Source organism: Microtus oregoni, unplaced genomic scaffold (assembly GCF_018167655.1).
Source record: "Microtus oregoni isolate MIOR12 unplaced genomic scaffold, Mior012 000018F_ref0000195, whole genome shotgun sequence".
Lineage (NCBI taxonomy): Eukaryota > Metazoa > Chordata > Mammalia > Rodentia > Cricetidae > Microtus > Microtus oregoni.
In genome coordinates this window covers 20,124,683-20,268,861 of record NW_024543077.1, presented here as the reverse complement: position 1 = coordinate 20,268,861, position 144,179 = coordinate 20,124,683, and positions in this window count along the sequence as shown.

Genomic DNA, 144,179 nt, shown 5'->3' with positions numbered 1-144,179 from the left:
GGGATCTGGTAATCAGCTGGTTCTGATACCACCCAACACATTTAAGATGCTGTGAGGGCATGCACTATCAAGCAGTGCCAATTACTAGCAAGGCTGTTTTGCACAGCAGGTGGGAGGGGACATATGTATCCCCCTTGGATGGACAGCCAAACTCTTAAAGCTACCATGTGGACAAGCTACTTTAGTACTATTGGTGCATGTCCTCTGGTCAGGAATCCCCTGTGGACATCTTTCAGGATGTTTTCAGCACCTACAAGAGAAGAAACACTGTAGATCAGTGAAGAAACTGACTGGGAGTTCTACACCCACAAGAATGAGATCTGTGGTCTTGGCAGATAATGGCAGGTTTACTATTGAAATCCAAAGAGGCAGGAGATGTTCATTGCCGTCCAATGTGACCTTCCATAGGGCAACATCACTAGGGTCTCATTAGGGACATCTGAAAGCAAAGAGTGATTTCTCATGGCAACCCTGCAACTTTTCAGGCAGCAGGCTCTGGGAACAAAGAAGGAAAAGTATTTTCCCACCAACATATATAAACACAGGCACTCTGTGTCCTGAACTTCATCTCATTTCCTCTTGTCTAGAGTAGACAGGATACATACTTGGTGAAAATGAGCTTCCATGAAAGATCATGTCCCAAAGAACCTGCAGAAAAGAGGAGAGAAAAGGTGGCCAGTAAGAGCTCTAGATTTGACTTGGGGAACTCCATGTGACCCATCTCTACTAAACTGGTCATTGTAGATCTGTCAAGAGTCAAGTGGGGGTAATTTCAGCAGTGTGCCAACCAAATATGTTATATCGAAAAGAGCATATCAAGGACTCAGCCTTGTGCTCTGTGAGGAGGATGCCTGTGGACTGCTTTGGGATGACGTTTTTGAAGTTCCTGCTACAAGTATCTGGTACTCGCTGCCCCTGCCACTTCTCCATCCAACGCACAAGCAGTGAAGGAGGGAAGTGATGGATGTGGGGGTCTGAAACCCAGCTGATTTCTGTTCTTTCAGGTAAAACCCTAAAGACAGCAACATGCTTTTTGTAACAGGGACACCAAAGTCCCCATTAGTCCCAAGGCAAATGTCAACGTAAATATCACATCTGTTAATACTGAGATTTGCCTTTGTAGAGTCCAACCTCTTAGTCTGGAGCCCATGATTCTCATGGGTGTCTCTCCTGGGTTTTACAGACATGGCTACAGCACCCAAATGTCCCTTTCCCAGCACTGCCTTCAGTAAAATTTCTCATGAATTATAGTTGCCTTTGTAATCACCCACTGATGTAGAACAGGTGTGGCCACATAAACAAGAAGGCCTGTGACTCTCGTCTGGTTTTCCTCGCAAGCCTGTGTGCACCGTTGTTCTCATGGTTCTTCAACCCAGTACAGATGGAGTATTTTGCCACTTGCAGAGTGAATGCCCTTCCATCCAGGTGTATGAAGATGTTCACCCGTTATACACAAACTGTTCTTCCATAACAGCTAGGAGACTGAGGGAAAGAGGAAAAAGATGTGCTACTTACAAAATTTTATCTCAAGATTTCTCTGAATCCATGCCTCTCTTGTCTCTCTACTTACCTGTTTTCTCTACATCATGAGCTCATTGATGACATTCCTTGGAGTTGAAAAGGCTGACTTCCGTGGTCTCAAGCTTATCTTTCTTAATAAAACAGATCACAGAAACATCTCCAATACAACAGGCTGAAAATTAATGGTCTCAGTGTTGCCTTAAGCCATAAGACCCAGAGATAATGCCTGGAATTCAGTCCTTTCTGAGTGGCCACTTTTCATTACATCACTGGATCTGCTTGAAGGGTGGCCATGACAACACCAATGCAAATTTCCCAGGAGGATCCTAGCTGAATGCTTCAAATATAGTCACGATGTTCTGCCTAGGTCTGACACCTTATGTGGGATCTAACCAAAAAGTAGTTGCCAGACAGCAGACCAAGTCATGTGTGAACTGTACACCAGGACAATCAAGCAATACCCACCTTGAAAACTGGAGCAACAGCCCAGCATTCCATCCACAGTGATGTCCATTTTCTTCCTGCTTGCTGTTACTTTCCTGTTAGGAGACAAATATGGATCTGACAGGCATCCCACAGGAAGGGCCTCTTCACCAACAGCTAGAAGGAACAGGCAGGCAGAAGGAGTGTCTCCTGTGAAGAGAGGGAAATGGATCCAGGCAGCCTGCAAACACATCAGCAGGGAGGGGAGGCAAGGGATGAGGAGATTCACCTCTGTCCAGTGGGAGACAACATCATCCCTTAGACCTGATCTTGAAGGGAAAGACAGATACATGTGGTATGACCCTGAAGCTTGGCCCATTTGGGCTTCTAATTCATGGGCATCTTTGGGGTGAATTTTGGCACAAGGCTTCACTCTGAGAAGGATGCTATTGAAGGCAGCTATTGCACATACCTCCTGTTAACTATGGTTTTCTCTGGATAAGATGTGCTAGATGAAGGCTTACCACTTCCTGTGCTGGACTTTTCTGTTGGTTACTGGACACTCTGTCATGTGGACTTCCTGCACGGCTCCCAATTTGGCTCTCTCAGTCACACCAGGAAAATTGCTACCCCATGTCTCATTCTCTACAGTGTCTCAATACGCATAGCAATAATGACATATGGAAGTACAGTCTTCAAAACTTTGAAATGTGTAGTTTCTGGACCATCCATTTTCTGCTGTTTCTTCTTCTTATACTTTCCTGGTTTTTGGAATTTTCATCCCTCAAAGCCTTTGACCATCTATAATTCTTTCTTTCTTTAGCCAACACTACTTTTGGCTGCCTCTGCAGCCTGCTTCCCATCCTCTACAGTCTACCTTTAGCTTAAACATTTCAGGTCAATGCTGGTGATGGTGCTGTGGAGAGCTCCTTCGGAAATAAGATTTCCTAATTTACATACCCCCAACTATCATGTCATGCTTGCTTGCAGAGGACATTAGAAAACATATAGATTAATAACACAGACGTGTATCCTGGGCACCCCATCTAGCTGTGTGTAACTGCACTGCTCTTTCCTTCCAGTGCTGCTACTTCAATCTGAGAAACATGGCTTTTTCATGAGGGTGGAAGGCAGCAGCATAGAAGTCTCAAACAATTTCCAACTCTCAACCCTCTTCCAGCCTTTGGACAGATTGCTGGCAGAGGCTTCATTTACATCTTTGGAAAGGACACCTTTAAAGTTGTTTTTGGATGGTGCCTGAAGGGAAGACCTCTGAGCTTCATGGGTGTCAGTAGGAGCCATACCCTGAGGCATCTCACTATCCTTCCTTACAGAGGGTGTACTCTGAGTGTATGAGCTATTCTGGGGTGTGCTCACTTCCTGGGGTGCCTTGCAGGACAAATGCTGTGCAGAAGACATTCACTCAGATAATGGGCATCTTGAGGACAACTCATTGCAGACTGTGATACCTCCTACCAAAGTTCTGCTCATGAGAATAGTAATCTCAGGAACACTGGGTGGTGAGGATTGTCACCTTTCAGCTGGTAGCACAGGGTGGCAGGCATGCTCAGGCTTCTGCCCCCCTGGTTCTTTGAACACTTCTCATCATGCTCCTAATGTTCAGCCAGCAAGGCAAAGGTGGGAAGGGCAGGCTCACTCATTCTTCTCTTAGGAGGAAGGGGAATGAGAGCATGTGCTGACGACACAGCAATACTGCCTGCAAGTACTTAGGAACATATTTAGTGTGGTCCCGGAGTGACTCGTGGTTTAAAATTAGATATGTAGCCATGGTGTTATTGAATTTTTTCTCACTAATAGCCTTGGGATGGTAGCCCATACCCCACATAGCCAGCAAAATGCTGGGATTTAGTTCGCTACACAATGTCTTTGAGGACGATGGGAATTTGCAAAATTCTTCCCAGTTCTTGAGCCACTGGTGCTGCCTAAATTTCACCTCTCTTGGGCATCTGCTCAGGGTTCACAGTGAACAAGTGAACAATGAGGTGCACAGTGTTTTCTGAAAGTGTGTAAGGAATGTAGTACTTGGGATTCAGCATCTCCTCCTTCATGTCTGGATAGGCCTTTTCTTTGAATGGGAACCTCGCTGTCACCATTGCATATAAAACCACGCCCATGCTCCAGATGTCAACTGCCTTTGCATCGTACTCTGTGTCGGTAAATAGCTCTGGAGCACAGTATTCAATCATGCCACAGAATCCCTTGGACCTATGACCAGAGCTGACTCTGAACGCCTGGCCAAAGTCACACAATTTGATCCTTCCTGTGCTATCAAGCAGGATGTTATCTAGTTTGATGTTCCCGTGTGCAATGCCACTGTCATGGCAGTAGTGAACTGCACACACAATCAGGCTAAAGATGTGCTGGGCCTGCTCCTCCTGCAAAGGGCCACTCTTTTCGATATGCGTGATTAGATCTCCAGATGCAGCAAACTCCATCACCATATAGGTGTGGTCTTTGTTGCTGATGACATGGAAGAGCTTTATTACGTAGGGGTGGTCCAGCTCTTTGACAGTGTCTGTTTCTGTTGATATTTTTGCAGTCACTCTGCTCACCATTCACCAGGATTTTAAATGCAACTTTCACGTTCGTGTGGAAGTGGCAGGCAATCTTTACCTCAGCACATGACGCTTTGCCGAGGGTATTGAGTATGATGTAGTGATCCGTAAGCGTCTCCTTTTCATCGGTGCTGGCCTTCAGGTCCAATTGCCTTGTCACCTCCTCTCTCATCTTACTTGTAAGGGTCTTGATAACTTCCATGCCAACACCAACTGAGAAAAATCAGATTAACAACAATAAGAAGTAAGGCAAGGGGGAACGTTTTTAGTTTTCCATTTTTACATGGACAAGTGTGACATATGTAATAACCTTACAGTGAACTTGTGGGTCACAGAAAATAAGAATAAACTAAACTCCAAAGAAATCCTGAGAAAGTACTGAAGATTAGAACCAAATCTAAGGAAAGAGACAAGAGTGAACACACTACAATGATATAAATGCTTGATTATTGAAAAGAACAATCAAAACAGATATAACCTTACCAAAAGTGATCAAATAGGAGAAAATTCAGTTTAAATCTATAGCCGAGTTACAGTGTTGTTACAGTCTATATGGCTTCTTCTAAAGAATCATTTGGAAGACAATTTTTGGCAACTAACAACATACAACATGTCATGTTGGTACGGGATGATATCATTTCTATTCTGTAAACATTTCTGAAGATTAAAGGAATTAAAAATTCTATGCAAACCAAACCATTTCTTAATCACCCTTCAGAAGAAATGTTGATTCTTTGATAACTGTTAAGTTCTCAAAACCCAAACAATGGAAGTCTTGGAATCACAAACACTTGGGAAACCCTCTTAGTGAAAGTATAGAGTACAAACAATAAAGGAGAATCAACTTTCCTGCAGAAATAACAAATTCGAGAGAATAGAAAGAAGAATGAGGCACAATTTGCAGATGCTGTCCTATGCTGAGGGAAAGGAATGCCATTTCTATGAAAAAAGATTTACATTACCAGATTCTACTGTAATCCTTAAATCATCTATGCCATCCAATTTACCTAACTTTTCTTTTCCCAAATTGTATATTTAACTCTTAAATAGTTTGGTGAATATACTGATATCACACTTGTCAACATCGTAATGAAAAGTGGTCTTTAAATAATGTGGAATATCATTCTGTGTTAGTCACTTGCTTTCATACAAACTCAACTGATAAAACATTTTTCAGAAATCTATGGTGTCAATCATATATTTTAAAGTATCTGTACATTTATAACTGGTTTTGAAGTTTTAATTTCTTTATCTTTCTCTAATTTTGATGATTTTATACATGTTTATTCAATTTACATTGTTATATTCTTCTACTCTTTTCTTAAGATCTGACAATGTTACTTCGAGGGCTTGTGTAACAAGTAGGATGTTTCCTGATAACATAATAATGAAGCCAATGTCCCAAGGTTTCTCTAATCTCTAGATAGTGATATAACAAAAAGGCTATTTAGGAGTCAATAATGTCAACACATTTCTCACTCAAGTTCCTCAAGTTTTCTAGTACCAATATCTTTCTATTTTTCAATAGTCAACTGAATTTTTTATGCTTTTCTCATATGTTATACCCTTATTTGAGTTTTCACACTCTCTCATGCTCCATGCTGTCCTGCCTCTTCCCCCAGATTTACCCTCCCTCCATCTCCCCTCAGAAAAAGGCAGACTTCTGAAGGACATCAACCAAACATGACATAATATGGTTCTATAAAACTGTGCACATACTATCATATCAAGGCTAAACTCAGAAACCTGGAAAGAGGAAAAGTTCCCATAAGTAGGCAAAGGAATTAGTAAACACCTTCTCTCACTGTTAGGAATCCCACAGCAACATCAAGCTTATCAAAAACAGCATACATGCATGGGATCTAGGTGAGACCCCTTCCACAGGCTGCTTGATCTCTTTGAGCCCCTCTGAGTACCAGTCAATGATTTTGTAGGCTGGGTGTTTATGGTGTTCCTGAATACCCTGGTGCTCTGATCCTTCATTTGGAAGTATTTTTGGAAACCTATGCTCCCATGAATTGTGAAACCAGAGCAAATGGCAAATTCCTAAACTTGTGTAACCTCTGAATTCAAAAGATAGCATATAAAAACCTATGCTGATTAGTAATGAGAATCATAGTTCAATATTCATTGACAAAAACCACAAGGATAACATTTGGGTCCAGTGATATGATTGTGTTCTTTATCATAGCAGAAAATCGGCCCCATGAAAACCACAATGCTCACATCTACTGCCAAGACTATTGCCATGATAAGTAAAACGGCAGTAAACAGTCACTTTTTGATTGGATTTAAGGCCCCTCCAGGAGATGGACACCATTACTGACACTGCTCACGTGGACAGGGAACTGAGTGAATAGGTCATGAATTCTGGGAAAACCTGCTACTACTATTTTGCTACAGTAACACAGTGAACAAAATGACATTTGATGATATACTGCTACACAAAGAGATCAGTGTCTCAAACAGCCCACAGCAGTGAAGCCCTTACTTGTGGGAGGTGGAGCTAACAGCAAGATTCATAGCAATGTAGAGGGAGTGTGAGCTTTCAGAATACTAAGTCCTAATTGGAAGGCTTCATGAAAACCTTCCCTCAAGTTTCAGGGAGCTAGTCAGAAGTGGAGGCAGAAAGATACTAAAGGCCAGCTGTAATGGATGATTCCAAGGAAACAAGGAAACTGATGACCACATGAACTCACAGAGACTGCAGCAGTACACACAAACATACAAAGGTTCAAGTCAGATAGGGGTTCTGTCATTGAAAAGGGGAAGTGGAAACAGGGTTCCAAATCCCAACCAGGAATACATCAGCATTTGTTTCCTGGTGGCAGAGAAGAACCACTTTCGTTCTATGGATTCTCGTTGAGTAAGTTAACCACTCCTCTTGGTAGGACACATGCCCTGGAATCATTTGGCAAACACAAAATGAACTCAATAGAAACATGGTAGACTTTTGGACTCTTTGACCTTTTATGAGAACACTTTACAACTCTTAATCCTTATTTTAATTTTTCTGTTTTTATAACAGAAAGAGTGCCAGAAGTTCCTGGATAGAGGTACTGCAGAAGCTAAGAGACCATGGATGCAAGCCCAAACTACTATACCCAGCCAAGCTATCATTCACTATCAATGGAGAAAACAAAACATTCCAGGATAAGAACAAATTCAAACAATACGTAGCCACAAATCCAGCCTTACAGAAAGTAATAGAAAGAAAATCACAACCCAAGGAATCCAACATTGCCAACACTGCCTACAATAACTCAGGCATCTAGCGTCTCTTCACCAGCACAACTCAAAGAAGGGAGACACACAAACTCTACTACGAAAAACAATAAGAATAACCGGAGTAAACAATCACTGGTCATTAATATCACTTAATATCAATGGACTCAATTCACCTATAAAAAGGCACAGGCTAAGAGATTGGATACTAAAACAGGATCCAACATTCTGCTGTTTACAAGAAACACATCTCAACCACAAAGACAGGCATTTACTCAGAGTAAAGGGTTGGGAAAAGGTTTTTCAAGCAAATGGGCTTAAGAAACAAGCAGGCATGGCCATACTAATTTCTAACAAAACTGACTTCAAACTAAAATCAATCAGAAGAGATCGAGATGGACATTTTATACACATAACAGGAACAATTCATCAGGATGAAGTCTCAATCCTGAATATCTATGCCCCTAATATAAAAGCACCCACTTATGTAAAAGAAATATTGCTAGAACTCAAGGCAGACATCAAACCGCACACACTAGTAGTAGGAGACTTCAACACACCTCTCTCACCAATGGACAGGTCAATCAGACAGAAACCTAATAGAGAACTAAGAGAATTATTGGAGGTAATGAAGCAAATGGACTTAACAGACATCTATAGAACACTCCACCCAAATACCTTCTTCTCTGCAGCTCATGGAACCTTCTCAAAAATTGACCACATACTCGGTAACAAAGGAAACCTCCACAAATACAAAAAATAAAAAATCAGTGTCCATCCGTGTCTTATCAAATCACTACAGATTAAAGTTAGAAGGCAACAACAATGCTACCCCTAGAAAGCTGACAAACTCATGGAAACTGAACAGTCAGCTTCTTGAGCACACCTGGGTCAAGAAAGAAATTAAGAAAGCAATTAAAGTCTTCCTTGAAATTAATGAAAATAAAGAGACAATATAACAGAAAGAGTGTAAGACCGTAGCCCTAGATGGTATGAGAAGATAGGAATATCTTGGAGGAAATTGGGAAGGGGGAAATGATAAAAAATACATTGCATAGAAGACTTTCAAGGATGAAATGTCAAGAAAATAAAAGACTGGTATGAATGCATTCAGGTACGGATTCTACCTCACTTTCAAAAAGATTTGACACTAATATTTGTCCAGCTATAAGAAAGAAGGCAAGAGACACTTTCCAACATGTTCTACGTAGCCTACAGGAGTGTCCTACAAGACCTGGTGATTTGAGCTTTCCTCCCTTGATCTCCCATGTGGAAATAATACACTGATTCATTCACAAGTTTTCCTTCCAAAGTATGTGTTGTGGCACAGACAGGTAAATACACATGTAGCTAACTAAATAAATAGAAGAAAATTAAGCTAAATGTAAAATAAAAAGAAATTATAAACCAACAGTGTATGTACTTAGATATGAGAATCCTTATTAAAAGTACTCAAAATTAAAAAACATTAAAGAAATACTCAAAATTTTCTTACAAGTTCAACAGCACATAATAACGGGTATGTTCATGTACAACCTCAGTTCATTACTAAAGAACAGAATGACTATTGTACTATAAAAGGTGACAAATAAAACATATGAGGAGGATGCAGTTTAAAATGCCCATAGCTCCAATCATCAAATTTAATCATATTCCAGAAAACATCTGCAAATGGAGATGACTGTGCTATTTGTGACATGACAGACTCAAAATGTAAATTTTGAGGGAACCTAAAACATGCCACTGAAGACACAGAAGAGGACAGTGGTCAACATGGAGGAGTCCACAATCTTGGGACCTTGGTGTCTCAGCTAGCATAGATTCTTTAGACAAAAGAGTGATCAACAGAGTAGCTCAGAATCCAGGGTAGCTCAGAATCCAGAATCAGGGTAGCTCAGAATCCAGGCTTGCGCTCCTCATTAGTCAACTAGGAACAGGGGCCAGTGGCCAAATACCCACTTCAAAAGTCTTGTGACAATCAAAGAGAACAGTGTGGGTCCCATGAAAGCAAAATAGGCTTGGAAGACAGCAGTCAATCAGGCTGTACCCGGAACTGTTTGAGTAGATCAGAAACGCCTCCGAATTCTCAGCTTCATACTCTCTGTAGGTACTGCCTCTGCCACTGGTGCTCTTGAAGTGAAATCTCTGCCTTCCACCCAACTCGTGCTGTGAATCCTGATCTGTGATCTGATTGGTGACATGTACAGAACTGAGTTGATCAGATTGGGTAGATGATCAGGACTCCATCATTGGTCAGGTTGAAATCATGTGACTCCTGTCTGTGCTGAAATACTTTGTAACACTCTTCAACTGCAGGTGGGGGTCCCTGTGAGAACAGGATGAGCGGAGGAGGTTTTGTTTCTTTGTGTCTTTTGTGTAGGGACATCACAACTAGTCGGCATGACCCCCACACTTCTTCCTTTCCAGGATCTCCTTTCACTTGTGAAAATGAACTTGGTTTCTTAAGGTGGAATTTGTGTTTAGTCTTTTTCTTGCCTGTCCTTAGTGAAGGGGTCATCAGGCTATATTTGTGCACCGTTGTCTTGTGATCACGCATAAATACAACATCAACAGGACCCCAGGAAGTCCTGTCTTCAAAGAAATAATAATCTATAATGAAAATTCAGGCTCTCTTAAAAACCCAGCATCCATGTCTTGAGTGCATGCAGATCTTTCCTTAAGAGCCCCCTGCCTTTCTTAAAACCAGTGTTTAGGTCTATGTAAAAACCTTTACTTTGTAAACTTGAAAGTTACATCATCACTAGTCATGGCTTTTTATACCTACATTGGTCATAAATAGCTTAAAATGAAAGCAATGCTAACCATAACCTCTGTTTTCCGCACTTACTTTCCTCATTTCTTGCACTCCTTTTGTGATGGGACATTTTAAGTACAGTATTTCTATTTTTCAGTTGTAGCAACTTCCAAAATTTAGTCCATGTGTATATTTTCTAGTACACAGAAGAAACACAGTCAATTCCTCAGTGAACTTGTCTTTAAACCTGTCATTATACATTTTTTTTTACATTTCCTCAGTATTACTGCCCAATCTGCAACTAGTTTTTAAAAGATCTGGTTTTTTTTTTTTTTTTTTTTTTTTAGAATCTCACTCATAAATAATGTATCTAATTCTCTCCTTCCAACTACCTTCATTTTTGTGCCAGGAGATGATACCTAAATGTGTGTGTGTATTTGTGTGTGTGTGTGTGTGTGTGTGTGCCCCTGTGTGTTTGACTGTGTGTGTGTATCTGAGAGAATCAGAGAGAGAGAGAGAGAGAGAGAGAGAGAGAGAGAGAGAGAGAGAAATGCATACATTTGGGCCTTAGAATGTAGGACAGGGAAAAACAGAGAGGCCCTGACACCTAGCCCTGTGCGTATTTTCAGACTATATACCATAGTTTTGGTAGTGTATTCAAAGATACTTATCAGGAAGAGATACTTAGTCATGGGTGACTTTCACTGTAAGGGGCAAAACACATCGAAGGTCTTGCCACCTACCAATTTATGTGTGCGTAAGCTTTGTCTGTAAGGGGATAATAGGCCAAATCTGGTGCATACTAGAGCTTTCATGCATGTAGTCCATGTGCATGCATGCAGGTATGTGTGTGTGTTTATGGTGTGTGTCTAGGGGCCTTTGGTTGTGGGTTAGAGGATATCTACTGGACCCGACACCAACCTCTCTCTTTCTTGGTTTTGTGCACTTTTGTTACACCTTCTCTCTCTCTCTCTCTCTCTCTCTCTCTCTCTCTTTCTCTCTCTTCTCTCTCCTCTCCCTCTTCTTTCTCTTGTGTGCATTTGTGTGTGTTATTAAACGATTCAGGGTTAGGAACTCAGCAGGCCCTGATATCTATTTGTGTATGTGTCTGTTTGTGAATTTGGCTGAAGACAAGGCTAGAAATAGCTGAATGTGATCCTTTCCATATATGTATGTGTGAGATGTTGCCTCTGATGGGGAAAAAGTCAGGAAATGATATAGCATATACGCATGACTGTGTGTGTGTCTGTGTGTGTGTGTGTGTGTGTGTGTGTGTGTGTGTGTGTGAGTGTGTGTGTGTGTGTGTGTGTGTGTTTACATGGGTTTTGGCTGACAGACTGTGGACACCTACCATGACCGAACACTATCTGTGGGTGTAAGTGTGGCATTTGCTGTAGCAGAGGGTCTATCTAGTATAACACATAGTCATGCATTTGTGTGTGGACCTTTGCACTAGTGAATGTGTTACTGAAGATGAATTGACATATAGACATGCATGGGGCCTTTAAAAATAGGGGGTTATTCCTTGATTTTCTGACAATCAGTTGGAGTAACGTGGGTCCTTTGCACATGTTGCCTAGACATGTGTGTGTCTGTGATGCATGTATGTGTATCTGTTGCAATGGAATAGTTAGTACCTAGAAGGACATGAGCCCTAACCATGTGTGAGAAGCTTTTGATGTAAAGGAAACACGAACTAGCAATACCTGGCACCTACTGTGTTATGTTCATGATTACATGAGTGTCTGACTTTGTGAGCCTGTGTAGTTGTCTGTGAATAGGTAAGTTTGTGTGTATAGTATGCTCTTTTACCTAGCACTGAATGTTGGGCGCATTCCATTTTAGGTATAACTACAGTGATGTGTGAGCGTATGTTGTCAGTCCCTGAATGTTTCCCTCCATAGGCAAAGCCACACAAACATATATGTATAAGGATTAGATAAGGGTTAGATTTAGCTAGTTATACAGTGCCTTATAGATGAATAAACACACACAGACACACACAGTGCCTGTAGTAATATGGGCAGTGGGGCTGCGTCCCCAACACCCCAGCTGCCTGGCTCGCTTATGCCCGAAATAACAACACACAAACTGTATTCATTTAATCACTGCTTGGCCCATTTCTATCTAGCCTCTTCTAGGCTAATTCTCACATATTAATTTAGCCTATTTCTAATCATCTGTGTAGCGCCCCTAGGTGTGCTTACTGGGAAGATTCTAGCCTATGTCCATCCTGGGTCGGAGCTTCATCCCGTGCGTCTGCCTGGGAGCTGGGAGCATGGTGTCTCTCTGAGGCGTCTGCTCCTGAGAGGAGTCTGAGCTCACTTCCTCTTCCTCCCAGCATTCTGTTCTGTTTACTCCTCTCACCTATCTTCTAACCAATGAGGGCCAAGCAGTTTCTTTTTATTTAACCAATGACCTTCCTCCATCACAGTGCCTGTTGAGTTTTCCAAAACCTGAATGGTCAAATTATACACACAAACATACACATAAGACAGACAGACAGACAGAGACAGAAACAGAAAGAAAGAGGAGTTTTACTCAACCAAAATTAGATCAAAAGTATAAATGGACAGAATTAGTGGAGGCAACTGATGGGTGAAAATAGTCGGAGTCAGAAAGACAAATCTCACATCTACTCTTAAACAAAAAATCTACATCTAAATATGTGTATAGATGTGTTAACACATACAGACTGGGGAGGAGAATGGGGTTATTTGGGGTGAATATCATCTGGAGAGAGGTACATTGAAAATGTCATAATAAAATCCAGTATCTATTGCAGGTGAATGTGGAGTTTTGAAGGCCACTGCTCTCACTGTCCTGACTAGTAATGACGGCAGGTCATTTTCTGTTACTCTGTTGCTGTAAAAGCACTACGCTGTGTGTTCCAAGCGGAAGCACCAGGTGGGCCACAGTTACATCAGTGTCTAAGACCTCAGTTACCCCTTTCCCTGCCCCTTTTAGTTGAAGTGTATGCTGAGAGCGTCCTTACTTGGCATAGTGGTACATGGCTGTAATTTGAGGACTCAGAAGGACTGGGTTCAAGGCCTGACTGAGAGATTTAGGATTAACGCCTCTTATTATGAAGCAATTTCCACTATGTTTCATCCTTTGTATTGAGATTTTCACTTTACTGTGTTTTCGGGAAAACTGGCACTGCAATTGGATCCTTAACCTAATAATTCATTGGAGAACCTTTAAAAATTATGCTTTGATTAAACAAGGTAAGATGGGCCCATAAAACTGGTAGAACCAGTCAAGAAGGGAATTGTCTTCACACCTATATGCACGAGGAGTACTGCTCTAGTCTAAAACAATAGAAAAACACAGCTCTGCATAGGGAACCATGGGCATTCTTGTAGGACTACAACATCTGTGTATAATCACTCCTGGCACTAAGAGAACTCATTTGTAAAACAAAGACACAGACATTTCCCAAGTTTACTTTGTAAGGTTTTTATGTCAAACAGAAGGCATGACAGAAAGTGTTGGAACATATGTCAATACAACATTTGATACATGTCTATACAACATATGACACAAGCCCATGTCTGTACAACACATGATACAAGCACAGTGAAAAGAGGCTTGAACCAAGCTGAATCAGTGTACAGGAGTGGCATACTTCCACTTTAGGTGTGCAGGAAGGTCTTCCGCCAGGAGGATTGCAGCAAAGTGTGGCTTTTTCTTTTTTACCTTCAGTGTAACATCTTGTTTACAGGTTTGGGTTGAGCCTCATTTACTTGCATGCTTCTTTTTGAAGGTCTAAAGCCTAAGCAAACAGTACTTGCTACTCCATCTGTTGCACAGATTCAGTATCTGTGGATTCAACCAATCTCAGTCAAACACATTTGTTCAATAATTTTGCTTGTACTGGTTGTACACAGATGTTTTCCTGCCATTATCCCTAGAACAATGAAGTGCACCAACTGCTTATATAGTTCTATAACTCATTAGGTACTTTCTTTATCCAGAGATGATTCAAATGAAGAAAGATGTGCCAGGGAACTGCTATTATATTGCCATTCTATACAAGAGACTGGTGTGTGCATGGAGATTTAGTATTGATAGAGAGTCTTTGAACGAATATGCTATCGAAAGCTAACTGCACTTTGAAGTGGGAAGCATATGAACAAACGAAAGGTAATAGGCAAAAAAAATGTCCCCCAAAGCAAGACTATTAAAAGCCTCACTGGGTACCTCTAGTGTAAGACAGGTTGTTTACAGAAAAATTTTAGATTGTCTCCCTACTCTCAAACTCTAAAATTTTCTTTTTTTCCTCCATAGCATTTTTTTTTAATTTTTCCATTCAAAAGCTTACACTTCCTCCCCTCCTCCCATTCCTCTCCTGCTCCCCCACTCCCCCTTTTCCCTTATCCTCCCTGCTTGAGAGAGTGCAGGGAATCCTGCCCTTTGGGAAGTCCAAAGCCCTCCCCACTACATCCATGATGTGGGAGTATCATATATCAATCTGTTGATTTCATTGGTTAATCAATAAAGAAACTGCTTGGCCTGATAGGTTAGAACATGGGTGGGTGGAGTAAACAGAACAGAATGCTGAGAGGAAGAGGAAGTGAGGCAGACGCTATGCTGCTCCTCTCCAGAGCAGTCGTGATGAAGCAAGCCGCCAGGTCAGGCATGCTGAATCTTTCCCAGTAAGACTGGAGCTACACAGATTACTAAATGTGGGTTAGGCAAGATGTGAGAATTAACCATTAAGAGGCTAGAGCTAATGGGCCAAGCAGTGTTTAAAAGAATACAGTTACCGTATAATTATTTCGGGGCATAAGCTAGCCAGGTGGCTGGGAGCCAGGCGGCAGAAACGCTGCCTGCAGCTCCTTCAACACATCCAAGCCTAGGAAGCTGTGTGTCCAAATAGACTAGGATCCCAAAAATCCAGTACATGCAGTAGAAACTAGCCCCAGTGCCTTTATCAATGGCTACACAGTCAGCCCCCATTTTCAGCCACATTCAGAGAGTCTGGTTTAATCACATGATCATGAAGTCCCAGTCTAGCCGTATTTGGAAAGCTCCCATTAGAACAGGCACACTGCCTCAGAGGGTGGACCAACCCCTCATGGTCCTGACTTCCTTGCTCATCTTCTCCCTCCTTCTGCTTTTCATCTGGACCTTGGGAGCTCAGTCCTTGCTCTGAAGAGGATCTCTGTCTCTATCTCCATCCATCACCAGATGAAGATTCTATGTTGATATTTGAGATAATCTTCAGTGTGATAGTGGGGCAAGGCCAGTTCAGGCACCCTCTTCTCTGCTGCCCAAGGACCTATCTGTGGACATCCCCGTGGACACCTGGGATCCCCTCTATAGCCAAGTCTCTTGCCAACCCTAAAATGGCTCCCTTAATGTAGATATCTTCTTCCCTGCTTCTGTATCTGCCTTCCTCTATCTCCACCCTCCCACTCCCCCAAGCTCTCTCCAGTCTTTTCTTTCTCCCTTCTCTCCCACCCTCCCCTTCCCTCAACCCCACCCCCACTTCTACCTCCACCCCCATGCTCCCAACTTTTTCCCGAAAATCTTATTTGCTTCCAATTTCCAGGAGGATCTATATATCTTTTTTCTTTGGGTTCACCTTGTTATTTGGCTTCTCTAGGCTTGTGAACTATAGGTTTAATGTCCTTTGTTTATGGCTAGAGTCCACTAATGAGTGAGTATATACCATATTCATCTTTTTGGGTTTGGGTTATCTCACTCATGATAGTGTTTTCCATCCATTTGCATGCAAAATTCAAGATGTCATTAGTTTTTGACCGCTGAGTAGTACTCTAATGTGTATATATTCCCCACTTTCTTTATCCATTCTTCCATTGAGGGGCATCTAGGTTGTTTCCCAGTTCTGGCTATTACAAATAATGCTGCTATGAACATAGTTGAACAAATGCTTTTGTAGTATGATTGGGCATCTTTTGGGTATATTTCCAAGAGTGGTATTGCTGGATCCTGAGGTAGATTTATTCCCAATTTCCTGATAAACTGCCACACTGATTTCCAAAGTGGTTGCACAAGTTTGCATTCCCACCAACAATGGATGAGTGTTCGCCTTACTCCACATCCTCTTCAGCATAGGCTATCATTGGTGTTTTTGATTTTCGCCATTCTGACAGGTGTAAGATGGTATCTCAAAGTTGTTTTGATTTGCATTTCCTTAATCGTCAAGGAGGTTGAACATGACCTTAAGTGTCTTTTGGCCATTTCAACTTCTTCTGTTGAGAATTCTCTTTTCAGTTCAGTACCTCATTTTTTAATTGGGTTAATTAGAATTTTAATGTCTAGTTTCTTGAGTTCTTTATATATTTTGGAGATCAGACCTTTTTCAGTTGCAGGGTTGGTGAAAATCTTCTCCCAGTAAGTGGGTTGCCTTTTTGTCTTAGTGACAGTGTCCTTTGCTTTACAGAAGTTTCCCAGTTTCAGGATATTATGATCTAGCATGCCTATGGTTGTATGAATGCTTAATATTGCTAATTAGTTGATTTCAAGGTGAACAAATAGAAGACTATCAAGGCAAGCCTCATTTAATCACCTATCACCTTTTAAATTTAGATGGATTTCTATGCTTAGTAGTAGCAAAGGTGGTCAAACATGACCTAGATAAGTTGGAACAAAGAACAAAGCCTTGGAAAAGAATGCATGCCCTGACCCCACCCCTGGAAGTTGGGATTGCTGTTTCTGCCCTACTCTGAACAGTCATCAACAGAATTACTCCTACATTCTTTTTCTTTTTGACTCAGCAGGTTGTATTTATATATTTGTAAGTATGCATACATATAACAATAATAATATAAGAAAAGGAAGCTATCAATTTGAGAAGGAGAGGGGATGGGGAGGAAAAGGAAGGGAGAAAATGATGTAATTTAAAAAAGGATACCAGATTGACTGTGTTTCAGTTGGCATTCTGTCACTGTGTTAAATCAAATGGCCTAGAGCAACTTGGGGAGGAAAGGTCTTTTAGGCTTATAACCAGTCAGTCATTGAGGGAAATCATGGTAGGAACTGAGGGCAGGAACCTGGAGGCAGAGGCTATAGAGAAATACTGCAAACTGGCCTGCTTCCCAAGATTTGCTCAGTTTGTTTTTTTTTTTCTTTCTTTTTTTAAAGTAGAAATATACTTTCTTTTTTTATTGTCTTTATTGAGCTATATATTTTTCTCCACCCCCTTCCTCTCCTCCCCATCACCGTCTACCCTCTCCCACAATTCCAACACTCCTACAAAATATCATATTGAGTGAGGTAATACAGACTTAGAAAGACAAATAACATATGTACCCACTCATAAGTGGCATTTAGACATAAAGTAAAGAATAACAAACCTAAAGTCCACAACCCCAGAGAACCAAGACAACAAAGAGAACTCTAAGAGAGACATACATGGATCTAACCTACATGGGAAGTAGAAAAAGACTTGACCTCATGAGTAAACTTCCACATTCTTAAAACTAGAATATGGGCTGGTAAAATGGTTCAGTGAGTGAAGACACATGTCTACAAGTCTGGTGACCTGAGTTTAATCCTCAAAACCTATATAATGGTGTAACCATCTTCTTTGCTATCATGAACACATATACACAATAAGAAACAAACAACAATACCCCCCCCCTCAAAAAAAAACTTTAAGAAATCAGCTTCTTCACACAATCTGAATAAACTCAGAAGTGAATCTTCCCACTGAGCATGTTGGTGCACAGCTGTCATCTCCAACACTAGGGACATGAGGACAGAAAGAACTCTGAGTTAGGAGCTAACCTGGCTGACATAGGGAGAACCATCTCCTAAACAAAATGAAACAAACAAACATAAATTCTAAGCAGTGAATCTGCCCAGAGCTTCTAGATTTGAGCTCTATGTGAAAAATTTGATTTTAACCTTGGAAGATTCCAAGCAGAGCAATCTAGTCTAACCTGGCTGGAAGGACAGAGTTTGAGGTGACAAAATGTGTGCTATTTTAAGCTTCAGAGTATGTGCTAAAATGGTGTGCAACAGCACAAAATTAAAACGTGTTGTCTGTAGGCATTCTTTTGACTCTGTCAGTGAAAACTAAGTTATAATTGAAGTTATTTTCCCAATGACTTTACTTTTGGTAGAAGCTTATGATTTTAATGGATGAAAAATATGCACGTGTCCAGTCAGTAGTCATCAATTGCCTATTATATTCCAGGACTTTCTAGATACTGAAGATGGAATAATAAACAGATACTGTCTTGTTTTCATAGTTTGCATTCTTTTAGGCAAAATGTGTATGATAGAATGAATAAAACATTCAAAAAACAGTTAGGAAGCACAAGAACACACAGTTACAGAAGTAGAGGAGTCTTGTTGTTTATAGTAAATGACTCTGAATTTATTGGGAACTCATCAAAGGATTTTCAGGAGGGAGTAGTTTGAGCTATATTTTTAATCATAGAAGGATCATTCTGGTTGTTCTGTGGATGTCAAACCAAACTAAGATGCAGGTTAGAGGAGTTATGGTGATAGGGATGATGGGGAGAAAGAGGACAGGATGGGAGACTGAAGTTCAGATGAGACAATCTGGTGGGGTGTACCAGACAGGTAGAAAGACTAGCAATGGTGACATATAATTAAATTTGAAGTACATGTAATGACAGGAGAGGAATAAACAGAAAAAATTCTTCCATTCTTGGATTCCGGCTCATCTTTGAGTTATGTACTCAGCTGTTTCACTGTCCATCAATGAAGTACTCACTCTTGCAGACCTGTCAAAGTGACCAAGATGAGGTCATTTACGCTCAAAATAATCAGATATAGTAGATCTGTTTAATCAAATTAAAATTTATATATATATATATATATATAGGTCTACAGGGTTGTTTGTGAACAAAACCTATTGAAGGTGACTTTTTTTGTCAGCTTTATGTTGAATTGTCTAAATTCTAATGTATTTGGAAACCAATCATGTAAAACAAGCCTTTTCTGCCTTTCCTTTTCAGGTATTTCTGTATTCTGACAACAGATTCTTAAAACTATTAAGACTAGATAGGTGAAAATAAGCTAGGAAAACTAAGATGAACTTTTTATCTTTTATATTTCCCTCAATATTTATGCCATTGCTTTACTGTCTAGAGCAGAGAGTTTCCTACCCTAGTTCTGAATTCTATATGCACCGATGTGTTGACTATCCTATTCCACCAGCATGATGTGGAGCACCCCGAGAGATCTTTGGAGTCAGAGCACAGCCTTAGGATTCCCAGTTGACAGCAGAACGCTTTGTTAGATCTCCGCTCTGAGAGTTGATTAGGAAAGCTCTCTAGCACTTAGAAATACTGACCAGTGCTTGAGAATCTAAAACAACCTATTGTCAATTTTCCCAAAATTCTTCTAAAACATAGTTAGTTGTTCAGAGGAAAACTAAACTCAAATATATAATGTTGACTTTCTTGGGGAGCTTTTAAAAAGAGAATAAGGTTTCTGCAGCTGTTTGAGGGATTTATATCCTTGAACAAGCAACACTAATCCTAATTTAGTATTCTAATTTTTGGGGCAATCAAGAGTTTAATTTTCCTGGAAGAGAGGCTTCAAAGATGTGAGAACTGACAGGGCTTCTGAAACATTGTGGGCTTGAACCCTGACGAGTAGCATGTTAGATGACTGTTCTAAACGTAGACGTTTAGGTTTACTTGCATTTTTCTGTATGCCAGTCACACTTCAGAAGATTGAGAAATACTAATCTAAGGTATAGAATCCATTATCATAGAATACCATAGATCATTTGTCATCATTATGAAGACTGGAAAATTTCAAGAGCAATCCACTCCAATTGGGTGTGTGATGGTTCTTCTTTACTCACACCTTGCCAAAGATTGTATGTTTTATTTATTTACATATCTAGGTTTACATGTATTTATTTGGTGGTGGTCGTACTGACAGGTATGAGGTGATGTTTTACTGTGGTTTTGACTATTTCTTTGATGGGTTGTTTGGTTATATTTTTTCTTTGTTAATAGCATTGAACACCTTTCCATATACATATAAAACTTTTGCCACTATTCAGCTCTATTGATCCTCATTTGAAATCAGATTATTGTTATTTTGCTATTGAGTAGACTGGTTATGAATTTATATATTAGCCTCTTATATTGTTGTTTATAAATACATTTTTGCTTTTCATAGGTTGTTTCTTCTTTCTTTCTTTTTGTTTTTTTAAAAATTTATTCTTCTCCTATATGTTACATTCCAACTACAGTTTCCTTTCCCCCTATTCCTTCCAGCAGCCCCCCACACTTCTACTATCTCCCAAATCTACTCCTCCTCTGTTTCCCTTCAGAAAAGAGCAGGATTCCCAAAGATATCAACTGAGCATTTCATAACAAGCTACAATAAGACTAGACTCTCTCGGATTGCGATTTGTGGGTTGGTTTTCTTTGCTTTTCGTTTAAAAACCACTTATGAATGAGTACATGTGATAATTGTCTTTCTTGCTCTGGGTTACCCCACTCAAAATGATGTTTTATAGCTCCATCCATTTGTCTGCAAAATTCAAGATGCCGTTATTTATCCCAGAAAACCTAGACCACAATGAGGACCCTATGAGATACATACACAGATATAATCTACATGGGAAATAGAAAAAGACATGCTCTCCTGAGTAAATTGGGAGCATAGGGACCTTGGGAGAGGGTTGAAGAGAAGGGGAGAGGCAGAAAGAAGAGCAGAACAAAAGTAGAACTCAATAAAAATCAATAAAAATGAAGATAGAGTGGAGAACCAGGGTGGACATAACATATTACATTATATATACATATACAATTTTCAAAGGATAAATAAAATTTTCAAAAGAAAAAAAGACTAGGCACAAACCCTCATATTAAGGCTGGAGAAGGAAAATGGTTCCAAGTGTAGGCAAAAGAGTCAAAGATACCCCTTACTCCCACTGTTAAGAATCTCACAAGAACACCAAGCTACACAACCATAACATATGCAGAGGACCTAGCTCAGACTTGTATAGGCTCCACGATTGTTGCCTTGGTTTCTGTGAGCCCCCATTAATCTTGCTTAGTTAATTCTGTGACCCCTGTTTCATAATGTCTTTTACTCTTCTGCTTGCTACAGCTCTTCCCCCATCCTTCCATAGAATCCCCAAGCTCTGCCTAATGTTTGGCTGTGGTCTTTGTATATATTCCCATTAGTTGCTGGACGAAGCCTTTCTCATGATGAATGGGCTATGTACCAATTTATGGTATAGCAGAATAGTACTGCAATAATGTCACTAACTATTTTTTTTTTTGTTTTGTCGGTCATATTTAGTTCTATCCAAGGACTCTGGACTATCCAGCCATCTAGTGTCAGGCATCTGCCTCAAGTTGGACCAGCCATTGATGGGACACTCCACAATTTCTGTGAACTCTCAAGCTCATGGATTAACAGCAAAACAATTTGCCATTTTACCAAAAGCAAGCTACAGATTCAATACAATCCCCATCCAAATTTGAAAACAATTCTTTACAGATCTTGAAAGGACAATAGTTAACTTCCTATGGAAAAAAAAAACAAAACAAAACTTCCAGGGTAGTTAAATAATCCTGTACAATGAAAGAGCTTTCAGAGATATCAAAATCCCTGATTTTAAGTTGTACTACAGAGCTATCATAATAAAACCACATGGTATTAGCATAAAAACAGACAAGTTGATCAATGGAATCAATTCAAAGACCCAGAAGTAAATCCACATATTTATGACCATATGATTTTTGATAAATAATCCAAAAAATGCAAAATGGACAAAATAAAATATCTCCAACAATTAGTGATGTTCTAACTGGATGTTGGCATGCAGAAAAATAAAAACAGATCTATATCTACCACCCTACTCAAAACTCAAGTCCAGGTGGATCAACGACCTCAATATAAATGCACTGAATCTGATAGAGAAAGTAGGGGACAGCCTTGAACAAACTGGCACAGGAGACAGCTTCCTGAACAGAATACTGATAGCACAGGCACTAAGATCAACAGCAAATGGGACTTCGTGAAACTGAGAAGCTTGTGTAAGATAATGCTTGTTAATTATGACATTGAGACTATGCTAACCAGATTTCTGTCTCTGTAGCAAATATCTAAGAAAAATGAAAAAGGAAAATATTTATTTGTACATATTATTCTAGAGATTTCATGGTTACTTGGCTTTTTCAGTTCTGGATCCATGGTGAAGGGGAACATCAAGATAAGAGCATGGTAAAGCTGCTCATCTCATGACAGTTGAGAAAAAAGGGTGAGGGGGAGGAAGAGAAGAAGGAAGCAAGACAAGAAATGGGGGATGTAGGAGGGAGGAGGACAGCAACCGTTATGAGGAGGAGGGAGAAGCAGAAAAGAACAAGGACAAAATATCCCCTTTGAAGGTCCACTTTCCTGTGTACCTTCCAACTAATAGACTCTACATTCTAAAGTTTTATCGACACAGGAGCCTTTTTTTTCAGATCTAAACCACAACTGTGACTGTGAGCTCCTGCTGACTGCAGCAGTGGTGGAAATAGTTTGTCTCACTAAGCTCTCTAACAATTCCTCAGGGAGAGTGTCTACTCAGAATCCAAAAAACAAAAAAAAAATCACCTTACCATGAATGGACATATTTTGAAATGCAGATAGATCTGGGGCTGTAATGAAGACTATGATTTACTCTTCATGAGAGATGCTTACTCCAATAGCTGCCTAGGTGTTAGCAGTCCACATCTGAATCACTCGTTGAATTTTCTTATCCCAAGGAAGCTTCCTTGCTCTTTGTTCAGTTACTATCAAGAGGCAGCTTATATCTGACTGATCAATTTTATTAATCTCAACTTGGTACCTTTAGATGATCCATCTAAGATCTAGATCTTTGTTGTGATTAAGGCCTTGTGCAGCTGCTTCCTCATTAGCATTTCTCTGGACAGTCTTACGTCCATGTTCTCTTTCTTATAGGTATAGTTCTAGGAAAAAGCCATTAACTAAATTTACTCAATTCTTCATCTCAGTTTCTTTTATAGACAAAGGGTTGGAGGGATGACTCATGAGATAGCAGACATGTAAGTTGTTACATGTTTATAGAAATATACAAAATTTTACTGATTCTTGATTCAGGTGATGGATTTTTTTTTCAAGACAGGGATTCTCTGTAGCTTTTAGAAGCCTGTCCTGGAACTCACTTTGTAGATCACACTGATCTCATCTCTCAGAGATCCACTCACCTCTGCTTCCTAATTGCTGAGGCTAAATGCATGTGCTACTACTGCCCAGCTTCAGGTGATGGAATTTTAAATTATTTTGACAATCTTTTGTCCTGTTTTTTTTTTTTTCAGATTCTTCTACTTCAGGTACATGCTATTGCCATAATATAAATAAAATGACCATTTTTATATAAAGTACATAAGCATTAAGAAATAGTACTGTCTTGAGGATAGACTGTACCCTCAGATATCTGAGGGGAACTTCTGATATCATCTGTGTCATATTAAGTCGCTTGGCCATTGTTCACCCTGGTTCATCTGCAAGATGTGGTTTCTCATTATTACAGAGCTTGGATCTGTGTTCAGGAGGAGGAAGACAATGAATATGAAACACTTGGAAACCTGTAATGTGCTACTAAGATTGTATTTGTTTCCAATTTTATTATCTCTTAGCACTGTTTCCTACATCTTTTATTTTTGTGTTTTGGTACCAGGTGAGAATGGCATTAGTGTAAACGACCAAGAGGATTGCTGTGAACGCTTCCTTTAACTTTTATTGAAAGATTGGAGATGAGCCACTTCTCATAGTTAAGCTTACTCAGATCAAAACTTGGATATAATTTACACAATGAAAGAGGCCAATGGCTTGTATGAGTTCTGTAACAATTCCATTCACAAGACCTATAATTGCATGTGAGACTCAAAACTAGTATTCTCAATGCCTCTTAAATACAGCATTACCAGGACACCTCTCTGACTGTCAGGCCATAAATGAATTGGAATGTTCTATTTGCTTTTATTTGGCCTCTGTAAAAATTCTTATGCCTAGTGAGATTGGGAGATTTTTGGCTCTTAGTTACAAGAGCCTTTTGAATTCCGCAGGCAGTTGTGTATACTTATGCAGTTAATAAAAGTCTGGCTGCCACTAATGCTGGAAAGTACTTGTTCATGACTGCTGGATAAGTCATTGTCAATTAAAATTTGTGATAATTATTTGTATAGTCAACTTTTTATGTATCTAAATTAGTCTGGTTTGGGTCAAAACTAATTTGAAATGATAGCATGCCTTTTCATATCTGGTATTGACTAAATGGCTTCTCCCTTTGTGGTCTGTAATAAACTGAGACAGCATATTTAATAAAAGAGTCAAGTAAAACTAAAGTATATGAGTCCTTTTTTCTATGTTACCACTTATTTGTAGTATGTATTTGTGTTAGCAGAGACATGTAACAAATTTACAGAAATATGATGCTCACAAGTACATGTGTTAATATATTGGAGAAATGACAACCTGTAATAAATGTTACTAGAAAATTCTGACTATCCACAAGTGCAAGACTGAATACTGGCTCCCAGATCTCATCATTTTTAACCACACCAACTCAGAATGAATTAAAGACTATACATAAGATCTGGAATTCTGAAACTATTAGGTAAAAACATAGAAGAACACTACAAACATTGGATCAGATAAAATTTTCTTCTGGAGAGAAGCACAAAAGTATAGAAAACAAAAGCAAACATTGACAAGTGGACTTATATCAAACAAATATTTCTACATTCCAAAGAAAACAGTCAAGAACAAAAAGCCTACAAAATGGAAGAAAAACTTTGCTAAGTATTACTCTACTGGGGATTTTGAATGAGGAACTCACTCTTGGTAGAGAACTGGGGTCCCTCTAGTTCTTCACTGCCTCTTTTGATTGTTCCTTCTCACCCATCACTGTTCCTTTGTGATAACTGCTCACCTGTAGAATCACTTTTTTTCCATCCACCAGTTTCCAAATAACCAACACGGAGGATTATATTAACTGTAAATCCTCAGCCGATGGCTTAGGCTTGTTACTAGCTAACTCTTAGACTTAAATTAACATATATGTTCTCGATATGCTTTGCCATGTGGCTTTGTACCTTTTCTCAGTATGGCATGCAGATCTTGCTTCTCTGCAACTTCACAAGACCCCCCTCACTTCATTTTATTCATCACCTCATTCTTAGTTTTATTGTTCCACCAATACTTCCTGCCTTTTATTAAACTAATTTGAGTAAAAAAAATTTACAGTGTTGGAAACAGAGACTGTACTTTCATTTCCTGATTGCCCAGACCCAAATAACCTCACAGAAACTATATTAATCACAACACTGTTTGGCCTATGGCTTAGGTGTACTCCTATTATTTAAGACACTGCTTGGACAATAGCTTAAGCATATTTCTACCTAGCTCTTACATCTTAAATTAACCCAGATCTATTATTTTATATTTTATCATGAGGCTCGTGGTTTACCTGTAAGCTGTGGCATCTTTCGGCACCTTCAGCAGCTACATGGCACCTCTGACTCCGCCTTCTTTCCTCCTCTATCTCTGCTTGGATTTCCTGCTTTTCTATATTCTACTCTGCCATAGATTTTAGCAGTTTCTTTATTAACCAATGGCAATAAAACATATTCATAGCATACAGAGGGCATTCTCACATCACAGTGTATAAGAGGATTATTCCACAGCAAGCAGGGTCCCCCAGTAGCAATACTAGGCTACTGGGACTCAGCTCACCTGCATTTTATTCTGATGATCAACAACCCACAGAAACACTTTCTAATGGGTACCCTATACAACCACTGCACTTAGGATCCAACGTGGACAAAAGCAACCCAAAAACCAGAATATCTACCCCAAAAAGATAAGACCAGATATCTACACCAAGAAACATCCCAAATATCTAACTCCAGTTGCATTGATCCCAATGCAAAAACACAAAGAGAAATAGCAAATACACTGTTTCCAGCAATGCAATTGCAATAGGTCCTGACAAAAGTATTTTTGTTGAAGTATATGGATATGAAGATATGGATTTCAAAAGGAGACCTGAATAAATTCCTCAATAAGGACTATGAAAAAACAAATAAACAGTTCAATGAAATAATGAATTTCATAACAGAAAAGAAGAATTTAACAAAGAAATAGAATGATACACACACATACATACATAAACACACACACACACACACACACCAACCTCAAACTGAAATAAAACTGGAAATGAAAAATGTAGAATGTCAAATAAAAACCTCATAGATAATCCTCACCAACAAATTTAAAACACATGGGAGAGAGAATGTCAGGCATTGAAAACAAGAAGAAGAAATGGATATTTATACCAAAAATGTTAAGTAACAAAAAATTTAAGAAATTGGGGATACTATGAAAAGACCAAATCTATCAATAATAACAATAGAATAAGGAGAAGAAACACAGGTCAAAGGTACAGAAAAATATTTTTTAACAAAGTCATTGAAGAAAAATTTCCCAAAGAAAGAGATACATATTATGGTACAAGAAGCATACAAAACACCTAATATGCAAGAGTAGAAAAAAATTACCTATGACACATAAAAACCAAAGCACTAAATATACAAAAAACAAGGAAAGGAAATTAAAGTTGCAAGAGAAAAATACCATGTTACATATAAAGGCAGCCCCACTAGAATAACATCTATTTTTTTTTCTGTTTTTTGAAGAGGAGGATTTATTTTACTTATTTAATTATTTATTGAGTTTATTTAATATAATTATATCACTTCTCCATTCTAATTCCTCCCTCCAAGCCCTTCCATATACCACTCCTTGTACTCTTTCAAACTCCTGGCCTCATCTTTCATTATTGTTGTTATATACTAGGTGTATGCTTATATATTCATAAATACAACCTGCTCAGTCTGTATAATATTACCAGTATGCGTGTTTTCAGGGCTAACCATTTGGTATTGAATAACCAGTTGGTGTGCTCATCCTTTGGAAAGACAGTTTCTCCTGCATTACCTGTAACTGTTTGTGTATGGTTGAAGCCTCATAGGCTGTACCTACTCACTTTGGCATGCTTCTTCCTATTGTCCTTGTTCAGCTCATGTTGAGACAGTCATTTTCCTGAGATTTTATGAGCTTAGCTTCTGACATTACCAGGAGACCTAATCTTGTAGCAAACTCCCTGATACTTTGGTTATTACAATCTTTCTACCACATATTCTGCAATGTTCCCCTCAGACATAGGTGCAGGAGAATTTTGTTTTGTTTTGTAGTTGGATCAGTTTGTACTGGGATCCACCTTCTTCATTGATTTGTTGTGTTTTTCAGCAAAGATATTCATCTATTGCAAAGAGACACTTTCTAAATGAGGGGTGAGGACTATACTTACCTCTGGGTATAAAGACAAGTATTTAGAATGGTCGTGATTACAACGTGGTAATTTTAGGTTCTCCTCCAATAACCATGACTTTACCAGCCCTGGGTTGTTTGCTAGGTTTCCAGTACCAGGCATCATTTAGTTCTTACTAATTGAGTATGTAAGTTGATTAGAGAGCTGCTCGTTACCACCAAAGTCTACATACCATTATTGCATCATTAGGGTTATTGTTCCATGATAGTAGTCATAGATGTAGTTCATAGGCTTCATTGCTGTGTAGGACTGTTGGTTCCTTCCCTTCTTTGGAAGTTTGCAATGTGATTTCTGGTACCGTGAAAGCTATTCACCAGGAAGGAGAAGGCTTTCAGTTAGTTCAGTTTCATCTTAGAAGCCTCTGGGCCCTGTTTTTGAAGTACATCATGTCTTCAACAATAGGGGCTTGCTTTTCATATCTGAGGAGCAACCAAAGGCAATAACAAAGGCCTTTATGTTTAGGGACTGTCTAGGACAATGCTGGGCAACAACTCAGTAGAAGGCTTTTTATGCCTTGTGTTGGATTTTTGTTAGGTAGTCTTCAGTTTTTAGAGGAGCACCATCAACCCAGATGAGAAAATTGCATTTAAACTATTTATGGCTATTTCTACACAGATTTATGTGCATTATAATTTCTTTTTATGTAGATAGCAAATAATATGATTATTTATTCCCTTTTCAGACATTTTTATTGTTATTTTACCTTTTTCCCCACTTGTTTATTCATCTTCCTCTTCCCTCCCCAATTACAGCCATCACTTTCCCATTTCCCTGGGCAGATCATTTATTCCCCTCTCTATATATAAATGTATCTGAATATTTGGAGCCAGAACCTCAGATGATAGAGAACATATGACTTTTGTCATTGTGGCACTTGGTTGTCTCACTAAATATGATCTTTTCTAGTCCCATTCATTTACCTGTAACATTCATGATTTAATTTTCTTTATAGTTGACTATATGGAGTATTGTATATGTACCACAGTTTCACAATCCATTCATCAGTTGAAGGACATTTAGGTTGTTTTCATTTCCTACCTATTGTTAATAGAGCAGCAATGGACATGGATGAGCAAATATCACAATTTTTATACATCAACACAAGAGCACCAAGTTCATAAAAGAAACACAACAATTAAAATCACATATTGACCCTAACTCATGAGTAGCTTCAATAACCCTCTGTGACCAATAAACAGATCAACTACACAAAATCTAAACAGAAATTCTGGAGATACAGTCACAAATCAAATGGATCGCATAGGTATTTATAGAACATTCTACCTAAACATGATAAGGAATATACTTTTTTTCTCAGCATATTATTGAACTTTCTCTAAAACTGATAACATATTAGGATACAAAGAAAATTTCAACATATATAGAAAAATTGAAATATAGAAATATAGAAAAATCATCATGGATTAAAACTGCATATCAACAGCAATAAAATGAAAGAAAGTATACAAACTCATAGAAATTGAATAACTTGATATGGATCCGCATGGTCATCAGAAACTAAGAAGAAGTCCACGATCTGTGCTCCCACTGACTGTAAAAAGGAAGGAAGCTACTTTTGGGGTGGTATCAATTATTGCAGACTCAGCTGAGAAAGAGGACGTTAGGGATTCTGTGACAACCCCTCTCCCCTACCCATCTTTCCCCCCAGAATAACAGTTTAGACAGAAAACCATGAAAGAGAACTTTTAAAAATTGTAATAAGTATGCTAAAGTGTAGCTCTCCATAACTGATGGCTTATGTTAGGGATTCAGGTGAAGAAAGACTCAGTTTTCTTTAAGAGGCTGTCCACTAGAAATTTGACTATGCTTCAGTGAGTATATGGGTAACACAAATTGGACTTGTGTTTTTATTCCTTCTTTTTTTGGTGGAAGTCACAAGAGTAGAGGGGCAGATCTGGGAGGACTGGAAAGTCGGTATGATCAGTATTATGTAAAATTATCAAATAATCAATAAAACTATTACATTGGAATAAAAAGAATTAAATAAAAAACTTTTATAATTGAATAAAAATAAAAGTTCAACATAACAAACTATGGGATACAATAAATATAGACCTAAGAAATAAGTTTATAAAAATAAATGCCTATATTAAATAATTGGAGATATCTCATATTCATGACTTAATGACATGTAAATTCTAAAGAAACAAGAACAAATAATATTCAAAAAGAGCAAACCAGAAGAAATAACCAAGTTCAGTACTGAACTCAATGAAACAGAAACAAACAAAAATTCAAAGATGAATGAAATGAAGAATTGCCTCTTTGAGAAAATCAATAAGATTGACAAACCTTAGCCAAATTTACCAAAAAGAACAGTATAAATATCCAAATTAATAAAATTAAAAATGAAGAGGGTGACTCATTCCAATTACAGGGCCTCAAAAGAGTTTTGTATTGTTATTTTTCGTCACTACCTCCCGGGGTCGAAAGTGGGTAATTTGCGAGCGTGCTGCAACCCAAAGAAAAACATATATAGATCCTCTTGGAAATTGGAAGCAAATAAGATTGCCAGGGGAAAAGTTGGGAGCATAGGGGTGGAGGTGGGGTTGGGGGAAGGGGAGGCAGGGAGAGGAAAGAGAAAAGGGAAAGACTGGAGAGTGCTTGGGGGAGTGGGAGGGTGGAGATGGAGGAAGGGCAGATATAGGAGCAGAGAAGAAGATATCTACATTAAGGGAGCTATTTTAGGGTTGGTAAGAGACTTGGCTCTAGAGGGATCCCAGGTTTACACAGGGATATCCCCAGATAGGTCCTTGGGCAGCAGAGTAGAGGGTGCCTGAACTGGCCTTGCCCCACTATCACACTGATGATTATCTCGAATATCACCATAGAGTCTTCATCTGGCGATGGATGGAGACAGAGACAAAGTCCCTCATCAGAACAAGGACTGAGCCCCCAAGGTCCAGGTTAAGAGAAGAAGGAAGGAGAAGATGAGCAAGGAAGTCTGGACCTGAGGGGTTCGTCCACCACTTAGACGGTGTGCCTGTTCTAATGGGAGCTCACCAAATCCAGCTGGACTGGGACTGAATGAGCACGAGATCAAACAGGACTCTCTGATTGTGGCTGACAATGGGAGCTGACTGAGAAGCCATTGATAAAGGCACTGGGATTTGTTTCTACTGCACTGCTTTTTGGGACCCCAGTCTATTTGGATGCAAAGCTTCCTAGGCCTGGATGTGGGGGAGGGGAGGGCTTGGACTTCCCACAGGGCAGGGTTCCCTGCCCTCTCTTAAGGTGAATAGGGAGAGGGGGAATGGGAGGAGGGGAGGAAGTGTACATTTTTGAAAGGAAAAATAAATTAAAAATAAAAAAGAAATGAAGAGGGTGGCTTTATAAGAGACACCAAGGAAATTCAGAGACTCCTAAGGACATACTTTAAAGCAAATCTGTATTCCAGCAAATTGGAAAAGATTAAACAAAACGGATAAATTTCTTGACATATATGACTTACCAAACTTAAATTGTGAAGAAGCAAATATTTTATAAAAATCCATAGTCCTTAGTGAAATAGAAGTAGTAATTAAATATCTTCCAACCGAAAATAGCCCAGGTCCAATTCAATGAAGAATTCTACTGGATATTTTAAAGAACAAATGCCAGTGTTTTTCAGATTTTTACATAAAATAGAAACCGAAGTAAAATTTAATAATTCTTTTTATGAAGTCACTATTTCCCTGATATTAAAACCATAGAAAGGCTCAACAAAAAAGTATAGACCAATATCCCTTATGAATATAGAGGTAAAAATTCTCAATAAATTACTTTCAGACACAACTCAAGAACAGTCAAAAAGATTATTGACTTGATAAATTTGACTTCATCCTAGAATGAAGGGATGGTCCAGCATAAGTAAATCAATAAATGTGAAACTACATACATGTCCTGAAGGACAAAAGCCACATGATCATCCTATTAGATACAGAAAAGTCCTTGACAAAATCTAACATCCATTTGTGATAAAACCTGAACATTAAGAAAAATAATAATTATGTACATTCTATACAAAGTTCTCAAAAGATAAAATATAAAAGAAATTATACATTAAAAATTTAAATAACCCAATTTAAAAAATAGTGTACTGAACTAAACAGAGAATTCTCAACAGAAGAATTTCATATTGCCAAAAGATACTTAAAGACATGTTCAAGTTCCTTAGCTGTCAGGGAAACGCAAATCAAAGCAACTCTGAGATACCATTTTACACCTGTCAGAATGGCTAAGATAAAAAACACCAATGATTGCTTATGCTGGAGAAGATGTGGAGTAAGGGGAACACTCATCCATTGCTGGTGGGAATGCAAACTTGTGCATACACTTTGGAAATCAGTGTGGTGGTTTCTCAGAAAATTGGAAATCAACCTACCTCAGAATCCAGCAATACCACTATCGGGAATATACGCAAAAGATACTCAGTCATACTACAATATAGCACAATAATAGCCATTAGAGTACTATTCAGCACTAAAAAACAATGACATCTTGAATTTTGCATGCAAATGGATAGAATTAGAAAACATTATTTTGAGTGAGGTAACCCAGACCCCCCCAAAATTAATATGGTATGTACTCACTTATAAACTTATAAACTAGTCATAAACAAAGGACATTGAGCCTATAGTTCAAGATCCAAGAGAATTTAAGTAATAAGGTGAACCCAAAGAAAAACATATATAGATCCTCCTGGGAATTGGAAAAAGACAAGATCACCTGTCAAAATTGGGAGCATGGGGGTAGAAGAAGGGGAGAAGGGGAGGGTTGAGGAGAACTTGAGGGAATGGGATAGTCTAAATGGAGGAAGGACAGATATGAGAGCAAGGAAAGAGATATCTCAGTTGAGGGAGCCATTATGGGGTTAGCGAGAAACCTGGCTCTAGAAAAATTCCCAGGAATCTATTAGAATGATCCCAGCTAAGATCCTAAGCAATAGAGGAGAGGGTGCCTGAACTGGCCTTGCCCTGTAGTCAGACTGGTGATTATCTTAAATATCATCATAGAATCTTTGTCCAACAACAGATGAAACCAGAAGCAGAGAACCACATCGGAGCACTGGACTAAGGTTGAAGAGTGGAAGGAGTGAAAATATGAGCAAAGAGGTCAAGACCATGAGGGGTTCACCCACTGAGACAGTTTTCCTGAGGTAATGGGAGCTTCCCACCTCCAACTGGACTGGGAATGAACAAGCATGGGATCAAATTAGTCTCTCTGAATATGGTTGACAGTTGGAGCAGACTGAGGGACCACTGACAGTGGCACTGGGATTTGTCTCTACTGCATGTACCGGCTTTTTGGGTTCCTATTCTTTTTGAAAGTATACCTTGTTCAACCCAGATGTAGTAGGGAGAGCCTTGGACTTGCCACGGGGCAGGGTGCCTAGTCCTCTCTTAAAATTGGAGGGGAGAGAGGTGGGAGGTGTGGGGACAGTGTGGGAGGTAGGGAGGGAGTTATAATTTGGATTGGGATTTTTTAAAGTAATAAAATAATAATAAAAACAGAATAAAACCTAAGACAGCGAAACTACAAAAAAAAGTGTTTAAAATTCTTAGGCATCAGGGAAATATAGATTAAACCTACTTTGGGATTTAATCTTACTCCACTTAGAATCATCCAGATCAATGAAATATATGACAGCACATGATAGTTTCAATGGTGGAACACTTACTCATTGCTGCTTGGAGGGCAAACTAGTACAACATCTTTGGAAATTTGTCTGGAGGGAATTCCACAGGAAACTGAGGATGAGTTTACCTCATATGCAGTTGTGCTGCTTATGGACATATATCTAAATGACTCTATATCCTACTATAGATATACTTGCTCATTCATGTTGATTCCTGCATTTTCATAATAGCTAGAAATTGAAAACAGCCTAGATTGTCTATAAACTGATAAATGGTTAATGAAAATGTAGTGTATTTACAGAATGAGATGTTATTCAGCTATTATAAAAAATTAAATAATGAAATTTTCATGCAAATGGATGGATTTAGTAAAACCCTTCCTGAATGAGTAACCCAGTTACAAAAGGGCAAACATTTCATGTTTTCTCTTGAATGTGGATACTAGCTTTTAAGTGACACACACACACACATACACACACACACACACACACATTTGTATTATAGGAAATCCTATAATACAAATAACTACAGAAGCTAGGTACCTAGTAGGAGGATGGAATCTCCTGTGGAATTGAAAAACAAAATATAGTGTTATGGAGCAATAATAGGGGAAACTAGAATATTTAAATTAAATGAATAGAGGAGGATAGGAAAGTAGAGTAAAATAAGGACAACAAATACTAAAGAATGTTTAAAAAACCATATGGAAATGCAACACTGTAGAATTTGCCTAAATTATATACATGTATGAAAGGAATTTAATTGGAATCACCATGTAATGCCAAAGACAGTGTCCTTACTAGACATGTTAAGTCACCAAATAACAAAATCCACTGACAGTATGGTTTAAATATAGTTGAGTCCTTGACCAAAAGGATCTCATGGACTCCCCCTCAAACATCACATTGTATTTCATCCAAGGTTATTGGTTACTGCCTATAACATTAAAGTAAGGCCATATTGCTAAACACAACACATATTTGTATCACGAGACATAAACAGCATGAGCTGATGTCCAACTAGAAGCTTTACGCCTCTTGGCTACTTTTATGGTACTGAAAGTTATTCTGCATGTTACAGGAAGAGAAAGCTAATTATCAATATTGTCCAATCACCAACTTTGTAACCTATATAACAGACACCTGTCTATAATATATAATGGTGCAATATGGCACAAATGTTATAGGTAAAACCAACAAACTTTTTTTATAATTGGATTTAAGGTCCAATCCATGTGATGAAACCCATACCTGATACTCCTAAAGTAGCCAAGAATCTGAGACTATATATGTCATGGGCCTAAGAGAAAACTTACTACTAGTATTCTTGTGAAGTAATATACCTTTAAAAGGACTCTTAATGACATATGGATATACCCATAAATCTGTGCTTTTCTTAACACTCATCAGAGAAACTCTTTGAAGTAGAGATAGATTTACACAGATCTATACAACATCTGTAGAGTCAGGGAGATGAAAGTACTCAGTTCTAAATTGAAGGTCTTCATCATAGCCTCATTTTTAAGGCCCAGAAAAGGAAGAAGAAGAATTCTAAGAGTCAGAGGTCACGGGTGACTCCAAGGAAACAGTGCTTTTCAAGCACAACGGGATTGTTATACACAAAAACACACAAAGGGACTATTGCTGCATGCACAGGACCTGTTATAGGTTAAGCCAGAAAAGGTCCTGGCACCAAGAGGGGGAGATAGATGTCAAGTTCCACTTTCAACCAAGAAGCTATTTGCAACTGATATCCCCTGGTAAAGAGAAAATCATATTTATTCAATGAAATATGATCTGATCAAAATATACGGTATGATTTTTTAAAATAAAGCATTTAATGTTCTTATAACACTAATTGCAATAGAGGTAAAGCTTAAAATAAAAAGAGTAAGAAACGTAAATAATTAAAAACCCACAAGACAACAAATGCACCAAGAGATTTAATTGAAAATAGGCAAAATATCTGAACTGACCTCTTCATATGTTTGGCTGTGAGCCTAGCCTTTCATAGCTGAGTCATCTCTCTAGCCCCTGACTTTTTTTCAAACTAAAGAATATGAACATCCGGGGCTGGAGAGATGGCTCAGTGGTTAAGAGCATTGCCTGCTCTTCCAAAGGTCCTGAGTTCAATTCCCAGCAACCACATGGTGGCTCACAACCATCTGTAATGAGGTCTGGTGCCCTCTTCTGGCCTGCAGACATACACACAGACCGAATATTGTATACATAATAAATAAATATTTAAAAAAAAAAGAATATGAACATCCAATAACTTGAGGTCTTCAGTATCATCACACATCAGGTAAACAGAAATAAAAATATAATATGATATCACTTAATATGAATAATCTTGTTTCTTGAGTTGACTATATCTGGAATCAAATAAAATCCACATTGCTGGGCATTCATGTAAAAAAATCTCTTCATTAGATATTTGAAACAGGAGGAATTATCCTAAATCTGGGCCACACCTGGTGGAAGCCAATGTAGAAGGACATGGAAGAAGGAAACTTTCCTTTTTGCCAGGTCAGTCTTACTCTTGCTAGCAAGTTTTTCTATCCTCCTTCTGAAGCTGATATTAAACTCACCTTATTCAGGATTCCAGTATAAACTGAAGAACAGCAACTTTCCAGGACTCTTCTAAGACCTGGGACTGCTGTGACATCCAGCCTAGCAGACTGAACAACTAACTAACATATTCTTGATCCTCCAATCTTCAAACATACTGCTGCACTAGTCAGACCATATCTTGTGTGTCATCTAATAAATCACATACACACAAATGCATGCACACACATGTATATGAGATATATATCATATATATTCATCACACACAGAACACATGTATGTATATAGAGAGGGGATATATACTCATCACACACATATATGTATATACATATGGGAAATATACTTATATTAAATATGTATTTTTCACACACACCAATTCATTCTGCCACTTTTGTTTCCCTTTTTTCCACTTCTGTCTCTTTAGAGAACTCTAAGTAGTATACCATTCTACCCAACTTAGAATCACTACAGTGAAACATTTCAAAGCCTAGTGAGGATGCAGAGAAAGGGAACTCTATTCATGTGAATATTATTAAACTCAAAAGACATATAAATTGCTCAAACAATGAAAATTAGATGTACTTATAATCCAACTCTTTCACCTCTGGTTACATATGTAAAAGAAATGAAACATGCATTGCAGAGAGGTACGAAAACGTTTCGGTTATATTCACAAATCTGAGATTTGGATTCAGACTAGATGCCATCAGTACATAAACAGATAAGGAGAATGTGTTGTGTATATGCAATGAAATATTCAGTCATAAAGAATGAAACTCTACCATTTATTGCAAAATGTATAGAACTGGAAGATGTTGTATTATGTGAGATACACCAGACACAGAATGGTGAGTACTACATATCTAACATAAAATCTACAATATGTTGAACTGAAAGTACAGTACTGATTACTAGGGAGGATGTAGCCTAGAATGGAATGGAGTGTGAAAACATGGCTTGGGCTGATCTGGTGCATTCCATCTCCATGCATTATAAATCATATATACAAAGAATCTTACTAATATTATAATTACTGCATGTTAATAGTAAATTTAATAAATAGACCAAACAATTAGGCATATGGAAGGATTCTGGAATCATGAAAACTTATATTTAGTCCAGTTCCTGGGATCCTGAACATTTCCATCAACTGTTGGTGCTAATTCCTGACTAGTCAATGGGAAAAACATCAGGTTCTTATGCTTGTCTAAATTTTTGGTACTTACACAAAATAACCTATGTAAGAGTACTATATGAAATCATTAACATGAGATAATTTAATTGCTTTTTGGTTTTGTTTAATGCTGCATATAATCACAGTGTATGGATGTCTGTCTTACTGTGTAGCCCTGGATGACCTGGGACTCACTATATAAACTATGTTTACCTTTATCTCACAGAGATCTGTCTCTGCCTCTCAAGTACTGGGATTAAAGGGATGTGCCATCACACCTAACTTAATGCTATAATTAAACTTTCTATTTTTAGGTAATAAATCTTAGCATTTAAGTTTGATATACATTTTAAATAATTATTCTAATGAATAATACTATGCTCTAATGAATACAATATTCCAACAGTGAACAAAATATAAACCCAGAATTTTTTATAACATGTATGAAATTTATTTTTAAAAAGAATGTCTTTAAAATACATACACAACTTATTTTTAGCTTAGATGACTTAGTGAACATCAAGTGAGCACAAAACAATGAGAATTTAACGGCTTTGAACACAACACATATGGAATGTGGTCACTTTTTTCATAGTAAAGAATAAAATGCTTTTATAATTGAAGGAGGCATAAATGTTGTTATCACTGTATGGAAACATATTGTACCATTTGTTCATGTGTAAAACTACCGACTGCTTTAGAAAATCCTTTTTTTTTATATTAGTGCATGGACTCCCGATAGAACATAGGGCATTTCATTATGCTGTATTAAATTATTTATTTCATTATTTTCTTTTTTCTTTTTTATTATTTATTAAAAATTTCCACCTCCTCTCCTCCTCCCATTTCCCTCCCACTCCCTCTACTCCCTCTCCCTCTCCAGTTTTAAGAGCAGTCAGGGTAAACCCAGAATTTTTAAGAACACTGTTTTTGTTTTCCTGGATCATTACACTATACAGCTGTGCACCTTTCATGAACTTGGAGGGAACTGTGACACTGACAGCTCTTGAAAGATCAGTCAGCATACTGGTGTTTATACTGAAATTCTAATTGCATTAGTTACTGACCTGATCTGCGTGTTCCAGATCTTAGTCTATGACCTATGAGAAAGAACAGACTTTTTCCCTTTTGGATAGTAGATTTTCACTTGCTATTAATCATTGCAACTGCATTTAAAATGTAGAAAAATAGGATGTATCTATTACTTCTTCTGCCATTTTCCTATCTAATCTTTTTTTATTTATGAGATGCAAAGAATTTTGTTTTAGTAAAAAATAAAACTACAGGAAGATGGGCCATCCACTGGGGTGTTCAAAATGTATAGCAACCTGCCTTGTACTATCATCCAGCCTATAACACATTCTTGGGTAAATTATTTACAGTTTAGTTAAGAAAGATCTCAGTGAGATCAATTTTCCATCTGTAATTGGACAGTTTGTACATCAGTGGTCCTCAACCTTCTTAATGTTGTGACACTTTAATACAGTTTTCCATGTTGTGGTGATCCCTAACCATAAAATTATTTTCATGGCTACTTTATAACTATGATTTTGATACTGTTGGGAATCATAATGCAAATATCAAATTTGCAAAATATCTGATATGTGACCTCCAAAGGGGTCATGACCCAGAGGTTGAGAACCACTGTTATAGCTGAACTGCTTGTGAAAAAGCAAGCAACCATTTTACATCTGATATGTCCCCATCTCTTTCTCTGTCTTCCTTTAGGTGCTCCTGATAGAGAATGATAACATTCTTTGTTACATCTTCTTTGTGAGAAGAATGATGCCAAATATTTGAAAGGCACTGAAACTTGCCATTTCCTGGTGAATATTGAGTCTTCCTCTGTATCCTGTCCATGTTTACATGTATGTATATATGATTGTAGGTGTGCCTGTAAGTGGTGGCCAGGGATCAGCACTGGCACTCTTCCTCAGTCACTCCTGACTTTAATTTTTGAGTTAGGATCCTTCACTGACCCTAGGTTATGCTGATTTGACTAGACTAGCAGCTTAGCAAGCCCCAAAGATCCTCTTGTCTCTGCCTCCCCAGAGCACAAACTTGGCATTTACTTAGGTTTCTAGATTCAGGTACTTGGGCCTGAATACTAAGTACTTTCCTAGTTTAAATTTTGAGTTTAAAGTTCTTCAAGACAATATAAAATGTCATGCATTATTTCATTATTGTTTTAAAATTAATGGCTTTTAACTGAACTTATCATAAGGAAACACCTCTGTCCAAAGTTTGGTCATAATTTTAGTGTTTTCACTTTTATTTCACCACTAGTCTGGTTCTTCCCTAGTTACCATGGAATTCTATTCACAAAAGGTCATCTCTCAAAGAAAAGGTTCTAATAGCTTGATATAAGTTTGAAAAAGTTTCCCTTTTAGTCTTTGGCTTATGAACATATTTAAATGGCTGTAATTTTGTCTTACTTGTCCTTAACATTGTATATTAAGTAATTTTTATAATTTCACAATTAAATGCCACCAAATGCATACTTTTGGGTTAGATGTCTTATTGTGAATAAGTTTACATCTCCCTTTAACTATTACAGATATTTATGACACATTTCTGATAATATATAATGGCTATCTTTATATGAAAAGTCATTATTATTACTGAATTATTTAAAAAGTATTTAACCACTTACAAAAATTATCTTTTATTTGGGAACAGTAAGAGAGACACAATTGTATAGCTTAACAATTATGGATGAACATGAGTTTTCCCACATCAAAATTACGTATAAATACTTTTTGTTTTAGCGGGTATTCATTCATTTCTTACTTAATGTTTGCTTAGATTTTAGTCTGTGATTATTTCTAAGACAATCTTTTAGAATCTATAACTATTTGTATTGCCTCCAGCATGAACTATCTCCATGGAGATGAGCATTAGGAGACATTTACAGGCATTTATATAAGTTCTTGATTTTTAGAGGTCAGAAACTTTATTTTTCTTCAGTATTTTCAGAAATATGAATTAATATATAAAGTTATTCATTTTTGTTTTTTATTCTTAAAAACTGAAAACTTTATTCATTATGCTTTATTCAATGCACCATTCTCCTCATTGTAATTTTCTTATTGTGAATTAATTTTACACCTTAATATGAAATTTCTAGTTGATCTTGGTGCAAAGGAATAAGTTCATGGAAGACAAAACCAAAATCCTATTCAAACAGCCAGATTCAGAACTGTTTGTTAGGATGGTTTTCAAGAGTTATCTGGAAATTTTGAAAATAAAATAAACTGTCTTATGGCTACTGTGGGTTCTTTGAAGCATGAAGTTTTTGGTATATACATCTACTTTCTTTCTGATTAGAACTGTAGGAACTGATTGGGTTATCTTTTTTTTTCCATTTTTTTATTGAGAAAAGGAGAAAAAAAAACAAGTTTCCACCTCCTCCCAGCCTCCCACTTCCCTCCCCCTCCTCCCACCTTCTCTCCCTCCTCCCACCCTTCTCCCCCTCCCCCCACTCCTCTCCTCCTCCCTCTCCAGTCCAAAGAGCAGTCAGGACTGAAAAAGCATGGGATAAAACTGGGCTCTCTGAGCATGGCGAACAATGAGGGCTGATGAGAAGCCAAGGACAATGGCACGGGGTTTTGAACCTACGTAATGTGCTGGCTTTGTGGGAGCTTAGCTGGTTGGATTATCTTGAGAAAGGTCAGCTACTACAGAGTCTCCTCTTCAGCCTAACATGACACGTTAATGATTTGTGGTCAGTGAATGAAGAGAAATCAAGAAACTCAGGACTAGGGATGTGTGGGGACATAGACAATGTTGCTTGCCTTCAGATTCTATCTCACAGTTTTTGCAGAAATTTTTCAATTCTCAGCTAAAACAACAAAAATATTTTATAGAAACTATGTTTACTTCATTCTTGGTTAGTATTTAACATAATATGCAAATATCTTAAAAATAGGGGCTGACAACATATCTATTTCAAATCTTATTTATCTTACAGTTATTCCAAATACATTCTTGATGTTGAGTCAGATGAAACTGGTATGAAAGGGAATAGAAGTTGATTATTTAAGGGGATATGGGACTTTATTCTGTTTACAGCTCCATTTTCTATTTGGTTTATTTCTATATTTTTTGTGAGGAGAGACTATTCATTCATTTCCCAGTTGCCCAGACACATTTATACAATGGAGTACTACTAAGAGGTTAAAAAACAATGAAATCTTGAAATTTGCATGCAAGTGGATAGAACTAGAAAATACCATCTTGAATGAGGTAACCAAGACACAGAAAAATAACATGGTATGTACTCATTCATAAGTAGATACTAGCTGTAAAGCAAAGGATAATGAGACTATATTCCATGACCCTAGAGAAGCTAATAACAAGGTGAACCCTAACAGAAACATATTTAGATGTCCCTGGGAAGAGGAAATAGACAAGATCACCTGACAAAATTAGGAGCATAGTGGTGGGGAAAGAAGGGAGGGTAGAAAGAGAAAAGGAAGAAAGAGGGGGAAGGAGGTGGAAAACATGAGGGAAAGGGATAGTAAAGATAAAGAACAGAGATGAGAGCAAAGAAAGAGATACCTTGATTGAGGGAACCATTATGACCTAATAAGAAACCTGGCACTAGAGAAATTCCCAGGAATCCACAAGGATGACCCCAGCTAAAACTCTAAGCAGTAGAGGAGAGGGTGCCCAAACTGGCCTTGCCCTGTAGTCACATTGATGATTATCTTATGTATCACCATAGAAACTTCATCCAGCAACTGACTGATACAGAGACAGAGACCCACAATAGAGCACTGGGCTGAGCTCTCAAAGTCCAGTTGAAGAGTGAGAATATGAGCAAAGAGGTCAAAACCATGATGGAGACATCCACTGAAACAGTTTACCTGAACTAATGGGAGCTCACCAACTCCAGCTGGAGGGAAGGAACCAGCATACTACTTTGCTAGATTCTATGAATGTGGGTGACAATTGTATGACTGGGGCAGATGGTGGGGCCACTGGCAGTGGCAGAAAGATTTTTTTCCTACTGCTTGTACTGGCTTTTTGGGAGCTCATTCTCTTTGGATGGATACCTTGATCAGCCTAAATATAGCAGAGAGGGCCTTGGACCTTCCCCAAAGCAATGTGTCTTACTCTCTCTGAGGAGTGGATGAGGGTGAGGTGAGGGAGGTATGGTGGAGGAAATGGAAAGAGGGGAGGGAGTGAAAACTGAAATTGGAATGTGAAATCAAAAAAGATAGTTTGTTTTCTTTTTTAAAAAAAGAAAAGAAAAAAATAAAGCATATTCTGTTAATAAAGGAGGTTCTTCTGTTTGTGTGTTGCTTTCATTGCTTGAATAATGAAACTGCCTTGGGCAGCTTTTAGGTTGGCAGAGTAGTTAGAACAGAATGCTGGGAAGAAGGGAAGTGTGGCAGATGCCATGATTCTCCTGCCCAAGATGGACGCTGGTTAGACTCATGCCGGTAAGCCACAGTCAAGTGGTGATACACATTAATAGAAATGAGTTAAAGATGTGAGAGTTAGCCAATAAGAGGATAGAAATAATAGGCCAGACAGTGTTTAAATGAATACAGTTTCTGTGTAATTATTTCGGGGTTAAGATATCAGGGCAGCTGGGAGTTGGTGTGGTTATTTAAGGCGTTAAGCTAGTTGGGCAGAGGGACACAGCCTGCCCTTCTTACTATAAAAACAACAAAGAAACAAATACAAAACTGAGATTAAATGACCTGTCTAATATTTAATGCATGTATTGTTTCTTTTACCAAGTTAGGAGCCCTCAAATGGGTTTATGAATATTTATAATTTTATATCTAATTAGCTTATCCTTTACTAATATGTAGTGGCTAGCCTTAACTCTTCTAACAAGTTTTGGTTTAATTTACTTTATCAGACATATAAATAGCTATAACAGTATGTTGAAGCTTCAGTTTGCTTCATAGAATGGTTTGCATCCAATGATTCTCAGTTATTTTGACGCAAATTTAGAGTAACAGTGCATTAAATTAATCTTTAAAAGTCAGGAGGCTATGTAGTGATATACTTCAAGCAGTGTATAGCCAAACTAATAGAAGTGAAAAGATACAAATTAAAAAGACGATAGATAAAAATGGAACCTTTTGAACAGACACTATGAAATTCGGTTAATGTTAGGACATACTTTGAAAACCTATATGCCAATAAGTCTGACACTTTTAAAAGAAATGGGTAAATATCTAGATATCTTGACACATGTGACCATCTAAAATTAAATTCATATGAAGTGACCAATATAAGTAGAATTATAAAAAGCAAGGAGATTGAAGCTGTAGTAAAATGTTTCTCAAATAAAATCATACCCAAGCCCAGTTGGATTGGTATCTGCTAAATTCTACGAGACATTTAAGGCAGAAGTAACACTAACTTCTCTCATACTGTTCCATCAATTCAAAGGAATGCTGCCAAACATCTGATGAGGACAGTAGTACTCTGATTCCCAAACTCAATAAACCACAACAAAAGAATATTATAGGCTAATCTTTCCAATCCCTAATAAAATACTTTCAAACTCTTCTGAGCCCATTCAAAAGATCATCCACTATGATCACATTGGCTTCCTTCTAGAGTTTCCAGGGTGGGTCAATATAAACAATTCAGTAAATTTAATACATTGCATAAATAGTGTTGGATAGAAATCCTATGATCAACTTAATGAATTAAGAAAAGTCTTTTGACATAGTCCAATATCTTCATAATATAAACACTGAAGCAATTGGAAATCGAAGGGAGATATCTCAGCATAAGAAAGACAGTATATAGCCAACCTATAGTCAATAATATATTTAAAATAAATCTTTCCAAAACATTTTACTAAAATAAGCAATGAGACAAGGGTTTGAACTTTATTAAATACAGTACCTGAAGTCTTAGCTACACAAGTGAAACAAGAAAAAAATCAAAGGAGTTACACTTAGAAAAAGTCCTAATTTCCCAATGGAGTGATACTACATGTCCACTACCCTCAAACATCATCAGAAGTCCTAAAACTGATAACACTTTCATCACACTGTGAGGACATGGAATGAGCAAATAATAACGCATGGTTCTTATTTATACCAATAATTAATTTGACTAGAAGGAAGCCAGGGGAACAATTACACATACATACATACACATACACACACACACACACACACACACACACACACACAGAGAGAGAGAGAGAGAGAGAGAGAGTCAGAGAGACAGAGAGAGACAAAAAGACAGAAAGAGACAGAGACAGAGAGACAGAATGAGAGAGAATAAGTCTACCAGAGAAGTGAAAAATCTTTACAATGCAAATTTTAAAACACTGAATGAAAAAATTAAAGATGTTACTAAAGAAAGAAATTCTGATCATTATTTGCCAGAATTAATATTGTTAAAAGTGATTTTTAGAATGATCACAATTTTGTTCAAAACTTCCATGTCTTTCATTCATTCTTTTCTTTTTAAAGCAGAGTCTCTCTGTGTATCCCTGATTGGCCTAGAAGCAACTATCTATGCAGATTATAGTAGGCTTCAAACTCACAGATATCCACTTGCCTCTGCCTCCTAAGCACTGGGGTTAAAAGCATATGCCTTCATACTCAGCTTTCAATGACATTCTTAACAGAAAAAGAAAAATTAAAACTAAATAAAACCCAAAACCAGATTCTAAAGCTCCAAAGAAAACATTAAGACCTTGATTGGAATCTCAAACAACATAACAGTGTGACAGGCAACATACTTGATTTCCAGCTGCACTATGAACCTTAGAACACAAGCATCACAGTACTAGGCAAGCACATACTTATCACTAATAGCACAGCAGGCCCAGAATAAATCTACCCATGGATTCTACTTAGTGTTGCCTCATGTACATGGGCATGGGTGTACACTAGACAAAAAAAAATTTCTTCATTCAAACAAGGACAGTGCTCATATCATCTTTTATTGTAGATTATTGTGTGGGTCTGTTCATTACCTCTGAGTTCTTTTGCAGTTCCCTGCAAACTTTAGGTACTGATAGATGTGTAAACACACTCTCTTCAACAGAATAAGCGATTATGCCCATTTACAATCCATCTTCAGATTCCTTTGTGTCAGTTTGTGTTGTTAAGGTTTCCCATTGAACTTTTCAGGTCCTGTTAAAATCTTTAACACATGTGTATTTATGTTTCTCTCTGTGTGTTGTTACTGATACATGTTAAGAAGAGAAGAAAGATATAATTTAGGATTCTTGCTATAGGTGTCAACACTGTTACAGTAGGAAGGAAAGATCAGCTTGTGTGTCCTTGGTTTTCTTTGTTACAAGCCACATAGCTCTAAGTTCACAGGTTGACTGCTGGTTTTATTTTTTTTTTGTCATGTTGTTTTGATCTGTGTGTCCTTTGAAAATAAGCTCTAGTTACCAATGAGCAGGGAGTACTTAAAATATATTCAGGGAAGAACACATCAATACATCAAAAACATATTTCAAATCAGAATAATTTCAGTTAAAAATACAAACAATAACAAATGTTGGTGAAGACCTGGAGAAAGGAGAATCCTTATGCCCTATTTGTAGAAGTGCAAATTAATATGACCACTATGGAAAAACAGTACAGAGGTTCCTCAAACAACAACCACAACAACAAAAAAACAGTAAAACTGCTTTACAAATTAGCAATCTCATAAAGAAATATACAAATTCTCATGTTTGTTTTAGCAGCTTAGCAGTCAAGATATGGAATCAGTAGAAGGGCTCACTAATGGATGAATAAAGAAAATATAGTAAATATTGTGAGTCTACATCTGGTCATTAAAAGAATAGCCATATTATTTGTAGCAATACACATAGACTTGATGATCATAATATATAATCAAACAAGACACAACTTTAAAGCCAGGTATCACATATTTCACTGACACGTGTAACCTAAGAATGCTGAACTGGTAAAAACAGAAAGCAGAACAGTGATGATCATAGGCTCATGGAGAGGGAGGGATGTATGCCGGGATAATGGTTGCAAAGCCACAACTCTTCTTGCATTGCACAGTGCAATATAGTTTAAAATAGATAAAAAGGGATTTTGAATATTATCATCTCAAATAAATGATAAATGTTGGAGATGAGTGAAAACTCTAAATATCCTCACTTGGTCAATATGCTATGTACAGTTTTACCAAAACCTGGACTTTGTAGCCCATAGAGAGCAACAATTATTATCACTCAGTAATAAAAAGAAGATTTGGCAATGTTTAAGCAACAAAGAGAACAGATTCTATTTTAGTGTAAAAATTTGCTGTGAATCCTGCAATGCTCTGAGAGCTTTAGGTTTGAAGGCAATGTGGGGAAATGTCACCACATGATTCCTGGGCAATCCAGGATACTGGCATTCACCAACATATCTCAGCTTCAGAAACTAAGGCTCTGACCAGACCAAGGGAACAATGGGAGTGAGTCACAAGGGCTAAGATGGGAATGCACCGTACATACACTAATTCTTTATTAGACACAGGAGCATTATTGGCAGAGGGGATTGCTTCCTTCTGTGCTCTACCAAGCTATTACTTGAGATGCTGGCCATTCAAGAGCAATGCCAGCTAGAAAACTTATGAGATCACTATCATAAGTTTATAGTTAGTCTGACCTATAAGTAAGTACCCATTCCTACTTTACTAAGCATAGCATTATGTGGGAACAGTATGGTGAAGACAAATCAAGCTGACACCACTGGCCCTCTCTTCTTACATGTTCCTTGTGGACCCTCCATGTAAACAAGTTTCAATGAGCTGTGCACCTTACAAGTGGTGACCAGTATTACATTTTAGCACTGGCAACTTCCTCACTCTGCTGCCCCTGTAAAACAGGACTGTGTATCTTATGTACACACCAATTTATTTGCATCCTTGATGGAGTTGATTTCCTTAAAATACCTTGATTTTTATCTTTTCAGTTTCAACTTACCAGAGTAGCTATAGACAATCAAAATCAATTAGTAAAATTGTCCACGGGGCTTTAATAAAGGCTCAGATGATTATATAGGGATTATCTTATTATGCATTTATTTTAAAACCTGAAGAAAAAGAGATTTGGTATATTTCCCCCATCTCTGCCAAAAAGTAAAATGAAATGCTATGAACAATTTTGCACCAAAATTCTCTGGTTTCTTCTATTACCTTAATTAAACAGGTAATTTTCCCAACAATTTCTACTCTCACCAAGCCACACTTCTTCCATTCAAGATGACTCCATTTTGTAAGTCTATGTGGGATATGTGGACCTCATTTCACTCTAAAGGTTCTGTCCTCTTATATTTACTGTTGCCTGTTCATACAAGTTAAGAATCTTCCCTTGATTCTGCTTCCATGTTAAAGTTAGCATAAAAGTAACAGGCTAGAGAAATGTGACTGGCTTTATTTGTGCTCTAAGCTGTATATATGAGGTTGTGCAGATTCTTTGCCAATACTCCTGTTTAATGTACCTCCTCACTGGGACCTAACTGCAAAGAGTTTATTTTTCTTCTTCACAGTTCCCCTTCCTGAATGGAATATAAACTTCTGAGTCAGAAACTAGTTCTTGAAACACTTCTAAAATTTTATTTTGAATACCCATTAGTATGCAAACTCATTAAAACTTAGGAAACTTATTAGAAGAAAGCAATATGGACTCATTTATAATGATTCCCTTGCTTGAGGAAACCATTAACTTTGGAAACTATGCTATTAGTATGACTAAACTTCTCCTTAAAATAGCCAATATTTAGGGATAATTAGGAACTGTGTGAAAGGTACTAGTTTTATGAGCAGAGGACACAAGAGGTAGCTGAATATATTTATAATTAGATCATAGAACTAACAAAGGGGCTAAAATTTAATTCACTTGGGAATATATTGAAAAATATTTGAATCAATCCTGCAAATATGGACAGTCTCATCTGCCTTATCTCATTCTCAATAGCTTTCTTCATTGTGCCATAATTTGTACTTTCTTGCTCCCTCATAGACTCTTTGCCTTCCTCAAATACATTTCCTATCAGCTACCCTCAGAATCATGGGATTACTGGTATAATGTCATGACTATGGGTGAATTTCCTGTGTATGAACACCTTTCTAATGTACAGTATCAGAGGTGATTTGACTTGCCACACTCCAAAGAGAGACAAAAATTTCACACCAGTGGGGAAGAGGTAGCTCTACAGACAGCGTTATGAAGGGCTGGATATATTTGTTAGGGACACTGTTTAACCATGAGTTTCTAAAGTATTTTTACCCAGGAGTGAAATGGACTTAGCAGGAAGACCCAGAGGCAGAAGAGGGAGATAAACTATGCTGACTCTGATAACTGTGCTGAGCATAGTTATAACATGGTGGCATTTGTGTATCTAACTATCTCTACACAGTATGTATGTAAAACAGAATCCAAAAGAATCACACGGGTATGTGGTGAGCATTGACCACAAGGAACTTGCAGTGTTGACTGAGTGGATATTGAGGATGGAAGCCATGATGATAGTATCGGTGTAAAGGCCCATTGCATAACTGTTCCTAGACTTCATCAGCATGACACAGACAGTACCAGACTTTGAGCTTTAAGTAAAAATGCCTTGCCTAATATTTTACTTTATAAACTTATCATCCTTTTGCCTTTTTGCAACACTTAGTTTTTTTTTAAAAAAAAAGCATGCTTTTAGGTACACAAGTATTTTACCCTCAATACCTTTATTTTATGAACTTCTTTAGTAGAATTTGTGTGTTTTATATATCTGTATGAGAGTGTATGTGCTCGTATATACACACACATGTGCAGGTCTGAAGTGGCTGTCAGGCATTTTCTTCTGTAGATTTTTACACTACTTTTAAAGACAGGCTCTCTCAATGAACCTCAATTTTTCTATGTTGGCTAGACTGGCTAGCCAGTAAGATGTGAGGATTTATCTTTGCATGCCTTTTATATTTATGCTAGGGATTTGAATTCAGTTCCTTTTGTCTGCATTGCAAGTACTCCAAAGCCAGGGCTGTCTCACCAAACACTCAGATTTAGTTTTTATTTTTATTTCCTTTTTTTTTGTTAAAGACAAAGATATACACATATCCATTATCCTAGGATTTCATGAGATCATTAATATTAATGTAATGCTGACTTTCTGTAACTGTGACAAATCACTTCACATAACTTAAAAAGTAGAAATTTTTTTTTTCAGTTCACAGTTTTGAGTTTCCAGTTTAAGATCTGTCAATCCACTGCTGTGGGATTTAGTGGGCATGCTTTATGAAAATGATGAACAGCAGACAGAAAAGCAAACTTCTTGCCTTAAAGTCATGAAGCCAAAGGTAGAGAGAAAGGGCTGAGTCTGGGACAACATGATCTCTTCAATGGCAGACCATTGCACCTCCTGATAATGTGGAACCTCACTACAGATTTACATTAGGGATGAAGCCATTAGCACATAGACCTGGAGATGTGTAAGATTCAGACAATAACCTTCAACCTCTACATCTTACTCCACTTGAAGTTTGTGAGGGACAATGATATACACAGTGAAGTCACCTATGATGAAAATGAGATGTAGCTGTTTTCAGAAATGTGTTATTGGTGGTTTGATTTTATTTTCAAATTATAGATTTATTCGAAACTAGATAATATGCCATAAGCATTCCCCTCTACTAGTAAAAACTTTTGGTGTTAGGTTCACATTTTTAAATGAGTAGGAAGATTATTACAGTACACAAAGGCTTCTGATAAACCCTTCACTCTGGGTCTTATTAGGAGCTATTATTTTTTTTCTTCTTCTCCTGCAGTCTGATTTTGTCTCTTCTTTAACTAAGAATTAGTGTTCCAATTCCATCATAATCCTGTGAGGATCTCTGTTGCACAGTAGTTGGCAAATGATACATGGTTCATGACTATATGCTGCACTGAAGATTGTACAACCTAATTTGCATAACTTGTGAGCATGGTTTTGGATTTAATGGCACTTCTTTCCACAAAAAGAAAATACACATAAAATTGACACTTGAATTTTTTTAAAAATTGAAGTTAATAAAATGTAAAATTTTAATTCCTATAAAAAGTAGTAGGTATTATCCAATATCCACCAGTTATTATGGCTAACTAGAAAATTTCAAATGAACTAAATTAAATCGTAACAGAAGACTGAATGGGTGCTACATACAAGGTGCACTTGGAAGCTGACACTAGTCAAAGAAGTCTTTCCTCAAGTATATGGGAGGACATACTTAATATTATGAGTTTAATATACAAAAGTGTTCATTGCTCAATGACCAGAAGATAACTCTAAAAACACACAGAAAGAAATTCCAAGAAGAATAATTATTAGGAAAGCATAGATATTAAAGTGTGTTAAAACCAAAAAGCATTTTAGTTTCACTTGATGGAAAATTGAGTGATTTCCTTTACCATTACTTTGTAAGTTAAAACTGTTTGATATACAAACAAATGAGCAGGATTAATATAGAGGGAATGAGAAAGTCAATGAGAAGATAATTGTATTAATTTATTTGACTTCAAAGGTTCACTCCCTAAAATAAAACAGAAGTAGAGAAGAGAAATAACTAAGTGTTGTGATCCTGGCTAAAATGAGGCCCAAGGAATGTAGAAAAATGCCAAAGGGTGGTCCTGAGACAACATAGTATAATTATAGTGTAGCAATGTGCTGGCTGTGTTTTTTTTTTTTTTTTTTTAGTCTAATTATGCTGTTTGGCTTTTTGAGCTCATTTCTTCACCTTTGAGAAAACAGCAATAGTATCACTTATCTAGATTTATTTTATTAGTGTTATATTGTAAACTACTCAAAATTGGTTCATAAGAAATGGCAAATTTGGGGCTGGAGGGATGGCTCAGAGGTTAAGAGCAGGGGCTGCTCTTCCAGGGGTCCTGAGTTCAATTCCCAGCAACCACATGGTGGCTCACAACCATCTGTACTGAGATCTGGCACCCTCCTCTGGCATGTGGGCATACATCAAGGCAGAATGTTGTATACATAATAAATAAATAAATCTTTAAAAAAAAAGAAATGGCAAGAAATACCTAAAAACATTACAAAACATATACAATAATGTTTTAGAAATGGTACTCTCTGGAAAGGTTATAGATGATATGCAGTTCTATGTAAGATAAGAACACAGTTTTGATATAATTTTGACAAGTACTTACCAACAGCCCCACCAAGAAAAATATTCCCATTACCCATCCACTCCCATTTTTTTTATTATACTCTTGGGATTCCCTCATATCCTGTCTTAGTAAAGTGCTGATTTATTTGTGATACTATTTAAAGTTGTTTATAAATGGGATATTACTATGTAGTCTTTTTGCATGTGGCTTCTTTCACTAGATAATGTTTTGATGTGCATGTTGTTGTGTTATTTGGTTTTAAGGAAGTCTTAGAACACCAGCAAAGATGCATTTGGATTAACAGTTCTTCCATTTTACCCTCCTTGGTTGTGACATTATAAGCATGTGTTATCATTTTTGTTAGTACTCCCTTTATAAATATAACACTTCCCCCTTTAATATCATGCTTGTAAACATTTTAGTGGAATTTCTTCTTCTTCTTCTTCTTCTTCTTCTTCTTCTTCTTCTTCTTCTTCTTCTTCTTCTTCTCATCATCATCATCATCATTATCATCATCATCATTATTATTACTATTATCATCATTATTATTATATCTTTTTTCCTTTTCTTTGGGAAAAAGTCAAAGAGTAAAATGTCTGGATAAAGTGCTAAATGTTTCCCTTCTACAGGCATGGTGGAACCATTTTTTTCTAGTGACTTTACCCCTGCCATTGGTGTGTATGTTTTCTTCTCATCCGACCAGTGATCAATTTTCTTTCTCTTAACTCTTCTGGTGAGTGTGAAATAATACTCCCTTATGATTCCACCTTTTTTATCCCTGATGCCTACTTGTGCTGAATATATTTTTATATCCTTATCTGACATTCATATTTCATTCATGTATCATCTTCTGTCAATTATCCATTCAAATGTTTTGTGCAGGTCTCATAGCATGTAACCTTGGATTGTTGGCTGGATTTGACTGGGTTTGCAGCTTCATTTGCCCATTAAGTAGAGTTTCTTCTGTTCTTACATGGTGGTGATAAATTCCAACAAGAGTGAAATGGATCCAAGATAAATTTAAGGATGGTCATTTAATTAGGAATTTCCCAATTTTTTTCCTGCAACACTTTCACAAGTGCTTCAATTCGGCAGTCCACACAAAGGAGGCTGAGGAAAAAAGCTTGCAAGTTCAAGATTCACTTATAGAGTAACTGAGAGAATAAGCCCTGGTAATGAGTAAGAGCTTGTCTTAAAATGAAAGGCAAAAAGACGGGTTGGATGTAGCTTAGTGATGTAACATTAGTCTGCTATGAGGGATGCTCTAGGTTCAATTCCCAATCTACAAGAAAAATAAAATTTTTACCACTGATAATAACGATGCTGGAGAAATTTAAATTAATTATTGTTTGGGAAAGTTAGACACAGATTATTTTATATCTTATCTGAGTACCAAAACCACCGAAAATGTAGTCAGTTTATATTCCTGAGTTCTGCACTCATAGACACAATCAACAATAGATTATAAATACTCAGAAAAGACATGGCTACACTGAGTATGTACAAGAGTTTACACTAGTCTCTAAGAAACACAGTATAACAACTCTCTTGGTAATGTTTGCATCATGTTGGGTAAAACAGGTCATCAGGTGACAGTGTGGAGTGTAGGAGAGGATACGGGCAGGTTACAGACAAACACTACTGTGTAAAGGATAGGAGTATGTACAGAAACTTCGGTATTTGCAGGGACTCCTTCACAAAATCCCTTCCAGACACCAAGGGGTGACTATATAATGTAGTAATAGGAGCAGCGGGGCTATGTCCCTGGCATCCGGCCACCCACATGGCTAGTTTATGCCCCGAAATAATTACACGGAAACTGTATTCTTTTAAACACTGCCTGGCCCATTAGTTCCAGCCTCTTATTGGCTAGCTCTTACATATCCATCTAACCCATTTCTAATATCCCTGTAAGACCATGAGGTGTCTTACCAGGGAAGATCTTAACCTGTGTCTGTGTCTAGTAGGAGAATCATGGCGACTCCTTGACTTAGCTTCTTTCTCCCAGCATTCTGTTCTGTTTACTCCGCCTACCTAATTTTATGTCCTATTGAAGGGCCAAGGCAGTCTTTTTATTTAACCAATGAAATTAACACAAAACAGAAGACTCTCCCCCATCAATATAAAGTTTCCCTTGTTACTCTATTGTCTTTTGAACTCTTTGACATTTCATACATGAGAGCTATTTGAGATAAAAGCAATACCATGTTCCATAGACAGCAGGAATAAAACAGAACTAAGACTGAGAGAATGGGGGAATGCCTTGTTTAAATCTCTTCCCTTTCTCTTGAGTATCAGCTCTGCAGCTAGTTCCCTTCTTTTTTTTTTTTTTTTGCATTTTCTCCCTTCACTGAATTGCTTTCCAAATAAAACATGTTAAAAAATCTATTGGAAAGACTGTAATTTATCTATTGGCCTTTTGAATTTTCTCAACTGTAGTTAACACAAATTTTGGTGGGTTTATTCCCTAGATATTTTTTTCCTTCAGACACCACTGCCTGTGGGTGATAAAACTGACAAATGACACCTGTGTGTAGTGATATATTGGACATACTATTTCTGTGTAGGCACTAAGGCAACTTTATGTATTTTCTGGGAATGTTAACATTAGCCCCTGAGTGCTATAGACACTATTTATGCTTACCCAGGTGTATCAATGTCATAAAAAATTGTCAGAATAGTCTCATGCATTGTTTTCAGTTTAACTATTATAATATTTTTGTGACAGAAGAAAAATATATTCTTTATAGAGAGAAAATATCACCTGCTTTTTACCCAGATTGTTATTCAGGCCATGGCTGCCTCAGTTTTGATAAAGTGTGAAGGTATGTACACCTAATTAAAGAAGAACTATGTGTCATTATGGTACAGCTCTGCAGCACTGCTCTTCATGTGAACCTATGTCACATCCACTGACTATGGAGGATGTGGCAGACTTAGAAACTTTAATTGCATAACAGTTAACTGGTCTGAAAACTACAAAAATTAGCAACATGTTATAAGAAATGTAAACTCGACTAAATCAATACCTACATCGTCTTGTGTAACAAGATAGAGCAAATTATATTCATGTGTTTGTTTTCTTTTTATATATACAGTATTTGCATATGGTCAATTTATTTGATTTTAGCTCTAAGAAATAACATGTTAGTTTAAGAATAGATTCTTCTCTGACAGCTCAATTTTAACATTTGCATTTACAGATGATATGAACAAGATCTAGTGAAAATTCACAAACTTACATGACATTTTTCTTTTTAACTTATTTTATTTGAGAACCTATGATGCTGGTTGAAATTACCTGCATAGTAACTGATTTCCTAAAAAGCAAGCTTGTTTATTAATTCCAGACTAGCTGGTTGTGTTACTGTGAAAAACAAGGAGTAGATCCCACTATGGAGAAACAGAAGCCTGGCGTGTGCTTATTATTTCACAATGAAGCACCAATATCAGAGGAATATGGAAACATCTGAGGTGAATGGTTGAGGAAAAGTACTGACTTGTGCTCAGTACTTACTGAGCTAGAGTACTGTACTTAGTACCCACTGTGGTAGAGTACTGACACTTAGCATAGTGTGGAGCCTTGAGCTGAAAGTAGAGAAGGAAAAACAAAGCAACATCTCGGCTTTTGTTTCTTGACTAATATATGGAAAGGGTGAATCGAAGTTTTCAGTAGAACCCATCATCACGAGTTCTAGAAAACATAGCTATGGAGAATTCAACAATACTCTAAAACTTGGAGTTCAGTCTGGGGTTGGAGGGTTGCCTGTAGTCCACACATTACATTCCTGTGGAGAAGGAATCCCCATATTTTTCTTTTATTCTCAGAGATCAGGCTACTGTCCTTGACTCAACTTCATAAAGTGACCATTGTCAGAGGCCAGAAGCTTCTGAATATTTTTATATATGGAGCTGGCATTCTGATATACCAGCACTGTAAAAAAAGGTACCTACCTACCAAAACCACAGAACAACTGTGGCCCAAACACTCAACACTAAACTTATATTGTACACCCACCCTAGAATGCCATGGGTGCTGCATTCCTTCTGCTGCTACTGGAACTTTCAGTTCCAAATGTCCTTTCAGTATCAGAGATTATCCAAGCAGTTCATGGAAAGACATCCACCAAGCATTATGTTACCAGCGATATAATTTTTATTTGTAGAATACTCATAGAATATGTATCCCACATCCCATGTTATGTGATCCACATCTGCCTGGCTACTAGAATGTCCCCACTTTTGTACAAGCCTCAGTAAATGGGCCCTTTTTGCCCATTGTAAAATAATACTACACCAAAACCCCTTACACATAGATGAAGATGCTATAAAAGAATGACATGCTGTGGTGGTTTAAATGAAAATGCCCCTCACAGACTCAGAGAGTGGTGATATTGGAAGTATGGCCTTGTTTGAGGAAGTGTTTCACTAGGGGTAGGCTTTGAAATTTCAGAAGCTCAACCCCAGCCCAATAGCTCACTGTCTCTGGTGCCTGTGGATCCAAGCATAGAACACTCAGCTACATTTCCAGCACCATGTCTGTCTGTACTCTGCCATGCTGTCTACCATGATGGTAATGAACTAAACCTCTGAACTGTAAGCCAGACCCAATTAAATGTTTCCCTTTATAAGAGTTAACATGGACATGGAATCTCTTCAGAGTATCAGAATGCCTAAGACATTTGCTATGGCCAACTATAAGCAAAATAACCTACAAAGCTGATAATATAAGAAACTTCTCTGGGAGCCTGCCTTATACTATAAAAATTTACTTATAAAATTGTTAGAGTCAACTGATTCACAAGATGAGATTAAAGACACAAGAAATAAGAAAACCAAGTAGCATAATGACTTCAATGAACAAAATAACGGCCTAGTGATAAACCAGAAAGAAAATGCTATTGATTAAATACCTGATAAAAATTAAAAACAATGATACTAAAAATGTTAATGTGAAAATTCAATGAAAATTAGAAAATGATTCATGATTTGAATCAAAAATAGAAATCACTGAAAATAACTCAACAGAAATTTTGCAAATGAATTACACATTAAATAAAATTAAATTGAAGTCTTTAATCCATTTGGACTTGAGTTTTGTACATGGTGATAGATATGGATCTATTTTCATTCTTCTACAGGTTTGCATCCAATTATGACAGGACCATTTGTTGAAGATGCTTTCTTTTTTCCATTGTATAATTTTAGCTTCTTTGTCAAAAATTAGGTGTTCATAGGTGTGTGGATTAATATTCAGGTCTTCAATTCAATTCCATTGGTCAACGTCTTTGTTTTTATGCCAATACCAACCTGTTTTCTGTTGTAGGAGCTGTGGACTGCGTTTCCGCCCAGCAACACATGGCTAGCTTTACCCAAAATAATTACACAGAAACTGCATTCTTTTAAACACTGCCTGGCCCATTAGTTCCAGCCTCTTATTGGCTAACTCTCACATCTTGCTTTAGCACATATTTAAATAATCTGTGTAACACCACAAGCTGGCTTACCAGGAAAGATCTTAACATGTGTCTGTCTAGAGTGGGAGAATCATGGTGACTGCCTGACTCAGCTTCTTTCTCCCAGCATTCTGTTCTGTTTCCTCCGCCTACCTAATTTTCTATCCTATCAAAGACCAAGAAGTTTTCTTTATTAATTAACCAATGAAACAACAGATAGAAAGATGACCCTCCTCCATCAGTCTTCATTATTGTAGCTCTGTAATAGAGTTTGATGTCAGGGATGGTAATGACTACGGAAGTTCCTTTATTGTATAGGATTGTTTTGGCTATCCTGGGTTTTTTATTTTTCCATATGGAGTTAATTATTGTTCTTTCAAGTTCTGTGAAGAATTGTGTTGGGATTTTGATGGGAATTGCATTGAATCTATAGACTGCTTTTGGTAGGATCGTCATTTTTACTATGTTGATCCTTCCTATCCTCTTGGATATCCTTACATTTTCTGGTATCTTCTTCAAGACTCAAGTCCAAATGGATACAAATTCGACCACACTGAACTTGATAGAGGAGAAAGTGGGAAGTAGCCTTCAATGCATGGGTGCAGGAGACCACTTCTGAAGTATAACCCCAGTAGCACAGACAATAAGAGCAACAATGAATATATGGGACCTCCTGAAACTGATAAGCTTCTGCAAAGCAAAGTATACAGTCAATAGAACAAAAAGGCAACCTACTGAATGGGAGATCTTCACCAACCCCACATACGACAAAGGACTGATCTCCAAAATATATAAGAACCAAGAAACTAGACATTAAAAATCTAAAGAACCCAATAAAAAAAACGGTGTACTGAACTAAACAGAATTCTCAACAGAAGAATTTCAAATAGCAAAAACATACTTAAGGACATGTTCAACTTCCTTAGCTATCAGAGAAACAGAAATCAAAACAACCTTGACATGCCATCTTACACCTGTTTCAGAATGGCTAAAATAAAAAACACCAATGATAGGTTATGCTGGAAAGGATGTGGAGTAAGAGGAACACTCATCCTTTGCTGGTAGGAAAACAAACTTTTACAATCACTTTGGAAATCAGTGTGGTGGTTTCTCAGAAAATTTGGAGTCAACCTACCTCAGTATCCAAAAATTCCACTCTGGGGAATATACCCAAAAGATGCTCAATCATACTTCAAAAGCATTTGTTCAGCTACATTCCTAGTATTATTTGTAATATTCAGAACCTGGAAACAACCTAGATGTCCCTCAATGGAAGAATGAATAAAGAAAGTGTGGCACATCTACACATTAGAGTACTACTCAGCAGTAAAACGCAATGACTTTTTGAATTTTGCGTACAAATGTATGGAATTAGAAAACACTATCCTGAGTGAGATAACCCAGACCCCAAAATATGAATATGGTATGTACTCACTCATTAGTGGATACTAGCCATAAACAAAGAACATTGATCCAGAGAAGCTAAGTAATAAAGCAAACCCAAAGAAAAACATGTATAAATCCTCCTGGAAATAGGAAGCAGACAAGATCACCTGACAAAATTTGGGAACATGGGGGTAGGGTTAGAAGGAAGGGGAGAAGGGGAGGGTTGGGGAGAGCTTGAGGGAATGAGATAGTTGAGATGGAGGAAGGACAGATATGAGAGCAAGGAAAGAGATATCTTGATTGAGGGAGCCATTTTGGCATTAGCAAGAAACCTGGCTCTAGAAAAATTCCCAGGAATTCACAAAAATGACCACAGCTAAGACCCTCCGCAATAGAGAAGAGGGTGCCTGAACTGCCCTTGCCCGGTAGTCAGACTGATGATGATCTTAAACATCACCATAGAATCTTTGTCCAACAACAGATGAAAATAGAGGCAGAGACCCACCTTGGAGCACTGTACTGAGCTCCCAAGATCCAGTTGGAGAGTGGAAGGAGGGAGTATATGAGCAAGGAAGTCAAGACCATGAGAGGTTCACACACTAAGACAATGTACCTGAGCTAATGGGAACTTTCCAACTCCAATTGGACAGGGAATGAATGAGCATGGGATCAAACTAGTCCCTCTGAATGTGTTTGACAGTTGGGGCAGACTGAGGGGCCAATGTCAATGGCACTGGGATTTGTCTCTACTGCATTTACTGGCTTTTTGGGATCCTATTCTCTATGGATATATACCTTACTCAACCTGGATGTAGTGGGGAGGGCCATGGACTTTCCACAGGGCAGGGTGCCTTGCCCTCTCTTAAGTTTGGAGGAGGTGGGAGAGAAAGATGTGTGGAGGGAGTGGGAAAAGGAGAGGAAGTGGGAATTTAGATTGGTATTTTTTATTATTTTATTATTTTATAATAATAAAATATTATTTATTTTATTATTTTATTGGTATTTTTTATTATTATATTATTATTACAATTTTAGATTGGTATTGTATGTAATAACATACAATAAATAAATAAAATTGAAGACATAGTGAAAGACCCTACAGACCCCCTCCTCAAAACCCGTAGCTAGCATGCTCCCGGGGGAACGTCCTGTTTGCTTTAAAAAATTCTCTGGATCAGCAGCCAGCCTGCTCCTGTAAGAACATCCCATGTGCCTGAGAGAGCAGGAGATAGAGATAGGAAGACTGCAAGGCAAGATGTCAATAAGATAGGATGTCAACAAAGTAGGTTAGCTATAAGATAGGAACAGGATGATTGTTGCCAGGCATCCATGCTGAGAGAGGAAACCATTCATGCCCCCCCCCCCCCCCCCCCCCCCGCCGCATTCCGATAACCACGCTTTTGCTTCTGTAAACTTGCTTTTTGCTCTTCCCTATAAAAAGCCCGCCCTCCAGTTGGCAGGTGCGCAAATCTTCCGAGAGATCTTGCTGCCCACAGGTACCTGTGTCTACTCAATAAACCTCTTGCGATTTGCATCCCTGTGGTCTCGGCCTGTTGCTTGGCGTTGGGGAGGTCTCCTCCCTAAAAGAGGTCCTCGTCGAGGGTCTTTCAATAGTTGACTATCAACAGGAGAATCTCATGTGAGTTCAGTCATAGAGAAGAAAAAACATTTGATTATTTTTCTTTTGAAGTATCTTTGTGAAACTAATTTTTTAAAAAAGAAAAATAATTAAAAGGAATAAAGAAAGAATGAGACTTATATACTATTAGTAAATGAATTTTAGTAATTACTTAAATACAATGAGAAAAACACGTATTCAATCCACACGATGAAGCATGACCTGAAAATTCTGAAAATTACCCTAATGTTGGGATTTATATGGACATCCAGTTGTACTCAGCCTAAATAATATCAAGCAGATTGATTAAGTCCTCACTGCACCATAGTTAGTCAAACATTCAAAAGTACAAAACAAGGGGAATTCTTGAATCAGCAAGTTAAAACTACCATATTAAGTTTAGTGTACCTCCATTTGACTTAAAGTAAGATATTCATCAGATATTTCCAATGTCAGAGGGAAACAGGAAGACATTTTTTATGTTTTGAAGAAAAAAAAAGACTTCCAACCAAGATCACCATGTTCAGCAAAACTATTTTTAGATACTAAGGAGAAATAATAATTTTCAAGAGAAACAATACTAAGAAATCTTTGTCATTAACAGACAGATCTTATAAAGGATGCTTGAAAGGAATGAGAGTATGAGCAGGGAGGTCAGGACTGTGAGGGGTTCATTTACTGAAACAGTTTACCTGAGCTAGTGGGAGCTCACAGACTCTAGCTGGGCTGGGAAGGAACAAGCATGGACTAGTACCTCTGAATGTGACTGACAGTTGTATGACAGGGCAGACTGGGGTGCCACTGGGATATTTCTCTACTGCATGTACTGGCTTCTTTGGATTGTGTTCTCTTTGTATTGATACTTTGCCCAGCCTAGATGTAATAGGTAGGACCTTGGACTTTCCATAGGGTGAAGTGCCTTACCCTCTCTTATGATTAGAGGGGGGTGAGATAGGAGGGTATGTGGAAGGAGTGGGAGGAAGAGAATGGGAATTTGGATTAATATTTTTTTAAAAAAATTTAATATACAATAAAAAAGAAGTAAAAGAAAAAGTTACCACCATGAAAAATACAAATAGGAAACAATTAAACCTTACTGACATAGAAAAACATCAAGCCACAAAGATAGTCAAGAAAATAGAAAAACAGTACATGGTATTCAACTCAATGATAAAAACCCTAACAAAATGACAATGACTAGAATAAGTTTTATGTAAAAATATTCACCTTGAATTTAAGAAGATTAAATTCTCCAAGAAAAAGCTATGGACTGGATGAATGGATAATAAGCAAGAACTAATGTTGTTGCTGGCTGCAAGAAATTTACTAAATAAATGAATGCAAACAGAGTAAAGCTGAAAGAATAGAAGAATATATCCTAAGGAAGTAGAAAAAAGATTCAGCACAAGTTATTATATTAGCCAAAATATACTTTAGAGATGAAGAATGCAAAGAGACAATGAAGATCACTATAAAATGATTATGGGTTCAGTCCAACACAGATATATAATGATACTTAACACCTATAAACTCTACACTGGAATGTTCAGTGTTTTCTAAGAGAATTTTCTGATGAAAAATTTACTAGTATTATTCTAATTAATATTAAACATGGGCAAAGAATTTATATAATAGTCTCAGCTTTAAAGAACACTCAATTTTGCTAAAATATTGGGTCTGAAGGGAAAGATAGGACCTAATACAATAATGAGGTATGAGACCTTCAACATCTCATTTGCATCAGTGGACCATCCTGAACAAAAATAAAAACACTAAGAAACACTATGTATTAGTCTATAAAACAAGTCTAAACAAACTAACAGAAGTTTACATTTTGTTATGTTTTGGCCACATGAATAAAAATAAAAAGCAACTATGAAGTATATTATGGAAAATATACAAATTAATGGTCACTATGGAACTCAAATGGGAAACTAAATTTCTTGAAACAAATAAAAATGAAAAAATGTCTTAAAATCAATAGGATCCAGCAGAATACATCAAAAACATAAATTAAAGGTGTGGTGGCTCAGTGGATAAAGCAATTCAAATCTCTGAACCCATGTAAAAGTTATACAGAAATTGTAGCCACCTATATAATCCCAATAATGAGTAGACTTGTCTTTACTAGTGACCCCTGGAGCAAGCTTGCTAGCTAGACAAGCTAAGGGAGAAACACTGCCTCAATGGATTGAACTGAGAGTGACTGAGGAAGACACCAGTTTCAGACACCCAAATACATCTCTGCCTATCCATATATGTTCAAATATGCATGCATATATGTATGTATACCACACACATAACATATGGATAAGATGAAATATTTCTAAAAATTGGCCTACAAATAAATCAATAAGAATTAGAAAATAACAAATTACAGTCAAAGTTAACAGAAGGAAAGAGGCAACAGTGATGACAAAATAGAGGCAGTAACTAAAGAAAACTGCCAATAAGGGACAAATGAAGACATACTTTTCAAAGAAAGACATCAAAACAGAAAGGACAAAGCTTTGACTAAATATACCCACCCCAAAAGACAAATACCTTATTAAATTAAATTTTTGATGAAAAATAAATAAATAAATAAATAAATAAATAAATAAAATTTACTGTCTCAAAGTTTATTTTTACAGTGTTAGTGGACTAATCACTCATTTTCTTGTGAACTACCTCCTTCAACGTCAGAGGTTTTTGGGTTTTCCAGTAGTAAAAGAAACCCCTTTCTCTCTCTTGCTCAGCAGGCTATTCATGTGTTTGAGAATGGGTTCCCTGGGTCCTTCCTTTTGTTTGTCCTTTTCACTCTATTGGAGAAAACAATGCTGAAGGAAAGACTGCCATCTATTACCAAGAACTGCCATCACATGACACAACTCTATCTTGAGAGAGGTTTCAAATGCTAGCTAACTCTAAATTTCAAGGACATGAAGCTTCTAGAAAACACTTTTATTTGTTTTATTTACATTTTGATTCTTTTAGATGCACTACAAATGTACAGTGCTGGGTTTGTCTGTTTAGGAATTATTTCGTGATTTACCAGTGTCTGTCAAGTGATTGTTTCATTTCATTTCCCAATGTCTTAGTCTATTTGTGTATTCCTATTACAAAATAACAAGAACAGAAATTCATTTATCATCACTCTGGAGGTTGGGAAGTCCAAGACCAAGGAGTCAGAGGGCATTGTGGGAGGCACCCTTTACTCTCCATAACAAGACTTCAGGCACAAATAACTCCATGATGGAAGTGCCATTCATGCTGTAAAACTCAGCATCTAAATAGCACACTAGCCCAAAAGAAAACAAAGACTTAATCCATCCAAGTCCATAGTTCTAGGAAAGTCCCTAAATGTACTTTCCTTGCTTTTAGCTTTTGTAGTTGTGCTTCTGGCTAAACTGCTCTTGTCAACTAAAGTATGTCAACCCAGAACTTTGTGTGTGTGTGTGCTTGAAAGCTCACCCTGAGAAAGGTTCAGTGCTGCCCTAGAATCCCCAATACCTAGTATAGTTGGGGCTAGCTAATAAAGAATTTCCACTGACTTAAACCTATTTTTGAGCAGTCTTCTCTGGTAGAACCCTAAAGCCTACAACACTTAAAGACCAGTTCCTTGTTGCTCTGTACTCAGAAAGGGTTTGTATGGTAGAAATAAAGGCAAAATTCTCCAAGAAACTTCTTGTGCATGGATCTTAATTCCAACCACAAGGAAACTGGCTTTATTGCTCCTTAAAGGCCCCGCCTTTAGTACCATCACAGTGTTAACAACTGAATTTCCAAGTGCAGATACCTACACTATACCCTTTCTCTGTGTTCTAGAAAACTCCATTCTTTTCACTGTATTGCACTCTGGTTTCCAGGTAGCTCTGCCAAATGAGAAGCACTACTGAGAGATTAGAATGCAGAAAGGATCCTGCTCCAGACCACCCATGTTCTCTGGTTCTGAGGCTAACTTAGTTTCTCCAATCAACATTGGCATATGCCCTAACTCCTGCCAGGCAATCCTGACGTCACCTTGGAGCTCCTTTAACAGTCTCTTCCTCCAACTGTGGTCATTCTGGGTTGATTTGACATCTATTTAGTCCTTCTGTTATCAGGGAAATTAATTCACTTGTATTTGACCTGTCTTTAAGCAAAACTGTAACTGGTACTTTCATTTCCAGGCTGGGCTTCACCTAGCAAGCAAACAAACTGAAAGATAGGCTGTGCATCCTGATTCAGTTATGTTATTTGCTATGGGAAGAGGTCCTTGACTTTGGATTCAAGTATCTGTACTGGGCCCAATAGCCCAGGCAATTAAACTAGAGTTCAGTTGAAATAACTGGACTCGCTTTGGTGGTAAGAGGGTTATGCCACCTGTTAACTAATTAGATTATAAATAACTAGTTCAACAGTAAATAGGTAAGTGGTTGAGTGACTAAACTCCTTTTAGGTTTTGCTGTGAGTGTCTCAGTTCTCCTTCTCTGGAGGTCATATTAGCTCACATTGTAGGTTGAAGTTTTCAGATTCTTCCCTGGTTTCTGAGAGCCTCCTGCTTCAGAAACTAATTCTGCTTTGTTTTGCTTTGCTAAAAACTCTACTAGGGGCTGGAGAGATAGTGCAATATTTAAAATGCTTGCCTTCCATACATGAGGACCTGAGTTCTAAGCATTGTTTAATTAAAACAAAGAAAAAAAATCATCTAGTGATGGGAAGTTAGAGACAGGAGGATCCATGGAGTTTACTGGCTAGCCAGCTAACTCGACAAACTTCCAGGTCAGTGAGAGGCCCTGCTAAAACAAAAACAAAAACAAACAAAAAACTAGAGTTCACGGTGCCTGAGAAATAATATCCAGAGTTGTCCTGTTGCCTAAAGAAGCATCTCATATACCTGTAGACATATTTGTGCTTGCGTGTGTGCGCGCTCCTACACACACACACACACACACACACACACACATACTCACACACATGAAGAGAGAGAGAGAAAGGAAAGAAGAAAGATTAACTTAATGGGCCTAAGGAATTTTCCTTTCAACAAAGCAGACTTGAACCCACCTTATCTACTGATGGAAAACAGGAACCCAGAACAAAATAATGTGATGATTCTGAAAGGTGAATGGACATGCAGAATTGTGGGGGAGGAATAAGACTAGAATAAATCATATGTTGGAAAGGGGTCGTGAAATACTTATTTCTCAGAGAGATTTTTCCTAAAGGGTAGGCCTCCAGGCTTATAGTTTTCTGCATTGACACACAGAGCTAAAACTAGCACAGATTTCATCTCTCCCTATAGAAGAAACTGAAAATGAGGGCTTGGTGGGCCAGAAAATTTGTTATTGTTGGGGGAATCTTTTAACCTATTTTCCCAGACTTGAAAACAGATGTATCAAATCAAGCTCTTGAACATTGAAGATAGGTTGGGAAATCTGTTTTGTACACCTTGATCATGTCCCAGCACTAAAATTTGGAAAGCCTTGGTAGATTCTCGCAGGATTTTTACATTGTTTTGTTTTACAGTTTTAGTGCTCAAACAGGTCTGAGCAAGGCGAACATGGAACTGGCAGGTTTTGCCCTCCCCCTTACCTCTCCCTTGTTAATGATTAGATCCCTTATTTAGGCACTCCACATTCCTAAAGCTAGCCACCAATGTCTATTCCATAAGCTGGCCATTTTCTTATGCTGCCCTCATTCCTGAGGCTGATTACCGAGGTTTAACTATCAAAACACCAAGGTCCAGTAATCAAAAATACCCATTTTGCTTACCCTAATTAACATGCCCAATTAAAACTTACCAAATTATGCTAGCTTTCTAACACAGATATCCCTTCCTTTTTTTTTCTTAAAATTTCATCTGTAAAGCTATTTTCTATCATTTCCGCTTATTTCAGATTCAGTCATCTTGTCTTGCTTAATAAAGGATCTCTTTGTGATGGAAATTGGTATTTGGATGTGTTTGTGTCTAATTGAAGATCTAGAGGAACACCCCACAGTATGAGGGTCCTATCAATAGTTAAATTGTATGTAGTTCATTCAAGTTCAGTGAGCAATAAAACTATAATAGTGAGGATAATAGAAACAGGGAACATTCATTCATTTATCCAAAAACCATTTAATAACCTCATAAGTGTTTAGTAAAAGCAGATTTGAAGTAATGGAGACAGATTAAGTCCATTTTAGACCTGCCTAGCATTTCATGAGGGAGCACAGCAAACAACTGAAAAATATGTCCATAAATTGTTTCCAGATAAGTTTATTGCTATCCAGAAAAGACTCCTAAGAATATGATGGAGAGTCGTGGTGTATGTAGATTGTTGTGTGTGTTGGACTGTTTAGATAGGCTGTCCAGAGAAAGCCTCCTTGAGGAATTGACATTTACTCAGATTTAAAGAAGGAAGAGCCTTTGATGGCTGTGGTAGTGCATGGCTTGAATCCCAGCACTTGGGTCTCAACATAGTGATCTATGAGGCCAAAGTCATTGGAATGAAGGTTTATAGTTACAATGGCAGTTCCATTGTAACTACAATGTTTATAGTTACAATCGATATGAATACTTCAGAGAGGAAAGGAAGCACTAAGTCTGCTGAAGAGGCAGAAATAGGAATGAGTCATCAGTCTATACTGCACTAGATATAGGAAAGGCAAAACTGGCAGCTTAAATGGTGCAAGACTGACACACTTGAACAATACCTAGGGCTCTATAGGCATGAGGATTATCCATAGTTGTACGGCCTTGGGTCAATTTTCTGTAGTAAATTTCTTTCTGTGCATGCGAGTAGATGGACGTGAATTAATTGATTTGTATATGAAAGGCACACTAGCAGGTAACTTGTTTGTATCTCCAAGAATTAGCTACTCATGAGCATGGCCATCAAGAACCTCTCCATAATATTTCAAAGCATAAAATAAAAATATGTTTAAAATAGGGCTTGTAGCACAACATCTTTATGAAAATGGTCTTTATTGTTTTCATTACCCATGTTCAACCAATGGGTCAATTGCCATCATATCTCCATAGTGGCCTCTATATATCACCTCATTTTCTCTCTAGTGGAAGCACAGCACCTTCCTTTAGGAAAATTCTTGGCATTGTCTCATAATCTAGATTTCCTATATTATATTGGTGATTACTCAGAATTGTAAAAGGAAGCAAGACCTGATCTGGAGAGTTGAGACTGTGAGCTGGGGAATGGCAATCTAAGTACAACAATGAAGAAAAGAAATTCAAATACTAAGTGTATGTGGTTCTTTTTAAACTTTTATTTTCTCCTATTTAGATGCATTTATCCATTTTTTATCTCTATTTTTAATTGAAAACATATATACTACATATTCTGATCACATTTTTCCCTCCTCTAACTCCTCTTACATTCTTCCCACTTTTGCACCCATCCCATTCTACACCTCTTCTTTCTCTCTCTTTAAGAAACAAATATAAAAATATTAACAAGAAAAAAGGATGCACGCACACACACACACACACACACACATACACACACATACACCCACTTACACACCATAAAAAATGGAAACCAAATTCCCCAAGCTTCCTCAGCTTCCTTAGCTAGCCAGCAACCCAGCTTCCTGAAGATCAACTGCTCCAAAACCCCCACCTCGTCAATGGAACCCTGAAAGCTACAAGTCCTACTCTATCCTCAAACCCTCCTACCCACCCCCCCCCCCCCCCCCCCCGGCTGCAACCTCAGAGGAACTGTGACTGCACAGAGAGGTAGAAGAGGTTAGTGATAACCCACCAAGCAGGGTACCACTCTCTCAGCTTTCCTTATTAGAGAAAAACTCTAGACCCCTCCCCTACCTGCCCCAACTTCCCTAGTCAGCCAGCAGGAAAGCCTCCTGCAGGTAGGCTACTCCAACATCCCCACCTCCATCAATCAGAGCCTGTAAGCTACAAGTCACACTCTGTCTCTAAACCCTTCAATCCCCCTGTGACCTCAGAGGAACTCTGAAACACAGGCTGCAACTAACAAAGAGGACCAAGAGAGAAACTCTGAAGCACAGGCAGGAACGTCACAGAGCAGACCAAGAGAGCAGATGCAGAGAGTGGGCCAAGAAAAAAAGGCCAAGAGAAACCTCAATGGCTTACTGAGAAAAAGACAGCAACCGTGCAGAGCAGACTAAGAACAATTCTCCAAGACACAGACAGCAACTGCAAGGATTGGACCACAAGACAAGGATGCTGATGGCATCAATTGAAAGAAGAGATGGATAGGCACCAATGCAAGAATTCATTCAACAACCTAAAAAGCAACACAGTAACACCAAAACTCAGTGGTCATACAATAAGAAGACTTGATCATCCTTACCCAGAAAAAGCAGAAGAAAAAAATTTTAAATGTAACTTTATGAAGATGATGTGGAGACTTTAAAGAGGAAATGAAAATTTCTCTTAAAGAAATAAAGAAAAAGACAAATAAAAAATAGGAAGAAATCAATAAATCTCTTAAAGGAATCCAAGAAAAACAAGATAAAAAAAACCAATCAGACAGGTAACAGTTCAAGTAGTTCAAGACTTGAAAACTGAAATAGAGGCAATAAAGAAAACACAAATTGAGGATTATGGAAATGGAAAATCTAACTAAACAAATAGAAATGACACAATCAAGCATAATCAACAATATACAAAATATGGAAGAGCGAATCTCAGATGTTGAAGATACTACAGAGAAAATAGATTCATCAGTCAATGAAAACATTAACTCCAACAAAATCTTAACACAAAACATCCAGGAAACTTGGGACACCATGAAAAGACCAAACCTAAAAATAATAGGGATAGAAGAAGGAAAAGAACTTCAACTCAAAGGCACAGACAAAATATTCAACAAAAGCAATGAAGAAAGCTCAACCTAAAGAAGGATATCGTTATGAAGGTAAAAGAAGCTTACAAAACACTAAATAGACTGGACAAAACAAAAAGAAAGAAAGAGAGAGAGAGAAAGAGAGAAAGTCCCCTCACCATACAATAATCAAAATGCAAAACATACAGAATAAAGAAAGAATATTAAGACCTGCATAGGAAAAAGGCCAAGTAAAATATAAAAACAGACCTATCAGAATTACATTCAACTTCTCAACGAAAACCATGAAAGCCAGAATGTCCTGTACAGATGTGCTGCTGACATTAAGGGAACATGGATATAAGCCCAGACTACTATACCCAACAAAGCTTTCAATTATCATCAATGGAGAAAACAAGATATTTGATTAAAAAAACAGATTTAAACAATATTTATCTACAAATCCAGCCCTACAGAAAATACTAGAGGAAAAATTCTCACCCAAGGAAGCTAACTGCACCTGAGAAAAAACAGATAACTTATACCAGCAAACCCTAAAGAAGGGAAACCCACAAACACTACCACCAAAAAAATGACAGGAACTTAAGAATCACTGGTCAGTAATATCTTTTAATATCAGTAAACTCAATTCACCTATAAAGAGTCACAGGCTAAAAGAATGGGATATGAAAATAGGATCCATCCTTCTGCTGTATATAAGAAACATATCTCAGCCTCAGACATTACCTCAGAGTAAAGAATTGGGAAAATATTTTTTCAATCAACTGAACTTAAGAAACAAGCTGGTTTAGCTATGCTAATATCTAACAAAATAGACTTTAAACTAAAATCAATCAGAAGAGATGGAGAAGGACCCTTTATACTCGTTATAGGAAAAATCCATCAAAATGAAGTCTCAATCCTGAACATCTATGCCCCAAACACAAGAGTACCCACATATGTAAAAGAAACATTATTAAAGCTTAAATTACACATAAAGCCCCCCACACTAATAGTAGCAGACTTCAACACTTTACTCTCCCCAACTGACAGGTTAAGCAGACAGAAAATAACAGATAAATAAAAGAACTAACAGATGTCATAGCTCAAATGGACTTAACAGATATCTATAGAACATTTCACCCAAACACAAAAGAATATACCTTCTTCTCAACACCTCATGGAAACTTCTCTAAAATTGACCACATTCTTGGTAACAAAGCAAACCTCAACAGATATAAAAAAATTAGAATAATCACCTGTATCTTATTGGATCATCATGATTTAAAGTTAGAATTTAACACCAGTACTAATTGCAGAAAGCCAACAGACTCATGGAAATTGAACAGTGCTTATTTAAATCACCCCTGGGTTAAGGAAGAAATAAAGAAAAAAATTAATGAAAATGAAGGCACAACATACCCAAACATGGAACACTATGAAAGCAGTGCTAAGAGGAAAGTTCATAGCACTAAGTGTTTATGTAAAGAAAGTGGAGAAATCTCACACTAGTAACACACCTGAAAGCTATAAAATAAAAAGAAGAAAACTCACCCAGAAAAAGTGGATGTCAGGAAATAATCAAATTGAGGGCTGAAATCAATAAAAAGAATCAAAGAAAACAATACTAACAATCAATAAAATAAAGAGTTGGTCCTTTGAGAAAATCAACAAGATAGACAAACCCTTATAAAAATTAATCAAAAGGCAGAGAGAGAACATCCAAATCAACAAAATAAGAAATAAAAAGGGGAACACAACAACAGACACTGAGGAAATCCAGAGAATCATTAAGAATCATTAAGTCTACTACACAAACATGTACTCCAAAAATTGGAAAATGTAAAAGAAATGAACAATTTTCTGTATAGGGACCACCTACCAGAATTAAATCAAAACCAGGTGACCAATTTAAACAGATTTATAACTTGGAAGGAAATAGAAGCAATCATCAAAAGCCTCCCAACCAAAAAAAAGCCAAGGACAAATGGTATCAATGAAGAATTCTACCAGAACTTCAAAGAATAGCTTATACCTATACTCTTCAAAGCGTTCCACATATTAGAAACAGAAGGAACATTGTCAAACTTCTTTTATGAGGGTATAATTACCCTGATATTGAAACCACACAAAGTCTCATCCAATTAAGAGAATTATAGAACAATCTCCCTCATGAACATTAACACAAAAATACTCAATAAAATACTGGCAAACCAAATCCAGGAATACATAAAAAATCATCCACCATAACCAAGTTGGCTTCATACCAGAGATGCAGGGATGGCTCAACATACAAAAATCTATCAATGTAAACCAGCATATAAATAAACTGAAAGAAAAAAACCATATGATCATTTCATTAGATGCTGAAAAAGCATTTGACAAAATCCAACACTCCTTCATGATAATAGTCTTGGAGAGGTCAGGGATACAAGGAATGTATAGAAACATAATAAAAGCAATATACAGCAAGCTGACAGTCAACATCAAATTAAATGGAGAGAAACTCAAAGTGATTCCACTAAAATCAGTAACAAGACAAGACTGACCATTGTTTCCATATGTTCAATATAATTCTTAAAGTCCTGGCTAGAATGATAAGACAACAAAAGGAGATCAAGGAGAAATGACTTGGCACGAATGATGTTAAATTTTTGTTATTTGCAGATGGTATGCTAGTATACATAAATGACCCCAAAAACTCTACCAGGGAACTCCATAGCTGATGAATACCTTCAATAATATAGCAGATCAACTAAAAAAAAAAGCAATAGCTCATATATATGTATGTATATATACATATATATGATAAAGAAGCTGAGAAAGAAGCATCACCCTTCACAATAGATACAAATAACATAAAATATCTTGGGGTAACACTAACTGAAGAAGTGAAAGACCTGTTTGACAAGAACTTTAAGTCTTTGAAGAAAGAAATTGAAGAAGATACCAGAAAATGGAAAGATCTCCCATGCTCTTGGATAGGTAGGATCAACATAATAAAAATGGCAATACTACCAAAAGCAATCTACAGATTCAATGAAATCCCCATCAAAATCCCAACAGGATTCTTTACAAACCTTTAAAGAAAAATAATCAACTTTATGTGGAAAAACAAAAAAAATCCCAGGATAGCCAAAACAATTCTGCACAATAAAGGAACTTCTGGAGGCATCATCCTCCCTGACATCAAGCTCTATTATAAAGCTATGTAAACAGCTTGGTATTGGCATAAACACAGACAAGTTGACCAATGGAATCAAATCAAAGTACTGGATATTATTCCACAGACCTATGAACACCTAATTTTTGACAAAGAAGCTAAAATCATACAATGGAAAAAAAGAAAGTATCTGCAGCAAATGGTGCTGGCATAACTGGATGTCAACATGTAGAAGGACAAAAATAGATCCATACCTATCCCCATGCAGAAAACTCAAGTCCAAATGTATTAAAGACCTAAATGCAAATCACTGTGGTAACACTGAACTTGATAGAAGAGAAAGTGGGAAGTGGCCTTAAATGCATGGGCACCAGAGACTACTTAAATATAACACCAGTAGCACAGACACTTAGAACTGGTGTGAGAAGTACTTCTGTCTATGTGTTGCTTTTATTGGTTAATGAATAAAGAGGCTGCTTTTGCTGGTGATAGGGCAGAATAGAGTTATGCAAGGAAGACTGAACTAAATGCTGGGTGGAAGAAGGTGGAGTCAACGAGAAGCCATGGAATCACCAGAGGAGAAAGATGCGAGCTGCCAGCCAGAATTTTGCCAGTAGGCCACAAGTCTCATAGTAAAATATAAAATAATAGAAATGTGTTAACCAAAGTTATAAGAAGTAGATAGCAATATGCTTAAGTAATTGGCCAAGCAGATGTAAATAATATATTTTCTGAGAAATTTTTTGGGAGTGGGCAGCTGGGAATGAACAAACAGCTTCTGTCAACAAATTGGTAAGCTGCTGTGGTCAACTATATCCACATAAAACCTGATAAAAAGTAATTATAGAACAGAGATAAGCATGGCTTTTTGGTAGCAGAATTTTCTTGGGTAGCCTCTGTTGGTTAGAAGCAAGCAGAGGCATGATTCTTATAAGATTTTAAGATTCCCGACTCAGCGGTAGCAGCAAAAACTGTGTGACTCCTTTAAGAAGGCTTCCTGGTTCACCAGCATGAAGGGCTCTGACTTTTTCAGGAGATCAAGATATGAAGCATTTAAATGGGGTCTGTGAACAGAGTCTTACATCTTGTTTGAAAGTGGGGCAATGTACATGGCTCTCAGAGGCAGTGAACATGCCTCTGCCAATTTGGACTGAGCAGAGAAAGCAGGCAGGGCCATGTTGGCCTTAACGATGCCTGCTTAACATTAAAAAAAGACTCTTGTGGTCAAAAACTAATTACAGATACACAATAAAAACAGATTCAGATGAAAAAGATATCTCAATGGGTCACAGTGTTAGATAAATGCACATAGGCTTGGGAGAGAGGGAGGAAAAAGAGTATAGAGAATTGTAAAACAGTACAGACAGTCATAGATTAAAGAAATAAAGATAATAAAATAAACATTAAACTTGTAGAAAAATTAATAGAGTAAGAAAATAAGCCACATGAAGATAGAATATATACAAAGAGTCTGGATTATATATATTATTGTATTTTCTTTAATTTTTTTTAAAGTTTCAAATTTTAACTGTGAAGGAGGTAAGTACAGAGAGACATTTTACTGTATGGGCTACTCAGCTAAACCAACATATATATTTTAAAGGTATTTTTGACTTCAAAATTTGGGACTAAGGATTTGTTGCTTTGGAAAAGAGGTTCTTCTTTTGTTTCCACAGAGGATAAGAAACAGTGGATTGCTTCCAGACTAATGTGTTTTAATGAATCAAGATTCCCCCAAAAGGAGGCTATGAACACCCCCAAAATTACCTTGCCCAACAAAAAGCAGAAAACAGTTTGAAGAGAACTACACACACATTCCCAAATATTGTTTATAAATGTTTGTTTACATTTAAAGGGGGATATGCTATAGAAATTTGCATTGGTATGGACCTTGGTTTATTGACACAAATTTAAGATCAATTTTTTATATATGTATAATATATATGTATACACACATATATTTCTGCTTTTGATTGTGTTTGTGCAGCTCATTTAAAAATGATGTGTAAGTAAGAAATATATGTTAATAGATAACCATCTATAATAGTCAACTTATACTCATGTTAGGTTTTCGAGAGGTACAGAGATATATTTCAGATGTATAGTGCACATCTGCTCCTGCCTAATACCAATCTACTTCAAAATGAAGATGGGCATCAAAGAGGCTCATTATGGAGTTAGCCATTTGGGCAAGAAACTGCTCTTATCTAGACTGCTGATAGTATGCTATATAAACTGGACATGCAGGATCCAAAAAAAAAAAAATGACTGCTGAACATGCCAAAAGGTGAGACAGTCCTTCGGGGTTCCTGATTCATGAAAGAGACTGCCAGATATTCTGCAGGACACGGAAGAAAGTGATTGACAAACTCTCAATATAGGAAGAACTGTCTTTGAAACTTCATGCTTCATGGAAAAGTCTGCTAGATACTATGTGCCTATAGGCTAAAGATGGATGCTCCAACAGTACAGAAGAACTTTGGGTGACTGTTCAGGCAGCAAGATATCTCTGTCAATACTAAAGTTTTGAAAGCTGCTTACAATGTACTTCCTGTTTACTTAGATAATATTATATCCTTCTGGGTTCTTTGATGGAGTTGAATAATAGTTATAGTTCTCTTTGATTATGATAAAAGATAAAGTAGATATAAATATTGTAACTATAAATTTTGCTTGATACCCGTTTTGTTATATGTAGTTTTATGATGTTAAAGTTAAATCCTTTTTTTCTATTTAAACAGAAAAGGGGAAATGTCTCTGTTTTGATTTTATTGGTTAATGAATAAAGAAGCTGCTTTGACCAGTGATAAGGCAGAATAGAGCTAAGCAGTGAAGACTGAACTGAATGCTGGGAGGAAAAAGGTGGAGTCAGGGAGTAGCCATGGAGCTGCCAGAGGAGAAAGACAACGAGAGCCTTGCTGGTAGGCCATGAACCTCATGGTAAATATAAAGTAACAGAAATGAGTTAACTAAAGATATAAGCATAAATGATTGGCCAAGTAGTGATTTAAATAATAAAGTTTCTGAGTGATTATTTTGTGAGTCTGGGCAGTCAGGAACAAACAAAAAGCTCTGCCAACAGAGAACAACACTAAATAATTGAACCTCCTAAACCTGAGGAGCTTCTGTAAAGCAAAGGACATAGTCAATAAGACAAAAAGGCAACACATCACATAGGATTGATCTCCAAAATATATAAAGAACTAAAGAAATTTGACATCAAAATTCCAAAAATCCAATTAAAAAATGGGGTACAGATCTAAACAGAGAATTCTCAACAGAAAAATCTTAAATGGCTGAAAGACCCTTAAGGAAATGTTCAACATCTTAACCATTGGGGAATGCAAATCATGCAAATCAAAATGACTCTGAGATACCATCTTACACCAGTCAAAATCATTAAGATCAAAAACACCAATTATAGCTTGTCCTAGAGAGGAATAAAGGGAACACTCCTCCATTGCTGTGGTAATGCAAATTTGTACAACCACTCTGGAAATCAGTATGGTGGTTTCTCAGAAAATTAAGAATCAGCCTATCTCAGGACCAAGCAATGCCACTCTTGGGCATATACCAAGAGGATGTCAACCATACTACAGGGACATTTGTTCAGCTATGTTAGGGTGGGAAGGGAGGAGGAGGAAAGAAGGGGATGGGAAAGGAGAACCTGAGGAAAAAGGGATAGTTGAGATGAGGGAAAGACAGAGATGGAGGACAAGGAAAGAGATATCTTGATTGACAGAGCCATTATGTGGCTAGCAAGGAACCTGGCACGAGAGAAACTCCCAGGAATCTACAAGGATGACCCCAGTTAAAAACCTGAGCAATAGAGGAGTGGGTGCCTGAACTGGCCTAGTCCTGTATTCAGATCGATGACTATCTTAAATGTCACCATAGAAACTTCATCCAGCAAGTAATGGTAACAGAGGTGGAGATCTACAGTGGAGCGCTGGGCTGAGCTCCCAAAGTCCAGTTGAAAAGTGGGGGGAGTAAGAATATTTGCAAAGAGGTCAAGATCATCATGGGAACACCCACTGAAACAGCTTAAATGAGCCAATGGGAGCTCACCAACTCTGGCTGGACAGAGAAGGAACCAGCATAGGACAAACTAGACCCTCTGAATGTGGGTAACAGTTGTATGGCTTGGGCAGAAGGTAGGGCCACTGGCAGTGACACCGGGATTAACCCTACTGCTTGTATTGGCTTTTTGAAACCCATTCTCTTGGGATTGACACCTTGCTCAGCCTAGATATAGTAAGCAGAGCCTTGGTCCTTCCTCAAGGCAATGTGCTCTCTGAGAGGGGATGGGAGGTGGGGTAGGGAAGAAGGTAGAGGGAGTTGAAGGAGGAGACAGAATGGGAACTGGGATTAATATGTAAAATAAAAAAAGATAGTTTGTTTTCTTTGTTTAAAAAATAAAAATACACACACATACATACATATACACACACACAAATGGAAACCAAAATATATAAGCAAAAGACCAACAAACAAAAATAACTAAAGCAATATTAGTCAAAAAGTCTACAAAACTCCATTGAATTAATTTTGTGTTAGACAATTATTCCCAAGTGTGGGGTCTGCCCTGAAGTGTGATTAATATACACAGTTAGACTCTGTTAGAAAATACTAATTTTTCTCTTGCAAGAGGGTAGCAATTACAGAAGGCATCATGGTTGATAATGGAAACTTGTGTCCACTTCTTCTCAGTTCTAGCTCCCTGTCTGGCTTGAACCTGTACAGGACTGTGTATGCTGCCACAGCATCTGTGAGATCAGTCCTGGTGTATGTGTTGGGAAGACACTGCTTGGATGTAGAATTATAAAAATCTTTGACATATCAGCTTGGGGTAAGCCAGCAATGATGAAATCATTACTTACTCATTCTGATTTTTATGCAGTGAATGTAAAGGAGGGACAATGCTTCTTATATTGAAATGCTTAAGATACAAGTAATTAAGACTCATCTGTTATGCTATATAAAGCTGGCCACAAGATGGACGTCCACAGCAAAGGAAGGCCATTTCAGCATATCTAAATTCATCTTTAACCACCTTTTTAAAAAACCTAAGGAAGTGGAAAGGTTTTGTTTTCTTCCTGCTGTTATATTTTCTAAGAGTAAATGGTTGCCATGAGGCTTTATTTTGAAAGGTAGAGAAATCGGTGGGACATATGACAGCAGAGAATGTGAGGAGTTCCCCAAAACAAAGGTTTAAAGAAAGGCCTTCTTGGGATTCCTTTATAATATGCTTCTCAGATAATGTCAAATGGGAATAATTTAGAGAGACTTAAGTATTAATGTTAGTTGTATTTTCATGGGCAACAAATTATTGTGATTCAACTTACAGTTTAAAGAGAAAAACAAAAGCCTCATTGTTTCTTTCTAATGCTTGCCAGTGTCTTTGTTATGTCACAGATCTTGACAGATTTTTGCACTTGACATCTAATAAATCTGATTCTAAATTGGTTTGTAGTCGAATTTTGAAAAGGATCAATAGATTCATTTACATTGATTCTTCCTCTGTGGCCAAAAACGTGCCTGTACATGCAAAAACAAGATTACCAGATTTGATTCATAATCTCTAGGGTGTCTCAAAAACAGCAGTACTCCTGGAATGCAGTATAGCATTTGAAGAATTAAATTAGAAGTTCCACTGCCTGTACCTGATGCTCTCGTCTGCACCTAATCTATAGTAATAAGTGAATGGGAGGTTGATTTCTCGTACCATTAATGAGCATTGCCATTGTATTTTGTAGACTCAAAAAATCCTTAAGCATCATAATTTTGAATAAAATAACAATTACAATGGAATTGAATGCAATGTTATTTCTATAGTAATAACTTTAAATAGGGGGATATAATCCAAGGGAATAGAAATATTCTGTTCAATTTAATAGAGAAACTTATCAGAAAAATGTCATGAATTTTGAACCCAGTATGAATTTGCTTGATAATTATATATCACTCAGTTCATTTAAAAATGAATTAGCAGAATATACTCTTTACTATGCCCCTTTTCTGTGGTAGGTAAAAAGCACATACAAGGTAATGTATTTTTATTTTATCAAGAAGTTTCTAATTTAGTGTAGCATTACAGAAAGCCACAGTCGGTCAAAAGGCAGAGAACTGAACATAGATTGCAAACACGAAACTACTTATCTACAACACAACCACTATGACTTGGGAAGCATGACAGAAGATGAGTTTGATAGATTGTTAAGAGCCAGAGAGGGAGCATGCCTTTTGTGAGATACTATCTTCTGTATATGACTTAGCTACTCCCCCCAGATCACCACAAATTCCAAGCACAATAAAGACCTTTAAGTCCTGAGAAAGCCAGATATCCACAGGATGTCTCAAAAGCACACAAAACATTGAAATGTTCTCATGTTCATCCACTAGTGTCATGGGTTCACGTAGTGGTGATGGAGAAAGTAGGCAGGCAAAGGAGAGATGAAGGGTTCCTCATGTTACACACCCGCCAGCAGGAAGCAGACAGGAAATCAAGCCAATATGCCAACTGCCGAATATACCACAGTCAGACGAGTAACTCTGGAGGGACTGGCTTAGCGGCACAAACATCAGCTGTGTGATAGGCAGACTCCCTGGAACCACAGGTTAAAACCCTGGCAGGCTCCGCTGAAATGTCTAGTTTCCCCACTTAGCTAGAGGCGTCGCATGTGTTATCTGGAAGGATAACCTCAGTTCAAGTTCAAAGTGTTGTCTGAGACCTTTTACCTTCAGTTACTCTGGAAAAAGAATAGTGATTGGGAAAACTGAATTACATCATAGCTTTATTTCCCCAGAGAGAACGCAATCTTGTCACTTTCTCTTACTTTATAAACACAGTAAGTCGCAGCTTCCTGAATATGTGCTGGGATTTCTTTTCTGGGATCATGCTCTTCTTACCATCCTGGGTGGTGGGGGGGATGCTTTTGGTATCAGCAGTAGATGGAAAACTCAGATACCTTCTAACCCAAACCAAGATACGTGGGGAACCAAACAAATGTGATGTTAGCATGTATTATGCAACAAGAACACACAAGAGGGTATGATCATGGTGATAACCCTCCAGGCCCAACTTCTTACCATCTATTGTGGGTTTTCTGTGTTTTTAACTATAATTAAAATAAACATTAAAAAGTGGTAGAAAAAAAAAAAAAAAAAAAAAAGAAAAGTGGCATTTAGTAAACATCACCAAGATAGTTAGCTAAATGAGTCCTGAAAAATAATAACATCAATTGACATGCCCACATGGATTTAGGAAATCTCACCAGGTCCAGACCCTAGATAGAATTACATAAAAATAATAGTTTCCAAGAGAGGGAAAACCAGTCTTCTCCAGGTAGAAGACTTCCAATATGTTATATAGTTTCAAGTGGTCAGTCCTAAACATAGTCATATATAAGCAACTCTAAATGAAATACACAGATTCTAAGTGTATGTCTATGTTTGTTTATCTACAAACATTAATGAATTTTAGGAATAAGGAATACACAAAAGGAATGGACAGAAAAGAGAAAGGGTGGCATATTATAGAAATATAGTGTCATATATATATATATAATTTTCAAAATATAGATAAATAAATATTGGAAAAAAGAAGTAGCATAAGTCAGAACAAAGGATGTGCTGTAATAAAAGTCCAAATGTTCTTTAAGGGCTATGCCAGGAAGGTAGCAATGAACTCCAAATGAATTGGATGTGGATAAGGTAAAAATGATGGGTTTCGTAGATGAGAGAGATGCATTTGTCTAATAAACAGTGATGGTAAGCTAATATCCTAGGATAAGGATATAGCCACAAGAAAAGAAGAAGTAAAGTGAAGAAAATTTCATCACTGAGAATTCTGACAGCGTCATTGCAGTAGAATGGAGACAAGACAGAATAAAGTTGTAGTCAGTGTATAGAAGCTGTTAAAGGCAAAGGCTAGGAGCATGAGTTTAATGTCAGACCAATATAAAACAAATGCCAGTGTTTTATGCAGGAGTATAAAAGCAACATTATTAAGTCATGGAATGCATTAATACCAGCCTCAAAGTTACTGACTAGAGTTTATGCCATATCTCTTAGTTAGGGCTTCTATTGCTTCAGTAAAACACCATGACCAAAAAGCATATTGGCGGGGATAGGGTTTATTTGTTTTATACTTCAACATTGCTGTTTATTACTGAAGGAAGTGAGGACAGAAACAAAAAAGGGCAGGATCCTGGAGGCAGGAACTGAGGCCACAGAGGGGTGCTTCCTAGTGACTTGCTTCCCATGGCTTGCTCAGCCTCGCTTCTTATAGACCCAGTGATGGAGGAAGGTCATTGGCTAATAAAGGAACTGCCCTGGCCCATTTTATTGGTTAGAGGATAGGTGGGAGGAGTAAACAGAACAGAACGCTGGGAGGAAGAGGAAGTGAGCTCAGAGACTCCACAGCTCTCTCGGGAGCAGACGCCTGAGAGAGACGCCATGCCCCGCTCCCAGCATGAAGCTCTGACCCAGGATGGACATAGGCTAGAATCTCCCCGGTAAGCGCACCTTGGGGTGCTACATACAGATGATTAGAAATGGGCTAAATTAATATGTGAGAATTAGCCTAGAAGAGAATGGGCCAAGCAGTGTTTAAATGAATACAGTTTGTGTGTTGTTATTTCGGGGCATAAGCTAGCCGAGCAGGTGGCTGGGGTGTTGGGGACGCAGCCCCGCCACCCTTATTACTACAACCCAGGACCAGCAGCCCAGGGATGGCACCACCCACCATGGACTGGACCCTCCCCCAGTTATCACTGATTAATAAAATGCCTTAGTTATCACTGATCAATAAAATGCCTTACAGCTGGATCTCAAGAAGGCATTTCCTCATCTGAGGTTCTTTCCTTTAATGACTCTAGTTTTTGTCAAGTTGGCCTACAAAAATACCCAGTACACCACATATGAACCCAGGGTGACTATTGCTGTATTCCTCTATACCCCTGAAAAAGAGAGGACTTGATCGACTTCAAATATGCTTATAAAGCTAGTGGTTAGAAGGCTTGAAGCAATACCTGTAAAATGGGGAAAAGATTTGAAACTGCAAATCTAAGAAGTGTAAAGTTGAATGTTAATGAACTATGGATAATAAATATCTAAATATAATATTTGGATATTACTGCATACTATATAACCCAGAAATTTTCCTCTAAGGAAATTTTCTGTATTCCTTAGAAAGGGCTTAAATGTGTGTTGTGATGAAATGATGAGAGAATATAGCAGTAGAAAGGACAATAAAGGAGAAACAGTAGGGTCTAGTCATGAGTGCAATGAGAAGAGAACTCTTGTCGTATTAATAATGGAATGGTCTTAACTGGATCTGAAATTCAGGGTAAATAACTTAATTTGTTGTGCTTTTTTGTTAGAAACTAAAAGTTTTTTTTTCTCTTCTAAGCACTTTTGTTTTCGCGTGCAGACACTGGCTGCTTGGGATATATACTTTAATAAATACTGTCAAATAGTATGAATTAGATTTCAACAAGAAGAGAAACTTGAAATGAGGAAAGATTAGTAGCCATCACCATTCTTTCAAATGCAAACACAGGCTGCAGAAAGCATATGGTTGGTTTTTTTCCTGGTATGTTTAGGACATCATCAAATAAACCATTCATTTTTTTAGTGCTGTGGGTGGCTGGGATTCTGTTTTACTGTTATTTCTGTGCTTCCTTATTTTCTGAATTCTGCCTAAAGTTCTTCCCTGCCTTCATTTCCCTCAACTTCTTCAGTAAGTGTGTTAAAGATCTTCACTACATGGTTTTGTGTGTCAACTTGGCACAAGTTAGAGTCATCAGAGGAAGGAGCCTCAGCTGAGCAATGCCTCCTTGAGATCATCTCTAAGACATTTTATTAATCAGTGATAGATGGAGGAGGGCCCAGCCCATGGAGGGTGGTGCCAGCACTGGGCAGCTGATCCTGGGTTCTATAAGAAGGTGGGGTGAGGAAGCCATGGGAAGCAAGTCAGTAAGCAGTTTCCCTCCACAGCCTCTGAAACAACTCTTGCCTCTGGGATCCTGCCTTGTTTCAGTTCCTAACCTGACTTCCTTCAGTGATGAACAACAGTACTGAAGTGTAAGCCAAGTAAACCCTTTCTTTCCAACTCACTTTTTGGTCATGGTGTTTTGTTGCAGAAATAGAAACCCTAACCAAGACAGGGTCTAATCTCCAATATCAAACCCCACCATGAAATACCCATGGTGTTTTCTACATTCCAGAAAGAATCACAGCCCACAAATATTTTGGTCATTGGAAGGTATTTTAAATTTAAGTAAAGTTTCAGGTATGTGGGATTTTTGAGATGAAACAGAGAGCTCATCAAATATCCCCTAATTTTGTAGAGACACTGAAAATATTCTCTCTCTGGGTCCCTGAAAAGTATTAGATTGTATGCTTCAACTTGGTAATTAGATGAGAGTTCATAAAGTTCTCTTTACATATGTGAGGGCAGGTTGATGACATTTTTATGTCTGAAGGGGTGAGAATTAGAAACATAGAGACGATAGCTGAGTAGAGGACCATAACTAGGAACAGTGACCTTCAGAGAGGTAAGTAGACAAAAAAGGACCCAGACTGTCTTCCTGCCCTTTGACCTCCCACAAGCACCTTTTGAATGAATCTTAGAAATGAAGATCAAGCCGGGGGGGGGGGGGGGGGGGAACTGTTACACAGTCCTTCCAATTCTCTGGAGGAATAATGGAATTACAGAAGCTTCCAGCTTTTATGTGGGTTATGGGTATTTGGATCGAGTCCTCAGACTTGCAAGTGCTTTTACCCAAAAAGTCATCTTCCTATCTCCACTGTCATTAGTTTTATTGAGTAAAGAGGAAAATATATTTTAGCCTTAACTCAGAGTAATAGAAATTGCAGTTTTTCTTGTAAAAATTAATAATACCTAGTTTTTTGTGGTGATATTTCTTCATCAGTGCATTGAACTAACATGAACTGATAGCTTGTGATGTGCTTGTCACTGCTCAGTGAAGGCCAAGGATGGCATTTATTATAATTGCTGTCCTTGAGTTCATAACCACCTTTAATGTTCAAGCCAATTTTTTTCCTGCAGTCCAACTTGGTTTTACTGTAGTGTTAGCATATTGTTCTTGAACAAAGATAATATTTGGTAGAGCAAAACACAATCTGGAAAGTAAATCTTTCTGAATCTGAAAATGAAATCCAAAGAGTAAAGAAGACTTCACCTTCCTTTTTCTAGGAGTGGCTAGATATTCTCTATTGTCATTAAGAAAAGTTCACACCTTATATGTGAAAATGTGTGTGTGAGGACATATGTTTATCCCATCTGTTTGGCTTTCTATGTGCATTTTAGATATACTTTGGGAAGGGGATTGTATACTAGCTCTTGGTGCCCGCCTGAAAGCCATGTATTAAGACAGACATTAGACTTTGCTAATGCTTCTTGAATATATTACGTTTTTTTTTGTTTTTTGTTTTTCAAGACAAGGTTTCTCTGTGGCTTTGAACTTTGAAGCCTGTCCTGGAATTAACTCTTGTAGACCAGGCTGGCTTCGAACTCACAGAGATCCACCTGCCTCTGCCTCCTGAGTGCTGGGATTAAAAGTGTGCACCACCACCGCCCGGTGAATATATTACATTTTATATATTATGATAAATACTGAATATAGTGTCTCATTTAGTACCCCATTGACAATTAATTTTGCCCCCAAATCACATATGAGGAAGCCATAGATTAGGGATGGTGAAGAACAAGACTACTGACATATGTACCTTAAACAAGCTGTAAAGCTAGGATGAGAACAAAGGTTTGATTAGTCTCTCCAATTTGTGATTTTGATAGACAACTCTATGTTGCATGTTCTATTATCTTCTTAGTTGGTTTTTTTTTTTTTTTTTGGTGATTTCATGTAATCACCAATACTAAGTATAAGATCTGAGAACAACTTTAGCCCTTTTTAAGGCAAACACCATCTCTAATAATCACAGATCATCTTAAATTACTATGCAGTAATACAATTATGATTTAATAAAACATTAAAAATTCTAGATATAGCCGATTAACATCATTTCAAATAAAATCAATAGGTGACAGTGATTCATATTCCAACGGTTTGCCTTCTTGGTGATTTCAAAAAAAGATATGTAGTAGTGAGGAGGCCCCAAAATGTGAGCCTATTTCCACCTTGACCAAAGGTTGGAACTTACCTCTATTCTTTCAAGGTTATTGTGTTTCTACTGCTAACGACAGGTCCCACCTAGATTCATCTCTGAGACTTCTGTTCTCTCAAGGTTATTGCCAGCAGCCACCCAGACTTTGTATTTCAGAAATAGAGAAGTAGATATGTTTCTACCTCAAACAAAAGTTTAAGGATCCAACTAAGGGTCCATTTCCTCAAAAGAGATAACACTGGATTCCACCCAGGGAGTGGTTTGTCTACGGAATGTTTTGGTCTAGGGTGTGAGCATGACTTGTTTTGTCCTACCAATAGAATGTTTAACTTTGGATGCAGCTTGCTATTTTCAACTGTCTGTTCATTTCCTTGTATCATGTTAGTGCAGTTTTTGTTTTTGTTTTGTTTTGTTTTTTATCTTCTACCTCTTGGGTTCAGGGCATTTTAAGAAATGGGAAATTAAATGTGGGCAATTTCAGTATTCACTGGAACTCCCTCCTAGTACTATTCTATGTGCTTTTGTTTTATTATTTTTGCATCTTCATTCTCTTTACTTACATTTCTAATCCCCACACCCCTACCATGGTAAGGAGTATTTTTACTGGTTCCCAACATGATAGAAGGAAAAGAATAAGAGATTAAGGACCAGCAGTCTTAGATTTGAATTATTTCACCTTCCAGTTTAGCCTGATCAGTGTTCTTTATTTTTATATCTAGTTTTCAAAGTCTGTGAGGTCACTTCCATTTCCAAGCTCATTTTTTTTTTTACTTGAGATCACTATTAGCTCATCTAGAACTTTCTAGGGAGATCACTGTGTTTCCATATACAGTCTTTGATGCTATTAAAAACCAATTATAAACTTTTTAAGATTATTTGATGGCACTTGTTAAGGCACAATGAAAAATAATTTATTCAGGAGCATTTCATTCAGCTTTGAATATTAAAATGGGCAAGTAGGCAATTACGTCTAAGTGCAGAATAGAAATTGTTTGTTAAGAAATGACCAGGAGGAAACATGGGTGGAAAGGGGATTATGGTTAAACCAACCTAACATAATCTTTCTGAAGACAAGCCAAGTAATCAGCTATCATCCAGGGATAGTAAGTAGAAAATGAAAGGTGTAGGCAATTATGTCTGGGAAAAGAACAAGTTCCTGTTCAGTTACATTAGCCACATTCCCACATTATAAAGTAGACTTTATAAGGAAATGCACAGAAGGAATTAGAGGAAGGGCGAGGAACCTGACAAAGATTTGAATAAGCAAAGGGTTATTGTTAGTTTGTAAAATATAAATTCTGATTTTGATAGGCAAATTACTATAGAGACCTTGAGATTATAGTTGTCATGTTATGATGAACTTTATCTACAGGTTTATTTCCTTAAAGGTTTTCAGATTAGAGAGTGCATGAAAAATTAGAACATAATTACAACTGTCCGTGCACCACACTGTGAGTAGTGAATATGTGATACAGAATCAAGTGCTGTCAGGATATTTACATCTTCCTGCACTTTGTAGCAGAGGGGGCTGCAGATAGAAGAAAATCATTAGGTGTTCATGGAATCTTCCTTTTAATTAAGTGGTATATGAGTGCAAGAGGATGTGTGTGGGAGAAGAAATATTAAGAAATAATTCAGATGCCAAAACCCAGAATAGGAAACATTCAAATCCTACACTCTAGGGAAGATAAAAATACATTAATGCACAAATGCTGATTCTATTCTTGATACTTTCATTTTAATTCATTTTCACAAGAGCAGAAGAGTGACTTTCATTTCTGTAATCTTAGCTCAGAGTGGTATTTCTGCTTGGTTTTTTAAAAAAAACTTCCCTCAAGTCATGATTTAGTGTGACGACTTTTTTTGGAAATAAAAATGAGCTACTAGATGAAATCTGAATGGGACACACTGTGCTTACCAGTGGTGTTAATTCTGTCTACCAAAAGTAGGAACATATGGCTTGAAACTCAATAAGGCAGACAATGTGGCGAAATATCCCTCTATCCATGAGCTACCCCAAATTTGAGGGCCGATTTTATATCCCTCCTGGAAAAGAACATATTTTTGATTTCTCTTATGAGATGGTTGAGAAAGCAGGGCTTATTTTTAGTTTCTAGCCAGCTTTGCTCATCTCTACCTGCTTTACTAAAGAAGTACACCTCTGCAGTTCTGAGGCAACGGGGATATGCACGTCTTTATTGCTCCTTCTCCCAAAATAATTGCTTACAAGTCTTTTACCATAATATATAATAAAAATGTTATTTTTAATGAATCATTTTAACAACAATTTTCATATGGTTAAACAAAAGACTTCTGGGGCTGGTTCAGTGCTTATGAGCACTGTATGCTCTTCTAGAGAACTAGGGTTTGATTCTCAACATCCATGTGGTGGCTCACAACCATTTGTGACTGGGTTCCAGGGGATCTGATGGTCTCTTTTGAGCTTTCTGGGTACCAGGTACTCACAAGTTTCACATGTATACATGCAGGCAAAACATATATACATGTTAAATAAAAATATATAAATCTTTTTCTATCTTTTGTCTTTTACTTTAGATAAAACTTGCAAATGATGAGAAACTCTAATTAAACTCAGTAGGTCACATACTAAAGAAAAAATGGAAAGTGGAGGGGAAACTTTTTGAGATGGGTTACAGCCAGAGAAGATCGGGTAAGTGAGGAAATTGGGGGTGAAAATGAGTAAAATTCATTGTATAAACATATGAGCCTGACAAATATTAAAATCTTTTAAAACTAATATTAAAATGTTTAAAATATTTTTAAATAAGGAATTGTTCTGGGATGTTCAGATGTGACAGTGAGCAAAAAAAAAATAGTACAGAGTAATTATTTTATGGTTAAGCAAGACCAAAAGGAACTATTATCTATTTGCTATAATTAAGAAGAAACCTCATAATGGGTATGTAATAATTTTACTAGCAGTTGTTGCTATGGTGGTTTGCTCTATGAAATTAAACATTTATCATTATATTTATTTGTGACCAAAGACAGCTAGGGAGCCAGTATGGGACTGACATCTGCATCTGTGTGATAGTTGGGTCTTTTGTGGGACCCCTAACAGTGGAACCAGGGCCTGTCCCACAACAACTCTTTTTTTCAGTTTATTTTTCTCCCTCTCAATCTCTCTCTCTCTCTCTCTCTCTCTCTCTCTCTCTCTCTCCTTCTAGTCTAAATAGAAAGAAAAAATTCTGTTCACAGGACTCATGAGCTGGCCCTTTGGAACCTACTCCCTCTGGTGGGATGTCTCATCTAACATTGATTCAAGGTGGGGAGGGGCTCTACTCCCTCTGGTGGGATGTCTCATCCAACATTGATTCAAGGTGGGGAGGAGCTTGGTCCTGCCTTAACTTGATATGCCATGCTTTGTTGAGCCCCATGAGTAGCCTTACCCTTTCTGACTGGAGACAGAAGAAGAGAGGATGGGGTTAGAAGGGAGGTGTGGGAAGAAATGGGAGAAGAGGGAGGAGGAGAAACTGGTTGGTGTGAAAAGAAAGAATGGAAGAAAGAAAGAGAAAGGAAGGAAGGAACAAAGAAAAAGAAAGGAAAAAAGAAAGAGGAGAGAAAAAAGAAAGAAAAAAGAGGAAGGAAAGGAAGGACGAGAAAAAAGAAAGAAAGAAGAAAATAAAAATAAAAAAGAAAAAGAAAACAGAACAGATACAATGAAATAGATGAGGCATGAACTGATATTTGGACATTTACAACATGGTGTGTGCAGTTTTCTGCACCTATTCTGTTGGCAGAGGCTGCTAGTTCACTTCCCAACAGCCCTGACTCAAAACAATCACTAGAGTGATTTACATAAAATAAACTATATTATTTTAGTCACTGATTAGCCAATCACCTAAACATATTGCTAGCTAGCTAGCTCTTATATTCTAAATTAACCCATTTTACCATGAGGCTCATTGTTTACTGGCAAAGTTCTGGATGTTTGTCTCTGACAGTGGCAACATGGCTTCTTACTGACTCTGCCTTCCTTTTCCCAGCATTCAGTTTAGTTTTCCTGCCTAGCTTTATACTGTTCCTTTCTGTCTAGAATTCCTTTTTAAGCTGGGTGATGGTGGCGCATGCCTTTAATCCCAGCACTCAGAAGGCAGAGGCAGGTGGATCTCTGTGAGTTCGAGACCAGCCTGGTCTACAAAGCTAGTTCCAGGACAGGCTCCAAAGCCACAGAGAAACCCTGTCTCGAAAAACCAAAATAAATAAATAAATAAATAAATAAATAAATAAATAAATAAAAATAGAATTCCTTTTTAAACTTTCTCAGGTTTTACATGGATGTAGTCAGCCCCAAGTTGGGTGCCATTCTATAGAGAGAGGCCATTCATTCATTTCTGGCTATCCTGACCTGAAATATTCACATAGAAACTGTATTAATTATAGCACTGCTTGGCCAATGACTCTAGTGTATTCCTAGCAAGCTCTCCTATTTTAAATTAACGCATTCATATTATCTTCTATTTTACCATGAGGCTCATGGCCTACTGACATGGTTCCAATTGGTAACTCACATCTTTCTCCTCTGGTGGCTACATGGCTTCTCTCTGACTCTGCCTACTCTCTCTATATATCTTTTCCAGCCTGGCTATATTCTGTTAAGCAATTGGTCAAAAGCAGCTTCTTTATTAACCAATGGCAATAAAACATATTTATAGCATACAGAGGGGAATCCCGCATCACTATTTCATTTCCCTTTCTCTTGTCATTCCTCTTGGTTTTTACCATGGTGTATTCTTGATATTTCTACATTTCATCACTTTTTTTTTCTAGTCTTAAAAATCATTCTTCTTAATTTTGTTTTATATTTTATTTCATTGCCTATCTAATCACAAGAGCTCTTTCTTCAGATTATTTTATGTTTCTAGAGGCTGCTCATTTGTTCTTGGCTGTCCATCCCAGAAATAATCACACAGAAACCATATTATTTGCAATACTGTTTGGCAAATAGTTCTAGTGTATCTGTAGCTAGCTCTTATATCTTGAATTAAACCATTTCTATTAATCTGTATGTCACCACATGGCAGTGGCTTACTAGGTAAAGTTCCAGGACATCTGTCTCCTCTGGCAGCAGCTACATGGCTTGTCACTGATTCTGCCTTCTTTCTCCCAGCATTCAGTTTAGTTTTCCCACATAGCTCTATTCTGTTAAGGTACTGGCCGAAACAGCTTTATTCATTAAGCAATAAGGCAACACATAGACAGAAGGACTTCCCACACTGATTTTCCCCTTTTCCATATCTCTTTCTCTCACCTTCTATTCTAAATAGGAAGAAAAAAATATGTCTGTTCACAAGGTAACTGGGTAGAAACCTCTGCTATAGTGTATGGAGGCTCATAGCCATTAACATCCCCTTCTCTGAATTATACTGCTTCTTTCTAGCCCTACATAATATGCCTCCACATGTGTTTATCCCATTGAGACAAAAGATATCAAAGCCCACACATTTAGATGGGTATATAAAGTAATTTAAGTTTACTAATACATTTACTAATTTAAAATAGGATTGAAAAGGACTGTAGTAGGATTAATAATATTAGGTCTACTACCTGCTTAAAAGCAGTATTTTTTGTCCAAAGAAAACACACCCAAATACCCATGCATACATACCAGAGTAGGTAACATTCATGATTTAAAAGGAATTTAGGACTTGGGATATCACTCAGTATCCCATGTTGCACTTGCTGAACTAGTATGTGTGACCCTGAGCTCTATCCTAAGCCCTGGAAAGGCAAAAGAAGAAAAAAAAGAGATGCAGGGAAAAAAAGAGAGAAAGAATATTAGTAATAAATTTATGCTTAAATGAAGCCATTACAAAAATCTCTTCAAGTTACAAAGTAGAAACCAAAAGACATGCTTTCTCATATGTCATTGTTTGGTCCCTATATTATAAAAATTGGTGAGCCTTTTAATTCCACATTATTCTTTTATTTTTGTGCATTTTCCTTGTCAGTTTAAAAATAAAACAACTATTAATTGGCCAATTAATAAAGTAATATACAGTATCACTTTTTTAATGTGTATATTAGAAAAAATTTTTAAATATAGACGTGAAATTAAAGCTAAAGTCATATAGTCACTAGGGAGTTGCTAAGAGAAATGGGGTCCTCTGTAACTCCTCAAGTGGCCTTAGAACTATTACTTCAGAAAAGGAAATCCATTTGACTTGGAATGGATTTGGTAGTTTTTTCTTAAATGACAAGGTTCATTCCAGTGTCACTCACTGACTTAATAATCTATTGTCACTGTAAAGGCAACTTGGAGCTGTTGTCAAAAGGAAAACAAACTCAATAATACAAATGCATAAAGATTAAATCAAATTGGAAGACAAATGTGGATAAATTTATAGATAATTTTGAAGCCGTGAATGAAAATATACACTAAAATGGTTAGAGAATGTGATTAGTTTAAATATTTGTTCATTTTGGACTAAGAGATTATTCAGTAGTGAACAGCACTTGCTGCTCTTGCAGAAGACCTGAGTCTGTTTTCTAGCACCCATAGGATGTCTCACAACCATCCCTAACTCTAGTTCCAGGACATCCAATGCTCTATTTTGAAGTACATGGGCACTTCATTCATGTAGTCTACTTACACACATACATGCAAAAACATTCATAGACAAAATAAAATCAGTAAATCTTTTTTTAAAAAACCTTTCTTATGTAAATTATGAATGCTAAAAGTTTGTATTAAAGAAAACAAAAAAAAAAGATCTAAGTTTTAAAAAGGGATTGTAAGAACTAAACATTTTAATGAGATTAAAATTTGCACAAAAGCAATTGCATGTGACAGGGCTTGGCAGAAAAGCTGCTGTGCTGACTTTGTGTGACTGTGCAGGATGTCATACTGCCCAGAAAACATGAAGATATATGTGCATGAAGAGATTCAGAGAAGCATTTTATGTAACATAAAATTAAACACATAATTTGCTATGGCTAGTTGGTCCTCTAGCATTCACACATTTGCCTAAATTTGTGTTTATTCAATGTTTCTATATTTCTTTAGCAAATCTGAAATTTTATGAATGTATTAGTTAATCTATCTCCCAGCACTAAACAACAACCTATCCCATATATCTATATGAGGAATTTCTTGAAAAGTAAAAGATTTGAGGGATTTGAGGGATTTTATCCCATATAATTAATTTTAATGGTGTTTTATAAAACCATTTTCTAATAGTGCTTATTTTTAAAATATAATTGATGATATAGCAATTTGTAATTATTTACAGCAAGTATATTCACTTGTTTAAACATCTGTTTTTTGATTACAACTTTAAAGAAACTACTTTCCAGTTTACCTATAGTAAGTGAAGCAACCCAGTACAACAGAACCTTTTCTGCCAATCATTTAAATCTCTCACAAAATGAGAGTTTCTGGACAATGCTGAATAGGAACAAAAGTCCGGGGAGTCCTATATCATTGTCATCATCATAAACATCATTGTCATCATCCTGGCAGTCCTATGTCATTGTCATCATGATCATTATTGTCATCATCCTGGCAGTCCTATGTCATTGTCATCATGATGATCATTGTCATCATCCAGGCAGTCTTATGTCATTGTCATCATAATCATCATAGTCATCATCCAGGCAGTCCTATGTCATTGTCATCATGATGATCATTGTCATCATCCAGGCAGTCTTATGTCATCATCATCATCATCATTGTCATCATCCAGGCAGTCCTATGTCATTATCATCATGATCATCATTGTCATCATCTGGGAAGTCCTATGTCATTATCATCATGATCATCATTGTCATCATCTGGGAAGTCCTATGTCATTGTCATCATAACTATCATTGTCATCATCATGATCATCATTGTCATCATCTGGGAAGTCTTATATGATTGCCATCATGATTATCATTGCTATCATAATCATCATTGTCATTATCTGGGAAGTCCTATATCATTACCATCATGATTATCATTGCCATCATCATGATCATCATTCTCCACCTAGTCCTCTTCTTCCTCAGTTTTCCTTTTCTCCTCCTCCCCTTCTCTTTGTCTTCTTCCTCTTCTTCTGATATGGTGTCTCAGGTATTCCTGTCTCTTATTATTTTAACTGCTGGCTATGTCTGAATGTCCTCTGTTCACCCCATATAGCCTCTAAATCCTTATGTAGCATCTGAGAGTTTTGTTTTGTTTCTCCTCTTTCCTTCAGCATCATATGCGCTATCAGTCAAACATGCATGTTTATAGATGTGATGAAATGTAAGGCTTCTAAACTCTCTGCTGCCACTTTACTTAGTATGGCCAGGCCTAAACTGTTTCTGAGATTATCAATTGAGCTAACTCAGGATCATCTTCTCCTCCTCTCTGTTTGTTTACTTGCCCCCTTCCTTCTCCTTCATTCTCTTTGCTTACCAATCCTAATTTTCAAAAACAAATTAATACATGAACATTTTAAAATGTCAGACTTAATCTTTATTTTAAAGATAGATGACAGAAGGACAAATTTAAAACTCTGTATACCTTTCTTTGTTTCTCTCCTGACATGAAGACTATTGTATACCAATCAAATTCACTTTTAAGACTGAACAATTACTACCCTAACCTAGTGTTGAAGGTCAGGGATTCATTTATTTCCGTAGTAACCAGCCATAAATAAAGAGTGCTGAGTTTTTAAATATGAACTCCATCTCAGGGGTAGTCCATATTAAATTGCCCTTTAGCATTTTCCATTGTTGAAGTATATATGCAAATGGTTATCCCAGATGTTCTAATATTACAAAGGTCAGAAGGTGGAGAGATGAAAGTAAAGGAAAAGAACTCAGTTAATAGTTGGAGAACAACAAAAATACTATTTGTATTAAAACCTTAATTCCCATCTCAGCTGCTTTTGAATGACACCGAGTTCTATATTCATTCAAACTTCTCACTGTTTGCTCCAAGCAGTCCAAAAGCAACAATTATTCCTTCAGTTATTGCTGCAATGTAAACCTAAAGCTGTCTCTACATTTTATTGTTCTGTCCTCTCTTCTGTAGCCAGTATAGACTGCATCCCCCATAGTTTATGACAAATACTGCTCCCTGTCTGGGGCAATGCTGCTGCTGGGAGTTCAGGAAACTTCTCATGGGGCCTGTTGTATTCTTTTCCTGGCCAGTAATAGCAATGGCTCAAAAAACTGCTTAAGTTCAGAGAAAATATCCTGTGGTCTTTTATAGTTTAAATTTAACATCATTTTCTAATAGTTCAATATAAAGAAAAATTGAACTATAATGTCAAAAGGCAGAATGTTGACCACCTTTGGAGAACTATTACAGATAGAAGCTTCCTGAGGTGATGGTCAGGCTCTATTGACCTTGAGTAGGCTTCTTGTGGGGCAGGACGAAAAAGACAGAATAATTAATGACAAGACTGGCCCAGGAAGGGTAATAGGATAGTATTGAATCTGAAATATGACAGTTCAAACTTCGGAGATGTTTTGATAAACTTAGTGTTAGAATAGCACACTTGTGTGTTCCTCCTCATTTTGCCTTTTGGTTTATTTTCTCAAACTGGGGAATATCATGTTCTTATTTCATCTTGCATCTCAGTTTAATAGCCTGTATCTACTTGCTTTTATATCACCCTTTTGTATAATTATTTTAAAATAGACCTCACCAGAAAATTTCAAGCTATAATTCCCAATGGGGAAATGCATTTTATTAATCTTTTTAAAATAATTTAATAGGAAAACTTTACATTTGTCTTCCCTAAGAAAATAAGCAGATGAGTTTATGTCAAGAATCATGCTTATACTGGAACTGAGAGGTTTATGTGAGTGGATTTTGAAACTTGTTGGAGCTGATCCAAGGAGGCAATCATTTACAGATCACCATGGAAGTCAAAAACAAACAGGGACCAAGCCAGCAGTCAAAGACAGTAAAGCATTGCATTCCAGGGCTCCTTGGCTAAAGCTATGGCCTTTGGGAGCAAATTAGTTTTGTCAATGAGACACTTACTGACTTATTTTTTAATTCTATTTCCTTAAGGCATAAAGACTTACTTGTAACTGAATGAGAATATTTTAGAACAATTTGACAGGTGGAAGTATAGAATATATAGTCTTTGCCCAGATAAGTATGCATATTGAAATATATAAATCTATGTTTCAACTGTCTGTCATCTATACTCTGCTATGGATCCATGTGCTTCATCTCTATTAGAGAATTAATATTCGTGGTTTTCTGGGATTATATGCTATGGCACTTTAATTTGTAGGTCTGAATTTTTAATATAAAAACATTGAAATCAATTCTTAAGGACAACCTGATGTACTATTACAGTATCCCTGATATGTCTATGCTAGACATAAATGCATTTGATGGTTTGTGTAAAATGGCCTATTCCCTCATCTTTTAGAAACTCATTAACAGTAGTTGATGCCTGCTAAGAGCTGATAAAATAGTTATCAGATCATACGCTTTCAACTGAAATAGGAACTTCTTAGCACTCACACGGGCATATATATATTAGGGAAAGTCAAGAACTGGTGTTTTTGAAGGTCATTTATAGAAAGTTAGAGTTCCACCTGTGACTACTCTCTTTCTTTCACCTCTACTAAAATGAGTTTTTCATTTTTTATTGCATGGAAAGCTTTGATAAGCATTTGTTATTACTAAGCATTTACTAATTCCCTCACTTCCTTGTTCTCAGTGAGTTTTTTTAAGAGAATGTAGTTGTAACTTAATTATATTTTACAAAGCCAGATGTAAGTCAGTAGCTATACATTGGATTGAAGTTCAGTTTCTTAAACAGGCTACAGTAATCAGGAAGGAGATAGAAGAGAGTATATGACCATTTCTAAGATTAGTACATATTATACACTCAGTAAAACTGGAATACTGTCATTCTACTTCCAGTGACGTAGTGCTGGCTTCCTGACTGTCTGTTTCCCTCAAGACTGTGAAGTCTGCAGCTGAAGTGTGGACAAACTAGTTTAACCATTCCTTACCTTCACCATTCCTGCCCACATGAGCTGAGCTTACTCACACAGCAATGACTAACCATAAGTGATGTTAAAGTCTAGGTTGTCTACAAATTCAGTAAAAAGATGAGAAAGATTTGCTGGTGTTCACAGACTATACCACACTGATGTTGTCATTATATTACCAGAACAATTAAATCTTTAATTTTTTTATGACATTGAATACTCTGACACACATTTATTAATGCTAAGTACTTTTCTTATTTTTTTTTAAAAACCTTTTTCCCACTTATATATGTATTAATTTATGTGTGTATAGACACATAAGTGCTAGGCATGTATATGGAAAAGAGGACAACTGTGGGAGTTGGATCTCCTACCATGTGGGTCTGGGAGATGGAAATCAGATCATCAGAATTAGTGGCATATACTGTTATCCACTGAGCCATCTTGCCAGTCTCCCTGTTTTTTGTTTTTGAAATCATCATCTATCGTGACTAACTTTATTTTTAATCTCCTGCTCTTTTGCTCTCATTGTATGCTTACTTCAGATCCTTTTCAGAGACTGTTCTTTGTCTGCTCATAAATCTAAGTCCTAATTCCAAAAGGTTCCATGTTTTGCTCTAAATACAATCCCTATAATTTCACTGAATTCTAGAACCACAGGTCCAATGGTCTAACAATTAAATGGCTCAGAGGCACCTCAAATCTATCATATTGAAAAATGAATCATTACTTTCTCTTGACTATATCTGTGTCATCCATTGTGGTGAATGGTGAGATTCTTTGACTTGTAATTTAACAATTTCACATTCCTTTTTGTCTTTTACACACCATTCAGTCACTTCCTTCTACAGCTTCTACTTACTAATATTAATCTTCTTTTTTCTTGCTAGAGTTTAAGATTTTATCAGTTTATTTATCTGGACTTTAAATCTTTGTTTACAGCTTGCCTACCACATATTGTTTGCTTCCAATTTATTCATACAAATAGAATCAGAAAAAAGTGGGATAGATTGTGCAGAAAGACAGACCTAAACTTGGATGTGTAAGCAATAAGGAGTATTGATGTACTTTGGCAAGAAGACTAAAAGTTGGCAACTCCTCAACAAATGCAAGAATCTTAGTGGGATGTCCTTCTATATATGTGTTGCTTTTATTGGTTGATGAGTAAAAGTATTTCAGCCAATGGCTTAGTAGAGTAAATCTATGGGGAAAATCTGAACAGAGAGAGAGAGAGAGAGAGAGAGAGAGAGAGAGAGAGAGAGAGAAGGCAGAATCAGGCAGTTGCCATGTAGTTGCCAAAGGAAAAAGACAGCAGAATTTACTGGTAAGCCACAGACTCATGGTGATAAACAGATTAATAGAATTGGGTTAATTTTAAATATAAGAGCTAGCTAGAAATGGGCTTGAGCCATTGGCCAAATAGTGTTGTAATTAATATAATTTCTGTGTAATTCTCTGCTGCAGGACTAGGGAGACAGAAACTTCTGTTTACATAATAGCACTCAATGTGGGGCTTGAAGCTACAACCCAGAGATTAAGAGTCTCATGCTAACCAACTGAGATACACTGGATACCAGTTAAAAACTGAGACTACACTTTTGTTTCCCAGCCACCCAGACCCAAATAACCACACAAAACCATTATTAATTAGAGCACTGTTTGACCAATGACTAGGGCATATTTCTAGCTAGCTCTTAAATCTTAAATTAACCAATTTCTGTTTATGTATTACCATGTGGGCATGGCATTACCTCATTTTCCTACATGTCTTGTTTCCTTGGTGGCTATCTGGCATCTGCTTGACTGCAACTACCAGTTACCTCTGTTCAGATTTTCTTCCTGGCTTTATTCATCAACCAATAAAAGCAATACATACACAGAATGACATCCTCCATAATGTCCCCCTTTCTGTCTAATTAAAAAGAAAAGCTTAAACTTTGATATATTGAAATTACATCTACAAAACAGTTATCAAACAAGAATTATAGTTGAGTCTATTTGCATTTGGCAAATTAAGGAAAATATCATCTATCCTTATGTGAGTCTAAAGTTCTATATCTAATTTATCATTTATAATAACTAAGGAAAACTATAAGTATCTGTCTTCAACTCTATCAAAGATATCAGAAAGATATACTATTACCTAAGTAAACAGGAAGTGTATTGTAAGCAACTTCCAAAGTTCGAAAAAATGTCAGAGACATCTCACTGCCTGGCCAGTCACCCAAAGTTCTTTGTAACATTGGGGTATCCATCTTCAGCCTATAGACCTACAGGGGGACAGACCCAAGCAGAGCAAGGACTAGAAGATAAAAGCATTAGACTCACTCTCTGATCACGGATGTTGGTCAACAAGATACACTAACAGACTGAATATCATGGTTTGAACAAGAAATGTACCTCACAACCTAATAGTTTGAATTCTTGGATCCTAGATTTTGACATGGTTTGGTAAGTGATTGAAACTTTAGGAGGTGGAGCCTCACTGGAAGAAGTAGTTCAATGAGTGATAGTTACCTTTTCCTATATTTTCCTGAGGCCCACCTTCTGTTTCTCTGTTTCTGTCTACCATGAAGTGAGCAGCTTCCTTCTTTAGAATACCATGCTATTCTGTGTTAACATGGACCCCAAATTAAAAAAAAAAAAAAAAACAAATCCAAGGACTGTGGAATGAAATCATGAGTCAAAATAAATCTGTCCTTCTGTAAATTGTGTGTGTCAAGTATTTTGTCACAGTGATAAGAAAATTAATACCCTGAATAAGACACAGCACTGAAGTTTTGCTTGAAATAAACTGTCGTGGCCCGTGAGGGTCCAACATAAATTCCCTAATTCCTCAAACCGGCTGGAACGGAGTCGCGAGGAAAAGAACTGACACAGCTTACACCGTCATCATGGAAATGGCCAGATCGCCATTTATTCTCCAAACATTTTATATACCCACACCAAATTGAGCAAGAAAGGGGGAAAACACATTAAGCCATCACCTAGGCAACTAAGTGCCTGGGCTCAAGTCACCTCCGCATCTAGCAGTCAGGTAGGCCCTGAATTAGCATCTCTATAAGACATCCTTCCAAATTACAAAAGAAAGGAAGCACCAAATATCTGAACTCTTAAGTCATCAGCTTCAGTCAAACATCTTTTCTCAGGTAATCCACATCTTAACAAAAGAAGCTAGGAGCAGGCATCCTGGCCTTTGTTAAGGGCAGAGACAGCTTGTCTGCAGAGCTATGGGGTCAGCTTGGACTGGGCTAATGGCTTTTGTGCCATATCGAAATATGGGCCCACAATAAACCCACGTGATTTAATGGGCAAGAAGAAAGGTGAACTGGGGGGAAGCCTAGGGAGTGTATGCCCCAGCTGTGCATTCAGTCAAGTCTATTATAAACCCAAAATAAGAATCTGCATATGGAACGTTCAGAGAAGCAAATGTCCCTGTGAATCCTTTGTAGCTATCAGAACTAGTTGGCCACAAATGGGCTGCCCTATGTGTAAATTCATAGGGTTTGAAATGACCCTAACAAGACTGCACTCATGTTGTGAAGCCATTGCTGTGCCTCTTTCTATACCACATAGTTGAGAGGAGTAGATGTTGCCAAGCTCCTTTCTAACACTCAAGCAGTGGAGTTTACATTACCACTCAGTGTGAAAGCTGCACATTGGTTTCAGTTTGGGGTAGGTGACATACCTCCTGTGTATTTTTCTTTGTGTCATATGATAGACCCTCCAAAAAGAAATCTCAAGTCTCATTCACATTCAACAACTGTTCTTCACTTTTCCCTGTTTGTCTATAGTTTGCTCTGTCGTGTGTGCTCCAGACTGAATTGAACTGCCAGTTAACTCAATCAGTTCATTCAATCAAACATTTTTTTTTTTCTTTGACTGGCTGGATCTTTTAGAGGAACAGGAAGATTTAGGCACCATGGAGTGCAATGTCCAAGTCCTGAGATTTAGCATACGTGAATAGATCTTCCAAAGTCCAGACCTTCCTGCAGAGACCAAAGCCGGATAACAGCAATGGAAACGCTAACTGTGAAGCTTCTAGCTGAGAAGGCTTCACATCTTTGATTTGTTGTCAGATGTAACATTTGGAAGTGGTAAATCATTGCAGGAGCCAGTGTGCTTGGCAACTGTGTCTCTGCCTAGGTTGCTGGCAATACAAACTGTGGTTTCATCATCTCATACAGTTCTGCTGGGGACATGTGAGCCATCAGTGACTGATCATTTGGGGGAAAACCTGACAGAAAACAGAAATTTTCCTTACTTTCTCTTGCTATAATGAAGTGAGCAGAAGCTGAATGAAATAAAGTTGTCTCATTTCTTATATAGATGACTCACAGGCTTTCTGATTCATGCCAGTAAAATTACTCTGCCACTAGCAGAAATATGCCAGGGCCCAAGAAAAATCATGGTCTGTGAACCAGCTCCCCCCATCCTTCTGAGGTCTGGGACATGGTGGTGCTTTCAGATCTGCCCTTCCGCCTTGGAACTAGAGCAGCAAGTCATTGCAGGATGACTTTTTTAACCATAGAATTGCCCTCTGTGACAGAGTACTATTAATCAGCCTTATTCATGACATCATTAACAGCTGCATATAAGGAACATATTATAGCCTTGTCATCCTCACAATTAAAAGTGCCTCTGCTCTTTCCATCCATCAGGTAAGATAAAGATATGTGGAAGGAAAGCCTGTGCTTTCCAAACAGATGTCTTTGTAATTGTGCCCGTAAAAAGAATGTGCTGTCATGATCTGCGCTTTGTCTGTTTTCCATCTGCTTTTTGTCTAATTATGTCTCAGCAGCAGCCATTTTCTCCCGCAGCTTAAATTTAAAGCTTGAAGTGATAAGGGAATTGTCAAGAGTTTGAATAAAAACAGAATGCAGTTGTGTGATGTCATTGTCATGCCCTCCCTCCATTACATCATCCTTTGCCTTGGAAACTGATCATATTAGATAAGGATAAAATCCACTTGGACATTTATTTGTATGTACAGGTGGACTATTAGTTTTGAATGAAGGTAGGCAGAGTCTCATGTACCCAATATTGGCCTAAGACTTTGTATATCGTTACAGATGACCTTGAACTCCTGATACCACATCTGTTTTTACCCTGAAATACTTGGATTGTAGGTGTGTGCTACCATGCCTATTAAGTGGGCTGTTTCTAAATTTACAATGAAATCCCCAATTAATTGGATACTCACATTTTACACTCAAAGTTGAATTTCTGAAAAAATAGATTTGGTTTATCTCTTAAGGTTTTGTTGTTGTTTGTTTATCTGTTTTTGAGAAGTAAAATTGCACATATGTTAAAATCTGGTTTTTACTTAATAAATTAAAATAAGGATCACTGTTTGCCTTGATTTTTTTCTTTTCATTAGCCCCCTTCTTGAAAGCAGAGTTGTTGAAACCAGAAGTGACCCTTCTAAGATCATAAGAAGAAGGTACCAGAGTGAAACAAGAGCCTTGGGATCTTTATCTGATGCTTTGCAAAACACCAGTCTCTATACACGATTTATATTCACAAATAAGATTTTAATAAACTATTTACTGAGAAAGGCAAGTAGATTCCTTTAATTGAGTCTTTGGTGGGCCCTGATCCTCCTTTTCCCACTGAATTTAGCACTGCATAAATATTGCTATCACCGGAGTCATCTTTCCACTCACTGACATACCTTGTTTTTATCATTTGCATTTTTTATAATCTCTACTGGTAGGAGACTGAAGCATGAAAAAGAGACATCTATTCTAACTGAAAAGGATTCCTTTGCAGATACTAGTTATGTGAAAAGGTTCATTTTTAATATAAATGCAGCCAAAATTTGTGAAGAAAATGCTAAGCTATTTAGCAAATGTAGGTGAAGAGACTAAATTAGATATGGTTGCTTGTTGCCTCCTCTCTGAACCAATTAAATAGCTTCTTATCTAAAGCTTTAAAAATTTGTTCAGTTAGAACTATGCTCATCTTTGTTAAATGTAGTATTTTCCTCCGGTGTATGCTATAACTGTAGATATGTTAAAGACAGTGCCCTGTCAGACTTTCTTATTTATGGTAGCAATTTAGGGTTTCCCACATGTTAAGCAAGTTCTTTGCCCTGAGCAACATGCCTAGTCATCTAAAAGGTGTTTATTAGGAATTCCTGAATGGGAGCTTACTTCTAGTAGTTGAGATACATATATAAAGATTATTTGAAAATAGCTGTGTAAGAAGGGTTTAGTAATAAATTTGGGGTGTGAGTAAGATCATTTATTTAGATAAAATAATTGCTGCTTTTTTTTAAGAGATGAAGGGAGGCTAATCTGTGAGTGTCTTCAGGAAGGATCTAAACCTTTCATGTTTGGAACTGTCACTTGGCACAGTACCATGGTCTGAGTTCAATCCTTGTTGACTTAAAAGCAGTAAAGAGAAAGATATCTGAAAATTTTCAATTACTGAGTACACAGAAATGTTATCTTGAATGTTAGAAAATCAAAATCTGTCCCAATCCATACAAAGATGTAATATTGTCCTGAGATATTGATTTCTCCTTGATTTCTCATTGAGATATTTATTTCTTCATTGATTTAAAAGTTATTCTTCTTATTTATGAATTCTTTTTATTTATGACAGTATCATACATTTATATAATGAATCTTAGTTGTTTTCACCTTGCATTTTCCCTCTCTTATGCTTCTCTCTTTCCAGCTGAGACAATTTTCCTCAACAGGTCCCCTCCTACTTTGATGGCAGTTTTTTTGTGTGTGGCCCAATTGGTTTAATTAGGGTTTCTTGCCTAAGCATAGGTGAGAAGGTTTTTTGTTTGTTTGTTTTGCTTTTTGTTTATTTGTTTTTAGTGAAACAAGGGCTATTTACCAGCGGCTGCCACTTTAACAATCAGCAAATCTCGGTGAGAAGAGTTACCCTCCATCCTCATTTTGTTGGGAAAACAACAATAACAGCAACAGAATTGTCAAGTGGCTGTTACAGTTATCCCCTGACAAATTAGAGTTAGCTAGTTATTGTTATCTTCTAAAATGTAACTTTTCTAAGCGATCATAAGAAACAACATTCATTTAATTTGAAATTTTTTTTCTTGGATATTTCAATGTCAGCCATTGATTTAATTTTTTTTTTTTTTTTTGGTTTTTTAGACAGAGTTTCTCTGTAGCTTTGGTGCCTGTCCTGGAACTAGCTCTTGTAGACCAGGTTGGCCTCAAACTCCCAGAGATTCGCCTGCCTCTGCCTCCCGAGTGCTGGGATTAAAATCATTCCAATGATAATAAATGAGTTTTTACTTGTGTCTTTGTTTTTAGTCTTTTTCTTTGGTTTGGAAATACATTGTCATTGTGTTAAGGTGTTTGCTGTATGATTTGGCAAGGCTGGAATTTCAAAGTGGATGGCATTGTATCTCTTCCTCCTCTTTTTATTCCTTCTTATGCTTAGTTTAGAATTGTGGGTGGTTGGTTAGGATTGAGTCAATGAAAAAAAAAAGAATACATGAAACTTAAATGCTAGGATAACTGATATACTATTGATAGATAGCTCTGGTCATCCATCTTGCTGACTGGATTTTATAGTGATACTTCTGTGTGGTTACCAGAGAATTTTCAGTGTAAAATTATAGCACATGGCTGATTATTTGTCACCTAACTGCATAGGACTATCAAATGGAGCATTTAAAAATGACAGTCATTGAATCAACATGTGTGCCACTCTTTTAGAATTTACTGATTGTTAACACAGGAGTGCCTTTGCTTCTTGATAAAGGTCATGCTGTCATATAGTTCTTGTCTGCATAGTCACAGTCACTGAAAGGGGAATTGAGAAAGAACAAGGCATTATGACAGTCCAGGCAGAGGCACAGATATGTGTACATTAGTACAGAACTGGGAAAACAATTGGGAAACACCTATACTCTAGTTTTCTTCTGTGAAGTCCCAATTCATAAATAGCTAATTGAAATAGAAAATAAATTATTTTAATTAGGGGGTCTAATTCAGAAATGTTGGCTTTTTATGTATTGTATCTTCTGTAATGCAAAATCTCACATTATGAGAATGTTAGTCATCATTGTTTTCTATGTGCAACTCTAAATTGAAAAGAAAATGCAATTTAGAAATGGAAACTCTTATTTAGTCCCATAGTATTACTTCATATATATGGCTCTGAAGAAATAACCATACAGTTTGTTGCTGTTTTTTTTTTTAAACAGTAAGATAGTTTGGTCAAAGTTAGGAATGTTCGTAGCAGAGTTGTTCTGTTCTGTTATTGTTACTCTTTGCTGTTAATAAAGAGACCTTAAGCATTCATCTGAGTCAATAATCCACTATTAACATTTCCAAATCAATTCATTTGATAAGCTTTGTGATACTATAATGTAATACTCAAGAGTGGATAATGTATAAAACTAAAATTTAATAAACAAGCAGTACCATATTTACTGGGATGTTTTATTAGGGGGGCCTTGAGTTCCAGCCTCAGTACCCCCTCAGGCTTCAGCATTAGATGTCTATGTCAGGCAAGGATCTGAAGGTAAAAAATTAACTCAAATACTTTACCTTTGCATGTTCTTTATTTTTTGTGCAAGGGGAGAAAGTGAAGTCAAAAGGCATAGAGAAGAATAAGGGGAAGACAGAAGAAGGAGAGTGAGGTGAAGAAGAAGAGTAAGAAGAAGAAGTGGAAGTAGCAAAGAGAAGAAGAATAAGGGTTGATCTCCAGGAGGTTTCAAGTTTTTACAAACGTAGTTGGAAAATTTCATAGATAATATGCACATCAAAATCACAAATAGGGCAGGTAGAACCAGACAAAGCAGTACCCCAGAAGAGGTGGCTTGACCCAGGAAAGAGCCAGCATTCAAGGGGAAATAAATACCTGACATTCCAAACCATTAGATAAAGTTACTAAAAATCTAGGATTCACCCAATCTCCTCATTTAATCTCTTTTATGACCAGCTTTGGGGATGCCTAGATTTGCTTGATAACAAAGGTGGGTCATGCTGCCTTCTTGCTCAGTGCCTGTCTTCTATAGAAATGTTTATGCGGTCTATTAGCAGGTAATTTGTGGAATTAATTCTATGTAAATTTGACTGTTAAAACAAAGAGTAAGGGGCTGGAGAGATGGCTCAGTGGTTAAGAGCACTGCCTGCTCTTCCAAAGGTCCTGAGTTCAGTTCCCGGCAACCACATGGTGGCTCACAACCATCTGTAAAGAGTTCTGGTGCCCTCTTCCGGACTGCAAGCAAACACACAGACAGAATATTGTATACATGATAAATAAATAAAATAAATATTTAAAAAAAAAAAACAAAGAGTAAGGCCTCATGGTGTGGGGGAATTGAGCAAGGTCATTCTGCTGCCTGTGCAGAAGTTATACTGCTGACATGTTTTGGGAATGAACCCCATTTTGAAGGAAAGGTGATGGAGGTGGGTCTCGTATCTTATCTGTTGCTTTCATTGGCCAAGAAAATTGCTTGGCCTGATAGGACAGAAAATTAGGTAGGCGGAGGAGACAGAACAGAATGCTTGGAGAAAGAAGCCGAGTCAGGCAGTCACCATGATTCTCCCACCCGATACAGCCGCAAGTTAAGATCTTCTCTGGTAAGCCACCTTGTGGGCTACACAGATTATTAGAAATGGGTTAGATCAATATGCTGTCTCCTGCAAAAGTCAGGAAAAGGTCCCAGGGCAAAATGGGGAGCAGGTGGGAGCCTAGGGGCTAGCATTGCCCTTGACAAGTTCTAAGGCACTACTGCTATCTGTTAGGGAAGCTCCACAATTTCCCTATTGCCTGAGATAAGGAGGGCAATTCCCTTTTTAGGGAGTAAGAAGTTTCCCCAAGCAGTCTGAGGGAATGGTGGCTTTATCTGAATGCCTGACCTTGGGAAAAGGACTTTGTAGTTTTATCTCTGTTAAGTGTGACCTTAGAAAACAACAATTATTCCACTGAAGTTCCCCTTCGTATCCATACAAAAAAAATTATGACTCAGTTTATTCAAATAGCTTAATTCCAACAAAGGTAGCAAAGATAAGGAAGCAAAACATACATTTTTAAGCCTGAATAAACCTTGAGCAAGGAGATACATTTTAAAGCCACTGATTCTCAACTTTTTAATGGTTTGACCTTTTAATATATTTTTCTATGTTGTGGTAATATTCTAATACAAATTTTTCCCATTGTTATTTTACAACTGCAGTTTTGTCATTGTTATGAATCTTAACATAAATATTTGACATGCAGGTGGTCCTAGGCTACCCCTGTAATTTTTTTTTTTTTTCTTTTTGGTTAAGGGTCAAGACTCAATGGGCTGAGAAATTGTTTCAAGCCTTTTACCAGACTGCTTAGGTCATTGTCTTGCTGCATTACAAGAAATGAACGTCCCAGTTTCTGGTTATCATTTGGCCTTTTATTAAGTCCAAACATTAACAATATAAAACATTTTATGAGCATAAATGTTCTATAGTTTTTAAAAAAATTAAAATCTCTTAAATGTCTTCCTGCAATATCAAAAATAAAGTACCTCTTTTTTTTGTTTTCCATCTTTGATGGCAAATACATAGCCTGTCTTTTAGATCTCAGCCTGCTCTCTTTCACTGTAGCTGGTACTTCAGGGGACTATCATCTGGCATTGTCATTTCTGAAACATTTAAGGTCCATTCTTGCAACTGCACATTCTTTGGGACTCTAGTCTAGCCATACACTTGTAAACCTCATCTGTTTCCTCAGGTGATAATAGTTATAACAACAAATGATCCCTTTATGTTGTTATAACTATTATCACTTGAGACTCTTAAATTAATAAAATCTAGCTGGCAGAGCAAGGTACATTTTTGAATATAAAAACACTGAGGTGGAGCTTTATTACTTTAAATTATATATATATATATATTATATAATATAGGTTTTTATATATTTATATTATATATAATTTATTTATTTATTTAAACCTTGTTTCCAGAATGAGACATGAGTCATCATACAAAAGTCTATACCAATCCAAACTATCTTAGAGATTTGTTGTTGCCTCCTATTTAGGCCCATTCCATGTGGTAACCTTTAATCAAGATGGCAGTGAAATCATGTGACATCCATTTTTTTTAACTCGAGCAAAATGGCAATCCAAAATTTAAAATGGAGTCATGCCTTATGGTTTCTTTAAAATTACCTATGCATGGATTTTAAGTTATCAATTCCCAGTGTTACTAACTTTTAACTAATTTATTTTAATTTTGACAGAATTTTGACTGTATCTAACAAAATAAACTTGTAAATCTAAAGCTACAGAATGTGACTGTTCTGCTTTGTTTGCTTTGTTTTCTTGTCCTTGTCATTGTGTCACGAGCTCAGATTGACAGAGTGACAGAGGAAACTTAAATAAGCTTGAGTCTAGTTAAGGAAGAGTCATAACACAACGCCAGAGCTAGCTTTTCAATAAAGAACAGCACAAAATAGTTTTAACATTATCTATATCAAAAAGTCATCTGATTTCTGCTAACCCAAATCTAGGAACCAGAGCTCAGTGATAAATTCTTAGGTCAGGCCCATAAATGTGAACACAGCAGTGATGGCAGAGACAATAAAAATATCCAAACCATTTCTGTCTCAGCTCTATGATTGCAAGAGAACTTTCATAGACAAATTTTTCAACAAAACAAGTATATTCAGTATTTGCAGGTATGAGAAACCACAGCAAACAGTTCACATCCCCTTCTAACCTTTTTATAGGTATATAACTTTTTATATACCTTCAATCCATTTTTCCTCTCTTCATTCTTTTAGTTTGCTGCTTTCTCCCTTGCTTTCCAGAAAACATATCAAAGTCTTTCTCACTTTTTACCAAAATCATTCTCACTTTTCAGACAACATAAAAACTCTTACAAAGTCTTTATTATGATTACCCTCAGTAGTTTATAATATGGAATGGAAGAGGAGCTACTGTAGGTCTGTCTTGCTTTTCCTAGACTTGCATTCTTAATTGTATTTCTGAATAATTTAATACTTAGCTTTAACAAATGCTGTTTTTACATTCTCCTTTAGATTAGGGATTGTTAACTTTCTCTTTCCAGAACTTCTGGTTCTCATCTTTACTTGGCCAATGGAAACTCAGGTCAGACTGGGCAGGATTTTACTATTCAACTCCTGATTAAAGTATCACACTGGTATAAGCAGAAGGGACTATCAGAGAATTCATTTACAAATAGATATGCAATGTCTCCTCAGAACTGCAGTGTGATAGATCAAAGCATTTCTGGGGTCTATGCAGTTGCTATAGTTTGGTGATGAACTTAATAAATGTCATTCTGAGCTAGCTCCAAGGGTCAAGATATGTATATCACTTAACTTTTCCATATATAAGTGAATAGTACTACACCTAAGCACATTTCTATTGCTGTGAAGAAACACCATGACCACAGCAACTCTTATAAAGGAAAACATTTAATTGAGATAATAGCTTACAGTTTCAGAGGGTTAATCCATTATCATCATGGCAGAGAACATGGCATCACACAGGCAGACATGGTGCTGAAGAAGGAGCTTCTACATGTTAATATACAGGCAACAGGAAGCAGACTGACTCACTGAGCATGACTTGACCATATATAGATGTTGGGAAAGGATTGACACACGCTGTAAAGTGTTTGGGTTTAATGCATATGTTAAAAATTTTAGATTTAGATCCCTTTTACACTGCCCTAATTGTTGGCAGGCAGCACACGTAATTTTATGTAGAATAGGCATTTAGGAAGGAGGATACCTAAGGCCAGATTAAAAGGTAAATACTGGGTTTGGAAAACGCCCTTTTTTCTTGTCTGGAAGACGGAGTTATTGGTACCCAAAATTATATCATTATATTTTGTTTGAGTAGCTCCTCACAGTTTTTTCATTAATGATAGACACAGGGGCCCAATGACGGGAGTTAGTGTGGACCCTCGCCTGAACAGCACACCATACAGAGGTTGTAGAAACCGGCTCAAAATGTCATGGTGCCAGGCATGAGGAGTGCCCTCCACATAGCCTAAGACAGGGTGCCCTGTGATCTGCTTACTTTAAATCTCGCTAGATACCTTTCATTTGAAGAGCTCCAAGGATGGGTGACTTGTGGCAAGAAATCCCCCAACCTAAGACAGGATACTGGGAATCCTAGGACGGGTAAGGGGGATAAAGACCTGGTCCCCACTCGACCTAAGAATCATAAGGCACCCCTCTGTTCCCAGGAGAGGTAAATTGCTTCACCATTCAAGAGAAGGGTCTCTCCTTGTCCCAGTCCCTCCTCCTTTAGATCTGACACCTTGGTTGGACTCTGACCTGATGCCCTTCACTTAATAGCTGCCTGTCTTTATAAAAGAAAGGGGGATCTGTTAGGAGCCAATTTCCTCCTAAAATCATTACAGGAACCATCACCCTGGGGAGTCTGCAGAGACCCCCACACCCTTAGTTGTGTTAGGAATAGTTCTATTGACAGAGCCTACCCCACACCCAAATTGGCTGTTAATGGGAGCTATCTGTTAGCGGAACCCACCCCACATTCCAAACTATCTAGGGATCTAGGTGTGTCAACTCGTGACTTCTTGGCCTACAGTGACCTGACTGAAGATAACCTCCTGCCTACGTGACCAACTTGGACCATGTGACCAACATGAACCACGAGGCAAGAGCCCAGGCCCCTGTGCCCATCCCCCAACTCTTTACACTATAAAAGTTGTACCCTGTCTCTAATAAACGGAGGCTCTGACAAACTTAGCATGGCCTCCTTCCTGTCTCCTAGCTCATATCTTACAGGTAGTGCCTCTCCGGGACCCTGGAATAACTGACTGCCAGGTGGGTTACTAACCCTAGACTGAGTAGCCCACCCAAAGGCAATCAACATATGAGATCATCAAGCTTGCCCTCACAGTGACATACTCCCTCTGACAAGGTCACACATACTTTAACAAGGCCACAACTGCTAAGAGTGCCATTCTGTTTGGGGGTCATTTTCAAATCACCACATTCCACTCCCTGGCTCCCAAAGTCTGGTAGCCATATCATAATTCAGAAATGCACTCAGCCCAACTACAAAAGTCCCCATATTCTATTACAGTCTCAACAATGTTTAAAAGTTCAAAGTCTCTTCTGAGATTCATGCAATCTCTTAATTATAATCTCCTATAAAATAAAAATAAAAACAGATCACATACTTCCAACATATAATTGCACAAAATATATATTACCAAAAGAGAGCATAGTGAGGAAATACTAGGTCAAAACAAAACTGAAAACCAACTGGGCAAATGCTAAACTCTGCATCTCCATATCTGATGTCAGAATGTTCTTCAGATTTCCAACTCATCTTTGTTGACTGGAACACACTTCTTTCTCTTGGGCTGTTTCCATTCCTTGTTATTGGCTTTCCTTAATACATATCTCACAGCTCTGGCATCTCCATTTTGGAATCTCCAAGGTATTCCAGAGTGTATTGTGGTTGGGATGTAAAATAAATGAATACATTTAATTAATAATAAAATGAAAATAACAGGGTCAATTTTATCTGGTCACTTACAAGTAGTTTTTCAAATTTGGAGATTTTCATACTATGCCCCTCTAGCCTCTGTAAGTAAAACATGCTACATGGCCAAAGGGTAGCCATAACTTTTCAACCAGAGCCCTCAAAGTCTCCTCATTGTAAAGTAACATCATCACGATTCTCAAGTTTTATGTTTCCTTTTCCCTTTCTTCTCTTTTGTATGTCTTCAGTAGAATTTTTCAGAGATGCATGATCCATGATCATGCAATGGTTCTGATAGCTAATGAGATTTGTGTTTTCATATTTTTGTGTTTTAATATTTTTCAATTTTAATAGACAATGTGTTACATAGCTATAGATATAAACTAGAGAACTGACTATATTTCAGAATCTTCATTTTTTAAAAATAAAAGAATCCTGAAAGAAATGCTTACAACCTTTTGTCATACAGCTGCAAAGTGCTTCTCAGTGGTATTATTAGATTCCACGGGGAAATTATTCCCTATTATTTCGACCTCCTAAATTCTGAGCAGTACTGAAATCCATGAAAAGCTGTCCTACTGATTGTTCCTAAAGTAAACAATAAGAATTTTCAGTAAGATAAAGCTAGATAAATTCTATGGCTTTCCATAAAAATATATAATTTATATTCATCTTAATGTAATTTTAATATTTTTTTGTCTTTTGTTGTTCTCGTTTTTGTTTTTCAAGACAGGATCTCTCAGTTGTAGCTCCATCCTATGTTCCAAGATCCTGCTTTGGTAAATGAATATAACCTCAATCATAATCTATAGTTAATAAGATAACATAATTAAGGCATGCAGGCCACTGGTTAATATAGACTCACATTAAAAAATGTTAACAATTAGTTCTGACTGCTATTTCCCTCCATTTTATTTGAAAGGTCATGAGAAATTAAATTCAAAATGGGATTAAAATCTCTTCTATAGTATACCCATGGTGTTGCAAATGTTAGAATTTTCTTCTTTGTTTTCTTTTGTTTGTTTTTTTTAATTTTTGTTTTTTCCTTTTTTAATTACTTAAAAAAAACACCAATCCGATTTTCCATTCCCTTCCCTCCTCCCAGTTCCCTCCCTCTCCCTTCACAGACCCCCCCCCCCCCCCCCCCGGCCCAAACCCCTTTAACCCTAAGGGAGTGCCATGCACATCACCCTGTAGAAAGTCCAAGGCCCTCCCTACTACTTTTAGGTAGAACAAGGTTTACATCCAAAGAGAATAGGATCCCATGAAGCTGGTATATGGAGTAGAAACACATGCTAGTGTCACTATCAGTGGCCCCTCAGTCTGCCCCAGCTGTCAAACCCCTTCAGAGGGACTTGGTTGTTCCCATGCTCATTCACTCCCAGTCCAGTTGGAGTTGGTGAGCTACCATCTGCTCAAGCAAACTATCTCAGTGGATGACTCCTTCATGGTTTTGAATTCCTTGCTCATACTCTCACTCTAATTTTTGGTTTTATGAGACATGGTTTCTCTGTGTTACAGTACGGACTGCCCAGGAACTCACTTTGTACACCAAGCTGGCCCTCATTGAGATCCCTCTTCCTCTGCCTCCCAAGTGCTGGGATTAAAGGCATACGCGCGGGCGAGCGCGTGTGCGCACACACACACACACACACACACACACACATACATACACACACACTTTTTTTCCTTGCATCCCAACTTGAAAATTGTATTTATTCATTAAATGATTAAAGTAAAACTGTGGGTCTTGTGATTTTTTCAGTTATTTGATTATATTAGTTAAATAGAAGATAATAGATTAGCAACAAGCTTTGAAAGACCTGGGCTAAGAAAAATAAAGATTTGGATTCTCCTAAGGATTTGGATGGACAATTTGACCTTGGTTATTTATTGTTGGGTGGTTCAATTTAACTCTCAAAGCAGGTAGACATTGAAGTGTTTGCTTAATCATCTCTAATTGTTAGTTATTGATATCAAAATATGCTTCCAAATTCTGAACTTTGCTTTTTTTTTTTTTTTTTTTTTTTTTTTTTTTTTTTTTTACATTTCTGGGGGTGGTGTTAAAAGAACTAAGAATGCAGGCAAATGGCTTTCTGTTTTTGTCAGATCTAGTTTGATGAGGCTAATGATTTGTAACATAAGCCTGAAGAAGCTATAATTGACATAGTCCAAAGTAACAATTTGATTATAGCACTTGCAGTTACTGCTTTCCCTTAAACTAATTCCACCTTGACCTCTGAAAATGTTCTCATGATGTCTCACTGTATATATCTTCCATGTACACAAAGAGGAAGTAGTAGTCATCAACATTTTAAAAAAAGATTTATTTATTTTCTGTATGAACGGTCTATCTGCATATATGTCTTTATGACAGAAGAGAGCCTCAAATTCCACTAGATACGGTTGTGAGCCACCATATTGATGATGGCAATTGTAATCAGGACCTTTTGAAGAGAAGACAGTGCTCTTAACTGCTGAGCCAGCTCTCCAGCCTACTACTGACATTTTACTAGTGAAGATCTGAGTGGATCATTTGGATTGCTATCATGTTCAGAGAACTCATAATTCAAATGGGGAATAGAGTGTTGCTTGGAATCTGGCTATAACCGAAGGAATGGCTTTCTGTTTTATCAGGTCAGTCTCAAATTTTTCTTAACATGTAATTCTAAGAATGTATTATTGTTGCTTAGTGCCACCCCCCAGACAGAGTTTGGTGTCACCCACGGAGTTGTCCTTTGCTTAAGTATCAGTATCAGAATGAAAGTCAGTAAAAGTATTTACTTGACCCAATTTCAGTATGTGCACAAATAGAAATTTTGTTTTAATACAATTTATGGGGAATAGTAACTCAGATCTGAGTTAAGAAGTAGCCTTGACTACCAATCTAGGCCATCTTACTCTGTACACTTTTCTCCAGGGACTGCCATTAACCAGCAGGATCAGGAAAGAGAGTTGTTCCTTTCACATAAAAAGAAGCCATGGGGAATATGATCTACTCTGTGGTATAGTGATGGCAGCATCCTGGAGGCAAGAGAGTTGTCCAAATCAAATGCAATTGTCTCTCTAGAGGTCAGCATTTTAGGTCTGATAGTTCTAGGAATAGAACATTGAGGCATTGGCAGATATGGTGTCTGGTGAGGGCTTGCTTTCTAATAGATGTGCTTGCTGTGTTCTCGTGAGATGGAAAAATTAAGAGAGAACTGGAATGCCTCTTTTATGAGGACTCTGCCCTTATGATCTAATCACTTCCTATTACAATAACTTTGGGGTTTAGAATTCATTATAAGAGTTTTGGGGAAACACAGAGATTCGGAATGTAATGCCAACTCGTGAAATGCTTTCAGTGTCTAATGTACCCAATAAGGTTCACAGAGTAAGTACAACATAATTATCTGTGATTGAAAGTAATAACCTCACTAGTCTAAGAATCTGAAAATAGATGAAACACTGAATTTCTTTTTCCCTAGATGATAGTATCCATGACTCTTAATTTCACCTAATGATTATGAATACATTTTATATGTATCTAAAAACACATTTCATTATGATCTCCTGGCTTTTCTGGTATCATGTATGTGTCCCAAAGATACCTCAAGAAATCTTCTCTAGACTGATCTCATAACACATGTCTACTTACAATGGGTACGTTATACCTTCAATTTAAAATTGTACTCAGCCAACTTTGAGGTCTCTTTAGAGCTCTCATTTTCCCAGTTTAGTTATCAGTGCATCTTGCCATTTTGCCATTTGCGTATCTGTCACCTCTAATTTTTTCCTCTCCATTTTAACTTTCACATTAAGCATTCATTTTCTTTTATGTTAACTATCTCCTAAGAATTTCTTTCTTCTAAATTTTCTTACCTTAAAGTTGGATATCATTATGACATCAATGATTTTCTTCCCATTGTGAAGGAAAGATAATTTAATGGGTATTTTTGAAAAATTACCATATTTAGCATATCACTATGCTAGAACTGGGGATAATTTTGTTTTATTTAATCATAATCATCCTGTGAGCAGATAGAATATTGCATTTTATAGCTGATGGAGCTGAGTTTTAGAAAAGTAAAGTAATTTGCCTTGGATCACCCTAGATTGAAAGTAGATCGGGTTTGAGCCTTCTTGGCTGTCTATTTCCTCTTGACTCTTTTATACTCCATTTGTGGCCATAGGCCATCAATTTATCTTATGACTTGGCTTTACACTGTCAAGAGAGTTCTTTTATTGAGAGACCCCTTTACTCTCTCTTCCATAACTCTGTATGCCTTATCCCAAATTCTTTTAAACCTCCCCCAATTTCTCCTGATTACTTCTATAGTACCTGTAAAGCTTCATTATTGACAGATAAAATACTTTGCTGCAGTCATTTTTGTACTTGTGTGTAATGACTGCTCTCTTAATAGCCTGGAAGCTTCCTAAGGGAAAGAGCTATGTCTTTTCAGTTAAATGTATTTAGGACATAGAAGTAGGAACAATAAACACATGCCTAAATGGGTAATTATTGAATAAGACAGTCTCAGGAACCATAATTTTCCTAATTATGCAGAAATAAAATGTCAGCAGACACTTCCATTTTGTCTTCCCAATTAGAATGTAAGCTTTGTGACATGTTTTTTATATGATTTATTCATTTGTGTCTTCTGTACTAAAAACTCTACCAGGATGAAAGAAACAATCATTTCATAAGTGTACATAAAATAAATTTTACCACATTATTGGTCCCCAGATTTTCATATAAAAGGTGAGCATTTTCTCCAAAGGGAGTTTCATACATTTAGAGCAGTATGGTTCATTAATTATTTGAGTGACAATTATATGTTTAGTATTATAACTGGCATTATGATGAAAAGATGTCATCCAAACAGTTTACTGACATCATTATAATTGGTGATTATTGACAGTGTCAAGATAGTTATTTTCAAGAGATATACTGGTGATTAAATGAACAGATTATTAGCATCCTGTTAAAACTTGGGCTTACCTTTCAACTATTCTGAGCAACTTTTTGCTCACCTCAAGAGTTACAGATATGGCAGAGCCACATGACAACCACCCTGTGGCACAGCAGAATTTCTGTTATCCAAATTCACAAAAACATATTGAAATCTAAAATTTTGAAAAGCAAAAGTGCATTCTCCAAATTATGAAGTTTTTCCATTTGTGTTTTCTAAATAGATAAATTTAAATAATAGATTCCATTGTATATCTAAAACAAATATTTAAATGAATAATCCATATAATCAATATTTTCTTTAATTTTGTTTAATATTATTTTCTACTATAATTTCTAAAAAGTGCAGGCAAGGTTAGCTTCAAGACAAACTAGCTTTTTCTCATTTTCATAAATCAGGCAAAACAGAAATGAATTTTTTGTATTAAATAAAAGCTATGGTTAGAAGGATATGTTGTAGCTTTTATAATGAAAATCAATGAGTTAAATTGGCCAGAACAAATAAGGTGACAAAGGGTAATGATGAATGATAGAAAGAGAAAGAAACCTGCAATTTATCTGTCTCTATCACCAGAATTTCTAGACCCCATCTTTCCCATCTTGTCTTATACCTGTACACTCTGTAAAACACTATTTACAATATGCCTCATAATCATGTTCATTCTTTGTTTCCCCAAATCGTGGGTCAAAACATGGAATTCTGAGGCAGGAGAATGACACACGCCTTTAATCTCAACACTTAGGAGGCAAAACTGGCCTACAAAACAAGTTCTAGGATAGCCATAGTTAAATAGTAATTCCCTTACTTAAAAACAAACATGCAATTCAAATTTATATATTTATATTGGCTCCATGCTCATCCACTTAACAAAATATTTATAGCACATCTATTGTATTATACATTATACTGGTGCAAAAGACAAAAATCCTGATGAAATATAAGTTCCTTAAAGAAAGATACTTGGTTAAAATTCCCCAAGGTAAATTATAATAACATATTAATTTCAAATGTTGTATTATCTAATTTTTACAGAAAAAGGAAAAAGAGCAATGAATTAAAGAATACAGTGAGGGAAAGTTTGAAGACAAACTTGACAGAGGCAAGAGGTTTTCTATCCACTTCTAAGCTCTCCAGAAAAGCATTCTAAGAAGAAGAAAAGGCCAAAGCAAAAATTCTTGTGCAGAAGAATGCTTGATAAGTTAGATGAAGGGCATAGAGGCCACCACACTGGAGCAATGTGAGAGGGAGAACAACAGACAAGAGATTAGTATTAATTAGAGGTTGTTCACAAGAATGGGGGAAATTTTGGGGTGTCTGATAGGCTGACTTTTATTTAGAAAAAAGGGATAGCCATTGAAGGTTTCTTGAGCTTGATTGACTGTCAGTGTAGGAGGATTACTTTGCAGAGTTGATGAGAAGATTGTAGTGTTCTAGAAAACAAAGAAAACTCATTTAGGAGGATGTTGAGGCCATTGATACAATGCTCACCCATTGAACAATTATGTATTATTCACATATTATATTATGGTTGTAAAAGACAGATATTCTGATGAAATTTAAGTTCCTTGTGGGAATATAGGTGGTTAGTAAGTTATATAATATTAGGACTATGGAAAATCTGTTTTTTAAAAACAAGAGAGAAAGAAGGGCAGCATTAAAGAACAAGGTGAGTACTGTTGATGTGTGAATGATCTGGAGCTTGCTAAAAGAAGACAATGAGAAAGTCTAGCTATACTGTGACAGTGTAAACTGACAGGTGTCCCAACAGGTTGGAGTAGGTGTGTGAGACAAAGAAGCAAAGAAAGACTCAAAAACCTGAGTGAAGATATTTCACCTATTAGTAGAAATAGAGAAGGTAGCTTGGAAGAGAAAGTCTGAAGGGGCAGGGGGAGGTGCTTAGTTTGTGGTATAGAAAGTCTGAGCTACCCCATCAGTACTATCAAAGTCATCTTGTTTAATAGAGCTTGATGTGCTTAGAAACAGCATTTAAACACGTGGGGTTAATAAAATCACAAGGAGGCGATGATGTGTAGAGATAAGATGAGGAAGTAAGAGAATGTTCTAGGTATTTCAAATACCAAGAGTTGGGAAAGAAATGCTGGTGTCAGCTAAGGAAACTGAAACCTGACAGCATTTCTCTGAGATCATAAAGCTGATAGCAATGTAAAATGAGGAGGATGGAGGGACCATACATGTTCAAGGCACCTGCTCTGTTGACATTTCTTCTCATTTGACATGTTGCCTATGGGCAAAAGGCCTGACTCCCTCACAAGATATTGGAGGCCTAATTTCCTGCACAGGGCTTGGTACTTATCAACAATAGTAAGTATTTGGTGAAATGATTGAACTAAATATGCTTGCATCTAAAGCCATTCCTGCAGTTTGAAAACTATGTTGAAAATGGGGGAATGCATGAACCTGGGGGAAAGTGGAGACACAGAGAAGGTGTAGAATTAAGTCAGTTGATCTAAGCCAATCATCCCCAACATGAGATCCTGAAACCCAAAGTGTTTCAAAGACCTTAAGGTTTTAAGCATTCACTTGATGACAACAGTGGAAAATGTGTATGCATATCACCCTTACTAGGAAGAAAACCCCACAAAGGAAAATGAGATTTTCTTTTCTTTTTCTTCTGATTTATCTTAGTCACCCGTAGAAGTGCCCAGAATAGGGTTGTTGAATGAATGAGTGCTTGCAAAGTTAGGACTGGGTCTTTATCAATTGATCAAAGCCTCTTCCATCTATTTGGGAGTGGAGACAGAATGGTGGCAACATTCCAATGACAGTTTCTAGAAATGCCAAAGAAAGCAGCGGTGCTGCATAAAGCCACTGTGTATTATTAGAGCACAGTTCATTTTGTTCCTGAAAGACTAGAAGCAGAAAAGAAGTGAAAAGCCTGTGGGGATAATATTTTTGTGTGTGTGATAAGATTTTAAGTAGTATTACATTAGTGCGAAGAGAATAGAAAATGAAAGAGAGTTTAAAATAAGAAAAAACCAAACAGATGGTGCCTGATGATTTTATCACTGGTAAATAAAGGCAACTTTTGATGACTGGTATGTAATAAGGGATGGAAGAAGAGTAGAAAGCTATTTTCATTTGGCTTTTGTTTTTGTTTGTTTGAGGCAGGGTAAAATAGGATCGAAGGCTTGTTATAATTCTCAAGAACATAAATAAATTATTCTGAATGAGAATTAAAGGTTAGCAGAAGATCCCCAAGCCACCTGCCGATGGACTATCTGAATCCATGAATCTGATCAATGTGAAAAGGAGGAGTACCTGACTCCATGAGAACAAGGAAGAAAGTATAGAGCAAAGCAGTGGGTATCAAAAACAAACTTGTGAATGTGAACAAGAATTCTTGGAAAGAATCTGTGCCTGCAAAGACTGAGGCTACAGCAATGTGAGAGGTCAGAATGCTGCCGATCTATAAACTCATAATCTTGGGCTAGCTTTAGTCTATGGCATTACCATTCCCAAATTACCTCTTTGCTAGAACTAATATTTTTTGGCTAATAGATAAAAGCATTTTGAAATCTATTGACTTAGATTACACCAATATAAAAGCTAAGAGTGTAATCAGATAACATCCGATATTTATATAATGGTTTTTTTCTATCTTATTATGAAGACATCTCTGATGTAATCCATAAGTATGTTTTAAATTTACATTGATTTGTAATTTTCTTTCTTCTCTAAATTCTAAAATTTCATGTTACTGCTTCCATGTTAAAACATGGGATTTGGGTTAACCTAAAACTGCCATAAAATTTTCTCCTCTTGAGCCGGGTGGTGGTGCCATATGCCTTTAATTTCAGCACTCCGGGAGGCAGAGGCAGACAGATCTCTGTGAGTTTAAGGCCAGCCTGTTCTACAGAGTGAGTTTCAGGACAGCCAGCGTTGTTACAGAGAGAAACCCTGTCTCAAACCTTACCCCCTCTGAAAAAAAAAAAAAAAAACCTCACAGGTGAGGTAGCATATCCTTATATCCCTAGCACTAACATGTGGCAGATCTATGGGCCTTGCTTGTCTGTCTACATGAAATGGCGATCTCAGGTTCTGGTCTCTAGTGTAAGATGTAAAACTATTGAGGAAATCATCCCAATACCAACATCTTGCCTCCACAGTTGACTGCATGATGAAAAACATCAGTACACATACATTCATCTCTCTCTCTCTCTCTCTCTCTCTCTCTCTCTCTCTCTCTCTCTCTCTCACACACACACACACACACACACACACACACACACACACACACTGTTCTCCAATTTCTCCTACCTGAATCTGATAATGTATGGCCAGAATTCCTTCACAGAATCATTTGATGCTTTAGTGTTTAAACTTGCTCCAGACATGTTCCAATGATCGATAGAAGTAAAAACATAACAAACAAAACTGAAAAGATCTTATGCTAAACTTGAAAGCCAGGTAAATACTCTGAGAACTAGAAACACAGAGAAGTGTGTAGCAGAGAAGTCACAGCTGTTGGAGGCTATGGGTCTTCAAGTATTTGAGGGCAGACAGAGTCAATTTCTTCTACAGTCAAAGGAGAATGAAAATGTTGTACATAAATCCAAAGCTCAGCTCATGAATGAAACAAGAGATGCATTTGACATTAGACAATAGCAAAAAATGGGAAGAAAAAGAACTTGAATTTTGTGTTGCCCACTGTCTGGAACACAGCTTTCAGCAAACTGTGAAAACAGTGAGGTGGTAAGAGCAGTCCTTGGAACCATAAAACAATTCAGGCTATTCTAGATCAGTGAAGCTGAGAATTTTATTAAAAGATTTCCTTCTGGAGTTGGGAAAAGTGTGGTAGAAGAAACTCAAAACTGTTAGAGAAACATACAAACCCTTCATGTAAAATAAGTTTGCAAGCTCAAGTACCCAAATACATGAATGAATCTGAAGTAAAAATCAGATAGCCAAGGAAACCAATAATTAGAATTATTGTATATAAAGCTATTATTTTTAAATTCGAGCGAAGCTTTTGGGTAAGTTAGTAAAGGCATTGTTGAAGGTAGAATGATAGCAGTCTTGCGACTGTCACCTCACTTCTTTGTGAAAATTGAAGGATGAGAAAGAGTAAACACATGGAAACCTGAAAAAGTGGAGATGCTGGTTTATTAGAGCTTGGAATATAGAAACCGGGGTCAAGCAGAGCTAAGGAAGTAGATATTAGTGAAAGAAAAGAACAAAAGAAAAGAAAACAAAAAACCACAATGAACTATGGTGGAAGGGAACTCCTGACACTGAAGTGTGAATCTTGCAATTAGATACCGAGATTGAAGCAAAAATGATATAGGAGTGAGAATTTTATTTATTTATTTGATGACAATTAATGATGGCAAAATTTATTCATGTGCTCATTAATAAAACCTCCCTGTTTAAGTTCTCTTATTATCCTTGTTACAGATGGAGAATCAACCAGACAATTAAGAAATGCTCTCAATGCTACATATTAAGCCAAAATAATTGGATGCCAATGTTTCATCTAGGACTTCTTCTTTAATAATTATCTAAAACACATTATTCTTTTTGCCTTATACATAGAAAAGAATTGATATTACATAATTAGAAACTATTCCTTAAGTCAGTGGTAATGGTTTCTGGAATTCAGACATGACAGGTCTTGATTTGGTGGGCCATGTTTTCCTGGAGCCCTTCATCCCTCTGGATCCTAAATTGTTTCCTCCATTTTTTTTCCCACAAAATTTCCTATTTCCTGAGGTGGTAGGAGGCAGTGGAAACCTCTAATTTAGACTCTCTTTCCATATAATATCTGCCAGTGGGTCTCTGCACTCGCTCCATGTCTGAGGCAAGAACAAGCCTATATGATGACAATTGGCTAAGGCGCAGATCTATGACTATAGAATCATTTCATTGATTTTTTTGGTCAGTAGTTATTTTTTCTACCTTAAATCTCTGGGCTATCAATTTCTGGTTTCTGGCCAGCAAGGCAATGTATGGCATGTTCTCCGTCTCATTGAATGGGCCTGAAGTTAAACTAAACATTACTTGGCTTCTCCCACTAGTTCTTGGCCACCATTGGCTCTGCAAATCTTATAGGGAGGAATGATTGTAGGTTTTGTGCCTGGGTTGGCTGGTGTCTGAGTTTCCCTTTCCATAACCTGGAGAGTATCTTCTTACACCAAAGAGACTAGAATGCAGGAGCAAAGGCTTTGTGCAGGCACCAGCTCAACCTCTCCACATTCATTGAGATGTGTGGCTGATGTCTTCAGCAATACAGCCCCTGCTATCAGTTTTCAGAGACCAACTTTCTATCCTACAATCTGACTAGATTCTTTAGGGAGCTCATTGAACCCCCTTGGCCAAAAATTGGACAGAATGCAACCCAGTCTCACCACTCGAAGCCTTCCCTGGCTACAAAAGTTGACCAGTTTAGACTAAATATTCTTCATTTCTAGGATTCCTCACTAGGGTCATTCTCATAGATTCCTGCAAATTTCCACTAAACTAGGTTTCCACACCACTTCCCCAGTGCTCATCACTGTCATCTCTCTCTCTCTCTCTCTCTCTCTCTCTCTCTCTCTCTCTCTCTCTCATACCTCCCCTCTTCCACTGCAGTCCTCATCTGTTCCAACTCTACCCTCAAAATTTATTCTTTTCTCTTTTTTCCAGGAGATCCAGGAATTCTCCTTAGGAACTCCTTCTTAACTTTCTGGGTCTGTGGTTGAAGCTTGATTATCATTTACTTTTGAAGCTTGATTATCATTTACTTAACAGCTAATATACACTAATATCTTTTTGAGTCTAGGTTACCTCATCCAAGATGTTCTTTTCTACTTCCATTCATTTGCTGGCATATTTTATGATTTTATTGTTTTTTAACAACTGAGTAATACTCTATTGCGTAAATGCATCATCTTTTCTTTATTCATCCTCCTATTGAGGAAAATCTAGGTTGTTTCCAGTTCCTGGAGATGATAAATAAAGTCACAATGAACAGAGCTGAGCAAGTGTCCTTATGGTAGGATAAAGCATCCTTTGGGCATATGCCCTAGAGTGGTATAGCTGGGTCTTAAAATGGAGCAATTCCTAATTTTCTGAGGAGCCATAATATTGACTTCCAAGTGGGTTGTACCAGTTTGCATTCCCACCAGTAATAAGGGAGTGTTCCCCATATTCATACCTCACCAGCATGAGCTATCACTGTATACTTATCTTAGCCTTTCTGACTGGTGTAAGATGGAATCTCAAAGTCGTTTTGATTTGCATTTTCCTGATGGTTAAGGCTATTGAACATTTCTTTAGGTATTTGAGATTTTTCGATTTAGAATTCTCTGTTTATATCTGCATATAATATTTAATTGGGATATTTATTTTTTGATATATAATTTCTTGAGTTCTTTATTATTTTTGACTTATTAGCCCTCTGTCAAATGTCTGAATGACAGTTGTCTTTGCCTTAAACAACTTTTTCAGTTTGAGTAGGTATCATTTATTGATTGTCAATCTTAGTGCCTGCACTATTGTTCAGAAAGTCGTCTCCTGAGCCAATATGTTCAAGGCTGTTCCTCACTTTCAGTGTATCTGGTTTAATGTTGAGGTTTTTGATCTACTTGTACATGAGTGTTATGTAGAGTTTTATGTGACAAATATGGCCCTATTTACATTCTTTTACATGTATAAGGCTGGCAAGTGTGGCTATTCTACTTTCCTGACCCTCAGGCAAGTTTTATTTATTAAAATACAAATGAAATGCCACTATATTTCTACTTTTTGCCTAAAATAAAAACAAGGCTATAACTAATATAAGAAAAACCTATATACAGTAAGTACAATAACTATATATAATATATGTAGGCAATTAATATATCAACAATGTCTAGTCCATTTGTATTTGACAAATTCAGATAAAATACTCCATATATATCCTATCTTGGTGAATCCAAAGTCTTGTACTTGATGTGGGAAGTCCTTCTGTTACTTTTGTTGGTTAATGAATAAAGAAACTACCTTGGCCTGTCGATAGGGCAGAGCATAATTAGGCAGAGAAAACTATACTGAATGCTGGGAGAAAGAAGGCAGAGTTATGAGAAACCATGTAGCTCCACAGGAGACAGATGCTGGGTACATAACATTACCCTGTAAGCCACAGCCACCTGGTAGTACACAGATTAATGGAGATGGGCTAGATTAAGATTTAAGAATTAGCCAATAAGAAGCTAGAGAAAATGGGCTAAGCAGTGATTTAATTAATACAGTTTCTGTGTGGTTATTTTGGGGTTGAGCAGTCAGGAATAAACAAGTGGTCTCTTACAACATGTACCTAATTTACTATCAAAACCTGGTATCTGTATCAGATAAACAAGAAAAACTATAGCTATCTAGTCTTCAACTTTCTCAGAGACCCAAGAAAGAAATAAAATTAATGGAGTAAGCAGGAAATGCAAGCAAGCAACTTTCAAAAATGGGAGAAATGAAAGAAACAGATGGATTCCTTGATAGTCACCCAAAGTTCCTCTGTGGTGTTGGGGCATCCATCTTCAGCTGACAGGCCCAGAATATCAGATAGACTTTTCTGTGAAGCAGGATATTCTTAAGAATTGTCTGTCCTTAAGAGTTAACATGTTTGGCAGTCACTTTCTTTTGTGTACTTGTTGTCTAATTGGGACAGCGGTACTGTCAGTAGTTGAGGCAGGAGCATTTTCTTGCCCAGAGGCTTACTTTTGCCACAAAGAAAGTAAACTCCATGTGGAGTTTCGTCAATGTCCATTATCTTCTCTAAAGTAGATTGGTGCCGCCAGGAGCATACATGTCTCATTGTCATAAAAAAGCTTATGTTATTAACACATTTTAAATACCACATTCTGCAACTTTCTGAAGTTTAAAATGACCTGTCTATCTAAAATATAAAAAAGCTTACCTAATATAACTACAAATTCTAGTATAATAAGTGACTAATTACAACCTGAATTTCCTTATTATCTTAAAGAGTTGGTAGTAATAATTTTCAAGGACTAGAGATTTGCATTACACTATTAAATGAGCTGTATAGGTACAATAGCTTTAACAGGATTAAAAACATATGTATAGTATGTTTTAACAAAATTAAATACCAAATTTGTATCAATATACAAAATATGTATACAGTATACAAAGGTCCAACCCAATGTAAAACATTTAAAACTAGTAGTTGTTTTTTAAAAGTAGATTCAATAATCTACCACTTTATCTTATCATATCTATATCTTCCCTTTTCTCTTTTCAAAATAGATTCAATAATCTACCCTTTTATTGTAGCTATATCCCTCATTTTTCTTTTCAAAATAAGAACCGTGAATCTAATTTTTTTGTTTAGCTTTTATTCCTGACTGTTATCCATAACAACTAATAGAAAAACACTAAACAAAGACAATCTATTTTTTTGGGAACATGGGTATAGGTTTCTAGGCTGCTGATAATCTAGGGGACACTGATAACCTTATGGTACTCAAAGAAAATTTAGGATTATGGTCAAGTCCTGACTGGAGTATTCTGTGAGGCTGGATCATCAGCCAGCAGTCTTGAAGCTGTTTTGGATGTAAAACTCAGACAAAAGTGCAACAAAGGTGCTCTAAAATTTTGGTTCATCTATGCCATCATTCCCATTAGAGATACTTCATGGTGTCTTCCTAGATCAAACTATATTTTTTCTTAACCAAGAATGAACCCACAGACTCTCATTTCCTGTGGAAACAAAAGCAAAACCTTTTTTTCCAAAGTAACATATTTTTCACTTAAATTTTGAAATCAAGGTATCTTCAAAATATATAGGTTGGATTAATCCAGCAGCATTTATAATCAAATGTCTTTTAAGAGCTCATGCTCCTTTCCTCAGAACTCAATTCAGAGACAACACAATAACATACAGTATCCAGATTCTCTGTGTATTTGCATCTTTACATGGAAGCTAAGCTGGGGTGGATGGAAGCTGGTAGCATTAGTTTTCCTCCCAAACCCAGATATCTAGGTTTGGGTTTAGCTCTGGCCTGTTCTGGTGGCTAAAAAGATTCAAGTAAACAGTTTTTTTTCATGAATTTGTACCCCAAACTTTGGGCACTGAGAAGAAGGTATTTTCTTTTGTGTTTGGATGAAATGTTCTGTAAATATCTGTTAGGCTTACTTGGTTTATAATGTGAGTTATATATAACATTTATCTGTTTAACTTTTCTCTTGATGACCTGTCAGTTAGTGAGAGTGGAGTATTGACATCTTCTGCTAGTAGAGTGTAAAGGTCAATATGTGATTTAAGCTGTTAGCAGTGTTTCTTTAACAAAGGTGTGTGCCCTTGTGTTTGAGGTATAGATGTTAAAAATTGAAATGTCAACTTGGTAGATTTTTCTTTTGATGAATATGTGATATCCTTCCCCATTTCTTTTGATTAATTTTGGTTTGAAGTATATGTAGGAATTAAAATGGATACACCAGCTTGCTTCTTTCATTGATTTGCTTGGAGTATCTTCTAACCCTTTGCCCTGAGGAAATGCCTATTCTTGATGTTGTGGTGTATTTCTTTGATGCAGCAGAAGAATGGATCCTATTTTCATATACAATCTATAATCTGTGTTGTTTTATTTGGGAGTTGAGGCCAGTGGTATTGAGAGATATCAATGATTGATAATTTTTGTTATTTTGTGGTTTGTTGGTAGAGGCCTTGGTGTTGGTGTGTGTGTGTGTGTGTGTGTGTGTGTGTGTGTGTGTTTGTGTGTGTGTGTTTCTCTTCTTTCAGTTCTACTGGTATGAAGTTATTTATTTCCCTTGTTTTCCTGGGTACAGGTAAATTGCTTGGTTTGGATTTTTCCTTCTAGCACCTTCTGTATGGTTTGATTTGCATATAGGTATTGTTCAAATTTGACTTTATAATGGAATATCTTATTTTCTCTATCTCTAGTGACTGAAATTTTTGTTGCATACAATAATCTGGGTTGGTATCACTGGTTTCTTACAGTTTTTAGCACATCTATTCAAGTTTTTCTATCTTTTAGGGTCTTGATGGAGAAATCAGGTATAATTCTAAAAGGTCTGCCAGAATATGATTTTTGGTATTTTTCTCTTGTAACTTTTAATATTCATTTTTATTTTTTTTTTTTTTACCGTGCATGCTTAGTGTTTTGAATGTTATATTATGACGGACTTTCTTTTCTGGTCCAGTTCATTTGGTGTCCTCTGTGCTTCTTGTACCTTCACAGGCATCTCCTTCTTTATGTTAGGAAAAGTTTTGTTCTATGATTTTGTTGAAAGTATTTTCTGGGCTTTTGAGCTGGGATTCTTCTTCTTCCTTTATTCCTATTATTAGTAGGTTTGGTCTTTTCATAGTGCCCAAGATTTCCTGGATGTTTGTGTCAGGAATTTTGTAGATTTGACATTTTCTTTAACCGATGTATCTATTTTTTCTATCATATCTTCAGTGCCTGAGATTGCCTGTTCCATCTCTTGTATAAGCTGGTAAAGATTACCTTTGTAGTTCCTAATTGCATTCCTAAGATTATCATTTCCAGAATTACATCAGTTTGTGTCTTCTTTATTTATTTTATTTCTATTTTCAGATCTTGAACAGTTTTATTTGTTTCCCTCAACTGTTTTTCTTGGATTTCTTAAAGGGATTTATTCATTTCTTAGGATTATTTGTGTTTTCCTGGCTTTCTTTGAGGGATTTTTTCCTCTAATTGTTTGTGCTTTCTGGTATTTCACTAGGGACTTTACTCATTTTCTCTTTAAGCAGCTCTATCACCTTGATTTTAAGGTCTTCTTCTTATGTTTCAGCTATGTTGCAATATTAAGGGCCTAATATGCTAGGATAACTAGGCTCTGATGGAGTCATATTTCCCAGGCTCTTATTGATTGTGTTCTTATGCTGGCATCTATGCATCTGGGTTTGTGGTCATTATAGGTCTAGGTTCTGCTCTCTGAATTTGTCTTTATTGGGTAGATGTTTTGTACTTTGCTTCCTATTTTCTCTCTGGATTTTCAGAGACTGTTTCAACTATGTATTACCTGTTTTACTTACCTACTTGGTTAATGTGATCACAGGAATTTTTGCTGTTTTTTGAGGCTAAATGAGGGAGGCTATGGGAAATGGTTTGTTGTAGCACTAGGACCAACTCTGAGAATTGACTCTTGGGTAACAGAGAGAATGGAGAATCTCGGAGAGCCAACCTACCTGGTCTTCTTGTAGGGGTGGCCTGTGATTGAGCTTGGGGTGTTGGTGTCCACATCTGTTGGGAACTGGGACACAGTGACAAGGAGGGGAGGAAGGGCCAAGGGTGGTTTGTGGGATCCGTAGGTGGCATGGACAGGGGAAGGTAAAGCTGCCACTGCTGTTTTGTTGCAGTACTAGGTAAGAACCCCAGAACTGGGTGTAGGGTAACAGAGCCAGAAGGTCCAAGGCCAGCCTACCTGGTCTTCTGGCAGGCATGGCCTATGTTTGAGCAAGTCAGTAATTGTGATTCTTTATGTGTGTTTAAATATTTCCTAAGTCATTTAAACACAAAATTCTGTTGCCTTACATATCTACCATTTATTCCATGGCAAATATGTTGTGAATCATAACTGCCCCACAGTAATAAGTATGGTATGTTTGATCCTAGAACAGTTTAAGATTTTTATGTGCTGAAAATGAGGGGAAATTAGAAATTGAAATGTTAAGAATTTTATATGTACCTCACTGGAGAGCTTCTGGAATGTATATGGAAATCTCAGATTCCAATTTTTTTTCATTTTATTTTTTATAATTTATTTATTTATTTATTTATTTATTTTGATTTTTCGAGACAGGGTTTCTCCGTAGCTTTTTGGTTCCTGTCCTGGAACTAGCTCTTGTAGACCAGGCTAGCCTCGAACTCACAGAGATCCGCCTGCCTCTGCCTCCCGAGTGCTGGGATTAAAGGCGTGTGCCACCACCGCCCGGCAATTTATTTATTTATTAAATATTTCTGTCTCTTCCCTGCCACCGCCTCCCATTTCCCTCCCCCTCCCCCAATCAAGTCCCCCTCCCTCGTAAGCCCAAAGAGCAATCGGGGTTCCTGTCCTGTGGGAAGTCCAAGGACCACCCACCTCCATCCAGGTCTAGTAAGGTGATCATCCAAACTGCCTCGGCTCCCACAAAGCCAGTACGTGCAGTAGGATCAAAAACCCATTGCCATTGTTCTTGAGTTCTCAGTAGCCCTCATTGTCCGCTATGTTCAGCGAGTCCGGTTTTATCCCAGGCTTTTTCAGATCCAGGCCAGCTGGCCTTGGTGAGTTCCTGATAGAACAACCCCATTGTCTCAGTGTGTGGGTGCTCCCCTCGTGGGCCTGAGTTCCTTGCTCGTGCTCTCTCTCCTTCTGCTCCTGATTTGGACCTTGAGATTTATGTCAGGTGCTCCAATGTGGGTATCTGTCTCCTTTCATCGCCTGATGAAGGTTAATATTCAGGAGGATGCCTATATGTTTTTCTTTGGGTTCTTTTTATTTAGCTTCTCTAGGATCACTAATTATAGGCTCAATGTCTTTTGTTTATGGCTAGAAACCAAATATGAGTGAGTACATCCCATGTTCCTCTTTTTGGGTCTGGCTTACTTCACTCAGGATGGTGTTTTCAGATTCCAAATTTAAAGTAAAAAATATTCATCTAATTTTTGCTTTTCTTTATGGAGTTCATATGCTCCCTCCCCATTTTGAACTTAAGAATGTCCAGGATATATAAAATCTCCATGAAATAAATCATGAAAACATTTGAAGACAGCATTAGAAGATTAGGTAAATCACTGCCTTTCCTATGTTCCAGTGTCAAGTATATAAAGAAAGAAATCAGGGAAACAATCTCATTCACAATAGTCTGAATATTTTTATTTTTTGGTATAGACCTGACAAGTGAAAGACATATACAACAAAAAATTTGAACCTATGAAGAAAGCAATGTTCTCCCATGCCAGAAAAAATGGACAGAGCTCCAATGCTAATAAATTGGTAGGATTAATATTGTGAAAATTGTCATCCTACCAAAAGCAATCTATAAATTCATCACAACCCTCATCAAAATCCTAAAACAATTTTCTCAGAAAATGAAAAACAGTATTAAAACTCATGTGAAAATATAAAATATCCTGGATAGCAAGACCAATACTAATTAAGAAAAACACTGCTGAAGATACCATCATTCCTGACTTTTTTTTTTATTGGTGGCACACACCTTTATTTTATTTTTTTTATTTATTTTTTTAAATTTATTTATTTATTAAGGATTTCTGCCTCCTCCCCGCAACCGCTTCCCATCCCCCCCCCTCCTTAGGCAGTTTGGATGCTCACCTTAGGAGACCTGGATAGAGGTGGGCGGTCCTTGGGCTTCCCACAGGTCAGGGAACCCTGATTGCCATTCCTGACTTTTAAACTGTATTGCATAACTGTGGTGATAAAAACAGTATGTACTGGCATAAAAAAAAGACACACTGCTTAGTGGAGCTGAATAGAAGGCCTAAATTTTAGGCCATAAAAACTTGATTTTTGATAATAACCAAAAAATAAACATTCAAAAAAGACAGTATCTTCAATAAATGGTCCTGGCCAAATTAGATAATTACATGTAGAAGAAGGAAATTTATCTATCCTCCCATACAAACTCAAGTGGACCAGTTACCTCAACATAAAACCCGATATAATTAATCAGCTAGGAAAAAAAAGTAAAAATTGGCTTCAACTTTTAGACATAAGAAAAAAAATTGAACAAGTCATTCAATTTCTGAAAAAGGATTATTATTTTTAAATAAAAAAATTGACAAATTGGACCTCATGAAGCTAAAATTCTGTACAGCAAAGGATATAATCAGTTGATTGAAGAGGCAGCCTACAGAATGGGAAAAGGACTGTTCTAGAATGTACAAAGAACTAAAAGCACTAAACATCAGCAAATCAAGAAACTCACTTAAAATGGGCAGTGGAACTAAACAGATAGTTCTCAAAAGAAAAAGACAAAACTATGAAATGATATTTAATGTTCAACAGTGTCAGCCATTAGTGAAGTGCAAATGAAAACAACTTTGAGATTTCATTTCAGCTATATCAAAAGAGATAAGATCAAGAAAACAAATAGCGATAATGCTGGTGCTGATGTAGTGGAAGGGAAACACTTTTTCACTGTTGGGAGGAATGCAAACTGATGCAGCCACTGTTGGAATCATTGCAGAGTTCCTCAAAAGGCTGGGAATACCATTTGAACCAGCTACATCACTTCTGGGCATATACCAAAAGGATTATATATCCTAATTATTCACCCATGTTTATTGCTGTTTGATTTACAATAACTCATGGGTACAATAATGGCATGAATATTATGGGGGTAAACAACCACTTTGTGACTAAATTTAAAATTCACTCCACAAAACAAAGTTCATATCGAATAGGCCAAAAACCTGTACCAAGAGAGAGTCTGGTACTATTATTATCCCAAAATGGACATAACATCAAGCTGCCTTCTAAATATTTATTATTTTATTTTTGAGATTATAATATAATTACAACATTTCCCCTTCCCTGTTCTTTCATCCTAAGACTACCATATAACCTTCCTTGCTCCCTTTCAATTTAATGGCCTCTTTTTTTTCATTAATTGTTGCTACATGAACATACATATGTTTGGACTTGTATTTTAAAATACATTTCAGGGATGTCTCTGGATTGTCAATCACCAATCATTTCATGTTCATTGTGTTTGTGTGTGTGTGTGTGTGTGTGTCTATCTGTCTGTCTAAGTGTGGGTACAAACATGGCTTAATATCACAGTATGTGTATAGAGGATAACCTTCACTAGTCAGTTTTCTCCTTCAACAATAGGATCCATGGATCCATCCAGTCATGGAACTCAAGTAGCCCAGTGTACTGGCTTACTTTGTGTGTAATCTTGATATAAGCTAGAGTCAACAGAGGAAGGAGCCTCAGCTGCAGAAATGCCTCAATGAAATGCAACTGTAAAATATTTTCTCTTCTAATGATCACTGGGCAAGGATGGTTAGTACCATCTTTGAGTTGCTAGTCCTGGGTTCTATAAGAAATCAGGCTGATCAAGTCACGGGAAGAAACCCAGTAAACAGGACTACTGTACCGTGGCCTGTACATCACCTTCTGCCTCCAGGATCCTGCCCTGTTTGAGTTCCTGTCCTGACTTTCTTCAGTGATGAAAAGCAATGTGGTCTAAGTCTAATAAACCCTCTCCTCCAGAATTTACTTTTTTATTATGGTGTTTCATTGCAGCAGTAGAAACTCTAAGATACCAGGCTTGGGTAACAAGAACTTTTAACTGTTGAGCCATATCACCAGCCTGATACTAGATACTTAGCATCATTTTCTATGACCTGTTCATCTTGAATGTGTGCTGCCTTTTTGATCTTCCTCTGCCTGCATTTTTTTTTTCTGTAGCTTCACGACTGGGTGTATACAGCCTTGATATATTGCCAGCCACCTCATGTCCTCAAGACATTGAGTGGTGGTCATTAGACTAATGAGCATATGTGCTGTGATGTTGAGCGCTGTAAAGATAATCAATGGAAGCTCATCTTCTTGTTATTTTTCTAGCCAAGACATTAAGTGCCTTAAGTCAGTGGTAGGCACAGTTTGTTTCTCCTGAGTTATCACAGAGCCAGCAGTTCTTCCTTTGCAGGCATACCCTGCAGGGGGGTATGGACCAACACAGCTACTTGGTTAGGTGGCAGATACTCTGTCATTTCAAAATAGCATGCTGGTGCTTCCTGTTTGAGAACTCTGGGAGTAACACTTAAATTGCCTCCAGGATTTTTAGAATTTTTAATTGCTTCACCAATATCTTGATTAAATTTGTCAGTAGTAGGTGGCACTTTTATTCTTCTTCAATTCCAAACACTGTTTCCTCATATTTTGGTTATAGAACACTGTGTGCACCATGTCTCCAACGGAGCATTACAAGATATGCGGTGACAATCTTTCATGGTTTGCTTTATTTTTAGAGTCTTGTTTTTCTACTATTTACCTCCTCCTGTCTTGAGCTTTTCAGTGACTATTATTGGACTCATCCAGAGACACAATGGCAAAGCTTCGACACACAAATAAGATGCCTTTGCTACTGTACTGCAGTTTGCAATCTCTTAGAAAGCAAGGGACATCTTAATACTTTGTTTCCAAAAAAAAAGAATTTCAAAAACTAAACTCCAAAAGAACAAAGCAAAGGAAAAACAAACAAAAAAGAAAACCCCCAAAAATCTCCAAATAAAAACTTTTAATTCACAGCTTCTTTGAGACTCATTTCTTTTAGGCTTCTTATAACAGTGCCTCTTCTCCTTCACTTAAGGCCAAAATGACAAGGATCAATTTAGATTGGATTCTATGGGTCTCAAACTTGCAAAAAGCCATGGCATTGAAGTTCAGGGGCTCTGGTGTCTAAGAGCACTACTTGCGCTACCCAGTTAGTTGCCCAACTCAAGGGTTTCTCTTTACTTCTTCTGTGGGTGGAAGCTCTTTTGTCAAAACAATCATTGGCACTTTTCTCATCTGCAAATGGAGAGGCCAATTCGCTTTCCAGCACTTAGCCTTTATAAATAATAAATCTATGACCCCAAGCTTCCATATCAACCAAGACAGATCCTTCCCCACAACCTCTGGAATACTTTGAATTAGCATTAAAATTTTAAGAGGGTTAAAATATTAGCTAGGTGGGTACTATCAGCAGAAATACAGATTTTCTAGATTCTTTATTCAGATGAATTTAATAACATCTTCATCATTGGCTTTTTTGATCCGTATAGAATTTTTCGGTTAGAAATGGCATTGCGCAGTAGCGTATTGGGTCCTAACTATCTCAGCAGATAGCCATAGATTTTATTTTGAGAGCAAACTTTTCATGCAATTGAAATTTGGATTAGATGAAAAATTATTATTTACTTGATATAGTTTTAACTTAGTCTGATAATATATTCTTATGAATTAACATATTTCTTATTCTAGACTACTATTTACAATTGTTTATTTTTATTATTATTGACAATCTAATGCACATATATATTTTACCAGGGTCATTTAAGACCCCTCATTAACCTCTCTCTCCTCCCCCCAATTTCTGCTGAATCCTATTTTTTCCTAACAAGTCTCTCAGCCACTCTCAAGTAGTTTAGTTTATTTCTTGTGCAACAAACTGAATTTAATTAGGATTGCTTAAATGAACATGGGTGTATGTTTATTTCCTGGAAGATGGGTAATATACTGGTGACCTTACACCAAGGAAAATTATTCTACCGCCCCCAGAAACCTTTAACTACCAGTAGCTTGCCCTGAAGAGTGAGGTCTGTTAATTCTCGCTGCTATTCATGATGGACTGATGGTGAAACCATTTTCTACAGATTCTGCCAGATTATTCTTAAATGTGAAGAATGGCATGAAATGAAACATTCACATACTTAAAAGTACAGATTATATGATTATAAGTATTAAAAATATATTCACCCTGATGTAATAAGCTTTATTATAGCGTGGTTTATCTCATTTTGCAGGAGTTGACTCACTGCAGCATCTGTGAAGGGTTACCTGACTTCTGTGTGCATTGTTTGCCTAACTAATGGAAAAGATGTAGATGCATTTCTTCCTTTTGTCCCTAACGTTTTATGTTAAAAAATACAATAAGATTGCATGACACTATATTTCAAACTATTTAACTTCTTTTAAAATTTATTTTATTCTACAAAAATTGCTACTTAGCAGGAAACTCTAGTGCTAACTATCCATTTACTGAGCCACAAGGGATCTGAAAATAGTGTACTTCACTAAAGCCCCATCCCTCTCCGAGTAGGTACAAGCAGAGTCGTGCAGACACAAAACAGAGTAAAAGAAGAGTTGAACAGGCAGCTTCAGGTCACAATCAACTTAGTACAAGTCAGATACACTCAGCAGACCCAGCAGCCCTGGGTGCAAATTAGAGGACAGAAACTGAAGTCCACCAAACAGCTTCTATTTAGGATACAGTTGTATTTTGGTGGAAGATACTCAAAATGTATGATTTGTCTATGAAACTAGGCCCAGTTATTTCCTCTCGCTGGTGAAGTAACTAAAGGTGCGAAGAAATAAATCTTTCATTTAAAATATTTGATTTACTTTGAATTGGTTAGTTCAAAGGCATGCATAAGATTGGCTTTGTTTGAATATATGGGATTAGGATTTTTATTGCCATTGAAATTCTGAAAGGAACTGAGCTTTGAGCTTCCCTCCCTGAAGAAATAGAGCAGGTATTTTGATAACTCCACCTTCTAAAAATTTTCATTAGCATTCAAACACTAGATATTGCTGTAGATAAAAATCATTTTTAGTCAAACCACTTACCAAAATTGGGATTGGAATAGAAAATCCTGGCCCTCTGCTATTTTTATTTGACTTTTGCAAAATGTCATTTTTTCCCAATATTTCCCCAACAGTTTTTAATCTGTTGTCTTCTAAATTAACATTAGAAGATCAAGAAAAAAGATAAGAAATAGTCCCTTCCCCATAAATCCAGAGGAAGTTCCCCTCAGTGTACCTTTCTTTTCATTGCTGGATGCTCTTTCCAGTGTCTTCATGCACAGCTATTATTTTCATGGCAGAGCTACTGAGCATGAAGCTTGTTTCCGTCTGCAGTTTGTCTGCCGCTCAGACAGCTCTCATTTCTTTGTAGTCCCTTGTTTGCTCAGACCAAACGTTTATGAGAACTGACCTTTTTTATTACTTGTGTTACTTAATAAAAATATTGCAGTGGCTTTGCTGAGAACGAATGAGGATATGTTGCCTTCTAAGAGAGGTTTAATGGCACATATATATATGGGAACAGAAACGGACAAGGCCCTCTTAAGAGCAAGGATCATGACATTTAGTTTGTTTTATTTTCGTAGAGCATATGGTGTAACGAAGAGACACATAGCAAGAGACTAACAAATCTTTTGTGAACTGGCATGAGCACTGAGAGTGGTGTTCCCAATATGAACTGACAATGACTTTTACTGGACACAGCCATCAGCCTCCAGGCAGGTTTTCAATGCACAGAACAATGGTGCAGTGATTGTAATGGTTTCAGACAATGGCACAACATAGTTCAGTCAATTATAGAGGGGCAGAAATGGAGCCAGTCATATTTTTTTCATTTAAACATGCCTTTACCAGCATTGTGTCTCCCTGTCCGGGGAGGAAACTGTCCAATGCCCTGAGTCAGTTTCAAGAACATTTTCATACATAAATCATATAGGAAAAAGATTTTGTTGTAATTGAATGTTTTTTAATTTAAAATTTTAGAGGCAAATCTTAAACATTAAATTTGTGCCATTAACTCACGTAGAAAGTATTTTTGTATAGATTTCCCCCCCAAATATTTATTTGGCCAGTTTATTATTCACTTGCATGATATTTCATCTCCCTACAGTAGTAAGTATGAGTAAAATCCACAGGTTGGTAGACAATCTAAGTATTTGTTCTCATTCAATACTAATCTTTATAAAGAATAGGTAACCCTATGTAACATAACCTTCATTTTTGTTTGCACCTTATCTTAGTTAACATTACTTTGAAATATGTATGGACACCATAACATTGGAAAGTAACAATGCTATAGAGTGAAGGTTTGTGTCATGTCCTAACCATAACACAGCAAGATTGTCAAGAACTTTGGAAGACAGAACTGCCATGAGTACAGAATCTTCATGAATGAGATTGGTGGTGTCTTTATAATAAATCTGTGATAACTCCCAGGTTGTCTATCATGCCAACACACACTGAGCAGACAACTATCTGTGAACCATAAGGTCAGCCTATCATTACAGCCCAAATCTGTTAATGCCTTAATGTAGGACTTCTCACTTAGACTCCAGAACCCCAAGAAGATTTTTACTGTTTCTAGAATATCCAAGTTAAAAGCAGCCAAAGTGACTAATCCAAAAGTACAGATACACACATGTGTGCACACGCGCGTGCACACACACGCACACACACACACACACACACACACACACACACGGGAGGGGGGTTCTCTTATAAGATTCGGTATATAACAGAATTCTTATCTGTGTGCAGGAACAGTGCATTCCTCTAGTGCATACCTCCTAGACTGTAAAGCTCATTTTGAGAGGCAAAGAATGATGAGGATTTTGTTGTTTTTAAATCATCTGCTATAATCCAAGTTATCAATGGAATATGGGAATTAAATAGTGTTTGTCTCAATGAGCTTATAGTCTCCCAAGAGAGATGACCTTTTCTACAGGTATTAGAGAGCCTTGAACAGACTTCTCTTCAATGAATGTTAGAATAAATAAGAGAAGGCTGGTATTTTGTGCTATGGGAGCACATTCTGCTTTAAGATACCTTTAAGAGGGCTGGAGAGATGGCTCAGAGGTTAAGAGCATTGCCTGCTCTTCCAAAGGTCCTGAGTTCAATTCCCAGCAACCACATGGTGGCTCACAACCATCTGTAATGGGGTCTGGTGCCCTCTTCTGGCCTGCGGTCATACACACAGACAGAATATTGTATACATAATAAATAAATATATAAATAAAGCGGGAGCTGGAAGCAAGAAAGCAGGCACACATTTACCACTGCTTTAACAAGTTAAGATACCACACCCCAGTGGGCTGGTGTCTTAAAGGAATGTGTATCTTAAAGGTATCTTTTTTTTTAAATATTTATTTATTTTGTGCAGAGGACTGTTGTCTAGCACAGTGATCTTTAAGTTTTCCTCTTAAATAAATAACCCTTTTATTATTCATAATTCTGAACTGGCGTGGAATTGTTTTGAGACTTACATTATCAGTTTTGCATAGCTTTATTTACTTGATTAGTCCAAAGGATTTCCAACTGTTTTGTTAAGTTGTTGACTTAAAAGATTGGAGCAGTACACAAAGGACTTCAAGAAGTCAGTCTTTCCATTTAATTCTTGTTGACATGGCAAATTCCCATTTTCTTGTTGGGCTTGTTTTTGATAAATCTGTGTCATTTCCAAACTTCTCTAGGTGCTTTCCTTTGTGAGAAAGTGATCATTGCAGGATGAATGACTCTAGAACCCCAGTAGTGGGAAGAGAAAAGAACATAGAGACAGTAGCACTTAGAGAATGCATGTAGCACATCTGTCTTTGACTGTCATCTTTAAAAAGTGTTGCATTTTCTCTTAATGTTGCATGTTACCATGACTGCAGGTGAGAGACTTAGGCAATTTTAGGTTGTTTGTACTGTTTATGCAAAAATTGATAAAGGTATATCAGACTACTGTCATGAAGTTTTCTGCGTCTGTGTGAATAATTCATTCCTTGGGTGGAGATCCTGAATACCTAAATTTGACTCTAGGCCCAGGGTAATTGTTCTAGCACAATCTAAGAGTTATGCCACTCAGAGACAATGTATCCCATGTCTACTGGGAAATGGCCTCTTCAGTAGCAGGGGAAATTGTAATGTGTTTATTATTTTAATACTCAAGAATTTCTTTTATAGTACATTTTCATCTATGTCTCAATGCTTATCATATTTCATCTCTTTGCTTTTATTCATCTGATTACTTTTGAAACATTTAGTCTCCTGTGATGTGCAGGTTGACATTACCCAAAAAATATTTTTGTTAATGAGAATAACTTAAAAGTGATAAGAGAAAGAATCATCCCAAGAGGGTTAATCTGGAGTATACAGATACAAATAAAGAAAAAACCCTGAATTCACATAGCTGATATAATCTATAATGTAAGGGAGGAGAGTGAAGCAGGTACCTGTCTCACAGGTGGAAAAGCAAGAAAAGAGATAATGGCTTACTGTACAATTAGGTCTTCAAAATATCTCTTATTTCATCTTTGAAAATTCCATATATGTATACAATGTACTTTGATCATATCTGCACTCACTCTCTACTTCCAACTCTTCACAGAAACTCTCCCACAATTTTCTCCCAACTCTATGGCCTCTTTTCTTAACCCATTCAACTCATTTAATGCTCTCAGCACCTACATACATGTTGGACCATCTGCTGGAATGTGGGTGACCTATCACTATTCACATCCTTAAAGAAAACTGAGTGACTTCACTCAATAGCCATTATTAGCTGCTTTGCAAGTCTCTTTCCCATGCACACTGGAGTTTTTAATGACCTGGTCTACTATAGTTCTTATACATGTAGCCACAATAATTAGACAGAATCAAGATGGTGGGATGATTTAGGATGTTCCCCAACTTTCCAGAAGTTAAAGTCTTTTACTTATGGCTGTCTTTAAAATAACAAACTTTAAGAATGGCAAACAGAGCTGGTGATGGTGGCACATGCCTTTAATCTCAGCTTTCGAGAGGCAGAGGCAGTTGTATCTCTGTGAGTTCGAGGCCAGCATGGTTTACAAGAGCTAGTTCCAGGACAGGTTTCAAAGCTACAGAGAAACCCTGCCTTGAATATCAAAAATTAATCACACTGGAGTAACTAGGATCTGATGGAACAAATTTGGAGATTGTGACCATGTCTCCTCATCCTAATAATGGGACAGTTAGTCATGAAATTTATGTAAGATAACTTCAGCATGCACCAAAGGCTATTTTAATAAAAAAGGACTTTTTTGTTATTGATGGGGAAGAGATGCTTAGTACCAATTTCTAAGAGGATTAAGAAGAGTTTGGTGCTGGCAATTGGATTTCATTTTAATAAAACAGTTAATTAAAGTAGCACTGATGAAAGAAATATAAAACCAAGTGTAGTGACAGTAAAATTGAGGGAGAATCAGGCAGTGATCTCTATACAGACGATCAGCCGCAACTTTGGACACCGTAATAATGAGAATTCCTGAAGGAAAGCACTTAATTCTCTGTGTTCTTCATAAAATACTCAAAATGGAGGTTTAAAATCTGGCAACTTTCCACGTACTTCAGACTGAAAGAGGAGTGCAACATTTTTTAATCATAAAGCAGCATGTTTTATAAAAAGCACTTTAAATCATGCTACTATACTCTGTCATTCATGACTAAGAATTCTATGGAGAAGATTTAAAATTGGGAAATTGGTTGCTGCAAGTGTAGCTTAGTGGTAAGACTTTGCCTAGCACACAAAGTCCTAAGCTTAATTCTAAGCATCACAGAAAACAGATAACTACTCCCTAAGTCAATAAACAAGTAAAGAAATAAATATCGACAGTTATGTTACATAGTTTCAAAATATGTATACAAAACAGTGAGAATCGGTTTTCACTTAGCTTTTTTGACTTAATAATGTCTCTCAGAGGAATTCTTTCTAAAATTCTTTAACATTGGAAATATAGAACTGTGCTCTCTAATGCACTTTTAATTGGTAACAGTTCTGAGCATCAGGTAAAAGTTACAAGTCTCTCTTTATGACATATACTGATTTAATATTATGTAAGAATAGTATGTGGAACTATATATATATATATATATGAGATTTGACAATATATGGATCTCTATATATTCATATATATGAATGCATATGTATGTATTTCATTCTACTGGAAATTCATTTCACAATATCTAGAAAGAAAACTATCTGGTGAAACTTTATCTTTGTAAAACTTGTTTCCATTTTCTTTTAAAAAATATTAATAGTAATAAAATAAAAGACAAATAAGAATTCTGGGGTGATCATAAAGTAAAATATCTTTGATGTCTTTCATTTAGTTTCTCTCCGAGGCACCCTTTGTCAGAAGGAAAAAGTAGGAAGTGAAAAATATTATTTTCCCCCATTAATCCTTCTAGAAAATTGTCATCCCGAGGAAGGGTTTGTAGATATTCCCAATAGATAAACTTGTCATTGGTAAGCACAGTAGATGCCTGGACTCATGAAAGACACCTGAAATGGGAGAAGTCTTGTCTGATTGACAACCTCTGTTCAGCACTAGCTCTGTGTTGTTAGTGTTAGAGCTAATTTGAATTGGACAACAGCATTTGGTGTCTAGAGAACTAAAGGGAAAACCTCATACACACTTTAGAGACAGACCCTTGGTACCACTACTTGTTTCAGGGTGCAGTTACTAGGAGAGAGGGAAATAAGAAAATGGAGTAGAGGAGGAAGCACTTACTAGGTACTATAGATTGCCAGGTATCTTCAAGATTACAGGCTTCTGGCAGACAGGTTGCCTGGTTGCAAACAAACATTCATGAAATACAGGTCATCTTCAATTGGGAAATAACAACAACAGCCCCTGATATCCACATTTTATCATGGCCAGTACCATCTATCTCAAGCACATTTGTGTCTAATACTAGTTTGGGTTTAACTGTGCTTTATCTATTGAAGTTTTATTTAGAATTGTAAATTCATTTTATGTAAGAGTCTTTGCAAACTTCCAAATTCCATGTTCAAATTTTGGAAATTGAAATGTTAGAAATGCTTAGCCTGCCTTGAATCAGGTAGAATATATTGTGAGATTCTTTGAAGATAGACTAATTCATAATGGAGAATTGAGCCAATAATATGCCAGATATTGTTATAGATCATTTAAAAATACTTTCTCATTTCCTCAATAATTTCTGCCCAGCTACTTATAATAAACTGAATGACTTCAAGTATTTACTCCCATTAATAATTCTGACTCACAAAATGATCTTTTGTTTCTCACATCATTGTTCTTCTGGTTTTCTTAATATTAAAGTGAGTTATATTCGTTGTAAATTTGCTAACATTTGTGGGCATCTGTTAGACCTCAAGAATTATATTTCAAAAACATCAGAATCAGATATTTATTCTTATACAGTTCATGCAAGACACTTTTCATGAGTTTTCTCTCCCTTGTATTTGGAAGATCAGTGAGAGGAGAAAATCAGCCATGCTGAATATCCCCCAGCGCTGACCACCTAGTTTGTAGTTCATGTCTCAGTCAAACCCCAGTCAACTTTCTCTGCTAAGTTATATGTCTGTCTATAAAAGAAACATCTCTCTTCTTGCTATTCATTATAATTTGCATATATTTGTGCTGTTTTCCACTTCAATATGCTATATTAATCTAGAATCACATTGTTGTACCTGTCAATAAACTTCTTTCCTTAAATCCACTGTTGTTTTCGATAATCTTCAAATGTCTTGAGTATACGCACACCTACAAAAATTGAGCAGAGAGGTTGTCTTCTATCTTTATCAACTTTTATCAACTTATTGTCACAGCTATATAACCTTTACAAACTTAATTTCAATATGGACTACCTCTTTGGAAGATATTCTTCTCTAGAACAATTCACTATGGCATGAAAATTTTGACCCCCTTCAAAATTGGAGAGAACTTAATCACAGGCCATCTGTCCAAGGATCAGATGCATGGAGAACTATTGGGTTTTTCTTTCCAATATTAAAAGGAAATTGCTGAAAATTGTTTTTACCAATAATAATTATTACTAATTGAACTAGCAAGCATATTCAATTTATACCTATTACATTTCTTGCTTGTACGTTCACTAGACTCATACGTTTATCTGATCACTCTTTTTTTTTTTTTTTTGGTTTTTTGAGACAGGATTTCTCTATGGTTTTGGAGCCTGTCCTGGAACTAGCTCTTATAGACCAGGCTGGTCTTGAACTCACAGAGATCCGCCTGCCTCTGCCTCCCGAGTGCTGGGATTAAAGGCGTGCACCACCACCGCCCGGCCCTGATCATTCTTTTAAGAATGACCGCTATGTAGCAAATATGAAGCTAGGAAAGATACAGTTTTATATAGATTTTTTTTTGCTTTGTGAACCTCAATTTGTCTTAATTTTATGTATTTTCAAAGATGTTATAAATAGATAACTTTTGTGAGCAGAATGGCATCCATTATTTTTTCTTATGAATTATTATGATGGTTAGTGTTAAATATCACCTTGACAAGATTTTGAAATACCTGGGACAGGGCCTCTAAGAAGCTCTGTAATTATATCTTGGTTATATAATTGGGGTGAGAAGACTCACCCAATATGTGTGGCCCCTTTCCCTAAGCAGAGAACACTGGACTCTCTAAGTGTGGTGTGCCATGTTTTTTGGTCAACTTGACACAAACTATCTGTGGAGAGAATATCTCAATTGAGAAAATTCTTCCAACAGATTGTCCTGTTGACAAGTCTTTGGGACCTTTTCTTGATTAATGATAAATGTAGTAAGGCCCATTCGTGGTGCAGTGCCGGACAGTGGTCTTGATGGGATAAGAAAGGTAGCTGAACGTGAGCTGGAGGAGCAAGCTATTAAGCATCTTTCCCCCACTATCTCTGCTTCAGTTCTTTCCTTCGGGGTTCTGCCTTGAGTTTCTGCCTAACTTTCCTTCATGAATGGAATATATCTTGTAAGGTGAAATAAATGGTTTCCTCTCCAAATTGCTTTCAGTTAGAGTTTTATCTCAGTGCTAGAAAGCAAACTAGAACAAGTTGAGAAGGGGCTGATCACTTGTATGCATCATTAATTCATTGTTCTCTATTCTGCTTCCAGTTTCCACTGTGCTGCCTTCTCCTCACAATGATGCGTTGAAACCTTGAAGTGTGAGCCAAATCTCTCTTAGGATGCTTGTGCTGTGTTATCACATCTGCTGGAAGAGAAACTAATACATATACATTCTAAATATAATACAAATCTTAAAATTAAGCCATCCCGTTTTTTTCACACTGAAAGAGCTAATAAATAAGCCATTTTCAGCTATTAGGTCATGCTAACCTATGTGTGCTAATGCACATCATGTGACAAGATTTATAGAACCTGAGTAAATCCAATTATTTCTATCTTGAATGGCTGTTAGGAAGGTAGAAATTTACTACTGACCTTCACATGCAGGCAGAAAACCACCAGTAATGACTGTATCTAATTGCCTTGAAAGTAAGTAAAAGCTGCATCACAAAGGATAATTCTTTGAATTTAAGATTGATGTGACAGTCCCCGTGCCATAAATAAAATGAAATATTTCCTTGAGGAGATAGGAGACTTTAGAGATTAAACAATGGAGACCATCAGATCAGACCACACTGTTACACACTCCTCAGGGAGGAGTGAACAACAAAAAATGTGACAGCCCAACATATAGTATTTGATCTGAAGCCAACATAGCAGACATAAATGTCTGCATCACTCTACTTTTCTTGGGATCCTGACTTGCTTTTCAATTTTTCTGTCTACATCTTTATTAAGACAATCTAGCCAGTAAGTAATGGCTAACTTAATTTTAATTACAGTCAATAATATTCTTTATTATTATTGACCACATTTTCATATTTCAAGGTTCTCATTTTTTTTTCCTGCCACCTCTTCTCTCCAATTAAAAACATTCTTTCCCATTCTTAAGATTCGGTAATGGATGTGGTAAAAAAGGAACCCTGACTCACTGTTGGTGAAAAGTGTAAACTGGTAAAGTTACCATAGAGGTTCTTTCAGAGTTTTCTTTTCTCTTTCTCCTCCTATAGAAAATGGATTTTTTTCTCATGCCATATACTCTGATTACTGCTTCACCTCCTTCAGTTACTCTCCATTTTCTCTTCCTTTCAGATCTATACCCTGTTGTTGATTGGACTTTTACCTTTCTCTATACTATATACCTTTCTTTACCCCTTATTCTATGGCTTGCTGTGTAGCTGGGTGGTTGGCCCCTAGAGTCCTCCTCTTCTCCTTCTCTTGCTTCTCAATCTTTTTCTTCCCAGATTTCTTCTTCTATTATTCTCTCTGCCTGCCAGACCCCACCTAGTCTTTCTCCTGCCTTGTTATTGACTATTCACTCTTTATTAGGTATTGTAGGCAGGAAAGGTAACACAGCTTCACAGAGTTAAACAAATGCAACATAAAAGAATGCAACCTATATTTGTATCATTAAATAAATTTTCCACAGCATAAGAAAATATAATACATCTTAAAATACTATTCTACAATAACACACTTTCTGTCTCTCATCTAAAGCCAGGCAGTGGTGGCACACACTTAATCCCAGCACTTAGGAGGTTGAAGGAGGTGGATTTCTGTGAGTTTGTGGCCAGCCTGGTCTACAAGAGTTGTTCCAGGACAAGCTCCAAAGCTTCAAGAGAAACCCTATCTCAAAAAACCAAAACAACAACAGACATCTAAATAATAATAAGATATCTAAATAAGAAATAAACAAACAAACCTAATAATACAGAACAAACATATAGAAGAAAAAAGAAAAAGAGAAAGCATGAGAGACACAATTGACACAGTGACATGCACATTCTTAGACACAGGAATCCCCCAAAAATACAAAACAAGAAGACATAAGTACCCACAAGGTTTAACACAAAGTGTCCTGACAAAACACTATGAGACAAAGGACCTTTGAAGATGCCATGAAGTTTGTTTTGTGTTGATCATCTATTGCTGGGCATGGGACTTAGCCTTAAGAGGGGTTCATATCCCCACTGAGACTCTGTTGGAGAAAGTTTCTGAGCTAGAGATGTAGCCTTATGTTCAATACCTCTCTTAGCACTAGTGCGACCTGAGTAGTCCCTGTGCATTTACCACAATCTGTGAGTTTATTTGTGCGTGAGTTCTGCTGTGTTCAGAGGGCTTTATTCCCTTGGTGTCTTCCATCCCCACTGGCTGTTACAATCTTTCTGATTCTTCCCACAGGATTTTCTGAGCCCTGAGGGGAAAGGATTTGATAGAGATAACATATTTAGTATTGACTGCTCCAAGGTCTTTCCCTCTGGGCACATGGTCAGGCTGTGAGTCTCTATATTTCTTTCTACATTCTTCAGGATGAAGCTTCTTTGACAGTGGCTGAGTAAGGTGCTGATTTATACATATAGCAGATTTTCATTAGGTGTTATTTTATGGCTATGTTCCTTTAGCATAACAGTAAGAATTTTTTGAAGTTAGAAAACAATATATCAATTTATTTCTAAGAAAATAAAAGCAGAAAACATCAAAACCAAAATGCATACTGTAGATGAGGGTACCTTCACAGCTTGCACACTAGCTCAGATGTGATCTTCCAATATTAAAGTATTTACAAGAAAGAGGTGACC